This window comes from Sinohyriopsis cumingii, chromosome 16 (assembly GCF_028554795.1).
Source record: "Sinohyriopsis cumingii isolate HCF-2022 chromosome 16, ASM2855479v2, whole genome shotgun sequence".
NCBI classification, from domain to species: Eukaryota; Metazoa; Mollusca; class Bivalvia; order Unionida; family Unionidae; genus Sinohyriopsis; species Sinohyriopsis cumingii.
In genome coordinates this window covers 5,681,326-5,815,441 of record NC_142976.1, presented here as the reverse complement: position 1 = coordinate 5,815,441, position 134,116 = coordinate 5,681,326, and the positions used below count along the sequence as shown (strand labels likewise).

Here is a 134,116-nt window from a genome sequence, read left to right as displayed (position 1 = left end):
TGCAAGTAAGTGAAGGGGACCCATACCCGAAATTAACAGGTTGGTGAGAAAACATGAGCGACTATCCCCTCCTATATTAGTCAATTTAAATACAAAGTCGAGAAAGTCGCTATTCCTCTTTGAGAATTCAAAGGCACGCAGAAATAGATTATTTCTTGATTTAATATGCAAAAGTCGGTGATATCTAACTAAAACATAACACAATACAATGGGTCTGTATTCAAATACGGCTGCTTTGAGATATTCGTCTATTAGGGTCAGTTGGACCGTAATACAATTCCAGTAATAGTGCTCGGTGTGTTTACTATGCGCTTGTTGATGCAAATCATGATCGTGGACATGTACATGGAGATGGATGTAATTGTGCATTTAATCCCGCATCCACTCGTGTATGTACATGTCATGTCGATGCAAGTTATTTCACTATAAGTTGTCTGAAGTATCGCTTTTGCTTGGTTTGATCTACTTTTTGTGGGGTGGGGATGGGGGCACCAGACAGACCCCCCCATTTTCCAAAAAAAGGGGTTTTTCATGTGTTGCTTTGTCTCCCTTAGGTGTGTTGTATTGTAAACGTTCATCCAAAAGAATTTGGATAAAAAAGTTAGTTAAATACCAAAGTTTTTGGTGGGGTATTTTGTTTTCCCTAGTGTGTTCTAAAGAGTTGTTCACCCGATGTTGGATTCAATCACCAATTCGGAATCCCTTCCCTTATTTGTTCAAGTGATCTTTGCCAAGAATCTCCTATGCCCTGTGTGTGCTATGTGTACATTGTTACATTGTTTGTGTGCTATAGATTTTTGTGTAAGGACAGCATTATTTCCAAATTTTTCCTCCCAGTTGTCTTATCAGTTAAACTTTAATTTTAGAAGGAAAGAAAATATTTCTTTTTCCTTCCCTCCCTCTTCTTTTCGCTTTTTTCTTTTATAGAAAAAAAATTGTTTTGAAATTATCGAATTTTCCGTCTTTCGTCTAATTTTGAAAATATTTCAAATGAGAAACGTTTTTTGATAAAATTAAAAATAAAGACAATGTTTTAGTGTATGTGAATATAGTGAGACGTTTCTCGTTTTCCTTTTCTTTGTTGTTGAGTGATTCGGCCATGTCCATTTAAGGGATCTCTACTATCTTTATTCAACACTTGCTTCTCAATTTGGGTGGACCTAGCCTCCTATACTCCTTCAAGTTTTATTTGATTCCAAAATTTCTAAAAGGTTCCAGAAAATGAAAAACAAATGTAATTAGATGGTTAGTTAGGGGAAACTTTGGATTAGTGTTCCTATTTCCCCATATTTCTGTTTGTTTGTCCATGTCCTAGGACTAGAATTTTCTGAAGCTCTTTCGCAGGCCTGTTCACTTCACGTAGCGCCTTTTGACTTAGCCCTGCGATGTCTGTGCCTCTTACTTCTTCTAGTCCTCAGATTCCCTGTTCCTTATGCCCCTGAAAAAAAAGTTGTTGAGATGGTTAGCATATATACATTAACGGTGCGTTTCCCCCATAATTGTGGTGTTAAGTAATTTTTGGCACCGGAGGATCAACGATTATAGTTATAATTATTTAAGTTTTTAGAAACCTTTACTTAAGTTTTATGTTTTCATTGGGTGGAAGGATGAAGCAGGGGTTCCAGCCCGCGCTCTGGTGGTACCCATCCCTAATGGGAGGTAAACAGAAGACCTCCTCCCCATCTCCCCGCCCCATGTCATGTCATGTTACTGCAGGTCATTTGTTTATTTTTATTAACTGTCCACATTACATCGTAATTTCTATTATATAATCTGTCATCTTTTCTAATAAGTTTCTGTCAAAATCCCCATCGAGGAAGAGTATGTTGTTCCTCCGGTACTTTTCTCTCTTGCAAATGTCCTTAGTTATGTTTAATCCCTGAGTTTTTCTGCTCTCACGCTGTGTAATCACGTGGCATTTGGTTAAATTTGCCCCTTTGCACAGCGGGCATTTAGGCATTATATTCATCATGTGCCTCCATACAGTCACTTCCCCCGTAACCATGCATTATGCAAGTATTCATAAATTAGATTTTGGATCTTTAACGGTTTAATTTGGAACCAACGCCCCCATACTCTAGGTCAGTTAACCCCCAGTTCTCTTGTTCCACTTTACATTTACTATATTTTTTGTGACATCCTCTCTTATCCATTCATAAGTGTCTTCTTTAGGTTTATCCCATAATTCATTTTTAACCCTCTATTTGGTTAAAAGTTTTTTAATAGTTCTAAATTTCCTAGTTACTTCTAGATTTGTCAGGAGTTGATTATATATATATATATATATATATATATATATATATATATATATATATATATATATATATATATATATATATCTGGTCGGTTTCTTAGAGTGAAACCAAACCAGCATATGTACAATGCTTCCCATGGTGTCCTTAGTTCTGTATTTAATGTTTTAAATCTATTTAAAATATTTGAACATTTTAAAAGTATTGGGTTCGGTAGTGCTAAACCTCATCTTTTATTTATTCTGTATAATGTTTCTTTTATTATATAGTGGGTTTTAAAATCCCCCAAAAAGTTTATTATTTCGTTATCTATTTTACATGCCATTTTATTTTCTTTATATATCGATTTTAATGTATAATTAATATTTGAATATAAGTAAGTTTTGGACACTTGGGCCCACTCCATTATCCATAGGGGCGTTAGTGCCAAGATATCTGTATTTTCTTTGATTGTTTTAATTATAGTCTTGTATTTTCTATCTCAATGTTTTTGCCAAAATACACTCTTAGTGCTTTGACTCTACCCTTCACAAGGTGTGGTAGGGGTCCCGGGTGGTTCCCGCGTCAGTTTCCTATTTTTAGAATCTCTGTTTTATCGTGATTTATTTTTGACCCAGAGGCATTTCCAAATCTGTCGAATTCTTTCTCTAAGTATTTAAAAGTTAGTTGTATTTTATAAAGTTTGTGCTATTGTCTGCATGTTGGAGTAATTTGAATTCCTGTCGTAAATTTGGGATTTTTATTCCTTCTATTTCCTTGTTGTTTCTTATCTTGTGGCTTAGGATTTCGATTGCCATTACATATAATAGCATAGAGAGTGGGCAGCCTTGCCTCACTGATCTCCTTATTTCTAATTCTTTCGTGGTCGCCTCATTTACCTGTACTTTTGATGTTATATGTTTATACAGGATTTCGGTCCAGTTTTGGAAATCTTTTCCAAATACAAATTTTTCTAGAACTTTTTGTATATAGTTGTGTTCTAATCTGTCAAAAGCGTTTTCTTGGTCGAAAAGTAACATAGGACCTTTCTGACCTGTTTCATTCATATAATCAATTACTGTCTTTATGTTTAAAAATATTTTATTTTGGATATCCCTACCTTTTCCCCACAAGTTTGATTTATATTTATGATTTCTCCTAGTCCTTTTTTACCCTATTAGATAAGATCCTGTTTAGGATTTTGTAGTCTATTTTTAGGAGGGAGATGTGCCTCCATTTATTTTAGATCTTCCCTATCTCCCTTCCCATTGAATATTATGGTAATTATTCCCTCCCTCATGGCTTTTGGCATTGTGCCTTTCTCTAAGAGAATGTTATTAACTAAAAATTCAAGGACCAGTAATATCTCACCTTGGAATTTTTGATAGAATTCCGCGGCGAGTCCATACCCGCCTGGCGATTTCCCTTTTGCTAATTGTGAAAAGGTTAGTTTTATTTTCTTATCGAGATGAAATCTTTACATATGTCTCTATGTTCCGCCGATATCACCTCGCATTTTATTTCATCTAGGTAATTACTTCTGGTATTTATGTCAATTTGTTGAGTAGTGTATAGTCCTTTATAATATTTTAAAATATATTCCATAATATCTTTTTTCTCTCTGTAAATTCTTTATTATTATCCCTTATTTTATCTAATTTCTTTTCTCATCCTTTCCTTTTTCTTCCCTTTTGTAAAGTTCTTCCGCCTTTTTATATATTCGTGTATACCTTTCAGCTCTGATTGTTCTCCCCCTACTTTACTCTTCCTGTATTTCTTTTAGCCTTTTCATCATTTCTTTAGTTCTTCTTCTGTATTTATTTTTCCTAGTTGTATTTTAAAATTTTGTTTCTCCATTTTTATGCAGTTCTATTCTTCTTTTCGAATATCCAATTGCGTTTTCGTTAATTTTGTACTTAAATTTATTGCATTCATTAGTTATATCTCTTTTTTCCATACTCAATTTTATTATATCTACCACTACTACTTTATTATATCTCTTCTTGTCATCTTCACATATTAATTTTCTTCCAAAATCATGTTATTTAACTTCCACTTCCCTTTCCCCCATTTAGTCCTATTTTTTATATCTAGGTCTAGTTTTATTAATTTATGATCCGAGATCTTTAGATTTGTATTTCTGCATTTTATATAAGTTTGTTTCATAATTTGTAACATGAAATTTATCAAGTCTATTAGCTTTATCCTGGTATTCATATGTATACTCTTTTCTCAGAAGATATGGTCTTCCATAGACGTCTACTAATTTATTTTTTATATTAAAATTTATATTCCCTGCTAAAAAAAGTTTGTCCTATGGTGTTAAATCTCCCATTATATCAATGTCTTTCCAGACCCAGTTAAAATCTCTTCCTATAATTAAAGTATCCATGGAAAAATTATTTAGAATTTTTTGAAGGTTCTTTATAAAATCCCTTTTTTATACTTTAGTTTGCTGGGACGAACACATTTATAGAATGACTTTTTTCAATTGTTATGTGCATCATCCCACCTTTAAAAAATATTCCTTCATCAATTCTTTCCCACGTTATGCTCTTTTTATTGTTAACTATTATCGCCCCCCCCCCCATATCATCTTGTACATAATTATTTGTTATCACTATCGCGTTGAGATTACTTTCTATCGTATATAGGAGTTCCTTAGTCATATTATTATGTGTTTCTTGTATGAAATTTAAGTCATATCCATTCTGATTTATTAATTGGTTTACCTTTTCTTTGTCAATCCCATTTGTATTTACTGAGGCTATACACCGTTAGTTCAGTGATTAAGGTGTTGGACTCATGATGAGAAGTGTACTGGTTCGATTCACACTATCTGATCTGGCAGGATCGGCTGCCGTGGGTATCATCAGGCACCGATCTTTACGATTTAACTTACGTGTCGCAATGCCGTTCAACACGACTCCTCACAGAAACGAATCAAATATAGTGGTTTAGTATCGACAGGCACTTCAACCAAGACATTATGTCATATAGTGGTCCTCGGACAGCGAACTGCACAATATACCCTTCATACGTCGCACTGCGGGTAGGAAACAATACCAAAACAAACCAAGTATGGTTTGTGTAGCGCCAAGGGAAAATATAATATTCAAAACTAAAACTTTGTCATATGCCAGGATCAGATATAAAAGTTACTAGAAAAATAAATAAATGACAAATGAAGGAGGAATGGTCGGTAAAAAAGAAAGAAAAAGATTAGTGTTTGTGGAGAAATGTTGCTGTTAAGATTATCATGCTGTCGGATAGCTGATCCGTTTGTTGCAAGTTTTAATAAATCTCTCTTGCAAATATTTCGAATTGAAGTGGCTAGGATACCTAACCTGTAAATATTTCGAATTGAAGTGACTAGGATACCTAAGCTGTAAATATTTCGAATTGAAGTGACTAGGATACCTAAGCTGTAAATATTTCGAATTGAAGTGACTAGGATACCTAAGCTGTAAATATTTCGAATTGAAGTGACTAGGATAACTAAGCTGTAAATATTTCGAATTAAAGTGACTAGGATAACTAAGCTGTAAATATTTCGAATTGAAGTGACTAAGATAACTAAGCTGTAAATATTTCGAATTGAAGTGACTAGGATACCTAAGCTGTAAATATTTCGAATTGAAGTGACTAGGATACCTAAGCTGTAAATATTTCGAATTGAAGTGACTAGGATAACTAAGCTGTAAATATTTCGAGTTGAAGTGACTAGGATAACTAAGCTGCAAATCAGATTTTGGAGACGCATAATGTACTTTCTATCATACAAGGCCTGCTATAACAAAACCACTCCATCTTTGTAGATGCCTGCTATAGATCATATCCATATATACACGAGTGACCTACACTTCTTACATGAATAGAACATTTGTCATTATAGATCGCCGCAGATAGTAGTAAAGAGTAATATGCCATCCCACAAGTATAAGAGTTGAACTGTACATTTTCATCAAGTATGGTTAACAGTAAATGAGTATCTGTTGCTTTAGGTTACTGAATCGTGACTCGCATCTGAAACTCCGCCCACACCCCTCTCATATGACTGCATTGTAATGACTAATCCGAAAATAAACAAGTTAACTTGTCTAATTAGCAGCAATCAATGCACACTAAACGCCGCACATCACATATTATGTAGACTCCTCAAAGATTATCCATTTAGTTAATAAATTAAATGGAATAAATGTGAATCCCAACGTGGTTTATGATTCATTGGATAGGATAAGGAATTTACTCTCTCTCTCTCTCTCTCTCTCTCTCTCTCTCTACTTAGTTTGCTAAATCCTTAAACAATATGAATACTACTGATTAGTTAACTCATCCTGCGATACATTTGCTATGGCCAATTGCTACAGTCATATCAGCTATGTGTAACCCGTGTGGCTTCTCGGATTGGGCATGTGATCTGATTACGTTGGCATTGATGATGCTGTGTTCACCTGTATGCATCCATCCACTATGAAATTAATTATATGCAACAAAGAGATTTATAAGTCATCGTGTTTTTGCCAGTATATAGTCTTGAAGAGTCATCTAAATACACGTAGATTTGTACAATTGTAATTCTGGTCACATAGGAAAATCGTCCACCCACCCCTTTCCTTGCAGAAGTGGATCATCCAACTTTGTAAGTTCTATCCAGGGCCGCGGACAGGGTAGGACAAATTCCGGGGGACCACAACGATCAGGGGGTCAACAGTTGTTTCAATTTCTGATTCATTGGGGCCTACTGGATACTTTTTTCTAGGGCCCACAAATCCTGTCCGCTGCCCTGGTCCTCTCTGATGCTTTTTGTGCTCATATCTACTTTTTTATTTTAGGCAGGTTACTGAACTATGTACTCATGATTTTTAAACACACTATTTCTGTGAAGAATGTACAGATGTCAAACCTTTACAAATATGTTTGAAACTTTCTTCACAAGCATACCCTACGTTAATGACAATCGCTTCAAAGTTGCCATACGTTGATTGCAGATGCGTTAAATATTGGAGTGGAAAACCCCAGATTCGACTTCCTGAAAAAGATCTATAACAAAACCGCTCCATCTTTGTAGATGCTCAAGTCAATTTTACTTCCTCCATAAAATGGTAATACTTGGTATTTACGGGATGATTTATGACCGTTCTAATCGTTGTGACTGTTTTCGACAAGTCCACAGTCGCTGAAGTCTTTGAAGAGATATGTACATGCGAGTTTCAGTTTGAATAAATCTGACCCATATAAGCAATAAATCGGTGAAAACTTTAAATACTTGTCTCTTTCGGAAATACTTAAATGTCATTTCGATGGCGACGTAATACTATATTCACCTCTTCTGTTTAAAATGGCTCTATCAGCTGGGGTGTTCTGGGTCGGATCTATGTAAATCACAACTTTACTCCAATAATTGTATGTTATATTTCAATAGCGTTTGCACTGAAATTAACCTTGTGCTAAACTGAACCATAATGTCATTGTGCCTGGCTGCGCAATATCATTTTCAGACAGAACATTTAGTGACGCTTAGTAATAAGTAGTAAATTTAGATCTAAATGCAGACAATAAAGTGGTTTTGATTTGTACTTCGCTCACAGTATAGTGTTTGATATAAAGGCCTAGAACATTTGTCTGTATAAAGTAATAGGTTTGTACATTTTATCTTTTTGTCCTCCTGTTGTATTGTTTGCAAATCTATACTATTCATGGATATCTCTTTCGTTTCCTTATCAAGTAGTTTGGTGCATAAAATTATATCATTTAAGGCTGGCCGTCATCACTAAGGACAGTTATTTCTATCATTACAGGCATACATTTATACGTCCAGACAAATTGTAATTATTTATTATTCAATTAAGAAAATCTGTTCTGCACGTAGTATAAATAAAACCAACAAGCGCTCACCGAGGTAAAACGGTAGCATAAATAAAACCAACAAGCGCTCACAGAGGTAAAACGTACAAACGCCATAGGAATAGGTTTATGTCAGTGTCTGTTCTTTACAAGGACTTTCTCACAAGCCTTTCACCTTCACATCTGAAAAACCACCAATACACTTTTAAAACATGTATTATCGACTGCCATTAAAACAAACAAACAAGATCATCCTTAATTATCCCCAAAGGAATACAAATATTAAACTTTATATTGATCGAGAAGGACAAGTCGCAGACAATTAAAAGAAAACATGCACACACAAAACCCCAGAAATAAACCATGTGTTTGAAATACTAAAAAGACAGAAGGCGGCGATCCAGTGAACATTAAAAATCGATCATGGGTTACACACTGCAGTTATTAAAAACACAAATTTATTATAATCAATTAAATTAGATCAAAGGGTCTGATTTTTAATTTTTTTTTTATAGATGAAACTGGGTATAGGAATAGAGTGAAAGATTGTAAAAAAAATGCACCTGATACTAATGTGGTGCTTTTTGAATTAAAAAAGACTAAGATTGAGTCAATTTAGTACATCACACCTGCGACTGGCACATATCTACAAACATATTCCTTAAGGGCTTACACAGATTCATTAAAAAAAGCCAGGGCATATAATATTTTGGGCGATGCTCTGCTACGTTTAAGAAATGAAATAAAAATATAGAAGCCGAATTAGACTAAAGCAGAACAACTGTAAAAAACCCATATTTCTCGACCACATTTTTGCTGGAAAGGCAAATAAATCGTTTGACACAATAGTAAAGTCGAATAACCAACCAATAACAGACAGCATAAAACCTAACTGGATAAATGAGAGGGTAGATATACCAAATACATAATTATTAAGCAGATAAAAAATGATTGCTTATAATCATTTCTTTCACTCTACAAATTTTCAGAAGATAGTCTATTTCTTGTTACTTAGTTAGAACTGATTTTTTGTTGATGCTGTTAAGAAAAGGTGAGAGGTTCAGGCAAACTGAAGTTTTAGTTTGAAAATCGATTTTCAAATATAGAGGCACCTTAGCGAAACATAGCTGTTGATATGTGGATTTTCTATTTTGAAAACCATAATATCAGTGTACCGGAACTATCACCTTGCCTTTATCGATGACTGTCGTCTCACCTCTGTCCGAGTGGGTTCAAGTCTCAGGCTCGGCTAATGTTGCTATATGAGAGGGCTTGTGAGTATCTTCCCGTGGGTAGGGGATTCTTATCGAGATTTTCTCGGGTTTTCCTTCACCAGTTAAACCATAGCGTACAGCCTTATCGTGTGCTGAACATTGGCTTTAAACCCAAAACAAGAAAAAGAACAATAACGATAACAATAACCAGATGCATATTGTTCAACATCCTACATATGAATAATAACCATAAAAGTGTTAGAAAAATATAATGAAATGGAAACAAAAATACCAAAATATAACAAAATCCGTAATGCACATTTCCTATGACTTTGTCATTGACTCAAAAATTAAAAGGGAGATTCCACTTGTCAAGCAATTCACGCGGATATAATAATTCCACGCTATGTGGTACATACAGGTTGAACGCACTTAAATATTAAAGCTGTACATTTAATTAAACATCTCGCTTAAAACTGATTACATGTTACTTTCTTTTTAATAGATGAAGTGACACAGGTTTAAGTACCACTATACGCACTTGAAACTACATCATATATCCTGCTAAAATCTTATTTTTTGTCGCAATATGTATATTTTGACATGGAAAACGCAAATAGATGATAGTGTTATGACTGATTTTTTTTCGGAAATTGTAATAAAAGCTATTTATAAAAAATTATTTTAATTCATACAAATATTATTTCAATAACAGTTGCGGTTTTTATGTAAGAATTGTCAAATCCATTGCAGTGTATAAGCGTATTGTACATTCCTCCTATATTCTAAATCATCGAATTTAGTATTCAGTAACATTAATGTAAGGATTCCTTGGGAAGCAAAATTCCTTTCTGCAGACTGTATCAGTTAAGTACATATACTTCATGGAAAAAGCTGTTACAGCGGATTTTCTATAATGACCAAAGAACCAGGTATCGGAAAGGTTGAGAACTCTGAAGTCAGATGCACACTGGAAAAGCGCACAGCCAGGCGATTATACGATGAGCGAAGCACGAAAGGATAATCATTTTTGGAACTGAGTTATGCTCTACAAATCAGATATAAGTAACGCTGGGTCTGTGTCGTGCTAGTTTGGCTCCGTCATCAGACCCCATGAGACTTCCTTTTTACCGGTGTCAGGATAATGTGACTGGGTGGGGCATGATGCTGCATGTCTGCGTCATGATACCGCAGTCCTAGACTTCACTATAAACTGACACACTGCATACATCGTAGCAATATGACTGAAATATTGTTAAAGCTATGTTAAAAATCCAAAATCACGAACCAACACCAAGTAACAAACATGGAGCTGGGTCGTTGTAATTCTTAGGTGTACACGTAAACATTATGATAAAAGCTGCATGGTAAAGATTACTTGTGACTATTCTTTCAATAGAACTCCCATGTTCTTTTCTTATTAATCCACTCCGAAATTATTAAAACCTATAAGTGTATTGTGTTACAAAACAATAAGGCACAATGAATATTTTGTTAATATATGTTTAAAATCAATATTCCCTCTTACCTTCATAAACCATGTGTAACTATAATTGGGAAAATGATTCCACCACTGCTAACTCAAATGGAAATTATTATTTATAACCCGTTAATATTTATTATGATGTATTGAATGTACAACCATATTTGTCTCAAACAACAATTCTATTAAAATTGTTTAGAAAAAAATATATAATAGAAAGATAGCAAACTTTCTGATAGATACCACATCTGTAGATCCTTATTTCATAATGAGATTAGGAACGTACCAATATGAGAAACAAATTATATCGCTATAAAAATGATTAAGTGATACGTAAGCTATGATATTGTGCCATACAGTTGTGCCTATAACCCCATCAAACAAAATATATAATTTAAGAACTGTAATAAATAATTCTCCGCACGAATCGTGCAAACTGCTATTGACTGATTTACACGATCTATTTCTATACGATATTACGTGTCACAAAAATTTGCTATGCTGTACGAAAAATAACAGCAAAAGTCGTCCAGCTGTACGAAAAATAGCAGTAAAAGTCGTCCAGGGTATATTTCTGAATTATATATATTAATTAATTAATTAACTATTTCAACTTTGATCATACTCATAACCATGTTTGAAAATGATAGAGAAATCAGGAAGGAGCGAGTGTTGAATGCAAACGAAAATAACTATTACAATGTGTGCTGCACAATTAGACTGTCCGCTTGCTATTGTCCATAGCGTTCACTTTTGAATGTAAAATAAACAAAACATAATGCACAGACCAAATAAACAACATCAGAATCGTTAATAAGTTTAGTAAATGTTACTCGCTGAAGCCTGTTGGATCCGACGGCTCTGTGATGATGCTACCATCATCCAGTGATGCTCGCTATATCAGTCGCTTCTTATTGTCATCTGAAACAATCGATAATTAGACAAGGACAGAAAATTACAGCATTATAAGTAAGATGTAAATTTGTAACAAAAATTATGGTAATAAATTATTGTACAATTTCAGAATTATTAATATCAAGATAATAATATATCTTATTCTTTTACTTCGTTAATCGCATTGACACAACATTATGAAAAAAGAAACTCTGTTTTGAGTAGATATAAAATAAGGTTTCGCCTATGGAGTGGAAACATATATCTCACCCGGGAAGTACTTCGCTGTATGCGCTCAGATACCGTAAATTTCCACTATATTTCTATCGACACTATCGTATCTATAGACGGAGACATAGGTTCATACCATCTGAAACACGCGTAGAACAGGCTTCGATTAGATGAAACTAAAATCTCAAGTGTTGGCTTCTAACACGTTAAATTTGTCCGAACGCTTTACCTGTGTTTCTAACCCGTACGAAAGTTGAAATCAGAATGTTTTAACGCGTTAGAAGCACAAGCTCGGATGTATGTCATCCATTCTGTAGTAATAGTAGTAGCAGTAGTAGAATTAGTAACAGCAGCAACAGTAGTAGTTGTATCCGAAGAAGCTAACAGTAATAATAATATCAACATTATTGGTATTAGTAGTAGTAATAGTATTAGCAGTGATAGTAGTAGTATCAGTAGTAGTAGTAGAAGTAGTAGTATTAGTATTAGTAGTAGTAGTAGTAGTAAAAGGAGACAAAACAGTAACGGTGGTAGGAGTAATACAAGTTGCAGTAGTAGCAGTGGTGGTAGTAGTAATAGTAGTAGTAGTAGCAGTGGTGGTAGTAAGAGGAGACAAAACTGTAACGGTAATAGGAGCAGTACAAGTTGTAGTAGTAGTGGTAGTGGTGGTAGTAGAAGCGATGGAAGTGAAAGTACTAGTAATACAGTAGGCAGACGAAATATTCAGAACTGTGAGCCTACAAGAGGAGAGGAATATCTGCAACATTTGGAGGATATTTATGCAAGCTTTGTGATTAGCTGTCGCAGTAATGTATTATTTATATTCGTCACTACCGTCAACTTCTCTGCATTACAACGAGCAAGACTGATCCCCTTAAAAAATATACACTTGTCCCAAGTTTTCACTACAATTCATTCACCTTCGAGACTAAAATATGACGGGGTTAGGTCAGCTTTTTATGACTCAGCTCGCTGTTATATACATTCAGCAGTGATTGCTCGTTTTGTTTACAGCAAGAGTGTCGGGGAAAAACAGACAATTATCTCACATAGAAGAGAGTGCAGAAGTCAATTATCTCACATTGAAGAGAGCACAGAAGTTAATTGTTTCACATTGAAGAGAGTACATAAGTTAATTGTTTCACATTGAAGAGAGTACAGAAGTTAATTATCTCACATTGAAGAGAGTACAGAAGTTGATCAGTGAAGCTTACCTTATAAGAAGCGTACCGTAAGTATCAATTATCTATATATGATTATAAATCTGAGTTCATGTTTAGGCATTATAAAATGATAATAATAATAATAATAATAATAATAATAATAATAATAATAATAATAAAAATATTAATGATAACCACGACGACGATGATGATGATGATACTTATGATGATGTTATTTCTCTTAAAAATCTCAGCGTTTTCTTTTCCTCTTGATTTTATTAGCAATTCCATATGTCTGTAGTAATATATATGGTTGTCCATAGGCAAAAAGCTTTTGAAAAGTCGTAGCTAAGCAGATTATTCTGGCTGTCCCGTAAATCCATGCTGCTGTCCCCTCCCCCCTTCTAGTAATCAAACTGATTCAGAATCTTTGTCATACTGTTTAATGTTAAGGCATATAATTTAAGGCAACCCACTGTCTTTTAAGTATACATTTTCGTTTTATGTCTTCCAAATAATTTCCTCTTTTCTTTCATTAATATTTAATATATATATATATATATATATATATATATATATATATATATATATATATATATATATATATATATATATATATATATATATATATATATATATATATTCGCGTGTGTGTGTGTCTTTTTATACGTACGTTGTTGACTGCACCAGTCTTTGTCAGAATAAAAAACCTCAAGTTGAAATCTCTATAGAAAGAATTAAGATTTATTTCTCCGGTGAATTGTGATCATTTTTTGAAATTTCAATTGAATCAAATTTGAAAAAGCCAGCAATTTATATATATATATATATATATATATATATATATATATATATATATATATATATATATATATATATATTGATCTTTGGTTTTAATAGATACTTAAAATAATAGTATAAGTCAATTGTTTATAATTGAAAGTCCGCACGAATCTTCACATTAAATATTACTATCCGAAATTGCCAATAAATAAATAAATAAATAATAAATAATTATATCGATAGGAATAAAACAAAATCCAAATATATAATAATATGACTTATTAAATGTGTACCAGTCAAGATTTTCCTAATTGCCTGCTCTACAAACAACTCATGCAGAGAAGGAAAGTATCACTCAAGCCTAATCATTCATTTAATCACACAAGACTATTCATTCATTTAATCACACAAGCCTATTCATTCATTTAATCACACAAACCTAATTATTCATTTAATAACACAAGCCTAATCATTCATCTAATCACACAAGCCTATTCATTCATTTAAGCACACAAACCTAATCATTCATTTAGTCACACCAGCCTAATCATTCATTTAATCACACACGCATATTCTTTCATTTAATCACACAAACCTAGTCATTCATTTAATCACACAGGCCTAATCATTCATTTAATCTATTTCGTATCAGCAAATTCAATATCGTTGAACGATTTCCTTGTTTTGACGGGTCTTATTGCCCATAAACTTTAAGTTGCTGGGCCACCCCTGATTGGAATCCGTGCTTAGTTTATATTTATCGCATTTAACCCCCTTACGGATTGCGTAATCCTTAATCCAATATTATTAATCGAGTGTCTAATCCAATAATATTATTCCAGTGTCGAAACCGTCTAATTCTGGTTTGCCTTGGTTTTGACCGGATCTTGTTGTCCATAACTTTCAGTAGGTGGAACAACCCGGACTAGAATGTAGTGTACCCTCCTAATGTTCAGGTAATCGTTAATCTGATATAGTGCCTAATCGATAATATTATACAGCAGACACAAATTTCTTGCTCTTGACAACCTCTCCGGTATTAACATATTTTTAGTTTTATTTACTGTTCGTTTGTCTGTCTGTCTCTATTAATAACGATATCCACTTCTGTGGAAGACGTTTCAGTTGCACTTATGATACATGTCAATTTGAAGTGGATCCAATGTGACAAGAGCATATCTCAATGACACTAGGGGTTATTTGTTTAATTGTTTTGGAACTGAGTTTACAAAATGCTTCACCAGTGGAGCTTTAGTCGGAGTTTGTAGTCTGATGTAATTTATTACAATTACCAGTGCTGCTTTAATTTCTGACACAGAAAATTATTTTTGATTGTAATTGTAAATTAAAAATACGAACATTATCGTGCACTTGAGTCAGTTGAAATGTAGTATTGATACTTTTATTTATAATTATTCAGCTTTCTGAAATTATTAAAAGTGCACAAGACAACAGTCAATTCAGAATATCTTTCCTGGTGTTAGTTTGTCCACCAGTATAAAACGAGGATAGAGATCTCGACCAGATTTGTATTGTGAATTAGCTTTAATTAGTACTAATTAATTTTTAAGCATTAATTTCAAGCCCTGTCTGTCAGATGATCTTAAATTGTCTTTGCCTACACTGACATCATTAACATATTTCGTCTTTAGATGAAATATAATGCTATACAAGAAAGGACTGGATGCACAAATCGAGTAGAAAACAAAGTAAATTGGTTTAGATTTTGGAAATTTGGAAAAGCTCGCTATCTTGCTAAAATTTTGAATCTTGTGCATTGTCTTGGAGTATTTCTAAAATTCCGTGTGCCTCTTGTGCACATTTATGAGAGATCTGAGAAAAAGATATCGTGCCTTTAACAATTTGACAACCCTAAATATAAGCATCGTGATAGAAACAGGTAAAATCAGTTTACTCATTTCAGTGATTAAGTTTCTTCCATGTTTTTTTTGTGTGTGTGTGACGTATATGAGTAGTAATATCAGTCTCAGGAGTATCATATAGTCTCATATAAGAAGTTTAGCCTAAAACTCTGTAGTCTTAAAACGTTAACTTTGTTATAAGTGGTTGACCACAATTGATGGGGCCGACATAGCAGTACTGTTCCAGTTTGCCTCAATAGGCGCAAATATAGGTACGTATGGGAAATCCTAAGTTAAAATGGTCCAGTAGGTTTAACATGGGAAAGGGTTTAAAGCCTCAAAACGGAAACGAAACGTTACACCGAGAATTCTATCCGATAGGGTTAATTCCAAGTGAGCTATGGAGTCAGGGATATAGGGTTAATTCCATGTGAGCTATGGAGTCAGGGATATTTATTTATGAGTTACAGCCTCAAACGGAAAGGGTAATGTTAAAATGAATATGACTACAATTGAGTACACATCTTAAATTTTAATTGGTGTCGACCTAGACAAAGAAACAATCATAGACAGAAGACATAACGAAGCACATGCATAAACAATATATAAACACAATTGGCGATGACTGAGAAACATATCTTATTTTTCTAGAAATGCGCGTTACCATTAAATGTACCGTTTTTTTTTCTTTCTACACAATGTATTCCACCATTTCGTCCGTGATAATTTCATGGAGACAATTTGCACCTCTTTTTCCTCCATAGGGATCCAGTCTTAATGGCCCAAGTTTCTAAATCTTGCCCAGACCTTCCGCTGTTTGACATTGACGCGTTCCATCTTCTTATCCCTCCTCCTTTTCTTTATCTTCAACCGGACTTAGATCTTTTTTGTTTCCTTCACTATTACGTCTTTGACAAGACATTTGCTATTGGCAGTGTAACCACGTCTCCGTTAATACGACTTAATGTGTGCCATTAAGACTCCATTAATTCTAGGAGCTGCTGCTACCTTACCATCTTATCCACTGCTTCATTTAACGTTTTGACCATATAGAGCTGAACTGTAGTCTTTCTTCTTGGTTGACAATTAATGGTTAATGACGAACACGTCGCTTTAAAAGCCTGAAGTACTGATGTAAAAGAAAGTCATGCCTCATTCAAAATAAAATTCACACCACACAAAAGAAAAAAGCATCTGAAAATAATACTGAGGACCAAAAACAAACTATCTGTATTTGTTTTACATAGATTGACATAAGAGTAAGGAGTGTTTACGCACCTTTCTATACTTCCATATAAACATACTATCAAATAAGGTTGTGAGTTTCTACAGACACACTACTGTACATCAAAACATAATATACACTCACGCACGGGTAGACACGGGTCGGAGTGTTTTTAGACACACTGCTATACCCTTACACAAATATACTAGAGTCACACATAAGAGAGGAGCGAGGGTTTCACGTTTTAGTTGTAAACATGGACATAGTCAAACACAGACATAAAATGGGCAATGATTCATGGTTGACGAAATTGTAACGTTAGGACTTGAGCTCAAATAAATTTTTACAGTCATTTGGCCATCGACGCACACTTCGTTTCAGAGCTAATGAAAATAGATAACGATAATGTTCACAAAACCATATTGACCTTTATCCTGATTCATTGACTATTTGGACCGTCTACTGTGAGCATAGTGTACAATAGTAGCTTCACTTGAACATTAGTTGACAATAATGGAGATTAAAAAATCCATAATCTATGGTTTGGTCAAATTAGAGAGATAACCCTTTTATGAGCTTATGGTGATGACTATACATTTTATACTAGAAATGCTCATTGGCAATTTATTTCACTCATCTATTTTGTTTTTAAAAAATATTGTTATAGGTATTGTCAAATGAACACAGTACCATTTGCTCTATGTCCTAAATTGTTAAATTGCCATGCTTAGCAACGCAATTCAAGACGTATACAATGTTCCAAAATTCCTTAAAACATAGACAGAACAAATAAGTGGTAGTTTGAAATCAACTTACAAAACTTAGGTGTTTTACCTTGGCACATATGACTTATCTTAGAGAACTCGTCTATCATTGCTGATATTTTTCATGTTTTTCTATCACGATTTAGGACATGAAGTGCAAGCTATAACAGATTTATTATCAAGCTAATGCTTTCTTGTCCGTAACATTTGGAAAGTGGTAAATTTCTCAGACTATTAAAAAGTGGCATCCCAGCTCCAGAGTATAAAACAATTTCACACTGACCCACGTTCTTATCAAAGACTGTTCTTCCTCGGTGTGATGACAAAGTTGGTCTTGCTTACAGGTTTCGGCACAATACGTTTTCCATGGCAGGGGTGATATTTTACAAAAAGGTATTTTTTCTATCGGCGTGATTTGTTAAAATGGGGTGTGTGTATTTGAAGTTGTTTGGGAAAATATACCTGACAAATGTAAGTGCCTTGATATTTGCAAAAGTAGGCATACATTATTATCTGTCTGTCTGTCTGTCTGTTTCTCGTAATATGCATCCTGTCTGTTGAGTAGGCAAACAAGCACTTAATATTCTTGTAGAATAATTTAAATCATTATGACGTTTGTTCCCAACTTAAGATACCTCAAACAATGTGCTAGTAGTCACAAGAAATGTTACTTAGTTTTTAATTCTTTCAAACAATTACATCACTAAAATTGTAGACCGATACTTATTAAATAGGTAAATAAAACTTCTTGAGTTTATTAATGTTAGTGGATGTCAGATATCTTGAGTTTATTAATGTTAGTGGATGTCAGATATCTTGAGTTTATTAATGCTAGTGGATGTCAGATATCTTGAGTTTAGCAGTGTTTGTGTATGTCATATGTATTGAGTGTAGTTGTGCTTTTGGATGTCATATATCTTGAGTTTAGTAGTGCTTTTGGATGTCATATATCTTGAGTTTAGTAGTACTTGTGGATGTCAGATATCTTGAGTTTAGTAGTACTTGTGGATGTCAGATATCTTGAGTTTAGTAGTGCTTGTGTATGTCATATATCTTGAGTTTAGTAGTACTTGTGGATGTCAGATATCTTGAGTTTAATAGTACTTGTGAATGTCGGATATCTTGAGTTTAGTAGTGCGTTTGGATGTCATCTATCTTGAGTTTAGTAGTGCTTTTGGATGTTAAATATCTTGAGTTTAGTAGTGCTTTTGGATATCAGATATCTTAGCTTTGAATAGGAGTAGTACTATTTGGATACTGCAATGTGTCACGAGAAATATTTCTAGTATTTTATCTACCGTTATATGAAGAAGAAAATAAAATTTACTAAAACTGTTCATCTTCTTTATTGTGTACGAATAACTTTATTATAATCTATCGTATTTTGCAATCTCTTTTTGGAGTCCAATAGGTCATCGCAATATTACTTTTAGATACTTTCGTCTTCTTTGTGGTGTGAAGTTTATTTTAAGTGATGGCATGGTTTCGTTCACATTCGTGCATCAGTCATATAAAGCGACGCTTTCGTCAGTACCACTGTTTGTCAGCCGAGAAGAAATACTATAGTTCATCCATGTAAGTTGGGAAAGTTACAGGAATCAGTGAATGTGAAGGTAAGGTTGCAACAGCTCATAGAACAAATAGGGTGGTGATGGTAAACAATGAGTCGTGTTCTCGGGGAAGTGGTTGTACTTGAGACAGCAAAGGGTCTTGTGAATGAAGTAATAGCGGACGAAGCAGAAATGACTTAAATCCACATGGAGAGAACAGAAACGGAGGAAAATCAGACGATGGAAAGCGTTAATATGAAATAGATGAAGGTCCTGGCAATATTTAGAGACTTGGACCATCCGGATTGAATCCCTATAAAGGAAACATAGGTGCGAACTGTCTCCACGAACTCATCATGGATGAAATGGTGGAATAAATAGTCTAGAAGATAACACACTTTTAGAAAAGAGATATGCTTTTCAATCATTGCCATTTGCGTTTATCTGTTTTGTGTGTATGTGCTTGTCTTAGCCTGGTGTATCTGTTTCTTTGTTTGAAACAAATAAAACTTAAGTGGTGTATTGATTTATAGCAATAATCAACTTTAACATTACCCTTCCTGATCTAGGCTGTTAACCATTACAGGCTATACATTCTTAGACTCATAGCTTACATGGGACGAACGATATGGGCTCAAACCTGCGATCGTTTCCGTGTTAAGGCTATAAACTTTGAGGCTATAAATTAATCCCCATGCCAAAGATATGGGACCATTTTAACATAGGATTTCTCATAAGGACCGACAGTGGCGCCTATTCAGGTTACTATGTCCCCCCAATTGAAGTCGGCCACTTATAATATTGGTAGCGTTTTGTGGCTATACATGTTTAGGCTAAAATGCATCAATGAGATCATATGAGGTTACGGAGATCGATTTTACTACATAATCACCGACTTTGAAACTAGTTGAGAAAACGCAATGACTATAAAACGAGGCAAAAATTAGCAGAATTTTTATTAAAGTATTGGGTCTAATGAGACATAAATTATTTCAAATAAAGGTCAACCTACCAACTCATATTGAAAAATATTTATTTTGGAGATTATAACACGAATTAAATGTACAAGGGGCACAAGTGTTCCTACTGCTGCTAAGTTCAAACATGATGTTGATTATAAAAACAGACTGCTATATTGCAAAATAGTATATATGAAAATTACATGTAATATTTAAGAATATTGTCTTTAACTGCTTGCTGATTTTGCCCTAATGAGATCGGAATTTATGGGGGATGAACTTTTACTGGACGAACTTTTATTAGTTCATGATCGATATAAAATTGACCGACGACCTTCCAGTTATTACCTGAATGGGAAGATAATATATGATTCAATTCATAATGATAACAACTGTGTCGATCTAACATGTTTTCTTCTGCGTTACCTTTAAATCTACTTTTCTTCTTCGTCATTTTTGCAATATAGCAGTCTGTTTTTATAATCAACATCATGTTTGAACTTAGCAGCAGTAGGAACACTTGTGCCCCTTGTACATTTAATTCGTGTTATAATCTCCATGTATAGCCACAAAACGCTACCAATATTATAAGTGGCACTTATCAGATGTCTCTTCACTTGCATTCAAGCCTCTGCCACCCAAGAGAGCCGCTACTTATTGATACTTCAGAGGTAATGTAATCTAGTTCATATAAATGCTGCAAGTGTACTGGGATGCCATCCTCGACTTCACTACCTTAATCTATAAACGACTAAAATTGGCATTCAAGTTACCTCGTCGTTATTGGATCTTATTACGATGAGTGAAATTCCGCCTTGCAGGCTTGAGCCGAAGTTGTCCACCCACTCCCATCGGAGTTCTGTCGTCCTTTTTCCTTTATATCACCGACCTGATCTATAGTTCCGAACATTAGGTGATCTTTGTCTGCTTTCAATTGATTCTACAATCGGACAAGTTACTGGTATTTTGGGACTGCCTACATCGTCAACTACAGGTTCCATGCATCTACATATGATTTAGTTGTCGCAAATGACCTTTTTGTTTGCCATAGAGATACCGATACGTTGATTTATGACCGTATGCTCAACTTTGCATGTAATACCTATGACAATGTTTAATAGGCAGAGCACAGCTTACATTCTCCTACCCCTAATCTGACCGGAATTACGTGGTAGACCATCATAGTCCAGGGAATATTTGCAACCGTCGTTATATCATCTCTTTAATGATTAGTTTGACAGAATTCGCAACAATCCAAACATGATTCATTACTTCCTTCCCTCACAGTTTTAGCTATAGCAGAGGTATCTTCAAGGCAACCAATAAAAGGGCACAGGGATGTGCCTAGAGGATATGCTAAAGGGAAGCAGTCCTACCGAACTGTTAGCCGTCGAAAACCACAGTTCTCGCAAACTAAGTGGTTTCACCAGCGTTTCACAGGACCCTCCCTATCTCAAATGACCTACATCCCAACCCTTTAAAAGAGATCACGGCAGCAAGATGGTTCGAATCTTTCAGTGCCCAAATGGAAAATATTTACCATGACGAAATGTTGACTCGACAAATAGCTTTTCTGGAGACTTGATATCACGTTCAGTGCTCCTCCTGAGCCTTTTTGTAGAGTTCGTTAAGCTACAATGCATCATGTATCACTTGGGGTTCAACATAAGCGAATTCAGTCAACTCTGTTACGCACATGGGTTTGCGATGGAATGCAACAACATGTTCCAATGCCGTCCTTTATGTAGATAACGCAATCAGTGTGGACACACATGACACAAGTAGTTACTAGATGGAGTGGCACCAATGTAGTGGCACAGTTACGTTCGTTTCGTTTATGTGGATACCTTTTTATGCATCGCATAGAGGAATCTAAATTATCATAAGATAAAAGAGTTCTTAAAACCTTGTTTTGATGTTCTTGAACAGTCATTGAAAAGTCGTTGAAGACTGCTTGAAAAGTCATTGTCCTTGTCCTTGTATAAAAACTCGTTGAGGTATAGGAATCAAGTTAAAACGTCACATTAAAAGACCATCCATTTAGTTATTGAATACCTCTAAACGTGTAGGAATCGACATTGCATCAGATCAGAAAACCACGTTGAATAAGTAAGCAATAAATCTGCTAATGGTAATTTTCTTAAAATGGAGTGAACAATAGTGCAGTACACAAAGACAAATGTATACTTCACGATCGTAATGTCTAACCTTTATTGATATTTCAGTTTAAAATTAACCTTGAACATACTAACATAGAAGGAAGTGGAATACAAAAAAATATACAGAATGTCTGCAGGCCGGACTGTAATCTCTCAGCACATTCCTTTGAACAGAATCATAAATCGCTTCCCACAGGTAACACATGTGATCTTTGCATGCGTATTGGTTATATTTATTTATGTTGGTTTTATTTTGCAAGAGTTCATATATATATATATATATATATATATATATATATATATATATATATATATATATATAGCAAGTTTTACATGTGTTCAATACAGTTTCCGTTTTTTTCGTACCACAAATTACAGCAACTTCAATCACATACCAAGGTAAAACCAAGAGATATTACTTTGCAATTAAGATTTTTTTTGTAGGAATTAAAAATTCACTTAACACATGGGACAAGCAAATTCGTCTTGGAGAAAGTACAAATTTGCAAGTCGAACAAATTCAGATGGCGAAAGGGTCGTGTTGGTAATACTTGGTGTTCTGAAAATTTGGACATGTTAATCAATGAAAGTAACTGTTACCAAATCATTTAATGGCGAGTATAAAGGAATAGGTACAAAATGTCTAGCTTTTATATTGTTGAATCTATCATATATCATCAAAAAAGAAAACCTGAAGAAGTTTCACCGAATTTATTAAAGACATATTATGATGTACTACATCATGATTCAAAGTTGATACTATTCTTGCCTATGTATTATATTTGTGTATTTCAAGGTCTTTTTTCATGAGCACCTCTCTTAAAATGTAGCTATTAAAAACCGTTATCTATTTATCCATTTGTGTATTTATACATAGTAGAGATTTTGATGTAATTCTGTTTATATATCTCAGATACAGTTTTCCAAAAGTATGCATGTTGTATGTTGCACGTGTTACGTAATTTTTAAATATCAGATTAGGGATAAATGCATTTCCTTAGAAGTGGATGTAGCTACTCATAGTTATTATGTAAAAATTAACTTTTCTGGTTAAGTTGTGTTTGCTTGTGTTGGTTTTAATAGGACTTTTAAAACTCTTTTGGCTATATCATGTAAAGGAACTAGGGGCTAATCAACCCTTGAAATACAAGTAGGATGTTCCATATCGGTTCAGAGAAAGATGTTGTGCACATGTAAGGCACCAGTGGGATGTCCCTTCTAACTTCTTCATTTTTCTCAAAATTATTGACAATGACCAAACGATGTTGTGATTGTGTGAGAAAATAACCAAAAATCTGAATTTTACTTGCTTTATTGAATATTAAGATCCGTATATTTGAAAAATGGAATCATTACGTAATTCGTGGGTTGTAAATTGTTTGCTTTTTCACTAAAGATTAAAAAGACATTAAAGGACTTTCCAAATAAATAATCATTGACTTACAATATTTAAGTTGAGAGGGGCTTTATACATCCTTGTTTTGCAGTTTTATTAGGTGTATTCATAATTCAGGGAATTTCAATTTCATTATAGTTGTTACATTCATAAAAGGGTTTATTTTCTCAATTGATGCTTTTGGAATTGCTCTTCCCTCATTACTACATCAAATACAGACAATATTATATTGGTAATGTTTCGCATTTTTGATTACTCTATAATTAAGTCATTCCCCTTCAGAGGTTAGTTTAGAATAACTCTTTTTTACTCTGTGTTGGGGACAGTCAGTGGATCACATGTTTTGTTGCCATCATACAATATGCCTTCTACATAACGTTTTGCTCTTACTGATTGCACGGAACAACTCTATACCTTTTCGAAACAAAATTACTGTGAGGAAATCATCCTCGATCCAGTCACAAAATGTGTTATTTAAACGTGAAATCAAACGAGGACCTAGCAATTGAATGCATTTGGATATCAAGGAGAAACTGGGACTAGCAAAACTGAAGTTCTTGAATGTCAGATGCAGCAATTGAACAAAATCTGCATTAATTTAAATCAAATGATGATATACATTGAACGAATTCATGCATTCATATCATCTGATACTGTTGTCCCTCTTTATGGAGCAAAAGTACGTACATAAGCCTTTGTGTGCATAAATGTAACTGTAGCAAGAAATTAGGCATGCTTCACTTTTGTTTGCCAATGAAAATAACTGTTTGTGATTTGTATGACATCAGACTGTCATAGATGGGTAACGTCCAGATATCATATAATGAAAACTGCTATTTTTCCATTGCTTGCCAACTGTCGTGTAATAATCTGAGATGTAATATGCTGACACCAAAAAATTATTTACAAATTTAGGTAAAACTGTTAAAATTATCTTTATACAGGTAGTATCATGAATTAGGTGAACACATGTACACTCCTTGCAAGGTCTAACAGGTGTACTTCCGTTGCGAGATAAAACACATATACTTTCCTTTTGAGATAAAAGCACATATACTCTCATTGCGAGGTCAAACATGTGCACTTTACTTACAAGGTCAACACATGTAATTTCCTAGTATGGTCGAACATATGTGCTTTCCATGCAAGGTCAAACGTTTGCTTTTTTGCATGGATAGACACGTGTACTTTCCTTTGCAAGGTCAAACATGGTATTTCTTTGCAAGATTGAACACCTTCAGAAGTTTAAAGAGATTGAAATTAAGTTTGTCATATAATGCATAGCAACATATAGATTTTCAATCTAAACATAGAAAAGAATAATTTGATAATTTAATATATAATCTTGAGAATCGCTGCATGATTTCAATTTGTTTAGTCATGTTTCTTAGTAACGTTTTGGTCCAGTGACCATTGCCCTAATGAACAGGAGGGTATTGAAACTGTAAATGAAACTGTAGCAAGCAGCTTGTCATGACACAATTAGATTTTGGAATGTCTATAACACGTTTGAACTTTGCGCTTTTAATATTGTTTTCAAATTTCTTTTTAATTTACAAAAACACAAGCACGGACTTAAATATTTTTGTTTGCGTATTTCAGAAAATACTGACATATTTTACAAAAAAGTATAAATTATATGACATTGAATTCTGTGCCATATACATCTTTCTTTGCTTTTCTAACTACACGCATTCTAGTCCTCCTCTTTTATCCTCTACTTGTCTGTCTACATGTATCATTGACAAGTATTGTTTTATAAATATAGCTAGGATGTAAGGTGAAGACAAAGATAAAATGAAAACAAAGGTTCTTTACTTGTCAAAAAAATACAGCACGATTTCCAGAAAACATCCATAATAAGCTTTACCTCGTTTTTTAAAACTTATTTTTTGATATGGCGTCATATTTTGGGGCAGGCTCAGATCTCCCAAATACGTTTGCCCTGAATATGCTTTTGTTTATTAAATTTGTAAAGCTCTGCTTTTTATGAAGCATTATTTTATGAAACATATATAGTATATCTTTTAGATCATAGAATGTATGTGTCAGCAATTTAGACAACTAACTCGCATGTATGCGTGGTTTTCTTTCGTGAATGAAGTGTATCCTAGAACAGAAAATCATGATATAATTTGTTTCTTTATAACAGTAATTGGAATACGACATAGTCTTGGCATAACCCATAATATGCTCTAATTAAAGTTCCTGATCGCACCACTACTGAGGACAAGAGTAATGCTGATAGCACGAATTTTCACACAGTTGGGGCAATTATAATTCCCATTAGCAGGTAGTAAAATTGACAGAGCTACTTTCAAAGAAATATTGTTCTGATTTTTAGTATGAAAAGTGTGCCAAGGAGATCTTACTGAATAATTTGTACGTAACATGGAAAGTTACTGAAGAAGCTATGGGATCAATCCACTATATGTTGCAAATAACTCTTAATAAGTAAACATAATCAGCAAAGTATCTCTAGTCTTATAGGCAGTATAGGCTTAGATCAGTCCTGTGTCACAACTGTAACCATGCCTACAGTGTATATGACATTAACTGGTCAAGAGTGTTAGATTTAACTGAGACTCCACACAATTTTGCCAGCTATCATTTCTTATTAGCTACAAGTTTAACGTGCGGACTCAATGTTCTCACTAGGGGTGCAATTTACTCTTTATGTCAGAGCTTTGAGGATAGATTAAAAAAATATTGATCTCTGATGCATAAGTTATGGTAAGAGGAATCACTGAAACTCGCACGTAGATGACTGAAGAAACATTTTAGTCAAATTGTCACAAAAACTTGTTATCTACTTATAAGTTTCAGCCATTTTAGCTTATTTATCACTATACAGAAAATATAGTATGGTTGTCAAATTACAATGGCACCAAGTTATGTTCATTGCATGAAATGATAATACTACTTTGTAGAGGATTTCTCGTTTGGTAAAGGAGTATTCCCCCTTTAAGCCTTCTAGAGAAAAGTATAACAATCTGCGTCATACGAGATATAATAATGATTACTATTATTTTTAGCATGTCTTTAGTATTATAGATACTAACTTCTATTATAAGCCATGTGAAAATCAATGTATTCATATATAGTAATTCATTTTAGTTTTGTAAACAATGCTTTTCCAAGATGTGAAATAATATGTGCTGAAGTTTCCTGATGTTTATTAATCCTGTCAATCTGAGATTTGCAGTTTGCTGATACAGTTGAACAAATATCTGCTGTTGGAAAATGAATTGTAGTATAGAATGGCAAGTTTCTGCAGGTAATATTTCTGAATTCTGCTCGGTGGGGCGATTCTGGATAACTGCGTTATAAAACTTGAAGATAAGGTCATTCCATGTAAATTATTACATAAAGACACACCTAAAAGTGTTTAAGTTGTGAAATTTTCTAAAGATGATTACTTATTTTAAGCAATATCTATGGGTTCAATAACCAAGGTAGTTTTTGTGATCATACATTTATTCCCATCGCTAATCACCATCTTACTGTATCTTTAAACTCTATCACGGTTGAAGTCTTATTTGTTTGGATAACATAAGTATTATAACTAAATTTATACAAGGTTGCATCATCTGCAAACAATATGTATTTGTAGAATAATTATTTATGGTAGTTACTACGTTACAGCGAGTTCTTTGGTATCAAGGTATTCGAGGTTTGTGATACTTTTATACATTTAGCCAACTATCGTGTGGTTATCTCATGGACGCTGGATGACCATAAGTTACTAGATGTGCATCACAAGTTTTATTTCGGAGAAATGAGGGAGCTGCAGGCGAGTACATTATTAAAAAATATAAAGCACCATTAGTATCACTTTTTCAAAACATGGCCGTATCCTATGTTCTCAGCACATCTATATCTTGTTAAAATCAGTGTCATGGTAAAAAAATCTGTTATTTAGTTTCTGGTTGATAATGTCCAGTAAGTTTATGCAATATTCAGATCACATGATTATCGTAGTTGTCAAAAGCAAGGGAGGGAATTTATGGTAACTTTGTTGTTGTTTCATGGTACTTTCGCAATTGACAGACGTTGACTTAAAATTCTGTTTTACATGATTTACTATATTTCATTGTAACATCTGGCTTTGCTGAAACAGTCTATGGTCGACATATACTTTCATAATAATTCTGGTGTACACCTTTTCGCCGACGATCATGGCGCAACCCTCTGGCACAAGTGGTTAAATATGCGTTGTTTTATTTCTCTCAGAAAGGTTTATGTTGTTGGAGTGTACAGGTGACAGAATGAGAGAGAGAGAGAGAGTCAAACAACATCCAATTTTTAAATTGCTTTACAATTTGTGCAGCATATACATCAATATCCTAACATTTGGACAAGTAGACGCCATCGCAAGAATTTTTTTCTCAGTAAAATCGTAATATAAGAGTAATGCCCCTTGCATGACCTCGAATGTACATGTTAATATTCAGACTTGTTTAAGATGGTAACCGGCTCATGATGATTAAATCAGGATGCTATATTTACTTGGGTTTGGAAACCACCTCATGGTGTTCAAATCACTGGATATTCTGATGACTGATCTATGATAACTAATTCATATTTAAATCAGTGGATGCTCTGTTGACTGGGCTCTAGTAAACACCTCATGATGTTAAAATCACTCTATGCTCATTTTGCTTGGTTCTGGTAACCACTTCGTAGCGTTTAAGTCAGTGGATGCTCTGCTGATGTTGCCGTGGTAACCATGTCGTATTCAATTAATGGATACTGTGATGTCTGAGTTCTGATAAACACATCATGATGTTTAATTTAATGGATGATTATTGTAGTGTGAACCTAAATCTAATTTGCTTTGTAATATCATATGACAGTAAAAGTAGTTCAATATTCACACCTGATTAGAAATCACTAGGGTTTATGTTCCATGGGAAAAATACTCTCAGGGCAGTCTTTACTCCGCTTCCTAGCTGTATTGGTGTATTGTATTTAATAAATAGTAAAGAAGGCATTCTGCAGTTATTCTTCAACAACAAATAACATTACATAGTGGCAGTGGTAAAAACACAGGTATGAAATTATCAGAGTTGAAAATGGCTTCATTTCAATTTACAAATCCGGACAAATTGGACTTTTCTAGACCTTAAACTTGGGAAACGTGGTTTCAGCGCTTTGAACGCTTTCAACAAGTATCTGGACTTAGTGAAAAAAGGACGAAATTAAATACCTTGATTTATTCCATGTGAAGTGAGGCTGATGACATTGGGTCTTCGTTCAACCTGACAGAAGAAGATCAAAAGAAGTATAAGCCCGTGACAGATAGATTCGTGCGAATGTAATTTGTAAAAGGGAAAACGTTAATCAGAGAAAACAAGAAGAGAGAGAAACAGTGGATAGTTTTGTTACAGCTTGCAATTTCGGACCACTACATAATGAACTGATCAGAGATTGACTTGTTGTTGGACTGCGAGATTCAAACTTGTAATTGTAGGTAGGTGCAAATCTAACTCTAGAGTCTGCAATTAGTCAACCTCGACAAAATGAGGCTGTGAAAAAGCAGCTATGCAAGCAACTGGAGAACGAATGACTTCAATGGATGCATTAAAATATTGTCTTCACTGAAATATGGGAAACACAAACATAAAATCTCAAAAGTTCAACAGAACAATGCCAGCAGAAAAGGATGCATGAGATGTGGAAAGAAATTTAATTATTCTCAAGACCAATGTCCATCAAAAGAAGCAGAACGCCACAAGTGTAAGAAAAGAGGACACTATGCTAAATGCTGACTGTCAAAATCAACATTTCGACAATAGAATCGAGAGCGGAGCCTGGATTTCTAGGGACTATTAGCGCAAAGAAGGGTCAGCCGTGGATAACGAGTGTGAGATCGAACAACGTTTAACTTTTGTTCAAGATTGATGCTGAAGTTGATGTGACTATAATTTCATAGAGGAAGTTACGAAAATTTGGAGACCAAAACCTATAAAAATCTGATCAATGCTGTATGGACCTGGAAACTCTGAATTTAAAGTGCTGGGAAAATTTACATGTGGACTGGAATTCAACAATGCATTCAGTGTACAAGACATATTATGTTGTAAAGGGACTGAATCAGGTACTCCTGGGCAAGCCTGCGATTCAGGCTCTCGACATTATTAAACAGGCAGATATATCCTCAGTAAATGCCTGAGATAAAAAGTCACAAAATGCAAGCAAATGCCACAATAAATCTATCAGTTTAGATAGGGAATGTCGCGAGAAATTCCCATATTTGTTTAAAGGTCTATGGAAAACAAAATTGTTCAATTAAATAACTCTGGAGGAAAATGCCAAACCTTATGCCTTATCTACCCCAAGAAAAGTTCCTCTCCATTTATTAAATAAAGTTCAAGAGGAGTTGCATAGAATGGAAAAATGGGTATTAGTTCAAAAGCAGATGAGCTCACTGAGTGGTGCATGGCAATGGCTGTTGCTCCGAACCAAACGGTACGGTAAGAATTTGCTTTGCTCTAACTAAACTGAATGAGTCACTTGAAAGAGAGAACCACCCACTACCGTCAGTTGAAGAATCCCTTGCAAAACTAGCAGGTGCAAAGTTTTTCACTAAACGTGATGCAAACTTAGGCTTTCGGCTGACAAAATTATCAAAGATTTACTCCGCCTTACAACTTTCATTACTTCTATTGCAAGGATTTATTTTAACCGCTTTCCATTCGGAATCAGTTCCGCGCCTAATTTGTTTCAGAAAAGGATGTCAAAAACCCTGGAGCGACATGGAGGAACACTCTGCCACATGGACGATGTTCTTGTCTTAGGGGAAACGTAGAAAGAGCATGACGAACGACTAGAAATTGTCATGAAATCAATTCAAAACACCGGAGGCGCCTTGAAAGATGAAAAGTGTAAAGTTTTGAGACCATCCATTAGGTTTCTTGGGCATGCTGTTGATGAAGATGGTTGCCGACCTGATCCGGAAAAAGCTAAAGTTATAACTGAAATAAAAACTCTGAAATGTCTAACAGACATACGACGATTTCTCGGTATGGCAAATCAGCTTGGCAAGTTTAGTCCAAATTTGGCAGAAAAATCAAAACAATTACTTAAGCTTTTGAAACATAAAATCTCGTGGACTTGGGGTCCAGATCAAGAACAAGCTTTTAGAGATATCAAGCAAGAAATGATATCTTCACCAACTTTAGCACATTATGATCAAAATAGAGAAATAGTTGTATCAGCATATGCATCTTCATTTTGACTAGGTGCTGTTCTACGTCAGAAACACGGTAGACCTCTGAGACCGGTAGCAATAGCATCGCGAGGTATGTCAGAAACTAAGCAATCCTATGCTCAAATAGAAAAAGAGGCCATTGCAATCACTTGGGATGTAAACGCTTCAGTAGTTATTTAATTGGGTCACAATTTAAACTTGAAACTGACCATAAACTGTTCGTAACACTAATGAGCACAAACATCTTGGGAGACTTACCTTCGAAATTCAATCTTTAGAATGCTTTCGATGAAATTCAACTTTTGTATAATTCAGAAATCTGTTAACTGTTGATACTCTATCCAGACCACTTTTAACTTAACACTCTGAGTGTGACAGATAATTTCAGGCTGAAACTAACGCCTCTGTTGATTTCGTAGTTTGTAATTTGCCTGCATCAAATACTCGACTTGAACAAATAAAGTCTGAATATCGAGATGATTCAATTTGCAAAGAACTTGTGCAATCTAGTGAAAAGGGGTGGCCAGAGAAATCCGCCATTGACGGGAAACTTCAATGATACTGGGCAGATAGAGGTGAATTTACAATTCAAAATGACCTTTCAATGAAAGGTTCACTCCTGTCCCTACCAGAATCACTTCAAAACGAAATCATAGAAAGAATTCACGATGATCATCAAGGTATAGTTAAATGCTGAGAACGCTCCAAAGCGTCATTTTGGTGGAAGTACTCAGCTAGAACGCTTGGTATAGGCTTGCCAAAATTGCATCGAAAACTCAAGAGATCGAGATGAACCAATGATTACAAATAAATGTCTAAGTAGACATTGGCAAAGAGTCGCTTAAGACCTGTTTGAACTGAATGGTCAGACATATCTCTTGATGACTGATTATTTCTCACGATATATCAAAAAAGCAAAATTGCAAGGCACAGTTTCAAAAGGAATGGTCAATCATCTCAAATCAATCTTTGCGCGATATGGTATGCCAGAAGTATTAGTTTTAGATAATGGTCCGCAATACACTTCCGCAATACTCAAAGAATGTTTGACAAAGTATGGGTTCAGACATATTACAAGTGGTCCAAAATATCCACAGAGCACTTGTGTCGCCGAAAGAGTTGTTTAAACAATTAAAAGAAAGCTCAAAAAGCAAACGATGCCTACATAGATCTTTTAACATATCGCGCAACACAATTACCAAATGGATACAGACCTGCTGAATTATTGATGGGTTGAAAATCAAAAACTATTTTACCAATGGCACCAAACAACAGAGAGCCGAAATGGCCATATTTAATGAAACTGCAGAAATCGTAAAACTATCACAAGCAAATTCTAAAGAGAAATTATTATCGTCGACATAGCGCCCAAAATATGAAAACATGATCATTTTTATTCAGGCATTATTAAAACTGAGGCATTTACATATCGTTCATGCATGGTAGTACCTGACGAGATACGGCGTAATATGATAAATTTAATTCCCATACCTATTACATTATCGGAGCATCTCAGAGTGACCGTTTCAAACCTTAATACTTTGACTGACATATATGAAAATATAACAATGCCAACCAGTCAAAAGGGATATTTCACACGTTCGCGAAGATTGTCAAAACCACATGCGAGACTGAACTTGTAAATATGATGCTGATGTAGCTTGTTTAGAAATGTGGTCATCAGATAACATTTCGTTTTAATGTAAACGTCTCAAGAGGGAAGATGTAGTTTAAGCCTTAATTTAATAGCTTTGTAATATCACTTGAAACCAAAAGTAATGAGATATTCTACACTGGATTAGAACTGATACACACCCACACCTGATTTATGATACATGCACTAGGGTTTATGTTCCATGGGAAACATTCTCTCAGAGCAGTCTTTACTTCCCTTCCTAGCTGTATTGATGTCTTGTATTTAAAAAATACAGCAGTTCGACAAGAGAATCGAGAAAGTTCACATGTGGACTGGAATCGAACAGTTCCTTTAGTGTACAAGACATATTGTGTTGTAAAGGGCCTGAATCAGGTACTCCTGGGCATGCCCGCTATTCAGACTCTCAACATTTTGGGACAGGTAAATATATCTACAGTAAATGCCTCAGATAAAAGCTTACAAAATGCAAGCAAATGTCACGATAAATCTATCAATTTAGATAGGGAATGTCGCGGGAAATTCTCACAATTGTTTAAAGGTCTAGGGAAAACAAAAGTTATTATTATATAAAATAACTCTGGAGAAAAAGGCCAAACCTTATGCTTTATCTACCTCAAGAAATGTTACTATCCCTTTTTTGAATAACGTTGACGAGGAATTTGATAGAATGGAAACATGGGTATTAGTTCAAAAGTAGATGAGCGGTGCATGGCAATGGCTGTTGTTCTAAATCTAAACGGTACGGTAGGAACTTGCATGGCTCTAAATAAACTGAATGAATCAGTTAAAAGAGAGAACCACCCACTACCGTCAGTTGAATAATCCATTGCAAAATTAGCGGATGCAGATTTTTTCCACTAAACTTGATGCAAACGCAGGCTTTTGGCTGATATAACTGTCAGACGATTCACGCCGCCTTACAACTTTCATTACTCGTTTTGCTTGGTTTTTGTTTAAATCGCCTACCATTCGGAATCAGTTCAGCGCCTAATTTGTTTTAGAAAAGGATGTCAGAAACACTGGAGCGACATGGAGGAATACCCTTTTCTTGCTTTTGGGGAAACGGGGAAACAACATGACGAAAGACTAGAAATGGTCATCAATTAATCTAGGTATGATACAGAATATACAAAAATGAAATACATGCACGCACACTTTTATGCACAAATGCATTTTGCACGCAATCTCATTTGTCAAAAATTAGATAGGTTGACACAATTAACAGCGTATACGTGACATCGACTTGATATTATTATATGCTCAAACTTGTCTCCGGTAACTTTACAGTGTCAGAATCGTGCGATGCTGTATAATATTGCACACCTTCATATTGCACATACGTGCACGAAATATGTGCCCTATAGTGTATTAGGAACAACTTTGTAAACAAATCATCTACACTCATGTAGTAGACGCTTTACCTTTTGGTCGATTAATTTTGTTTATGAATGAACTAAAGCAAATGTTTCTTGGCCTGCCACATACCATCTGCTTTGCAATATTCCGTGCTGACTTATTTGATACAGTCTTTCGAATTTAGGCTAGCTATAAATGCCAAACAGTTCATACAGTTGCTTGGTCTCTACAAATAACATGCAATGGTTAGGCATAAACATATCTTATTTAGTCGGTAATAAGAATGGCACAAATAAACTTACAGTTTTACATCTTGAATTTCCTCGTAATGTACTTTCATAGTTCTTCAAATCCAAATTACATGAGTCATGTCACAACTTCCAAAGCTTGCTTACACATTTCGAAATTGTAATGTAATATCGACTAAACACCAAGTGCAATAATATCTTCCTCACTGTTGTCAAAATGAAATAAACATTATAGTCCACTGTCATTTTGATATTTACGATTGAAATTGTTAATATTTCCCCCGACCGTTATGATTCCAAACATCCAATGACAGAACAGAAACACACTTACAGATAAATCAAGACGCAGTTCGCTCGGTGCACAAATCAGATGTTACTTCATCTAGATGTGCACAGATAAATCCAGTCCAATCACAACAGTTGTTAGAATCGACAAAAAATCCAAAATATATTCATTCCAGACGAAACGAAAATGTCCTTACAAAGCGCATTCATTTACAATATGACTCTATATTTCAATATTAAGTAGATCAAGACGTCATTTTCTTTCGAAAGTGATGTCTATCGCGCGACTAAGTTCAAATTAATCTGGGCTTAGTTGTGCGCGCTTAAATAATGTTGTTGTTGTGTGCTCATGAGTCTGGGCTTCTGTATTTAGTTTGGAATGCAGCATAAATTCAGTTGCCTTGTTTCTTGCAGTGTATTTTTATTTATGCAATTAAGCCTTAGGTAGAATAAGAAAAAGAGAATATAATGAAAAGGTTACTGCATTTGTATAGGAAAATATGAACTCGTTTTGTCGGATGGATATATTGCACTCTAAATGTCATGCAGTATATCCTTAAAAAAGACTCGTTCCTATTTTCCCAGAAAAATGCAATAGACTATGAATATTACAGTACTAGTTCATGTTTTCCGCATTGGGCCGGCAACAAGTTTATCGCTGAGACGCATTTTGAAGAAATTACTCCTCTTTTGCTTACCTTTGCAACATATTATTCAATGTACTTATGCGCTTGAACTATTTGCTTAAAAACATAAATGGAATTTGCATGCTGAATCTGCAAGTCTAAATATAAGATTTAGCCAAAAGAAATAATAGTTTGCATAAAATGTCCAATTGTTAATTTCCTAAAATATTTTGTTTGGACGAATGGACAATATTTGGACAATAAGGTGCAAAAAGGTTTGTAAAAGAGTTTCACACAATTTTGAAGTAAGATTTCAGTGGTAGAATAGATTTTCATTAAATGCGTTCTCACTTTTACAGAAAGAGAATTTGTCGTCATCTAATATGTTAATCATTTTCAAAAAATTATTAGTTACAATTATTCTGTGAATTTGTTTAAAATTACATGAGGTCAACTTTGTATCCTTAGTACATTGTTTCGCCGGGCTATAATTCTTAGACCACTTTTCACTACTTATAGTTTGATATAATAATTGCATCAACGTTTCTTGCTTAGCAGTTTGTTACCTCTTTCCCTTTTTTAAAACATCTTCGCAAACAATCTTCAATAAAGTTTGTTTTTGCAGTTATTATTTTATCCTCCTGCTTATCAAAAAAATGGTGTGAGCCAAATGATTTTCGATTGCACCTTTCCAAGGTTTTGGAAGTTTGGATATCAATGAAAAGTAATTCAAATAATTTTTACTTATGGCTTAGGAAGTGCTGAAGAAAGAACATGGGCAGAAAAAGTGATTTTGCATCAATTACTTTACCTACTATTGAAAGGTATCTTTGACTCCAGATTGCCAGAATTCTCTTTGCCTTTTTTAGTTTCTTCCAATACTTGATGTCCGCCATGTTCTGTAAGTCTAGTGAACATTCGATACGAAGTAGAGCAAATTTGGAAGAAGACCAGTATAGTTCCATATCGGAACATATTCTTTCATTATAACGTTTCTTGTTTCCAATCCATATAGCATTTGGTTTTGCTATGTTACATTTAGGTCCAGATAATAGAAAAAATCATGCTTGATATTAATAGTTACTCTAAGAGAATGTTGCGATTCATTGAGAATATTTTGTCATTACAGGAAAGAGAAATATGAATAGAGTCGTCTTTATTTCCCCCAAGCTTAATATTCATTTATAATGTCAGATATGCAATGTTTGACCAAGTCATTTGTTATCTATAAACAATTGAGCATTACATTTCCAATGTCCTTTCTCCTTAGATACCTTGAGGAAGCAACACTCAAAATTATAGTTGAATAATAAGTCGTATACCCTGTACAAATATGTGCATCAGTTGTATTCATACAAATATCATCCGATACACGAAAGTAATTTAATCTACTTTTGTTTCAAAGGAGATTTTTGCCTCTAGGTATATACCTTTAAGTTTCGATTGGAATTTCTCCAGGGGTCAATTAATTCCAGTTCGTTTTTCAGGTCGCTGCTCAATACTATTGATGTTTGTCATGTACAATATTATAAGTATTCAAATCTAGGTCTTGAACACTATTCCAATCTCAACCCATTATAATTGATGATTTCTAAAATACTAAAATTTACTCCTTTAGACTTCCATAAAAGCGTGGGTTATCATTGCTTTACCCATACAAATTGACGAGGGTTATTCTATCTCCACTAATTGTAATATCTAACATAATAAATCTCCCTTGACCGTCACATCTTTCTCTATAGATCACAAATTCAAAAGTATTTCTAAAGAATATTGAGATTCCAGCGTAATTACTTGTACATTGGCTAAATATACAATTGTTTCCCCATTCCGCAGCCCAATATTTGTCATCAGTCTTTGTACTATAAGTTTCTCGCATGCATATAATATATACATTCTTCTCTCTTTTACTTCATCGATACATTATTTATGTTATAATTCATAAAACAGGAGGAAGTGTACATGTGAATGTTCTTGTGCAAGGAATATATAAAGTAGGTGTCACATTGACTTTATCATACGCATGGCACTCACACTTTCACAAAATGCAAACATCCATCATAAAACGTTCCATAGTATTACAATACATTACAATAGACTTGGCAGTTCAATAGACTTTAAATCTGGCAGCTAGATATTGATTCATTAACAACAGGTTTTACGAATTCACCTGGGATCATTCTTATGCGCGTCCAAATAACCTTTCCGGGGTCAATTTTGCGTACCAATAAATACAGAAAATACGAGCTTGAATTACAAGTGGAAGATAACAAAAACGGAAGAAGAGAAAAAAAGAAGAAAAAGTAAATATAAATGTGTGTATACATAGATTTGGATGTGAATGAAGGAAAATAGAATGAGCCGCAATAGGGCACATTACGTCATTATCCTGAGTGCAATAAATGGGAGACTGAGTCCACTAATAAACAAAGTATTGGGTTTCTTCCAAAAGAAACTGATATTTTATTCATGGGTCAATGTGTTTTCAAGTCTCCTGGAAATGATCAATGCACCAAAACTAATAAAGAAAATGTTGTATTACCAAGTCCTTAACCTCTGGTCAATAAGACTGGTAACTCCAAAACAAATGTAGATAAAATAACTGTACTACATCCCCCATACAGTGTCTTCACCTGACCTAGTTCCCCCCCAAAATGTATCAGAGATTTTGCCTAAGAATACAAATCTCAAATCAGAACTCTTGTGGATTGTACACATCGCAATCACCATGCTGACCAAATTAAGATGCAATGAATTATAGAGCTTGAAAATAAATTCTGTCTTTGCAGTGTCATTGTAAATTTATTACATATCCTGATGAAATATCTGTATGAACCATGAATAGTAGTTTCGTTCTTACGGAACAGCTTTTAACTCCATCTCCTAAACACTAATTCCAAGATTTACATCATGATAATGAGACGGAACTTTTATATTTGTAGGCTTTCTCTACTGATGCCACACCGTATCAGAAAATAGACTTCCATCCAATAGTAAAGACAGCCTGCAGTGTAAACCAAACAGGAAGAGTGGGGTATATTTCATCATTGTTATGGATAAATAAAATAAATGGAAATATTATTTGACATTAAAAGATGTAGAGAGAGATATACAGACAGACAGAGACATAATTGTTATTAATACTCTGTCAGAAACAAAACCTACTCTCTTTTTTGAACTATTTTTCTCATGCCATTTAGAGGCGTTTTAGGTTTAAGTAAAACATATTTCTGGATCAGTTTGGTGGATTATTTTTGCGAGCAATTTCTTAGATTATAATTAACGAATATTACCAAGATTTTATCATCCTTAAACTTCCGCTCTCCTAGTCATAATTTCTTTAGGGAGGTTTTTGATGGCCCTTCATCAATCTCATCTGTTATATATTCACAGTTCGTATTTATAATAGCTTATAAACTGCTGGATCAAGTTACATAATATTATTTAGCATTCTGACAACAGAACATTATGAATTTGTTCATATCAGTTTATAATCAAACACGGTTACTGTTACTAAATATAGAAAACTCTTAAGCATCTCAACAACTACTCCTTAGAATTTGAATGAATTCTGTAGAAACCTTTCGGTTATAAAGGTATCACAGTTTTTCCAAACAAAGTCACCATTATTGAAAGCGTATAAACAAACAACGAAACCGATGACTTTGTCTCAAAAACATTTTTGCAGAATTTGTCCTAATTTGTCAGAAAGCTTTGCCCTTCAGGATATTCCATTATGTACTAATGGTGTTAATCCACTTTCAAATATAGATCTCCATTGCCAAAATTGAAGGAAAAGAACATTAAAATTGCTTGGCAGAATTTGATTATATTGAGAAAAAAAAGAAGAGGGCTTTCAGTTGTGTCCAAATGATGCTGACTGACTTATAAATACGGCAAATATTGCTGAAAATATAAACATATTTAAGTTAATTTTTTAACAAAAACACCAAAACAATAGAATTTGACCACATGTGTCATATACATTTAAATATGAAGTGGTCATATTTCCACAAATGCTGTTGCTGTAAGCTGTTGCTGTTACTATTCAAAATATAAAAATGAATTTGTCATCCAGAGATAACTATTGTCAATAAAACTTGAAAATATCTTAGTGACCAGTTCTCAGAAAATGTTGAGCAGAATGTAATAAAATATGCCAGAAGACTGGTTTGTTATAGGTTTTATGCTAGTACTAGAGCATAAAAATTCAATTTAATATCTTTTTAAAACCCTCATAGCAGTATTTGAACATATTTAACAAAAAAAAAACGTCATGACATGGAAGGTTTCAAGATTTTTTTTAAATTAAGGATCTTGATTTGCCATCCGATACATCTTCCATTACTAAAAGTTGAAAATCATCTTGATTTGCCATCCGATACATCTTCCATTGCTAAAAGTTGAAAATCATGTAAATAGCTTTATCATTTGTCATTCATGTCAGAGTCATACAACAAATGACGCTAATCCATACATCATCATAGGTGGCGCTCTATAGTTTGATATATTGCTAAGGTTTAAATTTTTAAAGAAAACAAATTTCCACGTTTTCCACTGGACATTGAAAATGATCTTGTATCTCTTAGGTATTTGAAAAGAACGTTTAATTAACATTCTTATGGTTATGATTGATGTCTATAGTATGGATTATGGAGAATTCAGCCTGGTCTAACATCAGATGTATAGTAGAGTATAAACCAGTATCTGTTGCTACATGGCATAAGTGGAAAATAGTAAATACACATTGTTTTGTTTCAAAAATTGAAAGAAACATTTACCAAATTTTTTGTTAGACTTGTTCAGTGATGTATTTAAATGAGTAATTTTGTGACTTATTGCCGTATTTTCTTTAAGTAAATATACACTTTTATGGTGAATGTTTTTCAGGTTAAGGAATACATGATTAAAGGTCCTTAGATAAAGTTATTATTTTTGTCAGTTAACTTTAAACAACTAAAGGGAAAAACAAAAAATATTGATGAATTTTATTGATTAATGGTGCAAGAAAATATTACATATAAATATTACAAAGATTACAGTATTTGCATCATATTTGCCTTCTTTCTTCATTGTAGGTTAAGGCTTTGCAAAGCTGTCTTAGTAGGTGATGTTCCATCCATAAAAACGTCGCTAATACACAGGTAGATAAATGGAAAACTGGACTCCACTTTCACAGACTTTACGTCGTAGCACAGTTCTTAAAAACCTAATTAAGTTACATATCATTGTGCTATTGGATGTGAAACTTAAACTACATGCAGTAAACTATGTCTATGAAATAATTTATATTGTTTTAAGGTAATATTCTCTTGACACAGGAATTTTATATATAGCTATATTGGTGTAATGGATTTTGTTTTATTTAACAAAACGTACCTGATTGAAAGCACAGCGGGTTTTCGGAAGTTCGTTGACTGATGACTGTTTCCAAAGGTCTAATACCCTTAATTTACTTTATTCATTTTCGTTCACAGAACTGTTATTGCATTCATTAAAGCTGAACGGGACTTTTAATTTTCTTTAACAGAACTGTTACGTTGTTCCTGATAAATGACTGAATTTATCATTTTCTTTCACAGAAATGTTATTACACTCATTAAAGTTGTACAAGGATTTATAATTTTCTTTTACCGAATTGTTACTGCATTTACTAAAGTTCCCAAGTTAACAAGATGATAATCCCATATGCTTGACCTAGATCACAATTAACATTTTCTAAATATATTATGTTGTAATGGAATTTCTATTCAAAAACATTCCACATTGTTTACAAGATAAACTCCGTTGCTAAAGATATAATGAGAATGAGGTAGACTTCAAGTAGGCTTTGTCTTTTGATGGGGAATGTTAATGTCCTAGACCCAGACCAAACAAATATGTTAATTTCTATCGATAATGATCGTAATATATAACCCACACGCCTAGGGAAATATTAACTATGTATTATTTGTTTGTGACAAATAAATTCTAAACATCAGTATATCTAGTCAGGAACACAGTGAACTTGATTTTTCACCAGGTCAAGTCCAAAATACAAACTTAACACATAATGATGGATGTAAGACTTTGCAAACAAATATACACAACAAACATCAAGAATAATACAATAATTTGCACAACTAAAAAATTGGATACCTACGAAAAAGAAAATCTTAATTCAGAGGATTCATGTTTTATGTACTTAATTTCAGTTTATTTCGTATGTAGTCATCAAACTGAATGACTACTTTAGAGCCAATCACACTATAACAACATGGTAGGTCATTGTGACATTTCATCTCTGAACAAATGACCTAGTTTTAGATTTGGAGTCATGCATATGGTAAACAGACAAGACATTGAAGAATTCTTGTAATTTTTGGTAGTAGAATTTAGAATCACCTGAATTTAAGATGTTTGATGGCATTTGCGCAGTAGTGTTATAAATGATGAATGTAAATTAGCAACAAACACAATTGTTTTATAGAAACCACCATTGGACCCTATTCCCAAGTACAGGAATGTTTGTACTAATGAAAAGCTGGGGGAAGGAGGACCATACACTTAATAAGCATGGAAAGAAATGAATTAACAGTGTATCCCAAAAAAATAAAAAAAATAAATCCATCCTCGTGCTTAAATTTACCTGAAAGCTTTGTCGTCCAGCGTCTGCGATGTTTTGATCTTTATTAGAAGCAACATTCAGAATTATCATCAGCATAACCCTAGTAATTTTCTCGTTGGGAAAACAAATCAAACATTTATGGTTTTAAATACGAGTAATACATTCCATGCTCCTATTGCGTTGCTTTCCTTTCTGGGTTGCTCAGTGCCATAATCAGGCTACATGGTTCTACATTATTCCTTTTTTGGTATAAATAATGAAGGCTCTAGAACTGAACAAGATCATATTCTTTCTCCTACATCACAGCCCATATGGGCTACTATCCTAGTTTTAGCACTATTTTTCACATACCAGGAAAGTGCTTATTGGATGGCCTGTTTTCCATCATCTGTAATCCGTCTTCAAATCAATTGTTAGCACAAGTGTGTTATTGCGATTTCCCCTATACTATGTGGAAGAGTGCCATTATACTTTACACACACATTCACTCCTTGTTCTAACTGGTCGAAAATGAAATATGCCAGTCACCTTCAAAAAGCTTGATATCGTTATTCCTCCAGAATAGAAGGTGGTCACATCAACTCCGGATTTTTACTAAAACACTTCTTGTGATGTACAGTCGCTCTTGAATGAAATAGTTCAGGTCTGATGTTAGCAATTTTGTAAAATCTTGTTATTCGTACTCCCGAAAGTAGAGTGATAACTTGGAAATATTATTATTATTTTGCCCCTTTCAAATAGATGGCTATGCCAGCAGGCAGTTTTAACCTATATACTTCTTGTGATACCTTGTTGGTCCTAAATGTTAATGGTGCCAGTTTCACATCTAATATGACTGCCATGGCGGCTGTCTTATAAATCGTGTTATCACCACTCCCCAGGAAATGATAATCATCCTAAAATGAGGTTTTCACCAAAACATTCTAAATACGTATGTTCTGTCCGTAATGAAAAAAAATGCCAGGCTAACATCAAATATATGCAGCACAGCAGCTCACTTGAAAACTTATCATTGCTGAAGAACATCAAAGATGGTTTCGGCACTTGACACTTGATAAAAGGAAATGGTCTTGTCATGAATTCCAGGAATGTTTTGTCACCCAGTATAGCATAAGTTTCTTAAAGGGACTCTTTGTTCGATGTTATACATGAGATTCTGCATTCACATTTGTTTTGATCAAGTGGTTGTCTCCATAGTCCTTGCTATAATTGAGCGTTATTTTTACATTATTTTGTAAATCAGGATTGTTTCTGCACCTTGCTATGTAATAGGTAAGGCATTGTTTTGTATATTGTATCCGCCTTCATTGTACTGATGGTTGGAGAAGTATACCCTACCCTGTTTTCAATTCTGGATTGATGCTTTTCTAATAAATATTTAATTTAGAGCATAATGTAAAAATGTGCGGGAATGGAGCGTAAGTGCATAAGAGCGCCCCATGAGACACTTACTCGCCTAATGTGGACGACATGAGCAAGTCCATACAGATGTCCGACCCATTGATTGTGGTCTGATGCTGTGTGTCACTTGGAAAACATTCGACAAATGTGTGAGCAACGGCAGAAAGGTTATCTTCATCGTCAATGAAAGGATCTGGACCTTTTCTCCTTTTCGGGGGAAAAATAATTTCCTGGTGGAGCAAGAATGTTCTGAGATTTGTAAAAAGGCCCAAGAAACTAAGACTCAAGTCGGTGTCTTCAGCGCATGAAAGGAATTGTTCCTAAGTAACTCCCATGGAAAGATTAGAAACAACAATTGAGTTATATTCCCGCAACCACCACTCTGATCCCTCAACTCCCCAACCCTAGAGAGAGAGGAGCAGCACCCTCTTTTGGCAAAGTCCTAGTGAAGGTGTCGAGCAAATATTACCTTCCTGAGAAAATGTATCACTTTTGCTGTAATAATAATAATAATAATAATAATAATAATAATAATATACAAATCTGATTAGACCTATTCCATCAGATCATCATCACTTGACCAGTCTATGTCAGGTGAAGAGTCACTGGTCAGTAGGATTCGATTATAAGTCTGTGGACGTGTTTGGGCCAAAACCTTCAGTTTCTATGCTACCGGTTCATTCTGATTGGGATATCAAGTTTGCCTTTAATTGTCAAACTGTGTGTGTGCGATCAGGATTTTTAAAGTAGCTTTAACAATGTTTTAGTCATATCGCTACGATATCTGCAGTGTGTCAGCTTATAGTGATGTCTAGCACTGGGGCATCTTGCAGCAGACATGTAGAATGGTGTCCCACCAAGTCATATTATCCTGACACCGGACCTACCAGTCCTAACACTTACCTCTTAATGCTGAGCGCCTAGCGAGGCAGCTGTTATTATTTTTAAAGTCTTTGGTATGACTCGGCAGGGATTTGAATCCTTGACCTCCTGCTTTCGAGACGGATGCTCTAACCACTAGGAATCCGGAGTGGTACATGCCAAACCAGTGAAGGATCGTAGTGGCATATCCACTTTCACTATATTCCCTTGATTTTAAACATGGTATATCGCTACACCATTTCCTGGAAAGTGAGTCTGCAGAGGGGCGATAAGAGATGATGTCCTTCTTCATCTTAAGAATGAGCTTACGATGATGATATAGGTGATAGTCCTTCCCCATCCGTTAGTGTCCCCAACTTCCTCACACGTGTTAGGCATGATTTTGAAGGAGACAGATGCCTGCAGTTTTCTTTACCCCCTCGTCTTTGTTTATTTTACATACCCTTTCCCTTCCCTTGTGCCCATATCCTTCAGGCCTGGAATATAGTAAGATTCCCTTTAGTTTGCAGAGACTCAAGAGGACCGCGTTATGTCCAAACCTTCTGATGCTACCACATTCAACACTTGTCCTGTAATTTCCAGTGGACCAAAATAGTTTTTGCACCTTGCAAGGATAGTTTGTAAAGCAGTGAATTAGTATTGTTTATCTCCTTTAATTAAACAGATGCTTGGGTAAATGTAACCTATAGCTTGGAATGTAGGAAGACATTGTGTTCTTCCCACATTCAGCAATGGTTCTTGAATATTCAGAGAAAGAGCTTCCACATTTTGGCATCCAACAATAAAATCCATTTGCTTGCTGCCTTGGCCACTAAAGCCTCCCTCATGCATGACGTGGCCTTGCTAGAGTGAGTTCTAATGGGATCTGGGTTTGTTTCCTGGTTAAAGCCTTTGAGACAGTGTAGGCCTTGAGCCCATACATTCGCCACTATTGCTTTGCATGCCGATTGCTCGGTTTTTCGAAGGAGGGATCAATGAATCCCTCAATGCTTCATTGTTTGCTGAAGGCTACAGCTAAGTTGTCACGACATGTGTTTGTCTCAGTAGGGATGATGTACCAAAGCAAGAATCTACTATTGTCTACGCTGCGTCAGAGGCTTTATCCCTTCATGGCATCTCAGGATTTGAGGAACAAATAACACTTGTGCCTTACCTACGCTCCTAAATCATCTTTGTGCAAACGTTTTAAGCAGATGCAGCTTCAGCAATATCAAATTCTTTATTGACCAGTCGAGACATGTAGAATTAGGTGAAGGGGTACAGATTCCTCTATAGAATCGTGAGGTAGTGATAGGTATAAATGACCATGTTCTGACTTACTATTCCCAAATGTTTTCAATGCCAATGAAAGACAGATAGTTTGACAAAACCTAGTTCATATCGCTTGGTGCAAAAGAGGGGTTGTAGGGAAGAATTAAGAACGGCAAACATATTGCATGAATAGCTCTAGTTGTTTTACACTTCTTGTAATTAAATTTAATTTGAGCAAAGCAATATTACTGTAGTAAGTATGCAGAGAGAATTGAATCAGTTACTTTTAATTTGTATTTTAATCACAGTGACGAAATCGTTAGCTTTGCATACACTCATTCTCTGTTTCATAGTACTTTCTTACCCTCGAATAGAAATCTTACTGCATATTCTAACAGTCTTGTTTAACGTCTTATGTAGTGGTGAATGTGACAAATTGAAAAGGAATATTTTAGTTAGTTATTATTAGGATGGTGGGCTAATGATGCCGCATGTTCAATCTTTTTGTCATGCACTTAGGGTAACGTGGAAAATATTATTTGATCCACTATCATCATTCACCATATAAACTTTTTATTATGGACATGCTTGAAGAGTTTGGATGGGATAATGTTTTGTTTCAAAAAAAGAAGGACTCTACGTAGTTTCACAGACGTTGAACAGGTTCTGGAAAGATGAGTGTTCTCCGGGTGGGAATTTTGATGTGTCTCTTCCCACAAACCCTGAAGATATTTTATCAATGCCACTAGGGTATAATAAATACATCAAGATACATAAAAAATGATATGAAAAGTTGATAATCTTCATTTATTACATAATTAAGGAAGATGGCGTGTTTCTTACATGCAACGAGTTCATACTGTGATGTACACTTAATTTGTATTAGTTTTTTCTCCATCATTATGGGTTATGTAATATTGTATTTTGTAGTTATTCTTGTCCAAAATCACGTTCATGTTGTTCCTGACCAGAGACATTTTGTAAACAACATAGCCATGTTGTTTTGAGTGAAACATAGTTGTAATCTAAGTCAAGGACATTGGCATTCCCACATTATTTTACCTGTTGTAGGTGATGTTTATCACATTCTTTATTATACAATATTGTTTTTGTTTGACAACTTAGAATGGGCAATTCTACGAAGTTGAACATTTTTACCAGGCAATGCTAATTGTGACCAGCGGTAAGGAAAGGGTTTTATATTCTTGTTTTCTGTAAGGAAAAATATTACTCACTCTGGCTATAACATTAGAAGCAGCAGAATCATTTTTTTGCTCAGGTCACTAAATATAAAGGAATTGTCCTAAAAATTGGAAATAAAGTCTCATTTTCTATTTATGACAGTTATTGTTATAAATACAGATTGTTGGTTAAAAAAACGTGTCCATTCACATATTTCTAGAACTGGAACAATATGTAAGATATATAAAAATGTGAGCACCGTTAAGGATTACAGAACTATTTAGATGTATTGAATAGCCTTTTGTATGCATACTGTTAGCTTGGGCATCAAAGATTTAGAGAGCGTGATTCTAGCTGGTTGACAATGCATCACGAGCTTTTATACTCATGTCAAGCTTTAGCGAGCTCGCGCAAGCAAAACTTTAGTGATTTTGCTACTAGCCGGTTGAGCGGGGAGCGAGCTTTTATTCTCAATACAAGCTTGCTGGGAGCTCAAGTGTGCAATTATTTAGTTAGCTTATTACTAGCTGGTTGAAATCCCGTCAAGAGCTTATAGACTCGCTTTGATCTCGGGCGTTGAAGCTTGGTGCAAGCTCGCCACGACTTCGTAATCGTTATAATTCAGAATTCCAAGTCCTATACAACGATCTTGCTGGCTCGCGAATTTTCAGCGACCTTGTTACTGTTTTGGAATAAGCTCGTCAATTTTATTCTGGAAACTTTGTATACTCGTGTAGCAGCCTATATAGCTTGAGATGTTTTAAGTTATTAGATTTGTCTGTAGATTATCTAAACAAATTGGTCACGATGAAGGTAGAGATGATTAAGCTGACGATGTGGATGAGTTCACTGAAACACACAAAAACAATCAACCATACAAACGAATGAACGTGATATCTTCAATGTCTTTAGCAAATGTGAGACACGCAGTATTGCACATATTATTCTGATCATTTAAACACATATTTACGAGACATATTAATACCTATTTGCACACTGAATGTTCCAGACTATGAACCGTGCTTCCTGGAGTCCATAAGAATAACATAGAAATGCAGAGTAAGGCCAAAGACTATCCAGTCTCCATAAGAGTTATCTCATTTTACAAGTCAGTCCAAACGCTTAATTCGAAAGCAATGCAACTGATGAAGGTGAATTTCAACATAAAAGCAAACGCCTCGTAGCTAATAAGCGAAGACAATGAAGAAGCCTTAATTCCGCTGGCATAATGGGCTGTCATACCCCAGCTATTTGCAGTTTTTCTATTTTACTTTTTCGAAAAAGGTTTTGGATTTTATAATACAAGTCATACCGGTGATGTAAATTTATGTTGTTACCTTCAACAAAGAACATGCATGTAATTGGGCATAACAATGTATCATCTGTGGATAAAAACAATAATGGCAATAATTAAAGTTTTCTGTTCGCTTCTTAAATTTACTCAACATTTACTTTCTTAGTTAAATCTGATAATTGGATTTACACGAGTTCCTATGATTTATCCATGTACCAAATTGTCCTAGAGGGCTCAGGTGGAATACGTGGTTAGAGTGTCCTTCCCTAATGTGAAAGTTCGCGGGTTTTAACCCCGGCCGACTCATACCAAAGACATAAAAATGGTACTAGCAATTGCCTCGCTCGGCGCTCAGCATTAAGAGGTTAGTGTTACTACTTGTCCACCTGGTGTCAGGATAATGTGACTGGGTGGTACATGGTGCCACATATCTATGACAGAACAGAAACACAAGGACATTACCTCCAGCTAAATAAACACCATACGAAATTGACTCAGCTTTTAACTCTGTCCATCACAACTATAAGATCAGAATTTATTTAGATCGATAGAAAAACAAACTTTTGTCCATCCAGACCAATTGGAAAAATTCTTTCAAGGTGCAGTCATCAACAATTTGACTTCAAATTTCAAATTCATGTAGACCAAAATAAGATTTCTTTTTAAACGGATGACTGGGCATCATGTATTACACTAAAATAAAATGATGATGGGCAGTGCTATGTGCATATCAATATCATTACTGTGAATTTGTTGAACTATGCTTGTCTATTAACTTTGGAATATAGCAGAAATTCATATACATTGCTGCTGATAGTGTTCTTTAATTATTTAGTCTTGGGTAGTAAACTAAAATGAGTGTATGTTAAAAGGTTACTACATTAGTATAGGAAACGTAACGTCGTGCATTATAGCTCCATAAACCTTGTCAATATTTTCCTATACAAAAGATGCAACACATAATTATAGGTCTGATCCAACTGCAAACTACAACGACACATATCTGTGATAACATAATATGCTGGCAGATCTGGGTGTGTGTAGTGTGTTAGAACTATTCAGTAGAACAAGCAACACAGACCTTGGTCTGGTAGTGCGCAATATGAAGGCAGATCATGGTCTATGTTGTTTGCCGTTCTAACAAACCTATATATAATATATAATCTGTCTTGAATAAAAGCCACATAGACTGTTTAATCTTGTGTACTTATATTTGTCACCAGGAAAGTAGAAAGTATGTGACAAAAATAATTAGGAATTAAATTGAAATTATAACAAATCAATTCGATATTCGTAAAAAGTGGATAATGTTTATGAAAACCTATATAAAGAATAGAGTGAAATAGAGGACAAAATTTAAACGCTCTTCAAAATTTTAACATCCATTAGTGAGATCAAGATAATTTTTTAAAATTAGAGGGAAAAATTACCGCCAGAGAGAGGCTTTAGTTTGTATTAGTAATATGTAAAATAACAAAAGTCCTGGACTACATGGTTTCATGGCAAAATTTTTAAAAATCGTCTAGATTTATAATGGAGAATTTTGTAGTCAGAACAATTAATGAAACATATGACACTGGATCTTTTTCAATTGCTCTTGTGGCCAAGAATTTTGACTTGCATACCTAAGTCAGATAAACCAAAATAAGTTTTACAAAACGTGCGCCCTATATCAGTACTATATAACTAAGTGAACTCCACAAATTAGCATCCGGATGTATTGCCAACAGAATAAAGTCATTACTACAAGATATAATTTCTGAGGAACAAACAGGGTTATTAAAGGAAGATACACTAGTGAAAATAAAAAAAATTAATGAAAATTTGGGAACAGTGAGAACCAATACTTCTGTCTAAGTATAGGCAAATGTTTCTAAAAAACTCTGTATACACAAACGTACAGATGTCTGTTGACTATTACAACCATTGGCTCTATACTCTCTCTTTATATCCCTCTCTCTCTCTGGACTGTGCTAGATTGTGTTTTAGTGTTTTGTATTGAATTTGTCTTGAATTGTATGGTGTGGTATTGTAATGTGTAGTAAACCAATTGCATGGTATCGTACTGTATTCTAAAATAATCTATATTTTTTGTGCCAATCAAAATGTATTGACATTTAATTTTATTGTCTTGCATTGAAAAAACTTTTGTTTATATTACCGGATTAGACATTAGTCATTTTGGATACAACTAAGCCATTTTCAATTCCTTTGATGAATTTTTAAAAGAAATACACTGACCTTGAAAGTAATTTCTTGTCCGATATTAGCCAAAAACCAAAAAATACAATCACAGAATAACACATGTAGAAAGTTGCAGTCACTGAACATCACATGTTCCAAGTTGAAGTAACAGAATAGCATATGCTCCAAGTTGAAATCACAGATTATTATATGTTCCAAGTTGCAGTCCAAGAATATCACTTATCCCAAGTTGAAATCACAGAATATCATATATTCCAAGTTGCAATAACATAATATCACGCATTCCAAGTTGCAATAAGAGAATAGTAGATATTCAAAGCCGTAATAACATGTTAATAGTTCCTGTCACAGAATATCACAGGTTTAACGTTAAAATCATGGAATATCACACGTTCCAGGTTGCACTCAAATGATATCACATGTTCAAACCTGCACTCAGGACATTTGTGGTTTCATTCAAAATAAATCCGTATTTCAGATTTTGTCATCTGGCATTTGAAAAAGACTACAAAGCTACAGTTGGTGTTGACTTTGAGGTGGAGAAGTTTAGTGTAATGTCATGCCCATTTACACTGCAGATGTAAGTAGTTAAAAAGTATGGAACATTTGACCGGGAATATATTTGCACACGTTCTGTATATATTTTATATACAATAGATTCAGAAGATGATTTTAATTGTTTCTGTTTAGACAGTTTTAGGAAGCAATCAAAACTCAGTATAAAGAAGCTGGTACTCTGGACATTTTTAATTATCGTTTTGTTTGTCACATTTAAAGGTAACATTATTTTTTATATTATTCATACGGAACAATATTTAATATCCAGTAGAATATCAACGTAGTGGTTAAAATGTCCTTAAACTTTATGTACAGGTCTCAAATTGGACTTGTGTCTCACAAAACACCCTCCCAATAAAATTGGTTTGCATGCTAATTGTTTTTGTTCTGGTTTTATTAATCAAAGTGTACAACCAGTATTTCGCTTGTGATTATATGCAGTATAAAAAAAAAAAAACGTTTGTAGCTAACTGCAGTTTTAATTGAACCCATAAACCGTACGAATCTACTCAGCCAAAATGTGAATTATTTACTCTGTGACAAGGCAATAAACTAGAACATTTTCGACTCCTGCAATGATTAGGGCATGTCAAAAGGCATACAAATGATTTAAAAGGTCAAGATACTTCAGTTTGAATTTTATACTGCCAGCAGCGTTAAGATGGAGCAGGCATTGGTTCTGATTAATCAAATGGTCAGATAACTGAGGATCAGATGGACATCGGTTCTCAAAAACAAAGTTGTCAGATTATTAAGGTCTAAATTGACATAGCATTGGTTCGGGTAAACCAGATTATCAGAAGATTGAAGTTCAGGTACTTGAATCGCTTATTATATTTTAAATATATTAGTAGGATTAGAGGATTATTAGGATTATAACTTATATGTTTAATAAGTAGTGTAAAATGGCTCTAGTTCATTATTCCGACATTATTTGACATATTTAATAGAAATGTGAACCAAATACCAGAATTTTGGCACTTGCAGATTAATTCTTTGTGCATTTCTACAAACATTTTTAGTATGTACACAACATTTTGGAGCTTAGGCAAACAGATCTGTACCAAATCATTTGGAATTCAGACAACGAAATCTATTACAGGTCAATTGGAGCTCAGATAAATAGATCACTTACATATCACTTGGAGTTCAAAGTCTGTTTTATTATACCATGAATGTATAATGATAAGATTGGTATTGCAAGGTACCACCGTGTTGATCTCGGCATGTCCATGGCTAATAATGTGATACCATCCATCTGTTGATTTATCAGTCGTTTTATCCATAACTATTTCCACAATATCCAGGTAAATGTTCACTTGGTACATACGTTAATCTTGTGCTACCTGCCTGCCAAGGTGGTATAGTTTTGGGGTCTATCCTATGGCATCAGTGGGAAGTCATAAAAAGTCCAACGTGCAAAATTGTATTGTCATTTTGCATTTTTTTTTTTCTCATTTCATGACAAAACTTAAAACATGTAGTCATAGCAACGGGAACATATACTATACGTTATAGATTGTTAGATTGCAATATCTGGGTAATTACCGTATGGGGAATGTGTGAGAATATGTAAAAGCAAATCATATATTTGGGAGGGTGGATGTATCTATATGTTTGTAGTTTTAAAGTCTCATATTTTGCAGAAGTCATACACAATATTCATTTTGTCTGTTGTCAGTTGGGATACCGCAGGCCAGGAGAGATTTAAATGCATAATGGCCTCCTACTGTCGTGGGGCAAATGGTGAGTTTTGAGAGACGAAATTCACTTAGTGTCCACAGGACTCATATGAGCCTATGCAAAGCCCTGGCTTATGCCTGTATGATCTGCATGTCTAGTGACCTTGCATTTATAAACATCACACATGCTATTGCACATACATAATTCAACCCTTGATTCTCGCACATTTTTTAGGTTTACCTCAAATCATTTTCATGTCTGTTTATATGACATTATCTTACTTAGGATGCTGTTACCAAAATAAGGAAAGCTTTAACCGACTTTGGAAGAAGCACTTAACATAATTTGACCACATATAACCAATTGCTAACATAAAGGCATTTCAGAGTTATACAAATAATTTCTTTCTGACAGCATATTGCCACGTTTATCAAAATAACTTGATCTTTAAATGACTTCTCAAAAATTGCTGACAAACCAAATGTGACACCATTTTGACACCATTCTGACACGAATGCTCTTTATATTGCTGAAGATTACACTATCTTTAAATCACTTAAAAACTGATGACAAACCAAATATGAAAGAAAGAATTTTGTTAAGAATATAGATATAATGGCTCATTGACATCAGTTATGGCCACCATTGCCAAAATTAGAAAAATATTTTATAGATATCTCGCACAAAATATCTGAACAGAATTTAAGTTAAACTAACGCTGTGCACGGTAGCATGAAGGTATGTCAGACCCTCTGCAAATGAAGTTAGGATGTACACATGGGTCGGATTGTCCATCTGTCCATCACGCATTTGCATACTTTGTATGCCCTGAACCCTTTGGGATACTCGCATTAAATTTGCTATGCTTTAGACACTGAGAACTGTTAAAATGGAGTCTTTCTGATCAATATTGTAAGTATTATCACCATCTGTTTACTTAATTATTTCCAGAACCATCTAAGCAATTTTCACGAGACTTTTTTGCATTTGTATCATGGCACGAGGTTGTGTCTTCTAAAATATTTAACTTTATCAGATAGGTAATTATAGAGATATCTCCTAATTTTGAGAAAATTGCATATACACTTTCAGTCTTATGTGTGTTTGTGTGTGTATATTATAAATACTGTCCTAATGATAGATTTAATTTTTATTCTGATGCATACATTTGGAAAATATAAACATTTTACATCAGTAGTTATAAAATAAAATGTTACCTTAAACCATTGGAATTAAATGTCAGACACGGCATTTATGATGGGTTGGTCAGAAAACAGCAAACAATGGATGTATTCAAAATTGCCTCATCAATCTTCCGCCATCTTGACTGTTTATTCTGCTCAAGACCGAAATTAACTTCGTCTATACACCTTGCATACCAATTGAACTTTAGTCTATACTCCATGCATACCATATTACTAAAATGTTGTTTCTCGATGGTGAACCAGTGCCATGGGAAGTACAGTATCATGAAGTGTAAAATTACAAGAATTAAAGATAAAAAGACAACAGAGGATCAAGTCTTCTATATAAGTTTTATTTTGTATCCCCTTGTCATTTTTCGCCTAGCCAGTCTTTGTGGAATCTTGATATAGCAGTCATGTTGCCAGTAGCAATCCATCCACAGCCTAGATTAAGGTTAGTGTTAATGTTCGTATATTTACCAGTGTTAAATGTTTTGTTTATGTTAAGTTTTATAGTAGAGAAGGCAGGCAAAGAAAATTAAATGTCTTGTTTTGTGATATTGCTTGCTACCTCTGGCATTAGTTCTTGTTTTTACAGTTTGAAAAGCGCCATGTGCAGGATGGTGTCTGTATTGGTTAGTCAATCAGAACAGTTGTAGATGAATTGGACAAAATCTTGATATAACAACTGGAGATTTGCAATACTGTGATTTCATTTACATTTGGTTGGTATTCCACATGATGGGAAAATACCATTTTGACTAACAGCCTTTATTTTTATAGATAGGGTCATTTTCAGGCTATCTTGAATTAAAGGTTTGCATACAGGAATCATAAAATCCATAGAATGACACACCCAATAACTCCATATTACAGCTGGATCAAACGTTTGCAGGTCCTATTCGGGTTTAAACGTTTCAGAGGGTAATATAGTAACAGTTTCCTTTTACAACACAGATAATTACTCATTTAATCCTTTCTCTATCTTGCATGGGTCCTGTTAGAGATGACCGTTAAAGTCATAGAAATAGCCATAGCCTATTTCAGAGGGGCCAGTGGTATCCAAGAGCTATTGTATTCTTATATGAACTGGGCGATGCATGACGTATGCTATGCTTTCTTTATTGCTACATATTCTTGCATACTTTTTGCGTGCTTTTTTGTATAGTTAGCTATCGTCACATAACGTTTGCATGCTTCGCTTTATTACGATGTGTTGTCACAGAATATTTGCATGATTTGTTTCATTGTTATTGTTGTTTCTTCAATTTTGCATTATAACCTTTGAATTCATTAATTGATGTTTAGGTAACAGGGCTTTTTCGCGGTGATATTTAGTAATATTTTTTCGGAAATAATTTTCAGGTATAACTTCGAAGATGCTTACTTAAATTAAAATTATCAGTAGTTTGAAATATTTATATTAACAACATATCAAATTAAAAGAAATGTGTGCAGTAGAAAAAGGTCTACGGGAGGTAAAACATTCAATGATTGAGTGAGGAGTTCTTAAACAATCTGAAGAATGAAGCTTGGATTGAATATAAGTTTTAGGCTATTTTTTGTTCCTTTTACTGTCTTCACTAGCATTCATTATTCTTTTATTATAGACATAAATTCTAGTCTTATGTCTGTACTTCACTTAAGTATAGCAGGTTATTGTCAGTGAGAGTGAGCTTAACATGTCAGCTTGAGTGAGAACTAGATTAACATATCAGCTTGAGTGAGAACTAGATTAACATGTCAGCTTGAGTGAGAACTAGATTAACATATGATCTTGAGTGAGAACTAGATTAGCATGTCAGCTTGAGTGAGAACTAGATTAACATATCATCTTGAGTGAGAACTAGATTAACATGTCAGCTTGAGTGAGAACTAGATTAACATATCATCTTGAGTGAGAACTAGATTAACATGTCAGCTTGAGTGAGAACTAGATTAACATGTCAGCTTGAGTGAGAACTAGATTAACATGTCAGCTTGAGTGAGAACTAGATTAACATATCATCTTGAGTCAGAAAATATCTAGCAATTGTAACAGCCCCTTATTCATTTGCATAAATGTTCTCAATATTAGTATCCTTTTAGTTTCTGATATCTTTAAGGATCGTGTGTTATTTTAGGTAATTCACCAAATACACAAAGCTATTTCATAATTGACTAAGCTTGTGCATGGAACCTATATACTAAATTATAAAATAGAACTATGAAAATGAAGAAATTGAGTATATATATATATATATCTATATATATATATATGTGTGTGTGTGTGTGTGTGTGTGTGTGTGCATTTATATTAAGGAAATATGTTCATTTCCACCTCATTCCTAAGAACACTGGGTCACATGAATCACTTTCATACTCATCTTATAAAGTTTTGCATTTATCATCGTTCCTTTAAGAGTTCATGCTGCTGAAATGGAACTTAATTCTACAAAGGCTTGAATAAGAGGCGGTGCTAAAACTAAGTCATAGTAAACTATATTTCTCCCACCAGGTTATATTAACCCCATGGTGTGATTTGGGATATTATTGTCCCCTTCATATGTCAACCTGTGCATGCATCCATTTGTCTGTTAACATATCTCCTACTAAACCGGTTGGTGAAGTTCTTGTAACTATCTGTAAGATTGGGGTGTTCCATTACTCCCACTCAACGAGGACACGGCAATAAGGTCAAAGGACAAATACATAAAAACTGAATTACACATTTGCAAATATTTTCTGGCCAAATTGTTTTAACTATGAAGAATATATATATATATATATATATATATATATATATATATATATATATATATATATATATATATATATATATATATATATATATATATATATATATATATATATATATATATATTAGAGTTGGTATGATGACTATTGGGACGCTGCTGCCTTGGAGTATAAACCCATATGAATCAGTAGTTCATTTTAATTATGCTTATGTTTTGTTTACATTTTGATACCTAAAGTAACAATTAGAATCATTATCAATAATAATAATAACAGTGCTGCTATGAATAATTCATTTAATTGAACATCATCGTTTTGAGAGAAATTGACCATTTGGTACTTTTTTGATTTCCTTTATTTATTTTAGTCAGATTTAATTAAATGCAATTTCCAATCTTTTGGGCATATGACATGTTTAGAAATAGTCTAGGGTTTAACGGATCAGTTTGGAAAAATTAATTATTTATAAACTGTCAGTCATTTAATCAGTTCGCAGCAAGTGATAACTGATTATGAAACTGTATTCAGTTTCCAGCAATAGCTAATATTCATATGGGTGAAATGTGTGTCTGAGTAATGATACTCAAGGTTTAAGGATCATACACTGTTAAGGCAAATGAGATATTCTAATCTTTATTGATCATTTAGACCAAACACATTACTCAGATATCATTATTATTATCTCCATATGGGTCTATTTGGATTATTGATTGAATTTTAGTTTCACGTGGAAGGTGTAGATGTGCAAATCTGTGATTAATAATAATAATAATAATGACTTTGTATAGTGCCTAATCTTTAGAAGCTCTAAGCGCTTTACAACATTAGACAACACCTATAACATAAAAACATATATAATAATATGATTACAAAAAAACAAACGCCATGAAATTAGAAAACATAAACAACATACTGAAATATTTAAAGTAGGAAACATTATTAGGTCTTTAAGTTTGTTCTTGCAGTCGAAATAATTGAGTTTGAAAAAACTCTTGAATCGGATCACTGTGTCTTTGTGTCTAAGTTCAGTTCTCAATTTATTTCACGTTGCTGGGCCCTGCTATGCAAAAGAACGTTGTCCATATGACTTCGTTTTCGTAGTGGGAATAATGAGTATATGATTGTCAGAAGAGGAGCGTAGGTATCTTGCTGGTGTGTACACATGGGTGAGGTCGGATAGTTATGTTGGACTGGAGTCCGTCAGTGAAACGTAGCACAGAGAACAAATTTTGTGTTTGATTCTTGATTGAATGGATAGCAAGTGTAGGGTACAGAACAGCAATCATGTGTGCTCCAATCATGGTACTCTAGGTATGATCCTAGCAGCTGTGTTTTGAACTTTCTGAAATTTCTGGAGTAGATATTGAGAATAAACAGACATAATTGAGTGACAATAGTCCAGTCTTGAAAGTACTAATGAATACACATTTGTTTTAGTGGCATCAGCTGAAAGATATTTGCGAATGGAGATGATGCGTCTCGGCTCAAGATATGCAGCCTTGCATATGTTCATGACATGTTGGTGCAATGTGAGAGTACTGTCCAGAGTAAAACCTAGGTTTTGTACTGTGTGAATTTAATGTTGGTATTACTGATATTTATTTTTTGAGGTAAGGGACGTAAAGGAGAAAGTCTTTGTGTTGTGATCAGAATGTTGTCATCAGAATGGCTTCAGTTTTATCATCATTCGTATGTAGCTTGTTACATGTCATCCATGATTTCACATCAGAAATGCACCTCTCTGCACCTTGGATGGTAGCATCAACTTCAGTTGGGTGGCTAGATTTTTATATGTGGGTGTCATCAGCGTACAATTGGTGAGACACTGGATGATGATCTATGACATCGATAGCGCTGCGTGTATAGGATGAAGAGAACAGGTCCAAGAACATATCCCTGTTGAAAACCACAACGTACATTATAACACCAAAGTATAATAAAGTCACAAAGTTTTAGCAGAAAGCAGTGCTCTTTTTCCTCTATTGGCACTATTTTAAGGCCTGGAAAAGTTTGTAATTTTATATGTGGGAGAAAGAATTCTTTTCAGTATTGCAAAACTACTTTTATCCAAAAAGCGTAAAAAATGTCTTGCAATTCTAAAACGGACAAGGTTTAGGTATTTCTTTCTATATCTGTATAATATTTTTCGAATGGCACTGTGATAAAAGTAGACTGAAAGGGGGTGAGAGAACATTTATGTTTCTTTGGAAGATATATAGTACATACTTCGTATGTATGCATATACAGTTCTATTGTCACAATACATGTTTGCGATTTTGTTTCTTTTACATACCAAAACACTAGTGGGAAAAAAGCTATAATTATTTTTATAATTACTTAAATGTGAACTGAACTTTTATTAAATGTCAGAGTTTGCTATTACAGAGTATTGTCAATCAAGAATGCAGTATTATTCGAACAATGAAAACAGGTCAAATAATGTTAGAATATGTAAAGAAAACTACAATATATTTGTTCAACAGTATTATGTACAAGCCGACATTGAAATGTTACTTCAGTTGGTCATTTATATGAAACTGAATTTTGTATCTCTCTAGCTGTGATCGTTGTGTTTGACCTTTCACGTTAAAGAGACTTTTCTGTCTCACTAAATGTAATCGTTGTGTTTGACCTTTCACGTTAAAGAGACTTTTCTGTCTCACTAAATGTGATCGTTGTGTTTGACCTTTCACGTTAAAGAGACTTTTCTGTCTCACTAAATGTAATAGTTGTGTTTGACCGTTTTACATTAACTTACATTTTCTGTCTGCCTAGTGGTGATCGTTAAGTTTGACCATTTACATGAACAGAACTTGTTCTCTCTTACTAGTTGTGATGGTTGTGTTTGACTTTTCTGACGAGAGCACCATAACCAACTTGATTCGCTGGATGGATGATGCATGTGAGAATGCAGACAAACCAATGAAGTTTATAGTAGGGAACAACAAGGATTTAGTTGTAAGTATATTGAGATATTTCTTGACGATATCAGTGTACATTATTCACAGAGTACAAGATGATGCCAGTTATATCCCATTATATTTAATGCCATTTTAGAAGAATAAAAACTTATATAAGAAATATTATAAAGTAAAAACATTTTCTAATAAAAAGTGTCACTAATGGCAAATTTCATATTCGATTATTAACACCGAGATTTCAGTAGTATCTTTCAGACATAAACGAGTTACAATGCTGTACAAAGCAAAAATAAAAGAAGAAATAAAGATTTTGCTGGATGAATATATACCAAACAGTAATCTCGAGCACATGTATAAAGCTAAAGTATGAATACTTTGTATTAGTTTATTCAAAACAATGCAGCTCTTGGATGTGGTTACAATCTTAGTGTTCTGCAAACTTTTCACAATTTGCAAGTTTTTTTGTTTAATCAAAAATACCTGTTTAGATTCAATTAAGACGGACAAGTTTTAGAAACGGAGCATAGTCTTTGTGAGTAAACTTTACTGATGGTACCTTTCGATCAGGTTGCACATATTATAGGCCCAACATCATTGGTACGGACATTGTGGACTGAGTTTAATTAATTTTATAGGAGGTATAGAAGGATTTACAGTTGCTCCATTTCTTTCAAGACAAATTCTATCTATTTTAAAAGTAGAACTTTCTTGTGCACCACGACAGTTTTAATACCCAGGTGGGAAATAATTTGCCATGATGTTGCTGTTGTTGTTCTAGGGTTCTAACGCCATTTTTCAGCACAAGATAGGCTATACATGGCGGCCAGTATACCTGGTGGAGGAAGAACCCTGGAAAACCCATGGAAGAACCACCGACCCACGAGAAGCTATTGGCAGGCTTTCCCACGTACCCACGCTAGCCGAGCCTTGGACTCGAACCCACGCAGACGGAGGTGAGATGGCAGTGATCCGGAACGGTGAGCGCTTTAGACCACTCGGCCACTCGGGGTCTCCCAAGTTGTCATGATGATCATTGGACATGGCAAGTGGTTTCAGAGGGTTCAGTATGACGTTCAATTCCTCTTTTCCATTCTTCAGGGTTCCTGTAGCTATAGACCTCAACAAGGACCCGTTCAACGTAGACATCCTTCAGTTAAAAATTAACAATCTTTGAAAAGGGTGATAGAGATCATTCATAAAGTAAAATCACCAGGTTTGTGTTCAAAGCTATTCAGAGTCCCAAAGGCTAATATCAATATTCGTCCTGGCATAGACCATAGTAGTCTCAATCATTTCATATGCATACCATAGTTACAAATGGGTTTAGGTGCCACCGATAGGGAAACAACTATCACTGTAGGTCTGGAAGCCTAGTTCTGTACCTACATGGTATCTACTTGTCTCAATTCCCAAATCTTCCAGGAGGTTTCTGCTGTTCACGTTCAGGGAGACAGTTTACTACTTCAGCGTATTCCCTTTTGAACTCGACATTAGTCCTAGGGTATTCATATGTATTATGGACAGTAACGGTTCACTTCAGGACAATCTTCGAATCCATGACATCCAGCTATATGGGTGATATACCTAAAAACACAAGGAGAGTTACATTTTGAATCAAAATATCAAAACCCGTGTTACACACCTCCTCATCTTTAGATTCCTAGTCGGCAAAGATAAATCCCATGTCATATCAACTACATTTATCACAATCCGGAATGCAAGTTGAAAACCAGTTCTTTCACAGTCTCTCAGCCAAAAGTTCATGAGCCTAGTAGGTTTACTCATAGGCGCTGTGGATCTTATAGTCCCAGGATGCATATTTATGAAGCCATTACAAATTGTCTCATTGGAGGCCAAATCTTTACTCACTGAAACAAATATTGCTAGTATTAATACACACGCTGTTCCATCTCAGAAAAAGGAAAACCTCACTTGGCTTATGTCAGTGTTCCGTTGAAGGTACAACATCTATAGTTGAATATTGTTCAAGGATATGAGCACAGTTGTGTGGGGTGCAAATCACCTTCCATCAATGGAGAGTGGCCCACTCAGAATTGCCTATTGCATATCAATATCCATGAAATGAAAGTCTTACTGGAAGGATAATAAACTTACTGGAAAGGGCGCTCTCACTGTATCCATCAACTCCATTTTTGGATAGGGCATTCGCATTGTATCCAACGACTCCATTTATGGAAAGGGCAGTCTTATTGTATCCAACAACACCGCTGTGGTAAGTTATATCTCAAGGCACGTGGGAAGCAAATACCATACCTCTACATTCTTGGTTGGAATATTGTAGATGATATAATCAGTGCAAATTCAATGTTTAATTCATCATATTCTAGGCAGATTAAACTGTATTAGCTTAGCCAATATAATGCAATAATCAACCAAACCAAACAGAATGGTCACTTTATCCTTTGTTATTCCGTTACATACGCAAATTGACCGCTAGTGGATTTCATTGCAACAAGGTGGAATGCAAATCTTCCAATCTTTGTTTCATCAGCCCTGGATTCAAAAGCCACGGCAGTTGACACTCATTCCATTGATTTTAAAGGCTTTGATGTATACATGTACCCTCTGACATCAAGGATGTCTAAGGTGCTAATCGGAGGAAGAGAATCAGAGTGTTGTTTAATCCTGATTGTTCCCCTCAAGTCGGAAAAATCATGGATAAACAATATAATAAATCTGGCAGTGGAAATCTGAAGGAAATTAGAGATATTTCTTCACTTACTGAAGCAACGCTGGTGTCAGGCTTTTCACCTGAGTCCAGAGTTGTTTAGCCTTTATGTCTTGATCATATTAAACAAACCCTAACAACAAGTGATGGAGAGAGACTCTCAGGCGAGAGGTATTCTACCTTGAAAGTGGAGAATTGTCTCACAGTTGTGTGAGCCTGGAAATATTTTCTACTTCGAGCATCAGTACCCCAAAGAACTAATTTCATACTTTGTCTCTTTGAAGAAAAACAGTTTCAGTCAGGATAAAAGGCCACCATTCCAAAATTTCTGACATGATGTAACATCACAGAAGAGTGGATATAGGACAAAACAAAGGGCTCCAATCGTCTTTCGAAGTTTAATTTTAAACATCCAAATATATTGTCTCAGTGTCCAAAGAGAAGCTATAGTGGGTTCTCACCTAGATAAATATGATATAGTTTGAAACTGTTTTCAAGAGCTTCATTGGTTCACTAGCTTCATACAGCAGATAGAATCTTTCAAATGCTTTGTCAGCATAACTACTTACAAGTCCAACGAAATGGGTCAGTGTGACGCAAAATAGTCCATACTTTCATTGCCAGAAATAGCCTTCCGCTCCTTAGCAATCAGTCTTTTGTGGTGAAACCTCTTTCTAGCATGGACTCTTGAAGTCAAGGTTACCTCAGGACCCAAAGAGAGTTTTGACGTGTTACCTGAAGCGAACTCAGCTGGTGCAAAGAGGTAAATCCCATTTTTTCTTATAGAAGAGGGAACGGCAATATCTTAATGCAGCTCATGCAGTTAGTAAAGTTGCAACCGTTATTACATTTGAGTTAAACATTTCCTTAGCTGACATTATATAAACTATGGAATTGAGGTCGAATTCTACTTTATCTTGCTTATATATTTTACATACTTCATCCCAGGCGGCTCAATCAGATCTGTTGGTTTCTATCACTGCATCACAACAATTACCTTCTTTCGTCTTGCGGCAGTTGTTTAAGGATGTTGCATGATCACTTTCAATGGATTTGTTAGAGGAAAACATTTTCCTTTTCCTAAAGACATGACTTTACATATGGAGTCAGTACTTCAGCCACTTTCACGGTGAAGTTGCTGCATCAATACCAGAGTGAACCACAAATGGTAGTATACTTGGGTAAGTATCATCAAGTAAAAGTATTTTATTTGAAAAGTTGCTTTTTATGAAACTAATTATCAACCTATTTGTAAAAAACATATTAAGGATCCCTAAGGATTTGTTGTAAGTAGAGTAATGTTGCAGATCACTATTATCAATAATAGTGAACATATTTTGAGAGACGATATCTTCATGGTTATTTTCTCTTTCTTTCTCTGTCCTTTTTAAGCATTGTAATAACTCCATTCTTTAAGTTTGCGACACATTTATCTTTTATAAAACATGCTATTGTGACCTGATGTATACCAACCACAGTTTCAAAAAGCGTATGAAACAGTTTAATAAGTGTTTTCCTCTTAGTTCTTCTGGTTACTGATGAAGAAAGCTTACTGGGTGGCTTGTTGTCCATTGTGCATTCTCCAGTTTTCTATTGCCGCACGTTTGTGTTTGCTCCTCCTACTACTTTGAGGATTGTAATGAAAACTTACATGCACCTGTATCCTAAAGTTTGGTTGATCCTAAATGAAATTGATGGTGCTTAGACATCAAGTATGGCTACCATAGCTGCCACTTGAAAATGTTGTGATCGCTACTCTTTGCAAATGGATGGACATATTATAATGCGGTTTTCACTAATAGATTTCTCATGGTGTCTATTGCTAGGACATCCAGTATGGCCACCAAAATCACTATCTTAAAAATGTTTTTCGCCACTCCGCCTAAATGGATAGTCCTGACAGCACAGGTATTTATGTAAGAGACTTATTATGATGTCTAGTTGAATCTACATGAAAATTGTGCCGATCTTACATCCAATAAGAATGTCATGGCAGCCATCTTGAAAATCTTGCTGAATGAAAAGTTATATCAGCATGTGGTTTTGCCCATAAGTCTTCTTATGATATCGAATTGCTTCTAAAGGAAATGTATTCTGCTTGGACAAACAATATTACTACAACAGTGGCCAACATGAAAATGTTGTTATCATTACTCTTCCTGATTGAAAGGTCATATCGACACGGGTTCTTCACAGAAAGTTTTTGTTCATATCTAGTTTGTTCTTAATGAAAATGGTGTCAATATGATGTCCAGACTTGTCATCATGACAGCCAATTTGATATTCATTGTGGTTTATACTTCTCCTGAATGTAAAGTCAGGTCGGCATGGGGCTTTTGTCAGTAGACGTCTTCTAAAATCTTGCTCGTCATGGTTGAGAATATTTCCACCCAGACATCCAATATTGCCACCACAGTGGCCATCTTGAAAATCATGTTTTCTGTAACTTCGCCTGAAAGAATGGTCATATCAGCAAGGAGTTTTCGTAAAAAAAACTTCATATGATGTCTAGTTGGTCCCAAAAAGAAATGATGCCAAATGGATATTGAATATGGCAACTACAGCATCCATCTCGAACATTTTTTATGGGGGGCGGATGGCTCATTAGATATTATGTACTTCTGAGAGAGTAAAAGGTGAAGTGTTTTGCCTTTGCAACATGTACAATGGAGATAATGTCGGAACACGCCTATATTACTTTCTTGTATTTTTCTTTATGTAGTGTACCTAGAGAAATTGTACATGATCTAAGTACGGTGAATACGGTGCCAATCTTACATCTAGTATGGCTTCCCCACTGGCTGATTTGAAATACACATAACTCAAGGATATCAAAAATGGTTTAAACACTGGACACTTAAAAGGTAGAAATGGTCCTTTCTTGAATTCCTGGAAATTTGGTTTGGACGTAGAGTGTGGGTCAATTTGCGGACCTATTCATTTTCCTTCGAGATTGAAAATCATAATAACATTGACCTTCTTGGAACTTGTAGAAACCAGTCTTTGAAACAAAACGAATTATTGACATACAATAATGTACAAAATTGAAAGCATTGTGTCCCAATTATGGTTTGTAATCCTGGGAAGTTCAGTATAATTGTCAAAAAAGCAAGTTCAGTAATAATGAAAGAACACATTTAATATAGTTATTTTCTTTAATCTGTTATAATGAACAATATGCAGTTTTATCGTAAAGAAATGCAGATAAACAATGAAAATATTAACGAAGATATATTAACAAAACATAAGACCTCATAGTCATTTTTACCTATGAGACACCAACTGATTTATTCATTCATGTGTTCATTATTCATTATTCATTTATTCATTCATGTGTTCATTATTCATTTATTCATTATTCATTTATTCATTCATGTGTTCATTGTTCATTTATTCTTTATTCATTGATTCATTCATGTGTTCATTATTCATTTATTCATTATTCATTTATTCATTCATGTGTTCATCATTCATGTATTCATTATTCATTTATTCATTTATGTGTTCATTATTCATTTATTCATTATTTCATTTTTATTTAAATTCAGTCCCCAGCAGCCTATTCACAAATCGAGAGTAGGGTCAAGATGATTGCCAGCAATTTAGGGGCAGAATACTGGGCCGTATCTTCGAAAACAGGTACTTGTCAAAGCAGGAAACCAGCATGATAGTTCAAATTAAAGACAAGAAGTTTACATAATTTGTACCGAAGACGAAAGCAACATATACATTTTTGAAAATAATGGCCTAAGATGTTGACTGTAGCACTCTTGTCGAGCATATATATTTAACTACTTTGAGACAGAAGATATTTTTGTAAAGTCTATAATTAATGTACTACGAATTTGATGCTTGGCCAGTGCCATATTTTTGTCATCCTGATCTACTTTATTTGATGATGTACTGCTAGAGGAAATCATGGAAATCATCAAGGCAAATTGTTCAACCATTTTGTTATAGTTTATGTACCGTATTTACTGGCTTATAAGTAGACCTAATTTACAAAACAAATTATTAATGCAGTGTAGGTCGTTTTCTGAGTGAGATATTATAAAAAATATTTAGAATCTGATCTTACCGAAATGAAAGTCTCTTGGACATTATATGTTTTGTGACAGCCATTATTATTTTCAAAGTAATTTGTATGACCTATAGATGTTGTGACACGAAATTATAGCAACTGTCTCATGTAATATAAGTCTTTTGACACCTTCAACATTTTGTTTCTAATAATCGATCAATATTATAAAGGTACAAAAGAGTTATTTCAGAATCAATGCTTGGAAACATATTCGTAAACTCAGTTTAAGTTTGCTTTGATATTAATGACCATAACCGTTTACACAGGTAAGTAATCGTGTTAATATCATGAAGTACAAGGGAATAAAAGATCAACCTACTCAGCCGCAAGAGAAAATTCCCTCTTATCTAAGCCGGTTATAGGGTTTAAACGCTTACTGTAACTGGCTTGGATTGCTATCAGGGAAACAAAAGAAATATCCGCGTATTATAAACGAAGAAATCGTGAAACTAACAGCAAGCCAACGTATGCAATTTTAGGTTCGAACTTTCTCTAAGCTCGCTCATCTCAATTTTTGTAACATGTTCATTTTGTATTTTACTTTGTATGTTCCCTTCTTGGACGGGCAATTTACCTAGTGTTTTATAGAGTTGCTTATTTTATCAATACGACCTTAATCCCTTAGCGTGTAAAAGCATCACTGCTTTGCTTTCCTCAGTGGACAATAGTCAGAACTGTTGTTGTTAAGCTTTGTAAAATCTATAATTAATGTACTACGAATTTGATGCTTGGCCAGTGCCATAAGTTTATTTGATTATTCCGCTTATCTGATATCTATTAAATTGAGGCGATCCTTTGGTCCAAGTTTACGAATAGTGTTTTGGCAATTCCAGTGTACTTTGTCAGCTAGATATCATACAACGCGAGTTGCTAAACTTGTGTACTTTCACCAATATGGTGAAAAGAAAACGTAATGCAGCATTTAAGTTAAAGGTTATAGACTTTGCAGAGAAAAAGAACAGTAGCGTTGCAGTACTTGACTTTGATGTATCGAAGAAACACATGCATGGCTGGCGCCAGGAAAAAAGTTGATAGTGCCAGACATCTTATGAAAATCTTAATAATGGAAAGCCGTTATGCAAACTGGGAGTTTGATTTGAACTAGTGGTTTCTAGAGCAGTGTGTTTCGGGCGCATTTAAAGCAATCTGCAGACCTGCCAACCCTGACGAGTCCATCTTAGTAAGGCATTTGATTTGTTCCATAAGTTTGATCAGTTTTCAGAAAGGTGTAGCAAAATATCAGAAACTGCTGTTGTAAAGCTGGAAAACTTTATTAAAAGTTCGGTATTCGGAACATGCACCGACTATAAACATTATGTTCAACTGAAAAGTTTGTAAAGTACGCATATACTTTATTTACCACTAGCACAGTTGCACACAACAATTAGTTCCAAACCCTATGCAGTTCGATGACTTGTTGTTGGCTCTCAACTTGACGTAATTCTTGGAAATTCTTTTTTCATTTTACATGAAGACAGCAATCATGTTTCCCGCTACGAGTCATACTCAAACTGGCACGTGATGTCCAATAAAATTAGTTGTGACCCTTCCAGTTTTTATTCACAAGAATCTGAATATTCCTTTTTGTTATCTGTGTTGGTGATTAACACTTTTCAAGAGGCGTATTTTCCCATTCGTCTTAAAGGACTCACGGTACTTATTGAACCTAGTGAACCTATGCAAACACCTTGATATTAAGACTTCAATAACTTAAACTTTTTGAGTGCTCCTGATCAAACTTATATTTATCAGTAGAGATGAAACCCGGATGTCAGCTTCTGTGTAGATGATCATTGACTTGAAGAGGGGAGTCTGTCAGATTGTTAGAGGATCAGGAACGTGAAAATGAGAGGGTATCATCTTTTTAGAGGACACTTGCAATATCCAGATTCGTTCATTGTTTCTTCTAAAATGTTTATGTGTTGATATAGCAAACGACAGAGAGGTGGCATTAAAGTTTTAAATTCGACTTTGGGATCCTGCTGTCATATAGACACATCTCTGTGTGAACGGTCATAGGAAAAGAAATAAGTTCTATGAGTAATTTATATTTTAATGTTCAAACCAGTTTTGTGAATATAGAATTCCAGAATAATGCAGGAAGAGACAAAAGAAGAGATAATTAAAAACGTCGCAAAAGTTATTTCATGATTACATACTGTTGAGTTCAAAATTTGTGAATATAGATTGCTTCCTTAAAGTCATGGATGCAACCATCTTGAAGAAAGCTTTTATTGCACATGAAATATGAAAAGTTTAATAAACACACAAAATAGTTCACTTCTATCTTTACAAAGTCATCATCAGCTCAATTTAAAAAGTACAGTCACCTGTCACTCAGCGTTAGATGCAAACAAGTTTCAGTTATAATGTTCTATCTGCAACTATTTGGAAATCAGAACTGGTTTCTTTTTTTCTGTATGGTTGAATATATAACCTATATTTTCAGGTGAAAATGTACAGGAGCTGTTTTTTCGAGTTGTGGCCTTGGCTTTTGATGATGCCGTTTTAAGTGAATTAGACACTTTCCAAGCACCCATAGCCAGACAAATGGGAACAATCAGTAAGTGGAAAGTATCCATTATCGTCATGCTTTAATGCTGTGGATATTAAGAAACCCTCTGTCTGTCCATAATAATGTTTCCACCTAAACTATGTGATTGAGATTCACCTAAACTTGATATGTAAGTTGCCATTATGGTAGTCACATGTGAAAGTGATATAATATATGCCTTATCTCCTGTGGTCCTCAGGTGTAAGATATACAGAAGTTGCAAATACTATGACGTTTTATAATATCATTTATTCTTAACCATGTTTTATTATAGAGCCAAAGTACAGGGTTTCACAATAGAAACACCAGATTTTACGAGTATGGCCTCTTTAATCGATGACTAAGTAGCTGAAAGAGATTTATAGTTATGACCCCTTGGGTGACAGGTCACGGCGCAGATGTTGGAGGAATACTGTAATAAAGCTATTGATGGCACAGATGTTGGAGGAATAATGTAATAAGGCTATTGATGATTAGAAGTAGCTCCAGTATGGAGAGTGCTGTTAACATTGTCCTGAAGATTCAAAATTGAATTTTCATATTTGTTTATAAAATTTTAATCTTTTATCACTTGCCATTATCTTCAAAATGTTTGCAACTAAGAACAAGAGGTGTCAAATAAAACTGAAAGATCTTTTTCGATCCTCTTTTGAAACCTTTTCTTAACATTTTACGTTTATGTTGCAAAGCAGATGGATTTTTATAAAGGAATGAAATTATACTGAAAATAATGTTGCCACTGTCGAATGTCACTTGATCTGATGCACACAAAAATAGTTTGTGCATAAAAAGGTACATATTTACTATTTTTGTTGCAGGCAGGACATCATTTAATGGGAGTCGGGGAGCTTATCATGTGCAGGAACTAATCAAATATAAATTCATTTTACAGAGGTGGAGCGGACTGATTTATACGAGTCAAGGAAAAGGAAGATGGATCTTAAGCAATGTTGTAGCCACTGAGTCCAACTGCAGATTTCCTAATCTGCTGTCACATAATGTGCTGGCAGATCTGAGTCTATGCATTTTTTTAGTAATCAGTAGACCAAATAACGAACATCCTTATCTGATGGAGCATTATGAAATAACAGATCAGGGTCAATGTTATTCGCAGTTGGACTCCTCAACTTATAAGTGACTAGATGGTACAAGCTGGTAACGTTAATTCTGACTCAGCTACTTCTTGCTTTAAAAATGTACAGCTAAATTAATACAGTAATCTCATATTTTGGAGCCAATAATTTTATATCACTTTCGAATGCAAAAGGGTTTCTTTGACAAGTTTGTAGTGAAATGTGTAATAAAGGTAACATAACAAATATAGGTGTCACTCATAAATACCACACATAAAGTTTACAGAATATGAATATGTCACTCATACACAAATACAGTAATAGAGAGAACAATATGTATAGGTGTCAGTTATAAATAACAGACATAAACAAATTAGTATGTATAAAGGTGTCGCTGGTAAATAACATACATGTTCTAACGAAATTAGTTCCCGAAGTAAAATTTTGAAAGGATTTGCATACAAAGTGGACTTTTTGCCACTTGTTATATTTATCTAAAGAAAAAAAAAATAGGTTTGCAAAGATATCAGCTATCTTGTTGGAAATTTATTACAAATGTATCTGCCTCTATTCATCATTTGTAAATTTATAACATATTTGAGGTAGTCAGAAATGAAATGCAGCAAATGACTAGCAGTCATAAAATGGATTCCCAGCAGGAAGTTGGCATCCATTCACAAGGCATTCAATCAATGCTAGGTAATTTACATCCATTCACAAGGCATTCAATCAATGCTAGGTAATTTACATCCATTCACAAGGCATTCAATCAGTACTAGGTAATTTACATCCATTCACAAGGCATTCAATCAATGCTAGGTAATGTACATCCATTCATAAGGCATTCAATCAATGCTAGGTAATTTACATCCATCCATAAGGCATTCAATCAATGCTAGGTAATTTACATCCATTCATAAGGCATTCAATCAATGCTAGGTAATTTACATCCATTCATAAGGCATTCAATCAATGCTAGGTAATTTACATCCATTCACAAGGCATTCAATCAATGCTAGGTAATTTACATCCATTCACAAGGCATTCAATCAGTACTAGGTAATTTACATCCATTCACAAGGCATTCAATCAATGCTAGGTAATGTACATCCATTCATAAGGCATTCAATCAATGCTAGGTAATTTACATCCATCCATAAGGCATTCAATCAATGCTAGGTAATTTACATCCATTCATAAGGCATTCAATCAATGCTAGGTAATTTACATCCATTCATAAGGCATTCAATCAATGCTAGGTAATTTACATCCATTCACAAGGCATTCAATCAATGCTAGGTAATTTACATCCATTCACAAGGCATTCAATCAATGCTAGGTAATTTACATCCATTCACAAGGCATTCAATCAATATTAGGTAATTTACACAAAATATTTGAGTGATGTAGTCTGGATAAAAATGTGACTGTAACTAAATCCATATTTGTCAAATGACATGCTTTTCATATGTATAGCTTAAGGACAGTAAAATTAATAATCACAACAAAACAATTATCAATTATATTTACCATATCAACATCATAAACAAAAATAACATTGTATCTTGTTAAGGACCTGTAATTGGCTACAGGTGCTCTTTGAAAAGTATGAAATCAGTCCACATCGTGGCTGTACCTAACTTTGTCAGCACTCGTAAAGATTAGCTTATGTGATACATGGTATTAGCTGATGTGATACATGGTATTAGCTAATGTGATACATGGTATTAGCTGATGTGATACATGGTATTAGGTGTGATACATGGTATTAGCTGATGTGATACATGGTATTAGCTGTGATACATGGTATTAGGTGTGATACATGGTATTAGCTGATGTGATACATGGTATTAGCTGATGTGATACATGGTATTAGGTGTGATACATGGCATTAGCTGATGTGATACATGGTATTAGCTGATGTGATACATGGTATTAGCTGTGATACATGGTATTAGGTGTGATACATGGCATTAGCTGATGTGATACATGGTATTAGCTGATGTGATACATGGTATTAGGTGTGATGCATGGTATTAGGTGTGATACATGGCATTAGCTGATGTGATACATGGTATTAGCTGATGTGATACATGGTATTAGGTGTGATACATGGTATTAGGTGTGATACATGGCATTAGCTGATGTGATACATGGTATTAGCTGATGTGATACATGGTATTAGGTGTGATACATGGTATTAGGTGTGATACATGGTATTAGGTGTGATACATGGTATTAGGTGTGATACATGGCATTAGCTGATGTGATGCATGGTATTAGGTGTGATACATGGCATTAGCTGATGTGATACATGGTATTAGGTGTGATACATGGCATTAGCTGATGTGATACATGGTATTAGCTGATGCGATACATGGTACATGTCTAACACTGATTAAATTCCAAATTCAGGATTTATGGTACCGTTTTTTGACATATTTTCAGAGAACAGATATAATTTCAAGAATAATTATTTTTAAGCCATGTTTCTTGGAGCGTTAAACTATGTAAAGTTATTATTTTAATAAGTACTGTACAAAGTAACTTGTGTTTGTAGATTGTTAGGTCATTTTGGTTTTATCAGATGAAACTGATTTTGATCGCATGTTAATTTTTTAAAATATTGATCTTTGCCCAGTTTATCTGACGTATCAAGGAAGATCTGAATAACATCTACTGCATTTTAATATCTACAATACTTTATGAACTGAATAACATCTACTGCATTTTAATATCTACAATACTTTATGAACTGAATAACATCTACTGCATTTTAATATCTATAATACCTTATGAACTGAATAACATCTACTGCGTTTTAATCTCTACAATACCTTATGAACTGAATAACATCTACTGCGTTTTAATATCTACAATACTTTATGAACTGAATAACATCTACTGTATTTTAATATCTACAATACCTTATGAACTGAATAACATCTACTGCATTTTAATATCTACAATACCTTATGAACTGAATAACATCTACTGCGTTTTAATATCTACAATACCTTATGAACTGAATAACATCTACTGCGTTTTAATATCTACAATACCTTATGAACTGAATAACATCTACTGCATTTTAATATCTACAATACCTTATGAACTGAATAACATCTACTGCATTTTAATATCTACAATACCTTATGAACTGAATAACATCTACTGCATTTTAATATCTACAATACCTTATGAACTGAATAACATCTACTGCGTTTTAATATCTACAATACCTTATGAACTGAATAACATCTACTGCGTTTTAATATCTACAATACCTTATGAACTGAATAACATCTACTGCGTTTTAATATCTACAATACCTTATGAACTGAATAACATCTACTGCGTTTTAATATCTACAATACCTTATGAACTGAATAACATCTACTGCGTTTTAATATCTACAATACCTTATGAACTGAATAACATCTACTGCGTTTTAATATCTACAATACCTTATGAACTGAATAACATCTACTGCATTATAATATCTACAATACTTTATGAACTGAATAACATCTACTGGATTTTAATATCTACAATACCTTATGAACTGAATAACATCTACTGTATTTTAATATCTACAATACTTTATGAACTGAATAACATCTACTGCATTTTAATATCTACAATACTTTATGAACTGAATAACATCTACTGCATTTTAATATCTACAATACCTTATGAACTGAATAACATCTACTGTATTTTAATATCTACAATACCTTATGAACTGAATGAGTGTCAGCATGACTAAAATATTTTGATTACTGACTGTCCTAGACATTATATAATGTCCGATGTTTTAATACTTTCAAAATGTCAATTGATTTAAACGAAACCGTCCAGATGTATTGTATCAACTTCGTTAAATGTAGCATTCACCTGCCCCTGGTGCTTGCTAAGTGTGTACACATAAGTGTTACTGCTGTTTAGATCTTGCTTCTTGTGATTATATATTTCAAATAGTGAAGTCATGCATTGCTTGATTTGTTAGCCAGGTAAAGAAAATCAGTTCAGTTAAATGTCTTGCAGCCATCGCATTTTCATAATGCAAGATATAGGATTCACTTTTTAATTGGCCCTAAAGGCAAGAGTCTTAGCCCACCCCACCCCCACCCCCTTGGGGATGACGACATTTGTTTTATGCTGTCTGTTGATGCATCCGTCACATTTTACTTTCAAGCAAGATAGCTAAAAAGCTATTGAGCCAACCCATTGATGTTTATATACATCTGCTTTTAATGGGTCCCACGATCTCTTTATATTTTGGTAACCTTAGTTTTAAGGAGAATGTTGTAAGCGTGTTTAAGCCTATATTAGCTGGGGTAGACAAATAAAATTTTGTAGGCAGATGTGTATTTAGAGATAGCTTGATTAGATTTTCAGAACATTCTGACAATTTTCAACCTTTAAACAGTTTTTTGTGTGTTTTTTTGGACAGAGGAAACCTAATGAAATTTGGTAGGCTTATGTAAGCTGAATTGATTTTCAAGATTTTAATGCATTTGTTCCATTGTTCCTGTATTGTATAATGTTTGACGATTTTATTTGTTTTTGTACAACAACAACAACAAAAAAAAAAAAAAAAAAAAAAAACGTTAAGCATAAGCAAATTAAGAATGAGAAATGCAATGTTTGATATATTTGTATTTATATATCTTGATTAGATTTTTAGACTATTTCAGTGATTTGTCTTATTTTTATACAATCTTTTACATTTTAGACTTAAACTACTGTTTTAAAAAGCTAGTTTAGTCTACTCATTCAGCCCCCAAACTTGTACTGATATTGATAGATGGTTATAGTCTGCTCAGTCAGCCCCCACATCTGTACTGATACTGATGAATGATTCAATTTTGATCAATCAGTCCCCAGACCTGTACTAATACTGATGGATGCTTCGAGTCTGAGCAATCAGCCCCCAAACCTGTAGTGATACTGATGGATGGTTCAAAATATGATCAGTCAGGCCCAAACCTGAACTGATACTGATGCATGGTTCAAGTCTGATCAGTCAGCCCTGAAAGCTGTACTGATACTGATGGATTGTACGAGTCTGATCTAACCTCGTCATGAAAAATGCAATTGATGTAGACAAATCTGTCCACAACGTGTCAGTGTACATTTGAGCTACTAACTGGCAATTCTTGTTACTCCAAAGTTATGATTAGTAAAAGGAACTCAAGTGTTCATGGATTTGTCATGTGACTCATGTACATTGTGGAAGCAGGCATATATTCATAATAGGTAAAACTATTTAAAATTATTCGTGAGAGTGGATTTTTCAAATTCTGTACATTTAATGCATTGTTAGATCTCTCCCCCCCCCGAAAAAGATGACAGATAAAATTTGTGAAATAGAGTCACATGACCGAAACAACTGAAAATTTTAAATGAGCAAAAGTCACATCCGATTGGTTACTGGATGTGTTGGAACAGCTAGTTGCAGTTGTGAAATTCCAAACGATGATGGGAGTCCTGGCATACTGAATAGGGGGCAATGGGGGCGAATCGTTCCGGTAAGTGCATGAAAAAGGGAATACAATAAAAATAAAAAAGAGGAGAAAGAAAGGAAGAAAGGAAAATGAAAAGAAAATTAAAACACAGAGACAGAGAGGGTAAAGGTGGATAATATTTTGAAAATTTAGTGATGCCGCCACCCTAAAATAAGCGGCAGAGGGCGGCATCTCAGACCTTCACCACGGGTGGCATTTTATGTCTATACGTCACTGGATGGGAGAGAGTTTAAAAATAATTCATGATTGATTTAAAAGTTGCACCTCCTGCTGTAAGGCCCCTTCGGAAGACTATTACTAAGGAGCTGCTGGAAATGCCAGTGCCTTGCATGTACGCTGATAATTGGATAATTGTAGGAAGAGGTGAGATAAGACATATTATTTGCTTGCTTGCATCATTTCTGGTTAGGAAGTAAATTTACAAGACTAGGTGCAGTTGAGCGAAATTGTTTGAGGCAGACAGATACATTTTGGACTGCTTATTTTCTGGCACATGAAAACAACTTTATTAGATTTTCATATGAAAATCTTAATTGTCCCTATATTTTTCTACCATTTTGATTTTTTTACTTGAAAAATTAATATTCAGCTGTGTTTTATGAAGTGTTTAATTCAGATATTTATTTTATTTATTTTGCAGGGAAGGGGGTTTGTCAGACTTGCCCAAATTTTCTCAAAGCACCTAAAATTCACTGAAGTGTTAATTCACTATTTTGCTTTCACAGAAGATTAAAATCCAGACCTCAAAGATCAAAGACCTTTTTATATCAAACTTTCATTTTATTCACATTGTTAACCCTTTTCTTTTCTTTTTATCAGAGCTGCAGTCATTGTCATTTGGGGGCGTGAGTTAAGTTTATGTTCAAAATTAATCCTTCTAAGTTGTAAATTATATTGTTGAACTTCTTGCAGCTTTTACATTATGGGTTGCATTGTATTGAAATTTTGGTATAGAAATACTGTATCCTTAAGGTTGGTACATTTATATATATATTTGTTCCTGTCTTGCTTCAATATCATTATTGGAAAGTCCATTTAAAGATTTTGTTTCAAAGTTTCTTTTAAAGTATAACTTCTAAATCAGTACATTAATCATTGAATTGAAATGGAATTCATTATAATGTTATAATACATTAAAACAAAATATTAATTGTTAGGTTTTCTGGCTTCGCCATTTCTTGCTTGCTTGCTAAGGAATCAGTGTAGTTGTAACACTGATCATGTGTGAGGCACTGTTCCATATAACGTTTGTAGTGTTATATGTCTAAATGTAATGTAATATGCTGCGATTTATTGTCTTTCCAGCTTTAGCAGGAAGCAATGTAATTGTAACACTGATCAGGACAAGACACTGTATGCCACACAAGGACACTGTACAGTGTAGTATTTACCATTATATTGGTATAGCACTGTCATGTAATATACAAATTGGCTGTTGTTTTCCATAACATCGTAGGGTTGTTTTTACTGTAATAAATTTGATGTGATTTACATTGTTAGTCACACTCAGCTTTGAAACAAATGAAATGGTAAAAGGTGCACAAGAGTTAAATATAAAATGTCAAGTCCAGTTAGAAATTTGCTGTCATTACAACCATCTTGTGAATTTTCCAATATTAAGTTATTATATTCATCATAAGTCTGAAACCTATATCCTATCCATTATATAGGTAGAATGAAATATAGAAATTAATTGGTGAAATGATTTTAACATTGTTTTAATTCCTATATTTTGATATCTGAAGAATATAGCCTTATATTTCTACATGATGATACAAAATTTACCATCGTGCCATATGTTAGACAATACACATTTTGCACCTAATTACATCGTGCGATTGCCTTTATATGGATTACGCTTTTAAGGTAAATTAAAATTAAAATAAAAAAGCAATGTAAAGTTGTATTAGTAACTTTTCTGATCTTTTCTATCCCACTCGTATAAATTTCAGAATATTTTAAAAAGAAAGGCTGGCGTGTAAGAGTAAATTTCTCCGACCTACATGTACTTTCCTTATTTTCTATTTATTGCAACTGTATAAAACACATTTCCAACAGTGGCCTAGGTGGTTAAAGCATCCACCTCAGATTGGGGTTCGAACCCCGGCTAAGTCATACGGAAGATTTTAAAGTGGTACTAGTAGCTGCCTTGCTTGGTACTCAGCATTGAGAAGTTAGTGGTAGGACTGGTTTGCCAAGTGTCAGGATAATGTGACTGGATTGGAAATAATGCTACATGTCTGTGGCATGATGCCCTAGTGCTAGACATCACTATACACTGCCACACTGCAGACGTAATGATATAACTGAGCAAAATTGTTTAAGCTATGTACAAAATCCAAATCACACACACACACACACACACACACACACATCACCAAGAAAACAGATGGGTTTCTTTAATCTTAAAGCTTGTCTCACAAATTCATTATATTGATAATATAGTTAGGTATCACACCAGTCTGTCGTTTTAAAGAAAATGTGGCGGGATGTTCAGCAAAACAGGCATTAGCACTGTCACTCAAGGTTGGTGTCTGACCGAAAAGTTTTAGAGCTAATGAGTCTTTTTAAACATGTCAGATCAGAAAAGGGACAAATTAACATGCTAACAAAATTGAAAAGAAGACTATTAGAGCGATGTGTAATACATACTCAGTAATGCGTAATAAGTACTCAGCAATGTGTAATAATACCACTCAGTAATGTGTAATACGGTACTCAGTAATGTGTAATACGGTACTCAGTAATGTGTAATACAGTGCTCAGTAATGTGTAATACGGTACTCAGTAATGTGTAATACGGTACTCAGTAATGTGTAATACGGTACTTAGTAATGTGTAATACGGTACTTAGTAATGTGTAATACGGTACTCAGTAATGTGTAATACAGTGCTCAGAATATCGTCATGACATTGCGTACTTTGTGGACTTCACGATCATTTAGCGAAAGTTAAACATGTTGACAAGTTCAAGTGATTGTTGAATATACTTTGTCATGTGTTGTTTTTAAATTTTTACTATGGTACTAGTTGAACTGGTTTTTACACATTTTTTCCAAGAACTGTGATCTCTCGTTGATCCAGGTTAATAGTTAAAATGAACGCACATTTTTCATATATATATATATATATATATATATATATATATATATATATATATATATATATATATATATATATACTTTTTATGCTCGGACTACCCTTTTTCGCCATGTTTATTAGCAACATTATTGGTTATACCTCCCTTAGTGTTGGCATGAATGCATGTAGCCCTTGACTGTGCCTTGTAAAAGGGTTTAGTTGCAGCCAGAAAAGTGAGCAAATAAAGATGAGTGGAGACACTGTGCTGAAACGGTAGATTGATCGTCTAAGCTTTACTTCAGAAGCAAGTTTGGTATATAAAAAAACAAGAGAGTTCTTCTCGAAGTACCAGATATGTATCATCCTGTAAGTACGAAATATGATACATATAAACTTGTGGTATTGCTATTGGTCAAAATATGCTTTTTTGTACCATGTGACAAAATAAATATATCGTGTATTAACATAGGAAAAGAACATAGTTGTTCTCTCTATATCGAATAATTGTATTGTATGTACATTGTATCATTTATATATAGCACAAGGCTTCAATAATTTATTTTAATGTGTGTGTGATTTGGATTTTAACGTACTTTAACAATGTGCCAGTCATATCGCTACTATGTATTCGGTGTGACAGTTTATAGTGATATATAGCACTGGGGCATCATGCCAGAGGCATGTAGCATAATGTCCCATCTGGTCACATTATCCTGACACCAGGCCGACCAGTCCTAACACTAAACTTTCAATGCTGAGCCCCTAGCGAGGCAGCTGCAAGTACCATTTTTATCAGTCTTTAGTGTGACTCGATCGGGGTTTCAAAGAGCGACCTCGCACATTTCAGACGGATGCTCTAACCACAAGGCCACTGGAGCTGTCAGTTTCCTTTAATGAAAACTTTATATCACGATTGCTGTATCAAAGATACAGCATACATAATATACATGAATTTTGTTTATATCACCTACAAATGACACATTTCAAACGGTGGTAATATTGATTACAGATAATTTTGCATATAAGGAGTGAATGAACTCTTCACATCTGTGCCAAATGTGTCCACTACAGAATTATGTAGTTCTTTCTCTTTTGCGGCTCTTCACGATCCTCCTTTCAAATTGATAACTCGCTTCATTTGGCTTATTTTGAGGTTCTATTTTCATTCATGTTAATTAAATAAAAATACGACACACGTATGATTTAAACATGAAAGATTGTTTAAATGAAGAAAGTAGAGCAGTACAAAGACAGCATGGTCAGCTGTTTGCGTTGGTCAGTTTGATAGTAAACTTTACCATCATTCATTTGTCCAGGAACGTCTGTGAATAATTGGCAATAATCGGCTACGCGTGTTTGTTCACTGACTTTCGCCTGTATCTAGCTACCATGGTCCATGGAGATACATCGTTGTAAAACTGATATGCTGACAGACCAACCAACAGAGAGAGAGAGAGAGAGAGAGAGAGAGAGAGAGAGAGAGAGAGAGAGAGATGCAAAGAAGAAATAATTTTGATGAATTTGTGTACCATGCTTAATTCCTTTAGAAAACTGGGATTATCAATTGTTGTTGTGGGGTTTAACGCCATTTTTCAGCACACGATAGGCTATACATGGCGGCCAGTATTAATGGTGGAGGAAGAACTCGGGAAAACCCCGGAAAGAACCACCGACCCTCGAGAAGCTACTGGCAAGCTTTCTCACATACCCACATTGGCTGAATCTTAGACTCGAACCGCCGCAGACAGAGGTGAGATGGCAGTGATCCGTAACGAAGAGCGCTTTAGACCACTCGGCCACTCGGGGCCCCAATCAGTGGAAAATGATTTTTATATGCGCATGACGGATAATGCGCATAGGCGAATCACAGTCTGATTTACCAACAATATTGGTATATTATATCACTTTATACCAGTCTGATTTACCAACAGTATTGGTATATCAAACCACGTTATTCCAATCTGATTTACCAACAGTATTGGTATATCAAATCGCGTTATACCAGCACTTTAAAGCCACGTACACACACGTAAACCTAAAATTGTCAAAAAAATATAAAAGTAAGCAACAGCACGGACGCTTTTAAATTAATCCGAACACAGATTTTTACTTTCAACATATATGTACTTTGTGTGAGATGTATGGTGTACACTAAGTGTTGTAGTTGGCATGGAAGTAACATCATTGCATTAGTGAATGTGCATTTGTTTGTTCAAGTTCATTTAGGTGAGCCATAAGAAAGCTAATTTTCTTCTTTTCGGTGGCAGATTGCAATGCAACGTATTATTGATTTTTCTGAAGGCTCGTATCAAAATACATTCATTTAGGACTAAGTGCAATAGGAATTTAGAATGTTAAAACCGAAGAACGTTATATCCACATTTATTTATCTTTCAAAATGTTTGTACACCTGTCCCTTTCGATGATGTTTGACATTTAAGTAGTAAACAGCACTGGTATGAGTATTATCAGAACATGTATGTAATGGGAATTAATTTTTTCAAACATCATTCATTTGTATAAATAAATGTAATCATGAATAAAAAATGAAGCAAACAGCAAGTTTTACGAGCTATAGAAAGTGTCAACATACATGTACATGTATCAGTCGGTGAATAAAAACAGTTTATGTACAAATATCCTTTTTACATAGCTTAACAACTAGTAAATTAATCTTTTATATATTAGGGTGAAAAAAATTGTCAATGATCATCTCTTTTCTATTAATCTGAGATATTTTGATTATATGTTTTTCAGTGATGCGCAACTAATTATAAAGCTTTGTGTCCAAAGAGATACGTGTTTCCTTTTCCGATCTTTGAATTTTCAGCCATTTTCATAAGTTGGAATTCAAAATGAACCCAAAATATTCAAATAGTAAATATGCAGTTAGTGAATGAGAGATAAAACGATATTTCTAAATAATATAAAAAGTACAAAATACGTTAATTTATTTTTAGGCTTTTGTTGTTTTAATTACATTGAACCAGCAACCGGAACTGTACAGTACCGATTGGGAATGAGGTGTGATTGTCACATCTTTTCTACCTGGCTTCTTTGTTAAGCCTTTATTGTTTGCTGATTATGAATGACATTTTTTTGTTGCTGTTGTTATGGGGTTTAATGCCATTTTTCAGCACACGATAGGCTATATATGATGGCCAGTATTAATGGTGGAGGAAGAACCCGGGAAAGCCCAGGAAAGAACCACCGACCCACGAGAAGCTACTGGCATACTTTCTCACATATCTACATTGGCTGAATCTGAGACTCGAACCGGCGCAGACAGAGGTGAGATGGCAGTGATCCGTAACGGCGAACGCTTTAGACCACTCGGCCACTCGGGGCCCCCTATGAATGACATGGTTATCACACCTTTGGTACACGACCCCATTGTTGTTTAAACAACTGCCATTGTTTATCTTACATCAACATGTAGAATGATACAAGCTTTTAGTTGAGTTAATTGTCTCCGGCAGACCACACAAATCAAAGGAATGTTATAACAAGAACTTTGAACAGCTATTAGGCAAGGGGGGTGGGTGGTTAAACTCAAACGTTGAAACATTGGAAACATTGTAACGAAGTGTGTGTGTGTGTGTGTGTGTGTGTGTGTGTGTGTGTGTGTGTGTGATTTGGACTTTTAAATTATGCTTAACAATTTATTTTCAGTTATATCGTTACAATGTCTGCAGTGTGGCAGTTTATAATGATGTCTAGCACTGGGGCATCATGCCGCAGACATGTAGCATGATGTCCCACCCAGACACATTATCTTGACACCAGGACGACCAGTCCTAGCATTAACCTCCTAATGCTGAGTGTCTAGCGAGGCAGCTGTTTGTATCATTTTTATGTATGTGGCATGACTCGGGCGTGGTTCTAACCCGCTACATCTTGCATCTGAGGTGAGCGCTCTAGCCATTAGGCCACCGGAGCGGTGATTGTATCGAACATACTAAACATCCGTTACTATATAATATGGTTGGAAAAACCACTGCTACTGATGCAATAGGAAGAACACAAATTTGAGTATAGTTACTGAGCTCTAGATAAGAATTTATTAGAGTGGAGATGCAACGGAGTACTTTGAAAACGCTGCAAACAGAAAACATTTTCACCATACTGACTTTTCCTCATCAAAATGTTGATCATGCATTAATATCTGAGAATGTGTTCACGCGTGGATGAAGTACAGTCATAGAGGTAATATTACTGGTGACAGTTTGTTTTGATCTTAGTTTTTTGGTACAACTGATATTATATTTCCAGGGGGCATACAGATAATCGTTTGAGACAACCATCAATGTTCGGTAAATCAACTCTTTTCTTCCTCTCAAAAAGTTCATAAAAGTTTCTCTTAGCAGACAGTATGTTTTTTTTTTTACCATTTTGTTTTGCATTTGTGTCTCATTGGTGGTTCTGAGAGGATTATGCTGATGGTGGTATGTTGAAGGCATTTGATGAGGCCAAACTGCTTTAAATTGATGGCATGAAAGTACTGAATAGGGATATCTCTATTCACTACTCATGAATTTCAAGAAAACCTATATGATGATAACACAAGATAACAGTGTTATTTTCAGTAGTCATTTTCCTTTTTATTCCTCACAAAATTGTTTAAGACAGCAACAAAACATTAGCTGTATGTCCGATTAGTATACTTGAAGGATGAACGTTTTTCTTCATCTCACCTGAGCAATATGCTAAGCGACATTCAAATTTAAAATCTTGAGCTGACTGGCCTTAACGTTGAAGATGAGACCCCCAATTTCACACTAGATGCAGTTTTTAATAATGAGATACAGGTTTGAAAGTTAATGAGATGAAGGTACAGTTTTACAGATGCCAACCTGGATACTATATCCCCGCTTTTCAGGCATAACAGGGGCTTAAAAGAAAAGCAAAAGCACATTGTCTGTATTTTATCTCAATTTGTGACTACATACTGCACAAAATCCATTATTTTTACTTGAAATTATGTTGATGGAATCATTGCACTTCGGCATTAGTGGTTGGTTGTCATATTCTACAATAATGTGAAACACCTGCAAACTAAGCAATGGTCAAATGAATTCATGCAGTCAATCTAACTCCATATAGACCATTCAATTTTAAAAGTAAATTCGACAAATTCAATTGTAAATTTTACTGGAGAAAAGGATATTTAATCTACACATAATGCCCAACGAAAAGCGTGACAAATCTACAACGAAGAGCTCCCCCATAATATAACTTGAACTAATATTTGTATCGACTTCAACAGCATAACATTGTAACATGAATTTTGTTAAGCAAACATTGTTAAAGTCTAATAGGATTATTTCCCAACAGAACAAAAAAACTTGATATTATACAAGCCCAACCTTCAACAGTCACAGAGTTTTGGTCCAGTTCTTTTCATAGCGAGGTCTACATGCAAATCAACAGATAGCCATTAGAGTGGCACCATTTTGATTTAAGAGTAGCAGTAATAGTATTTTCAAGACAGCTTCAATGGTGACCATATTGGACATCAGATCATCGCCATTATAATTTAGGCCAAATAGACATGCATCATGAGAAGTCATCAGCTGAAAACCCCATGTTGATTTTACTGTCCCTTCCGTAGGAGTTGCGATAACAAGATTTTTAAGATGGCTACCATTTGGGACCAACAAGTCACTATCAGTAAATCTTTTAATGAAGATTCTATGCCGACATCACCATCAGTTGAAAAGCGGTTGCAATCACAAGATATTCAAGCTGGTCACTGTGTAGTTCATATTGCATGTCCAAGTGGCACCATTATCATTTGCGTGACATCACATTTTGTATAATTATCTGTTTGCAATATAAATCACAGTAGTTTCTTTCGTGGTACACTTTGTTCGGGAAAGAGCAGCGTGACACGTACACATTAGGTTCGTCATAGTTGGCAACTTGGAATAATGAAAGAGCAGCGTGACATGTACACATTAAGTTCGATGTCTTGGCTAGAATTGTCATAGCTTGGCAACATGGAGTAATGAATCTATTATGTTTGTTGCATGAATTGAGTTTTAATTTGGACCCGCTTGTTAACAGTTAAAACAGACAGATAAAGCACGATGTTAACGTATATAACAAATCTCAGCATAATACTGTCCCTAATATAACAATAGTACAATCAAAGATCCCTTTCTATAAAACATCTCAAAATAACCTGATCCCTGATAAAGCACTGGTACGGTCATTGGTTCCATTCACAGACATCACTTGTTATAAAGTGCCGCAGTGTTGCACCGTCATTGATGTAAGACTAGTAAGATCAAAGAGCTCATTCACAATAGTCCTTTGCTATATATATATATATATATATATATATATATATATATATATATATATATATATATATATATATATATATATGATTGTGAGACGCCAAGGTAGATGTAGAGCAGCATTTTGCATCTGCTCACATTGGATTTGAATTTGAAGAGTTATCTCCCTTCGTCAAAACGCAGTTCATATAGTTAGTCTTAAACTCCGCTGAACAAAACTGTGTGCATTTATGTGCCTTATAAATAAAAAAATAATGCTTTGCATTTCCAATAAATAAAACAAATAGACAACTCATGTGGTATATTAAAGATAAAGTGCACATACTACATACATACACATACACACACACAGATTATATATATATATATATATATATATATATATATATATATATATATATATATATATATATATATATATATATATATATATATAGAGAGAGAGAGAGAGAGAGAGAGAGAGAGAGAGAGAGAGAGAGATTATATATCGTGCAATGTTCTTAATATTTGAACAGGGAAAATAAACGTCCGAAGAGCGGCTACTGATTACATGATCAATTTAGTAAATCAGTTTTCTAAGAAAGGTGTAAAATCTAGGACAGCAGGAGAATGTATGTGATATCAACCCGGTTGTTGTCAAGGTAGCAACTCTCTCTCTCTCTCTCTCTCTCTCTCTCTGTCTGTCTCTGTCTCTCACTCTCTCTCTCTCTCTTGTGTACAAACATTTGCCACTTTACTGAAATCCCTTTAGTAATAAGTATGATGGTATGGTTTAGTTTTAGTGAGCTCAAGTCAGAGCCGTATAAGTGTCCGTATTAAAAAAATCTAATTGTGTGGACTGATTGTTTGTTTGACTCAGTGTGCAGTATTTATGATAGAAACTGGAACATCGTACAATAGAATGATTGAGAAGGGACTGTCCCGTTATCTGGAGACGCCTTTTATTCTTACTGATGGTAAATATGGTGTAGAGTTACGGGCGAAATGAGGCTTAAAATGATGATTTGACTGACTTAAGGAAGCGTAGGAAAAATAGTTCCCGGTATTTGGTGTTTGAGTTGTATTTTATGGCAGTTAAGTATCAGCGCTACGTTACGGAAATGTAATAAGGAGAAACCATGCAGTTGTGAGATAGACAGGCACTTGTGATGTTAATGTGTAGTTGTGATTGTGGCCATGCATTAATTAGAGGTGTTCAACAAAGAGACCGACCTCTCGCACGTAACAGTATTAACGTTCTGCCTTTCGCTTAGTTGAGAAGTCAGTGGTAAATTTAATGTTCCGTATTTGTGGTCATTGATTTGTTAGAGAAATATTGACGAGTGTTATCATCGGGGCCAGAAAGAATTCAAATTAGCAAGAAAGAAGAACGACAGAAAGACGTAACATAACAGAGAGAGGGAGAGAGAGAGAGAGAAATAATATAAAAAGGTAATGACTAAATGACGAAAGAATGAGAAATATTTGATAATTTACCTCTGAGTTTAACTAAATTTATCTGCCTGTTTTGTTTCACGTTATTTATATTTCAGCTAGCATGCACATTTATGATACAGCGAGAAACATTAAATATGAGTATGACAATTTGCATTTTCAGCGTCGTGACTGGTGCCATGTATAAGAAGTTACAAAAGTTCGTTATATTCCCTATTGGCTCAGCTTAACTTGTGGGATTTAACTCTAATGCGGTTAGTTCGAGGAAAGAAATTGTATTATGTTTTGGTTTCCGTGTAGACTGTTCGTTAGTATGCTTCTAACCAAATTTGAATGAATCTATGTTGATATTTTCCAGTGTATTTCATATCCAAATGTGCATGACTCATAATTAAATAGAAGATAAAATATACTAGCACAGATGAAATGCTAGAATCGCTTGCCCATCGTGAAAACCGTACACAATATCTGCATGAAACCTTTAACTCAGTTTTCTTGTGTTCCCGTTCTAATTTAGATATGTTATGAGCGTTGGAGTGCCCATTAATACACATGTATATCAATGTTGCTCTCTGTGTTAAAATAGAAAATATATCATATATATTTGTCTACGATTACATACATAATTTAAATCTTACGCGGTAAAAATTCGCACGATCTGAACAAAAAAAAAAAACAAAAACAAAATACCAACAAAATGGTGACATGCTTAGATACGCTTATTTTAAGTTTTTTATCATTAAATAAGTCCTTGGCGTTCCATTTAAGCCGACATTACAAAATAGTTTGTATTCAAACTGATGTCCCAGTTTCGCGCTTTTTGCACACACACACACACACGCACGCACACACGCACGCATACATACATACATACATACATACACTGTACATGATTTGTTTAGTCAAGCCAAGCTTGATTAATATCCAGCAAAGAAACAACGTCATTTGTATTAGGCATATCGACAGTATTTATCTCTTATAAACCTCCTACGTGAACTAATAATAATAATAATAATAATAAATTCTGAACAATGATAGTGTCCGCGGACAAAATTATCGCGCAACTACGTCCTAGTTTGCGTTAACATGACACCTCTTAGTTAAAATAATAGGAGTAAGTGTGATGTTGACACCCAACATTTCACAAACTGTTATAGCTATCTTTGTAGATTTTGAAAAAATATATCAGAAATGAATTTCCATCATATGTATGACAATGTATGACTATTTAGTAGAGAAAACAAAAACAGTCATGAAAATAACAAATTTTGAAGAGAAAAAAATACATTTGCGTTTTTCGCTAAAAGACATGTTAATGAGATTACAATTTCAAGGAACATACCTTATTTGTGTACGTGAATAGCGATTGCTTCCATGAAAAACAAAATACCAAAATCTATATAATAATGATATTTTTAATTAAACATGATTAGATAATAGTCAGAGTTAGTTCCAGTATTCTTGGTTTATGTATATATTTACAGGGTTTGAAGCTACAATAGTCCGTTAGTCAGAGACCAGTAAATGTCGCTACAGACTAAAATCTGTACATTGGGATTAGCCTAAAGGGATTAAGGAAACTTTTATTTTAAATTTAAATTCGACAGAAAGTGTGTAGACTGCTGCTGCCTTCTGAATCTGCAAAGATAGTGATTGTTTTTTCCACTGATTGTAATCACAAAGTATTTAAACTACATACTTCTAAACATGATTTGATAGCTACACTGTCTATACCTCTAAACATGATTTGACAATAATTATTAAATATTCAAAAGAACTTCCTTAAACTGATTTAGTGCAAAATAAGATAAAATACGTCCTAAATCGAACTTTTAGCTCAAAACCAATTTCAAAGAGAAATTTTTCATTTCCTTGACTGCGTGTATTTAAACAAAATCTCGTAGGTTGTTCGCCCAGCAGTGATAGCCTTGTTTGGATTTTAAAGCGTTCGATATCAGGAACGGTAACTCGTCCAAAACGTGCATTTTGAACGGAGTCCATTAACATTGACAGGTAATTTAATAGGTATTTATCTTATCACACAGTCCGATATTGGGTACTTTCGTGTGTCCAACAAATGTCATGATAATAAGATGGATCTAGACAAATGTAACACAGAAAAAAAGGTGAATCATATTTATTTGTGCATATTCTACCAACAGATAGTCTAAAAAATAAGATGCTTAATTTTTCTATTTTCATTTTTGGTAGCAAAGTTGTAAGGCATTTATTGCATGATACCGTCCGTCAAATTTAGTTGCAATCGGTCCAGGACTATATATATATAATAATAATAATTTTACAAGTTCAGATTTTATATGGGTTATTAATTGGAAATGTGCAAAAATTTACGATCATCCCTGGTACCCAAGGTTTCCGTCAGAGGAGGGACAGAGGCCTCTGGAAGATGGGTCCTATGTCATGTTACAGAGAGGTGAGAAGGTGAAAATGGATATGTTCATAATTCGTGATTTGTGTATATAATAATATTTGTTCTTGTTTGTTTCTTTGTTGGTTGCTTTTCTTTTATGATTTGTTTAAACTACATATATAATTTATCCATGCATACTATTCCATGTACTACTAGTCAATTGTATGAAAATATTACTGGTGGATAACACTGCCTGTTTACTGTATGAAACTATTATTAGTGGATGACACTGAAAATTAAGTTTGTAAAACCGGGATGTACATCTCGAAATTACTTGGTATAATGAAAAACACATTAATGATAACCTGAATTTGCCGAACAAAAATATACAGTAGTCACAGTACGGCATGATCAGTGGTGTACAAAGGGTAAATGGCGCCCGGGGCGACGATGATAGTCGAACGGATTTCTGGCGCCTTTTACCTCTGGCGCCCAGGGCAGGCACTCCGTCCACCCACCACACCCCTTTTTAGCACGCTACCGGGCATTATTCACACGTGTTTGGCGATCACATTGGCCAGTGTACACGTTTGATTGGGAAATTCGTTATTCAGTGCATGATTTGTTAGATGCCGCCTCAAGCCCAGTAATTGATATCGACTGACCTTAGAAATTTATGTCTGGCGTCGGTGCAAAATGGTGCTGGGCGTGATTTCTGGCGGTGGTAATGCCTTTTTCCTACCACATGTAACGGTTAAAGTTAAATGAGGTTACTTACTGAATAGAAAGTTAATGCGACCTTTGACACGAATACTTGGATTGTTAGGGGTTCTGGTTTTAATATTTGACTTCAGCTGTGTCTTCTTTTTTCTTTGAAGATGAAAATGAAATATTATTTTCAAATCCAGATTAATACACTTTCTTTTCAGTTCTGTAGATCGTTCCGATGTTGACAGCGTACATAAAGACGTTAAAGACAATAACAGTTACACAACGTAAACGTAAATTTTCTTACTGCATGATTCAATTACCTAACCACACCCCCTTACCATATCTCCAGGTACTCGCTTCCACCACTATACCGTGACACAGGGAAAATCTGTCACATATAAGATGTATCCTTCGTATATGACAGCATGTGCAAAGTTTGGTTTGGTCAAAAAGTATTTAAAACTGTCGTTGTAATTGAAAGGTGTGTCCATTTAACTTTTCACAGCCCTTCCACTGCTCGTTTAGGCACTTAACTCCTATTTCTTCAATATCGGATAGCTAATAATGTGTCGTTAAAAGCAACCAATCACACCCACACACCCAGCACCATACCCAAAGGGCGATACATCCATATAGTATAGTGAATTTTCACCCATTGGCTTAGATTTAGATGTGGTAACGGGCAGACGGATAGTATTACAATATTCATGCTGAAACTGTTTGAAATGAAATGGATCGGATATGGTTCCGTTTCCATTTCTTGTTCACATTAGTAGACACTTTTAACTGGTTAATTTTGTTTTTAATTGCAGACGCCGATAAGAAGCAATCATGTCTACTATTCCATGAAGTAAATAAGGAATGTGATTATATGAAATGAAATTTAAACAACTAACTCTTCTCATTTTTTATTTTTGCTTCCGAAACTGAAAATTCCACAATGGAAATGTTTAAATGAGCATAGGCAGTTTTTCATTTTGCAAAAGTGCAGGTCAGCACATTTTTATGAAGACATTTACTTAGTTCTGATTACAATCAACATAGACTAGTACGACTATATGGTCTTAAACTAAGCAATAGCAAGGAATGAGATGCAAAAGCGATGCAAAATTAAACAGATAATTTATTTCCCTAGAATACAAAGTGAAAATTGTATATATATAAAACATACGGTAATACGAATTAAAACCTGAATAAGTATAAAATTTCCAACACAAGACCTAATAATTAAAGTTCTAAATTACCTTTAGTGGCATTCTCAAATAAATCCAACACTGGAAGTTTGATGTGCCTGTGAACCCTGCGTCGTAGCGATGTGCCAACAGTCTTTTGTTGAACCGAAATAATACAATCCAAGAATATATCATTATTTGAATTTCACTATAAATCCAAGTATCTATTTCCAAAATGTTTTTGTTTTTAAGAGTAATTTGAATAAATTAATTGATGGACGATATGTGGGTGTGATGTCACCTGTTCATTAAAACGTGCAAATTTTCTGCATACAAATATTTCCGGAACAAGCCCGCGGACACCGTTGAAATATATCAGTGTCTGGTAACAGTAATATCTAGCGCGACATTCAAAATGTCCACATAACGGTGGGTTGTGCTATTCCACGTTTACAAGTCACCATTCATAAGATTTGCTCCAAACTTATAACGTACATGTCACCAAAAAGAACATTGCAGCCGACGGTAGCTAAGAACGAGGGTACTTCTGCAACAGTAAGAGAATGGTCGATACACATAGTGGTGGGGTGGGGGCAGTACATTTCATTGTGAGTAGTATTATTGTACTGGGTATAAGCTGCCGTTGTTGTACTTAGATAAACGTTTGGTTGAACAGAGTAGACATCACAATTTCATGCATAAATCAGCAAAGGTAAGGCTGAATTCCACAAAATCGAATTTCAAATTCCAAGTGTAATAAAATGAATTTAAAAATTAACCAAAAAATTAAGTTATTGGCTCGGTGTTTTCTTTCTTCCCAATTTACATCTGAGGTCCAGTAAGTGAAATTTGCCATGCGGAGCTAGCATTTTTTTGCGTCGCTTGTTTATTTTGTATGTGTATGTCGAAATAAATACCATTTAGTATTCTCTCGAACCCAAATTACATACCTCAATCAAACGGCAAATTATAGAGAACTAATTTTTGTTTAAAAACTACCGAAGTTACACATTTTTTTTTTAAAGCCACGATTACCAGTTGGGAAACTCGGGGAAATAGTTTTATTTACAAATCAAACTCTACGCCAAGTTCGAAACTGTTGAGCGGAATAAATAATGCTAAATCAATGGAAATTCATTGGCAGAGGGGTCCCTCAAAACAGCCTACACAAACTAGTCTGGAATGGATTCTAACGTGTTACCCACAAGTTGTGTGTCGAAGCTGAGAACTTAGTTATCATATGACGGCAGAATATTACTGCAGCATCTTGCCTATTAAGAAATATCTACGTGCAAAGTTTGATCCGTATTAAGTCTACATAAAGCGTTTGCGTAATCTTGATGTAAAGAATTAATTATATAGAGGTATGATGTTCAAAGATATGTCTGAAAATGTAAACATCATCCTGGCATTGAGGGTAAAACAAACGAATACCTGATAATGTAAAAGGCACTCAAGCATGAATATTATGTCACATTGACCTAATCTGATGATACGGCTGAGTAACATTTGTTTGAGAATCATTCGCATGTGTATATGCGAAATGCTGTTCAGGAAGTTAATGTATTACGAACCAAAGACTGAATTTATCAAGGTCATTCAAGTGGGGACAATTTTGAGGCCATCATATCGAGGTGGTGACGAATGTACGCGCAAAAGGACATACGAAATAACTACGATGACAGGAAAGAATGGACAAAAACTGTTTTATTACCTCTCAGCTTTGTTGTCGAGTGTATTTCATTCTACAAACTTTATTGTTGATGGGATAATCAACATATCTCTGAGTCGGTCATATATTTTCACCCGAGAGGGTGACAGTGCATAGTATCATCCGAGAAGGTGACTGTACATATTATCGACAGAGATCTCGACAGTGCACACTATTACCTATCACCCGATGGTGTATCAGTGCATATGATCACCCGACATGGTGGCAGGATATTTTATCACCTGAGATGTTAACAGTGCATAGTATAACCTGACATGGTGACAGTACATTTTATTATCGCCGGTGAGGGTGATAGTGCATATTGTTATACCTCCTAATATTAACAGTGGCAACGATTGATGCTGAGAACGCCACCTGTCATGGAAAAAAATTATCGCGTCTCCATCAAGGGATCGTGTTTTTCGGCCTTTCTTACTCCCATTTGTAACCCTTGATGAAATTCCATAATCTGTTGGCCTTTTTAGTGGGAGATTTCAAATAACATAACTTGTCTTGGGTCGACACGCTTTTTCATCTCCCCTAAGACGGCTATAGTACATATTTTCAGGCAAATTGGAGATAGTTCATATTATATTGAATGTGTATTACTACCCCAGAGAATGGTATCATCAGAGAATATAATTGTGTATATATCACCAGAGATGGTGATAGTGCATATTATCGCCAGAGAATGTGATGGTATATATTATCGCCCGTGAACGTGATAGTGTGTATTATCAGACATCTTTTCTGCAACGAAGCCTGCCATCATGCCCAAAACACGTCAAGGTTTGATGTTACAGGACGCTTGTAGGCCCACAGATCAATTGCGCTTCTACAGTCCAAAACCACTGCAGCCAAACTAGAAAGAGTCCAGAAGTTGGCAGCACGATTTTGTCACATTGACTATCGACGAACCACCAGCATCACAACCATGCTGAAGGACCTTCAGAATAAGTTTACGTCGGGGATGCCGGCCCCATGCCTTAGCACCGTGTGTTGTTTTAACCTGTTTTTAACTCGTACACAGACTCTTCATTCACACATGTCCATAGCTCACCACAGTGCGACTAAGGCTATGCCTGAACATGGTCCAGGCGCTTAACTGGAAGATGTAGATGAAGATCACCTGTGAAGGTGATAGTGCGTGCATATTATCACCAAACAAGGTGACCGTGTATATTATTACCCGAGATGGTGATATAGATTCTTTTCGACTCAGAGAGTGATAATACAACTATCCACAGAAAGGGAGACGAATCAATACTCATGTTGTGTTCATGCGAAGACAGTACGCATAGAGTATATCATAGTTTCCGATGGTAAAGGTTCTGTTTGTCGGTAATTGGTCTTATACGTTATATCGCAAAGCTTTGGAGCTAACGTTCTTGCCATTAGAGAGGAAAACATAATAACATTGCCTGCCAGACGTAAAACACATGGTCATTAAAATGGGTTTTATGATTTATTTTTAATTAAACTACAAATCAAATGATATATTTAAAACGGTAACAAAGATAGTTTGGGGCGTCCTTTTCAATATAAAATTCATTTATATGGGTCAACACGGTCGGGATGATATTTTGAACGGACACTTTTAGGCTACACACTCAGTTCCTACTGGTTATATCATTACATAGTAGGAATCTTAAGGTAGGATGAAATATCTTTCCTGCCCCGATGAACCCGATAAGAAGAAAAATTTTGAAATAGGAGGAAACAAAATAAGATGCCTGGAGGAATATATTTCATTTCAAGAACAAACACACCGCTTAATATTCGGACCGATGGTTTACCTGTGTATGTCATACCCTACTGACTCGATAAGCCAAACTGAATCTATTACTTCTAATACCTTCAGTAGCAAACAACTGTCTGCCCAGTTGACCCTGCCGTTTGGTATACAAGCTACACCGGTCACAACCACCTTTAACGGTAGGTGAAAACAAGCTCTGTCAATAGAACTCATGCACTACTATTGGTAACCTTTCATTAGTTTTAGCAGCAACACAAAAAATCAACTCTGAAACAACAAACATACACTGTGGAGCCTGTATTGTTTCTTACCTAGGTCACTGAAGATTTATTTAATTTACTCCAGTGGTGCAAAGACAAATTATAGAGGTCAAATCGAGACACACATTACTAATATAGATATTGAGAAAGTCCTTATTGTGTTATTTCAATATAATTATGCTTTTAAATATATTAATGAGATTAAACGATTTTAATTTACTTCTTAACAAAACATACAATCAACAGTAAATCTCATATCATACTGCCCAGTGAGGATGTCATTGCCGTCACGTGGAAATGGTTAACATACAAACCGGGCTTAAAATGCACGGTCTACCTGATGGTGTTCTACCCGATTAACCCCACAAATAATATGAAAATGTATGGAAACTACAAAATGTACTTGAAATCCTGTTTTAAACGGATAATTATTGTGCCAGCAGACAATAATTAATGCACTGAAGTGTGACAATGCCCGTAGTTAGACAACTGTAATATTCCAATAGGTGGAGAGCAGGGTACGGCCGAATCCTTATAGGTTATTTTATCAGCCATGCCTGACGACAAAAGTTTTCGCACTAATGGGTTTATTTCAGCATCGCAAACATCAACTCTTTGTGAACATGCGAAAGAACAATAATGTCGCTGATTCTGTGTTATTACCATCCTTTCAAAGATTGTGGTTCTTTCCAGATTCAGGAAATACCTGCGTGAATTTGTCAATTATTTTCAGCAATGAGCAGGAATAATTTCCCGTGCTGTGGGACTTCTTTTTATGTGTGTTTTACTGACTAAACACTGACAAAGATTTTAGTGAAACGTGCGTTAATTGTTAAAATAACACTTACTACGCCACACCCAATTCTCTGCGTGAAAACCAAATTAGCATGTCAGATTCATCTGAATGTGTCTATTCGGTGGCCTGATCTAGTTGTTTTGCAACAATATTCATTTACTGACCGGGAGAACTGGACGCCATTGGAGTTGATTCATCATGAATGTTTATTTGTGGATTGGAACCATGGTCCTTATCATGGGATCAATCGGATGGTTTGAGATAAAATTCTCTAATCAAGGTATAGTAACTTAAACCCAATGTAACTTAGGTATTTGTCAAATTAATTTTCTCCAGCGCTTCCTAGCTTTGTCATTTTTATTTCAAAAATATGTACCCATTTGCACAAGTCAAAGAACGTTTGAATTGAATCAGGATCAGTTTTAGTTGCACATCTGAATGCATCTTTTTATACCTAGTAAACGAGTATATATATATATATATATATATATATATATATATATATATATATATATATATATATATATATATATATATATGCACATGACACCGAAAAACAGCTGATTAAGGATGATTAATTACGAATAGGACCGGAATTCGTAGTCCTTATGACATACAAAATCAAACGTAAAATCTTGGCACTATTTCAGAAGTACAGTATATAAAAAAATGCAAGTGATTCCAAACATTACATATGGTTTTTAATATGATGGATTAAAACCGTGCCGAGTAACGCTTATCAAAGAGAGGTGTCCAGGAGCACGCGTGAAATTAGTCTTTCGATCACTGGTCAAAATAACCGTTACGTAGCAACACTCAATTAACACGTGTCTTAATCCCCTTGTATGCTAACATAAAACATGTTTGGTTTTACCTCAATCCCATTAAAAGAACATAAATAGTCTTTAATCCCATTAAAAGAACATAAATAGTCTTTATAGGTTGCACACTACATGATTGAAAGTCACGTATTAGAAACAGAACGAATGAAATAGACTTTCGCCTATGAAGACACCACCACTACTCACGCACACAAAATAAAAAACAAACAACTTTCATATCACGGACTCAGGTGCTGGAATTTTCATGTGTTCAAACATATAGATGGTTTTAGGGTGGGGATCTCAGTACTTTGCAACGATTGCTGTCTCAGCTTGGGTGGACCAATGACACCTGCTGGTATACATCAATCTTTTCGGGTCCAGCAATTATACACTCCAGTATTAATTATAAAGCAGGCATGGCATATATAAGCCGCATATTGGTATTGTCAGGTAGCATTATAAAGAAAAGCCTTGGCCAATATTAGACCTAGGAATCTGTGAATCTCCATATTGTTGTGTTTGCAAGACATAAAAGAAAACAAGATTGTGTTGGGCTAGTTTGACAGGATCGTAACTCCTGGAAAAGTTGGGCTTCGTGTGAAATGTAAGACTTGTTATTAAGAATATATATGTATTCGGCAAATAAATATAGAACCTAAATATATTCTTGTTTTCACTATATAACCATACGCAATGACATTGAAAATTTCATTAAAATAAAAGATCCGATTTAAATTTTAAAAATCGATTTTTAAAAATGTTCAAAGAAAAAAATGATTTTTTAGCATGGTCAGTTAAAAACAATAACGACGACGGTGACAGCGACTACAGCGGTAACAGTATATGCCGTACGCCAGTAGCTTTTAAGAACTTGTTGTCTGTGAATAAATAAAATTATTGCAGATCCATATTCAGTGTACAAGTTATTCGTGTTGAATATATACTTATTTCATAAAACGGTTTCTCCACCTATCATGTTATGCCCCAGGGGATAGATTACAATTCTCACACCGTTGTGCTCATATGCGGACCACCATCGTATTCTTAAAACAGCATGCTCATATGCCAAAAACTGATCATATTTAAAAATCGTTGTTCTCATGTTCAGAAAACTATGCATGCAATAAAAGCGTTATGCCCATAGACATATTAATTATTAAATCCTGAGTTTAAATCTCTGACACTTGCTTTGTATCTCATCAGTGAGGTCAAGGCAAAATGAACGAAATCTAAGACTTTGGTCTAATATTTTCCCTTTATGTAGAGCACCATCCACGTTGAACTGTATCCTTGTATCATGGTTTCTGAAACATCAATTTCTTTGCAAATGACTACATTGTGAAACGATAAAAGCTAATTTATCAAGTCCAGTTCTCAAATGTCATACAAAACAACATAAATAACTAGTTATCAGAAATACATAAAACTGTCATTAAATCACAACTAATATCTATAAAACCAATTGTACAAATAAGAAGAGCCAACTCTTTGCCATCACGTGGCCTATCGGACACCGTACAACCGAATGTGGAAAAGCATATATATATATATATATATATATATATATATATATATATATATATATATGTCATATACACCATGATTAAGCATGTTGCGCAATACTTGGTTTAATTTTCGCGATTGGAGGTAGCGGATTCGAACCCCGGCCGAATCATACAAATGACTAATAGAATTGGTACTAACAGATGACTCGCTAGGTGCTCAGCATTAAGGGGTTATTGTTAGGCTGGTCGACCTGGTTTTTGGATAATGCAATTAGGTGGACATGATGCTACATGTCTGCGCCATGATGCCCCAGTGCTATACATCACTACAAACTCCCACACTGCTGACATATTAGCCATATGACTGGAAAACTGTTAACGCTACGTAAAAGATCTAAATCACACACACACACACACACACACACACACACACAGCTTCGCAATTAGTGAAAATCGTGACATTCACCAGAACTGAACGAAGTGTCATCTTGTATAGTATGCAATTGTTCACATATCTTAGATGATGAGTTAGTAATTCTGTTACATTTTTTAAAATAATTTCATTCATATTCTTATTTTGTGGGAAGTGTTTTTTCACACACTAGCGAAAATGCATATCACAGCTAGAGAATTCTAATACGTGCAAAAAAAATCAATATATATCCATTTATACATTCATGTGTGATTTATTGAGGATACGTAGCTAATGACAATTACTTTTCATTTTTTCATTATCTTTAAACCGCTATTAAGAACGAACGATTGATGATACTAAGTACGCGACAAACACCACATTGCCAAGCTTTTGAGGCTGCAATAATGGTCTTTTTCCAGTCAACCCATCCTGAGGCTGCCATATTCGTCTTTTACCAGTCAACCCAGACCTTGACTGACAGTCAGATTACATGCATACCTTTAACCCGATGACTATCGAACTTTTTATATTAAAAGTACAGTTGCAGTCGGTACTGATAATAAAAAAGAGAACTTCAAAATATTCTTGAAACACATGCTATTATCTGACTTGTTTGCTTGTTTACATGTTACGTCTTTTCATCTCATCTTTTACGGCATGCACTTTTATGAGTATTAATCCGCAAAAGTTTATATCTTCCCTTTTCTTTGTTGTGAAATTGTTTTCCAACCAGTTTACGCACGAAAAGAATCTATAGAGCAATAACTAGTCCTTTAACTTGTACAGCGCCCATTCGAAACTTTTCCAATGTTGCTGTACCTCCATTGAAGCTTAGAGTATTTATGTTTTATTTCCTACGCGCGCACCATATATAACTACTTACATGCATTCTGAATAATTTTATTAATATGACTGGTCCATTTCGCAATTTAAGATAAGGTTACTCCTTGATTTCTATGACTTTTAACAGGGAACATATTGATGTAATCAAAAGAGAATTTCCGAAATGAAAACTCGAAGCGTACGTACTACTTTTCAATCACACATTATTCATGGCACTTTAATCATAACCGAGGTAGCATTGCCTGCTTTCTATATATCTCCCAGACATAAATCCAGTTTAATCAATATCTGCAATGAAATACAATTATACCATCTTTTCTCAGGTAAAGCGTCGCTTCAGTACTTTTCATCTGAATCTGATGAAGACACGATAACGTGGGGGTTAAAGATAAAACTTGGCGAAAATGAAGATGTGGATACAGATAACCCGACCTTTCAGGTAAGATGAATCTTGAAATGCTGATGATGCAATTGCATGTGATTAAGAAGCGAATCCCCATATCTTTATCTTGCATTTGTTTGGTGTGTGTGTCGTTATTTTTTTTTTTTTTTTTTTTTTGTAGTGGCCACATCAGACCCGAGTTAATCGCCGCTTAGATCACTCTGTCTTGTATTGGCCAAGACAAGTGTTTAGATGTTATCTTTGGTACTCGTGGAACTAAAACAAATCTGTGCATAAGTGATTATAAACTGAACTGGCAAGTCCTGAATCTGCATAATTGTAAGACACTCCAAAGCCTTTCTAGTGAAGATTTGGGCAGATTCCTCTGTATAAACCTCTATCATGGTATACTGACAAATTTAATGAATCCGAACAGTTTACAGATAGTCGTGGTCTTCGCATGATCATAAATCGACTGCGGGTGTAAAGTAAACATTTTAAGACGGGTTGAACATACTACACCTTTTCGTATTTTGAAAATAGCATTTCCCTCAGGCGTGTTAATTGTTTGAATCCTCTCCAGACCTGCCCGGTGAAATGCAGTGGCGCGTCTCTGAATAATATACTTTACTTCAGTGACATCTGGGATAAATAGTCTTTTTTCTGCTGATGTGTCTCTAAACACCCATCACTCAAATTATCATACAATCAATCCCTAAGCATGTCATTTAGTAAAAGAAGGACCGCTCCTTATATGTCCATTCGTCGACGTATTTTCTTTGACTGAAGTTTCTTGTCCAGATCGAAGTTCGCGCCACTTATTTTGTCATTGTCAATATTAACAATGTGACAAGCTTGTGACAACCGACCCTTCTGTAAAGATGAGGTGACCACACCTTGGTCGAATCACGTAGCTGATTTCAAGCCACTATCCCATTATGTATTAGTTTAAAAGAAGTAGATATGCTTTCATGTAGGCAATTGAAAGAAATATACATGCTTCCATGTATGCGTTTGCAAGAAGTCGATCACGTGACTGATTTCAAGCGACCATCTCATCATGTAGGCTAATGGTTCCCCACTCCCAGGTCATGACACAGGGTTCCGAGTACGTTCTAGAAGGTCCCAACGATGTTTTGGAGGGTGGCAAAATTTATCAAAATTTGTGAACGGGGTCTTAAGTCTCAAGGAAAAAAATAAAAAAACTAAATTTTATGGCGCGGCCAAGACAAGGTTGGGAATCACTGATATAGGCATTTGAAAGAAGTATACATGGTTTCTTGTAGGCGATTGAAAGAAGTAGATATTCTTTAATGTAGGTGTTTGAAAGAAGTATACATGTTTTATAGTTATTTGAGACCGTCAACAAGTGAAAGTAACATCTTATTTTGCCTGGATAAAATACTGTAATACAAGTTACAAAATGTCACTAAACTGACATAAAATTAAAGCAAAAGTACTGAAGTGTAAAAACTCAGAGATTTAGTTTTCTTCCAAATACTTAAAAATCAGATATATGGTAGAAGTTAATAAGCATGAACACAGACTGAGAACGTGGAAGATTATTTTAAATTGGTAAGAAAACTAAATGTGAGATTCAAGTTGGTAAATCTTTAGAATTATGTCTAGATTGTTTGAGTCTTTAATTTATTAAAAGAAAGTATTAGGTGCGATATGTTACGTCTGAAAGCTCTTCAGGTGCATATTCTACTGAATATAGGTCATCTCAGATACGACATGTTGCGGATGCAAGCCATCATGAGGACAATATGTCTTGGATACGAAATGTCTTGAGTATACACAGAATCAGACACGAATGTATGGAGAACGAAATGACTTTGATAATAATAATAATAATAATAATAATATGAGAATAATGTTTTGGAAATTAGAATCGCACGTGCTCCTCCATCTCAGCTTAAACCTAAAGAGGTCACGTCAAGGTTTCCACTGGAGGCTGTGGAGTGATACTGTTGCTCAGCCAGTAAATAGTTTTAATAAATTACAACTGGTTTCGTATAATTGACCTTCTTTAATAGAGCGTGCAATACAATATTCAATCCAATCAGAGTACAGCACAAAGACACTACATCTGGACGAAGAGCAAAATAAATTTTTCAATCCGATCAGAGAGTACAGCACAAAGACTACATCTAGACGGAGAGAACAATGAACTATTCAATCCGATCAGATAGTACAGCACAAAGAGACTTCATGTGAATAGAGAGTACTATACAATATTCAATCCTATCAGAGAGTACAACACACACACACACACACACACACACACACACTTACTTCATCTAGACAGAGAGTATAATACAATGTTCAAACCAATCAGAGAGTACAGCGCAAATACATTTCATCTGGACAGATATTAAAGTACAAAGGCACTTCATCTGGACATAGATTACAATAAAAAATTCAGTCCGATCAGAGAGTACAGCAAAGATACTTCATTTTGACAGAGAGTACAATACAAAATTCAATCCGATCAGAGAGTAGAGCACAAAGACACTTCACCTTGGCAGAGAGTACAATACAATATTCAATCCGAACAGAGAGTACAGCATACAGACACTTCATCTAAAAACAGATAATACAATACAATCTTCAGTCAGTTCAGAGAGTACAGCAGAAAAACACTTCATCATGACAGAGCGTACAATACAATATTGAATCTGATCAGAGAGTACAGCAAAATGACAATTCATTTGGAAAGAGAGTACAACATAATATTCAATCCAATCAGAGAGTACAGCACAAATACACTTCATCTGAACAGTGACTACAATCCAATATTCAGTCCTATTAGAGAGTACAGCGCAAAAACACTTCATTTGGACAGAGCGTGCAATCCAATATTCAATCCGATCAGAGTATTGCACAAAGACACTTCATCTGGACAGAGAGTAGAATACATTATTCAATCCGGTCAGAGAGTACAGCACAAAGACACTTCAACTCGATGGAGAGTACAATATAATAGGGTGTCACTTCTATGTTCTAACCAGCTACATATTCTGCGATGGAGCTAAGGAGTGTCAACAAAACAATATAATATTCAATCCGATCAGAGAGTACAGTACGAAGACACTTCATCTGGACAGTGCGTAAAATACAATATTGAATCCGATCAGAGAGTACAACACAAAGACAATTCATCTGAAAAGAGAGCAGAATACAATATTCAATCCAATCAGAAAATACAGCACAAAGACACTTCATCTGAAGAGAGACTACAAACTAATATTCAATTCGATCAGAGAGTGCTGCACAAAGACACTTCATCTGGACAGAGAGTACAATACATTATTGTAATCCGGTCTGAGAGTACAGCACAAAGACCCTTCATCTGGACAGAGCGTACAATCCAATATTCAATTCGATCAGAGAGTACAGCACAAAAACACTTCATCTGGAAACGAGAGTCAATACAATATTCAATCTGATCTGATAGTACAGCACCAAGACACTTCATCTGGTCAGAGAGTACAATACTTTATTCAATCCGGTCAGAGAGTAAAGCACAAAGACACTTCATCTGGATAGAGAGTACAGTACAATATTCAATCCGATCAGAGAGTACAGCACAAAGACACTTCATCTGGACAGAGCGTACAATACAATATTCAATCCGATCAGAGAGTGCTGCACGAAGACACTTCATCTGGACAGAGCGTACAATACAATATTCAATCTGATCAGAGAGTACAGCATAAAGACACTTCATCTTGAAACGAGAGTCAATATAATATTCAATCCGATCTGATAGTGCTGCACAAAGACACTTCATCTGGTCAGAGAGTACAATACTTTATTCAATCCGGTCAGAGAGTAAAGCACAAAGACACTTCATCTGGATAGAGAGTACAGTACAATATTCAATCCGATCAGAGAGTACAGCACAAAGACACTTCATCTGGACAGAGCGTACAATACAATATTCAATCCGATCAGAGAGTGCTGCACGAAGACACTTCATCTGGACAGAGCGTACAATACAATATTCAATCTGATCAGAGAGTACAGCATAAAGACACTTCATCTTGAAACGAGAGTCAATACAATATTCAATCCGATCTGATAGTTCTGCACAAAGACACTTCATCTGGTCAGAGAGTACAATACTTTATTCAATCCGGTCAGAGAGTAAAGCACAAAGACACTTCATCTGGATAGAGAGTACAGTACAATATTCAATCCGATCAGAGAGTACAGCACAAAGACACTTCATCTGGACAGAGCGTACAATACAATATTCAATCCGATCAGAGAGTGCTGCACGAAGACACTTCATCTGGACAGAGCGTACAATCCAATATTCAATCCGATCAGAGAGTACAGCACAAATACACTTCATCTGGATAGTGAGTACAGTACAATATTCAATCCGATCAGAGAGTGCTGCACAGAGACACTTCATCTGGACAGACAGTACAATACAATATTCAATCCTATCAGAGAGTACAGCGCAAAGACACTTCATATGGACGGAGATTAAAGTACAAAGGCACTTCATCTGGACACAGATTACAATATAATACTTCATCCTAACACAGACAAATAATTTCAAACTGAATAAACAGAAATTCAGTGATCGTTCTTTCACAACTCCGTCTGAGAGAGAGAGAGAGAGAGAGAGAGAGAGATCCGAACAAAAGGAAAACGTCTGGTAACGATGTATAGTAATCGACAGCTTGTCAGAGACTTACAAGTAGTTATGGAGAAACTGAGAAGTAAATAATATTCAAGAGACTAGTGTTTCACAAGGGATGCAGTGTGACTATTTAAAGACGAGCGCTTGCTACATATATTGGTTGAGTTAAGAACTGGTGGCCTTGAATCAAGGAAAATGTGAAAAAGTTAGATAGCAACCTGTGAGTAATGTTAAAAAGCGAGGTCAAAGTGTTACAAAACGTCACACATTCTAAATATAAAGGACTTTCTGCGAAACATTTGGTGTTGATTTGTCTGGATATCTGTCTCGCGTGTGACTGAGAGCGATGACTGGTAAAATGTTATACCTATATCAGTTGACCATTATTCTAAAGGGATGAAAGCTAATCCACTGAGATCGAAGTCATTAGATGGTGCAGCTCTGTTCCGGCATGCAATGACTCGTGTTAATAAAGGACGATATTTATAATGATAAATTAATTGGGTGGATCGATTTGTGAATATAATTTCAGATGAGGTCATGACACGAAACAATGTGGACTAGGCATCACATACCAGTTGCTTAGTAGAAAGAAAAATATAGAAGAAAAAGAAAAAAAACTAACCGGATAGTTGGATAGACTATTAAGATTGTTCAATGGATGGACAGCAAAAAGTGTTCAATGGACAAAATGTTAAGGGTATTCAATGGATACAGTTCACTGGGATAAGATTACTGGTTTATCAATTATTCATACAATCAATTATCGGGTGGGGTGGGTGGGGTCATGGGGTTCGTTGTCTACCGCTGATTCTGGATAATCGATGTATTCAATCATAGATTAATTTTTTTCCAGAATATTTCCAACAATGTTACTGCTTAGAATGATCACAAAACACGAGTTTATTCTAGTAACAAGTTTCAAAGGTTAATACATTTTTTTTTTATCTTTCAGGGAAAGTTACATAAACATATTTCATATCTGGAGGCGAAATTAGAAAATCGTATTGTTTTCAAGAAAGAAATCGATGTACCCCAACATATAAAACGTAAGTATTCTATGTTCATACAAAGACCACCTGCAGTATTACAATAAATGTCGTATTTCGCCTTTGTGTATATTAAATGAAATTGTATTTATTTTTGCGAAATTGTTTAAAAATATTATTATACACTATGAAAATTAGGAGGGGGAACTTAAGGTTCAGTCTGCCGTCGCTACTCTTTCTCGTGATCGGATTGGCTGGCTGATATTATTTATTAGCTGCAACATTCAACATATGAGTATTGTAATCTGATTGGTTACCAACGAATGCTGACTGGCGAGGAGTGGGATGGGATGGCATGAGGAAGGGCTAATTTGCTTCCAAATCATCCAACATATATTAAGCATATTTTCATTTATCGTTGAATAACTTATCACAAGGAATAGTTCACCCTTTCTCAAACACGAAGACAAAACACATTATTGTTTATCTAGAAATTATCAACTGATCACTACACCACAAAATTAGAACTCGCAGACTTTAAAGTATCTGGAACGCCAAAAACACGGAATTTCATCACATGTCACTTGCCGATGACGTCGTTCAAAAGTTCTCCTTGACTCATTTGAACACTGTGACAACATTTTTACTTGATTGTTCAACTTCTTTGATCAGGTATGTGTGGTTGATTTGTCTGAAGTTACCATATTCTATCTAGGATGAGATGACTGACGCGACGATCAGCTACATTAGGGTGAAGAAATAGTCCACGTTCACCTCGTGCATTCTCTGTACGCATAACTTATAATCCCAGTTTTAAATACATGACTAAAGTGGCTTGACTGATTCCGTCCTTGTCTATGAGGCGCCGTAGCGGACAAAAACTGTGTCGAGAAATCCAATATCACGTGTTGGATCAAATTGCACTCCTTAAAGTTCCATTTTCAAAATCGAGATTTTAGATTGTATATGTTGAATTATACAATGGTGGTTTAAGGTTCTATTTCCTATGTCGACGTTTTACAGTGCTACATTTTTAATTACACAGCGGTGGTTGAAATTTCAATATCATATGTCGAGAATCCCTAATTCACACGTTGTTTGTAACTGTTTGTGATGAAAGTTCAATTTCGTATGTCGAGTATTTAGATTTCATCTGTTGAATTTCACAGCAACGAGAAGTATCTTCCTTGTTTAAAGATAACGCGGTTCGTTCATGAGAGCGACATCTAGCGAAGAAATTCATAGTAATTCTCGACCTGTGAATGGTCACGGTGGAATGGTAACTTTCAAACTGTAAATGCATGAAATGTGATGGCACCTCATAATTGAATACACAAATGATGCATCTTAATACTCGATGTTATTTTGAATTGTTAGCGTGGACATTGTGCAATGTTGCTGTTAACGCCAACGCATCATTTCACTATATAAAAAAAAAAAATTCTGACAAGCACAATGAAATGTCCAACAACCGCTGTGTAATTCAACAGATAAAATGTAAAAACTCAACATTCTGAATAGAACTTTCATCACAATCAATGTGATTCAACATGTTAAATTGAAACTCTCAACATATGACATTACAATTTCAACAACGCCGTGTAATTCAACAAATGAAATCTAAATACTCAATATATGAAATGTAACTTTCAACATAAACTCTTTGAACTAATACGTAAATTAGGAATTCTCGACGTATGACATTGAAATTCCATCCACCGCTGTGTAATTCAAACGCCACAATCTAAATCCTGTTCATATAAAATATTACTTTCAACCACTACTGTTTAATTCAACAGATACAATCTCAAATCTCGACCTAGAAAATGCAACTTTAAGGACAAGCATATTTGATACAACACGTAAAATTGGAATTCTGGACAAATGACATTAAAATTCCAACGGCAACGTTCTGATTGGACAAGCTTTTGTCCCCTATTGCACCTGATAATTGTCCTTAGTACAGAACTCCAGTCCTGAGTCTCAAGTAGTTCCATTCATAGTCCAGTACTCCAGGCTCGAGTCACAAGTGATAGGCTTTACTTCAGTGCTCTAGTTTCGAATCACACGTGACTACATTCATAGCCCTTAACACAGTACTCCATTCACTGGTGACTAAGTCCATTTCAGAGTCACAGGTGACTACATTCGTAGTCCTTACTTTAGTACTCCAGTTTCGAGTCACAAGTGACTATTCATAGTCCTTACCATAGCATTCCATTCTCTAGTATCAAGTAATTTCATTCACAATTCATTAGTTCATTCTTAGAGACTCAACATTTACTTTTCGTCTATAGGGGGACGGGGTTCTTTCCAGCCAGAATATTATTTTCTTTCTTCACCTCAATATTATAATTTGTCAATGTATTTGAGGGCCGGTAATGTTTGTAAATAACAATCTCAAGCCTCCGCCATCACCTCTCACCAAACAGTCAGACTAACACAGAACCTTATAATGCATTTTTAAAAATCCCAATCATCATTTGATTTTCATATTATTGGATAAATATCTAACTCTTTCTTTTTAGGTGAATAATTCTGTTACATACATAATACATCAGACCCCCTTAATGATAGATTCCTGTAACAATAGTTTTACTATCCATCAACCGCTCCGGTGGCCTAGTGGTTAGAGCGTCCCACCTCGGATGCGGGATGTCGTGGGTTCGATCCCCGGCCGAGTCATACCAAAGATTTACAAAAAATGGTAATAACAGCTGCCTGGCTTGGCGCCCAGCATCAAGAGGTTAGTGTTAGGACTGGTCGGCCTGGTGTCAGGATAATGAGACTGGTGGGACATCGTGCTACATGTCTGCGGCATGCTGCCCCAGTGCAAGACACCACTACAAACTGCCACACTGCAGACATCGTAGCGATATGACTGAAAATACGTTAAAAATCCAAATCACACACACACACACACACACACACACACACACACACACACACCATCCATTGCCTATTTGTTTCTGGTGGAATCTGGTTTAACTGGCTACCAAGATAAATAAATTGAATAAACTATTACTTGACCACTGACGATCTGTTTGTGTATCGAATATTGATACAGAACTGATTATTGGTAAATACGTATAGACTTGCATATTGATCAGTGATAAATAGGTATAGACAGGCATACTGATCACTGATATACACGTATAGACAGACACAGCGACCTTTAAGAGACACATATAGACAGACATATTGATCATTGATAAACAGGTATAGACAGGCATACTGATCACTGATAGAGAGGCATATCGATCTTTAATAAACAGGTATAGACTGGCATGGTGATCGCTGATAAACATCCATGTACAGGCATAGTGTTAAATGATAAATACGTATAGACAGGCATACTGACTACTGATAAACACGTACAGACAGGCATGGTGATCACTGATAAACACGCATTGACTGGCATATTGTTAAATGATAAACACGTATAGACAGGCATAATGTTAAATGATAAACACGTATAGACAGGCATAATGACTGCTGATAAACACGCATAGACAGGCATGGTGTTTAATGATAAACACGTATAGACAGGCGTAGTGTTAAATTATAAACACGCATAGACAGGCATGGTGTTAAATGATAAACACGTATAGACAGGCATAGTGATCACTGATAAACATGTATGGACAGGTATACTGACTGCCGATAAACACGCATAAACAGGCATGGTGTTTAATGATAAACTCATACAAATATGCATATTGATCTTAAATAAACAGGTATCGACAGGCATACAGATCACTGATAAACACGTAAAGACAGGCATATTCATCATTGATGCACACATGTAGACAGGCGTACAGATCACTGATAAACACGTAAAGACAGGCATATTCATCATTGATGCACACATGTAGACAGGCATACAGATCACTGATAAACACGTAAAGACAGGCATACAGATCACTGATGCGCACATGTAGACAGGCATAGAGATCACTGATAAACACGTAAAGACAGGCATATTCATCACTGATGCACACATGTAGACAGGTATACAGATCACTGATGCGTACATGTAGACAGGCATACAGATCACTGATGCGCACATGTAGACAGGCATACAGATCACTGATGCGCACATGTAGACAGGCATACAGATCACTGATGCACACATGTAGACAGCATACAGATCACTGATGCGCACATGTAGATAGGCATACAGATCACTGATGCGCACATGTAGACAGGCATACAGATCACTGATGCACACATATAGACAAACATACAGATCAATGATGCGCACATGTAGACAGGCATATTGATCACTGATAAACAAGCATAAAAAGGCATAGTGATCTTAAATAAATAGGTATCGACATGCATTGTGATCACTGATAAACACGTATTGGTTGTTGTTGTTGTTGTAGGGTTTAACGCCATTTTTCAGCACACGATAGGCTATACATGGCGGCCAGCATTAATGGTGGAGGAAGAACCCGGGAGAACCCAGGAAAGATCCAGCGAACCACGAGAAGCTACTGGCAAGCTTTCTCACATACCCACGTTGGCTGAATCCAAGACTCAACCCACGCAGACAGAGGTGAGATGGCAGTGATCCGTAACGGAGAACGCTTTAGACCACTCGGCCACGCGGGGCCCCTAACACGTATTGGCAGGCATTGTGAATGCTGATAAACACATATAGACAGGCACAATGATTTTTTTAAACACGTATTGACAGGGATAGTGATTTCTGATAAACATTGATAGTGGTCTTTAAAAATCAGATATAGACAGGGAAGGTGATCACTGATCAACACGTATAGACAGGCCTAGTGAGATACAACATTATATGTTATTTACAAGATACAAATAACTTATTTTACATTTATTCTACAAGATACACATAAGTTATTTAACATTTATGTATTCCTGTCATTCTTTCATTGCTCGGGCCCCCGAATGGCCGAGTGGTCTAAAGTGCTTACCATTCCTGTTAATTGCCATCTCACCTCTGTCAGCGTGGGTCGAGTCTCAGGCTCGGCTAACGTGTGTACGTGAAAAAGCTTGCCAGAAGCTTCTCGTTGGTCGGTGGTTCTTCCCAGAGTTTTTCCAGGTTCTTCCTCATTGGTCGCCATGTTTAGCCTATCTTATGCTGAAAAATGGCGTTAAACCCTACAACAACATCAACGACAACAAAAACTTTCTTCGCCCTATTTCCCTCTCAACTCATACCAATCCAGATGTTACGGTTCACATAATATAATGTTCCCAATTTATATCACATAATCTAACGTCCAGCCCCATGTGGTCAGTAGACGAGGTCACCAAACGTATGTTGACGAAAATACATGGCCAAATTGTTTTCATGTTAATCTTTTAGTTACCCTGTCAACTTAGCTTTCTGCTTCACTATACAATATTCTCCTCTGTTCACATTTCTAACACAGACTATATGTGCAATGACTTTGTAATTCTTATCCAAAAGTTAAGTCGTTAATACTCAAAAGACGAACGCATGCCTCAAAACTGAGAGAGAGAGAGAGAGAGAGAGAGAGAGAGAGAGAGAGAGAGTGTGTGTGGTTTGGATTTTTAACGTAGCTTTAACGATATTTCAGTCATATCGCTACGATGTCTGCAGTGTGACAGTTTATAGTGATGTCTAGCACTGGGGCATCATGCCGCAGACATATATTATCCTTACACCAGGCCGACCAGTTCCAACACTAACATCCTAATGCTGAGCGCTAAGCGAGGCAGCTGCCAGTACCAAATTTGTAAGTCTTTGGTATGACTCTGCCGGGGATCGTACCCACGACCTCCCGCATCCGAGGCGGGATATATATATATATATATATATATATATATATATATATATATATATATATATATATATATATATAATATGTGTATGAACTCAGGGGTTGACCGCTGTGTCCTCTGCAGAGTGTTGATGAAATAAGTGTACATATCTGAACAGGATGTTTGTTGACCGCTTGCAACGCAAGACAGGAGACTGTCAAATGTGAGTCATTGGCTATATTATTATAGACGCATGAGTGGTGACCTCAACTACTGACCACGGTAATTGATTAATGAATGACTTTAACTTTCTGACAGAGGACATTAAATGTATGAATGTACAAAGAAAAGAGATTCTAGACTTGTACGTGCTTACTGTGAGATAAACTCCGTGAGTCATGATTAATGGTGTATGGACGATAAGGGGTGAGAGAATAATGTCAACCAAATGGGTGGGGTTGGGATAGGATGACTCATGGAAATTGACCATGACTGGAAGTGCTGGAAGTGCTGTAAGCTGTTGCCATTGCATGCTGAAAACGCGCGTGTTGTCTCATAAGCTAACAATGAAAACTTTGGGAGCAATCAGTAGATATTAACATTCAATCCATCAATTTCTGACCATATCAAAGGTTATGTGTCATGAATAGGGCGTAGCTCAGGAGGGGATTGGATATTTTTCTTTTGATAACAGTGCCATCCACATATATTTAACAATATAAATCTGTCTGTAGGGTCTTTCCCTAACCACATCTCATAAACCGTGGAGTAGAAATTTGCAAAACTTTGTAGCTATGTTACCGTTGGGTAATTTTATGTACAGTAATAGGGATATCACTCTTGGCTCCAACCCCTGGGGTCACCGGGTGGGAATCAAAGTTAAGATACATATACATTGCAATTGCAATGACATTTTTGGATATTTTCTTTCCATTCCTTCAATATGCAGCCATAGTAGCGCTCATCTTTTTGGTGTAGGTATGAGTAGGGGGTTGGGGTTATGGCGGAAGAGGTTTAGAATATGCAGCAAAAATTGCATAGTGATTAGGGATGGCGAGTAACTGCAGTTAGTAAATTTGTATTGGCCTTTTGTTTCAAAATTTTTAAAATAAAATAAATATTGAATTTTTAATTTTAAAAAAATAACAATAGTGTTGACGCTTTGTATGAACGGATGCTTACGGGATAAAATATTTTGGCCACTTTACTGCGGTCATCCAATCCTCAAAGGCGAGATTGCTAATTGGGATAAAAATGTATGGTCATGCTATAAAGGAAGGGTTAGGTGACTAGGTTATACAGAAAGGGTGATTTAACAAAGTTTAATTTTATTTAGGTTTAAATTATTCACGTTTGCTAGTTTTTTTTTATATACATACATTTCATTTGTTAAATTGTCCAAGGTACGTGTGTCGGGAAGTGAGGGAAACAAAAAGACAGAGATTCGATTTCATAGAAAGGAAGAGAGTCGAGAAGGCATAACGGAAAAAATATTTCCCTACCTGTATTGCGCAGTGGAAAAGAGTGCAGTCTACAAACAAGACGGTTGATGACCCGAAGAGAGAGAGAGAGAGAGAGAGAGAGAGAGAGACCTATGACCAACAGTGATTTGGAAAAGACCGAAGTAACCAGGTTATGCTGACATGCCGGCAATTTGAATTCGGCCATTCAATCGGTTTCATGATGAAATTTGTTTTATCGGTATAACACAATGGCTAAATGAATTTCGCGTAAATGTTTTAAACTTTGCTTCAGAGAGAAAGTTTATCATTTAAATGCCATCCTCAATTTGATTTTGTTCACGTAATGGATGAAATTGTTATATTTTACTTGCGGGGTGCCGTGTTGTTTATTTTATATCCCAGCTCAGATCTAAATTTTTCCATCCATTAATGTAAATTGTATTTTATTGTTTACTGGATCCGGACAAAACCCCAGATAACAATTAGCAAAGCATCACAAGTAGTCCAGTCACATCCCACCTCTGACACACACACACACTGTCTGGTGAAATGATCATTCTTGTTTACACTATGAAGCACTTGCATGTAATCGTCATGTAATGTTGTTGTTGTTGTTGTAGGGTTTAACGCCATTTTTCATCACAAGATAGGCTATACATGGCGGCCAGTATAAATAGTGGAGGAAGAACCCGGAAAGAACCACCGACCCATGAGAAGCTACTGGCAAGCTTTCTCACATAATCACATTAGCCGAATCCGAGACTCGAACTCACGCAGAGAGAGGTGAGATGGCATTGATCCGTAACGGTGAGCGCTTTAGACCACTCGGCCACCCCATGTAATATTGTTAAATCCAAATAATCAGCACATTTTCTAAATTAACAATGGTAACGCACATGTGCTGTTATTTTTTTAAATTATTGAAGGCTATGTGCACGCTCGCTCAGTTTTTATTTGTTTATCAATAGTAAAGACACCTTGATATATATACTTGATAAGTAGATGATTATCAAAGAAATGAATTATTACATAGAGATGATGGAATAAATAATGAAAATAAAGCAAGAAGATAAAGATAAATAAAATTAAGAAAAATTAAGAAATCAATTAGCCAACACTTAATTCAATTAATTAATTAGAAGCATAACACTTAACAGAGAAACAATTTGTATGTTTGATTAAATACATTCATATGCGCTTATTATTTGCTACAGAAAATACATGAAGAGCTATGCGCGCTCTTTGTCACGATTGCGCGTATAATTCACGTTGAAAGTATGTTCAGAAGATAATGCTGTGACTGATTATAAAACAAGAAGAATACAATATATCATAATTTAATAGTTTAAAACCAGGCCTCAGTATATCTAAAAGCCTCACGTCCTGCAGAGAGGTTGATACCTCAAGACTCGCCGTAAGGTAATTTGAATCACATTGTTGTTTTCTGCATCATTTTCAAACCTCAACCAAATGAAACAGTTGCAGTAACATAATAACAAAATTCTTACCGCACCCATCCCCCACCCCACTTGCAAAACTTAATTATGTGCCCCTTCCAAATCAAAGAATGTTGTTGTATGGAAATTTACACCCCACCAAATCCTAGCTCCAGCCCACTCAATTATGTGCTTTCGTCATAATAAAAGAAAGTTGTTTTATGGAGATTTTGCCCCCCCCCCAGGAGTTGCAGGTTTGCTTGGGCCGTTGCTACGCCACTGTTGTCAATAGCCAAAATAACTCACACAAGATGGCCACCCATAAATTAAAAATATAATTTTAGCGACTCCGCTGAACTGCCCCCAAAATACTGCTTATAGCTAACTCAGTTACAAAATCTTTCATGATATCGAATATATTGTTCAAGATGGCGATGTACAAGTGGTGTCCGTAATTTTACTGTAAGTAATCTTTGTTGATAACGATGACGTGCACAGTCAATACAGTTTAATTTGTCAGCTTGTCTCGTCTAAGCGGCTTATGTTTCTTCAACAACCCTGAGCGATTGATGGATTTGCCTGAAACATAAAGCTACACCCAAAATATCTGAAGTGATTTTTTTTTAATGGTATGTAAGTACTGATGATATTTTACGGAAATATAACAAAGAGGAGGCATGCAGTTGTGAGGTTGCCATGCAATTGTGAAGTTGTGATGCAAATATGAAGTTGAGATATTTATGTGGCCATTTATTGATTATAGGAAACTTATTTATAAAGTCTTGGCGAGTTATGAAAACTTCCAGTTGACAAATATTATTGTCGATAAGTCCATGAAAATAAAAGGAAAACAAGTGTTGGATTCGCTCGGTAAGGTTACCGTTTTGCATATTACACATGGTTTGTACAATCTCGTTCGTGCGTGCATGTGCGTGTGTGCGGGCGGGCGCACGACTGTGTGTGTGTGTGTGTGTGTGAATGAAAATATTTCTTAGATATTATTACGACTATATGAAACAGTTACAGTTTTTGGTTTTCAACGTGTCGATACTTTCATTGAATATCATTGTTACCATATTCAAGTACCACACAATTTTCCACTGATATACCGATATAAAATCTCTACATTTCAGCTGGATTAATGGTATTAAGCAAAGACGTGTTTTGTCATGTCTTTCATTGGAAGTAGACAACAGAAGAAATACAACTTGTTTCAATTTATCCTCTAGTTTCATTCAATATGAAGCTATTCATTTAAAAATCATTTTTTTTAAAAATTTAACTCATTGCTGAATACTCAGGGACTAAGAGGGGCAATATAGACACAGAGGGCTTGACATATCTATTTATTATTATCTCTTCTTATGGTTGGTAAAATGATAAAATACGTTATAAATCTAATTTAGGTACACTTTATTCAAACGGACAGTCGTTATACACGAACAAATATCTTAAGCTGTCTTCTCTTTTTCTATATACTTGTCCTACTATGTATTTCAAGAACTGTATAAACATTATATATAATTGCTGCTATATTTCAGAATATTTGAGTATTGACACAGCCCTTGGGTATAAACACAGGCGGAAGAGGGAATCGAACAATCTTTTCAAGGTTGACTCATTACTGATAGTTGACTTTTCTCTTTTTGAACGGTAAGTTATTTATTTATTTATATGCTAAAATTATTCGTATTACCACAGATCTTCTTGCTCTCAAAGAACTATTATTTTTCACTTGTTTTCATTTGTGGCTATATTTCTGCCTTCCAGAACAGTTACATTTGATAAAACATGTCGACGGTCGCTCTAACTGTCGTTAAATTCTTGTTAAATACATACATATCGATAAACATATCCCGTTATATAAATTTGCCAATAGCGTTTAGAAACTTGGAAAATCAGAAAAATAGGTCACAAAATCGAGATTGATTCGTTTTACAACTTTACTAGTGTATGTGAAATCTGATCTACCTGGAAAACTAATACATACACAAGTACATAGATTTATTTCCTCGTGAAAATTACAATTCTGTCAACGTTTAACGTCGTATTTCATTTGAACAAAAAGTAACATCGGTGCTTTAAACACAAATACCGACTACAATAGTAGTATTTCGAAACTGACTGACGAAATACTGACTAGGCGAAGTATTTGATACACGATTGACAATATCCTCCCATGCTAATACAGACACTATTGCTTTAAGAGTTTCTGAGGCCACTTTCTCAAATTCTGCGAGCACAAGACTCAAGCTGGAGATCAAAGTCTTTCTATTCTGACAGTTTATAATTTTAATACTAATCAAGTTTGAATCATACAACTTGTAGGATTGGTCTAAGGCAAGTATCTCTCCTAGACTAATGATTTTCACTGATTTAGACGTGCTCCTAAAATCGAATTTGATTGAGGTTCTTACACCGAGTTTCGTTTTTCCTGGTAATTAATTTTTATTATCTATCTATTTATACTTTCAAGACAGAGCGTGTTGCACGCAAATTATGTGCTGAGCCAACTAAAAGTTGCAAGCGTTATTTGATCGGAGTTTTCAAGGACTTACACAGATTTATGAAGCAAAATATTGTATACGTGGTTAGTTAGTACACCCATTTTCACTATTAATATCTATCATTTTAATAAAAGGTATATTTTTCTGCAGGGTGCTTTTTAAAAGTCAGCTTCCAATCCGCCTGCCGAATTTTCTGTAGACCTTTTGTATCTCGCGCTTAAAGCTACCGAACATTTGCTTCCACTCTCACGTCACTGCTCATACGGGTTGCTGCATTCCGTATTAGGGAAAATAGCACTGTAATTAAATGTAATTATAACACTTCATAGTATCGCTCATCCTTCTATAGTATCCAGGTGCAGTAGTTTTCGCTGTTTCCTGCATATCGTAGCTTATAATGCTAAATTATATATGCCGTCGTTTCTCTGAGAAGAATCATTAGTGCGTGTATGTCAGCTGCAATCGAGTGCAGCAGCAGAGAGGGCGAACAGACCAAGATCGAAAAAGCGTCGAAAAACTAAAAATAACCCTTCCTACGAACAAAGAAAAAAAAAACGTCGACACGAATTTAACCAAAAGCGTAGACACGAATTTAACCAAAAGCGTCGACACAAATTGAAGCAAAAATAAATCTTCCAAAGATTTCTCAAATTGGTGTTACTTTACCGTCATTATCTTCTTTTTTGTTCGTAGAATGGTTTATTTTACCACGTGGACACTTTATTGAGGTCGCGCCCTCTCTGCTGCTATCAATTTATCCAAATATTTTATCAAGACCCACACGATATCTTTTTCTTGGATCATGTAAATTTATCGTTATAAATCCATGTGCAACTTGAGCTCGTGAAAAGAAATTTCTAATCCATGTCACCACCACACCAAGTTTGATGAATATTTCGCAGTGTATGTGTGTCTACGCCATTAAACACAACTAAAATATTACAGTTATCTCTGATCACTTTCGGAATTTGTGTGTATCGTTGAGTAACATAAATGACATCTGTCTGCCACGAGAAAATATTCTGGCTGGATTGGATTGTACATCATCATACACAACTAAACTCTACGGACGGTGCTTCTTCGATATCTATTATAAAATTAATAATATTTTCACCGTCTTGCATTTTCGTTAAAGTCTTTAACCTCTGATCAGGTGCTTCATTAATTTTTTACCGTCGGCCGCGCGAATTATTAATTTTTTTGATTGTTATTAATTTTCATCGCAAAAATATGAAGGAAGTCCCATTTTCCTAATATTTATGGACTTCCCTCATCATAACGGGAAAATTAATTTTCACCGTCTTAAAGTCTTTAACCTCTGATCAGATGCTACCAAATATAATTTGTCCCATTTCAACCAATTGCGTCTTACCAGATCCAAATGGTCTTACCAAACATCATTGCGTGACATATATTATTAGTGTTCCTCAAACATCATAGCGGGGTCAGATTATTATTTTTAGAATGACCAGATTATTATTTTTAGAATGACCCGAGTGTTATTTGTCGGGTCAAAGGTCAAAATGAATCGCAGTCAAGGGTCAAAATAAATCGCCGCGATTCAGCGAACTGAGGTCCGATTGTTATTTTTGTCAGGTCAAGGGTCAAAATAAATCGCCACGGCGTATTGGTTAACGGTCCAAACATGTTTTGTGTGACCGCCATATCTTTTCACGAAAATTCGAGTCAAAGGTCGGATTGTTATTTAATTTTGGTCCGTATGTATGTGGAAACTAGCAGAAACATATAATATTATAGGAAATCTGCTAGTTTCCACATATATACAGATTAAAATTACTGATCTATAAACACAGATCTGCGGTTGACACAGGTCGGGTCAAAGGTCGGATTGTTTATTTAATCTGTATGTATGTTGAAACTAACAGAAACATAGGAAATCTGCTAGTTTCAACATACATACAGATTAAAATTACTGATCTGATTCATCGTAGCGGCTAAACGGTCCAAACATGTTTTGTGTGTTCAACAAACATCATTGCGTGTGGCGAAACTATCAGAAACATAATATTATAGAAATTCTGATAGTTTCGCCAGTCACCATAACAGGGTGGATTACTGATCTGAATGTTTTTTGACATCATTGCGTGTGGCGAAACTATCAGAAACATAATATTACAGGAAATCTGATAGTTTCGCCAGTCACCATAACAGGGTGGATTACTGATCTGATTCATCATATCTGCTGAACCAGCGATTAACGGTCCAAACATGATGCTTCAGCTGTTTTGTGTGTTCATCAATGATTGTAACATCATTACCACCAAAACAATCAGTGATATCTATGATTGTATTTTTCCATGTATCGTTGTTAATAAAATCCGATTCGGGCCAGCTGGGATAATGCAGCGTGTAATCACCCCGATTAGCGTGATTGGTATCGTTTGGTTTTAATTCGGCACCAAAACACTTGTAGATTGATTTTATTTTCTCAATGATGTTTTTTGCATCGTTGTTGTTTGTAATCGCGCCTCCGGAAAAATTACCGAGAAATGTCTTATAAATTTATTATATTTTTCCACGCAATTCAGATTGGTCATCGCTGAATTAATGTTAGTAATGAGTTTCTCACGATCGATTGTCAATGACGTCACTGATAGATCATCCGGTACAATGTCGGGCAACGAAAACATCTCAAGGACGTCTCGAATTATTATTAGTTTTTCTCGCGGTGAGATTTTATCTGATCTAAATGTCTCAGTTATCGCGTCTCCGTTGTTGTGTTTATCAACAATAATCCGTTGAGCGCGTGTCATCTGTGTTGATTTTTTATAGAGTCGTTCGATCTCATCCTCGTCGAGTTTGCTACAGTCGCATTGGAACAGATAATTTATGTATTTTAATTTTTTCTGATACGGCTCCAATCGTTCATTTGGTTTGTAATGATGATATTTCGGCATTCTACTGGTAGTGTTATTTTCGTCAGAATTGGTTTTATTTTCGCCAGAATCGGTTTTATTTTCGTTAGAATTGGTTTTATTTTCGTCAGAATTGGTTTTATTTTCGTCAGAATCGGTTTTATTTTTACCAACACATGAATTCTTTATTCTTGCACCAATTGACGTCTTAAGAAACACATCAACGGCAGGATCAGCGTTAATCTCATCACCAGAAGCTTTCTTCATGTTTTTTTTTTTTTGTTAACCAGATCTTATATTCATCTGGCTGAGTCTGGATTATTTCGTATCCAGTGTTCTTCATTGAATCAATCAACCTCGGAGTAAAATACATTTTCGAGTTATTTTCCTCAATAATATTAGTGATAAATGCGAATCCGAATGCAGTGTTAATCTCGCCTGGTGTCGGTGTTCTAAACAATTTTTCTTTTTCTGTCAAATTCTTCTCATTATCGATGATCGTCGCGATTATATCATCTCGAGTCAGATGTAGATTTTTACAACAACAACGATGCGTTGACGAATAATGAATCACATTTACACATCTAAATCGATGGAGAGCCTGTTTTGTTGCATCAACCAATCCAACCTCATACGAGAACACGAACAGAGTTTTGAATTTCTCATCGATGATACTAACACCTGCTTCAAGAGTATTATTGAAAATAACCACGTCGGTGTCGCTGAACGCTGTGTTAGTACTAGCGAAATCTTTCGCTTTTTCTTCAGTGTTGGTATTTGCGTGATAATACTTAACGCGATATTTGAAGTGTTGTAATTGCCTGGCTAAATTTTCCACGGAATAAGAACCATTAATTTTGTTGTGCGTGAATATTACCGCGCGATTCCCACCAGATAAATGATTCAGTAGATTAATGTAATTATCCTTATGTGACGGTTCTACAATAAACCTCTTACCGTGATCAGGCTGGTAATTATCAATAATAAATTTCATATCGTGTCGATTCAGTTTATCTCGAAACAGTACAAGATCGTCATTATTCGCGTCTGCGTCTGCAACTATTACTCGCGGTGCCATCATAATCAGCCCAGCGAACTTATTCCAGGTGTATCGATTGCAGTTTGAAAAGCACTGCCGCATTAATCCGTGTAGTTCATCAACGACAACCACGTCTGGTACGCCTCGCACACGTATCAATGATTCCCACTGCACGATGACTCTTCTGGACTTAGTAAATATAATATCGCCAGTGATATCCGAATAAGATTCAAATCCGTAATCTGATTTTATCTTTTGTGTGAAAGTTTTTCGATATGATAAACACAATACAGATTTATCTGGCTCGATTGACGAGATCGCCGCAACAGACTTTCCCATACCACATGCTGATCCATCGAGATAATCACCGCCAAAGCTCTTGCATCCTGAACCGCGTTCATGCAACGGCAGTGCAGTGTAAGAATAATCAGGTGTTTTATCGATAACGGTGCCGGGGTAAGTTTTTCTCTTGTACTTGATCGACATCAAATATCTTACATAATCAGGATCTCGTTGATGTTCCGGCAGAGTCTTTACAACAGCGTCAACGGCACTATTATTTGATCCTGAAAAGGAATCTCGTATTTGGTCACAGTAATCATTCTGGATTGTTATTTTTTCCGCTATCACGAGGACAAACGACAATAAAACCATCACTGTGTACATAAACGAGGCAATTGTCGCATTTATCTTCAGGATGATCATGAATATAATTCCAACCGTGACGACGCTGACATATTTTGCAATAATGTCCCGGTCGACGTTGGACAGTTAATCTATTCCTTAGTGACGCGGTAACGGTGATTAATTGATCTGACTCGCCTGTTAACGCGATTGATATTTTCTCGAGATCCTGCTGAGTTATCTCGTTGGAATAATCATTAAGATTATTTTCTTGCTGCGGCTTGTATTCGACCTCACGAGGTTGAATTGAGGTTGGACAAACTAACAAATCGCGCGGAGTGGTAATTTGACCCGAGATTAATCTTTTGCAGACCGAGTTTGGTTTGTTTGATCTGGTTCCTGCTAGCCTTATGCCGTGTAATCCAGCCTGACGATCAATCTTCCAGTGCGGGTTATCTTTCGCTGCTTGTTTTGTTAATTCTATCTGTGTATCGAATGATACAGGTTCAGATTTGCACATCACGTGATAGCCATGCGTCGTTGTGAACAAATAAACATAATCACGGTTGCAGTTACATAATCGCGAAAAATAATCAATGATCGTTATGTGATCAATTAATTCATCTGATTCTTTCAATGTTCCGTGGCAGTCAAACTTATTTTCGTGTTCTCGGTGTAGTTTATAAAACGAATCGATGTCGAAGATTGGATATCTCGACCTAAATCGCGGTATTATTTCTGTGACTGATGTCTGACCAATAAAATCATTGGCAACCTGTTCATAATCATTATCGGACGGAAATACATAAAATCTATCGAAATGTTGAATAATAATTCTTGGCAAATAATGATCATTAAAAGTATCAGATCGAATCGCACGAATTGCTGTCTCTTTACTTGCTGTTGATACAGATTTATCTAGCGTCGTTATCAAGAAAATATCATAATAATCTCGCAGCATAAAATAATTGGTCTCAGCTAGGACCTGACTATCTTCCTCGGTAACATTATCGAACAGATTTTTAATAATAAAATTCGGATCATTCTCGAGGCAGAAATATTTCTCATTTGAAGATTTGCCTGTAGATATAGTTTTACCACAGTTGTTTTTTTTTCTGTCATTAATATTAAGATATCCTTATCTCTAATTAGTTGATTTTAATCAACCAATTAGACAAATGAGAATATTAAAAATAAATGACCAAAAATAAATGTTCTTGGTTATTGCAAGGGTCATCAGAAACATGCGGAAAGTCCTGCCGAGGTGAATTTTGCAGTGAACATATAAAATTACTGCGAAAAAATAATTCCCGAGGACCTCAGCGATGTGTCTCTTGCAGCCGTGGAGTTCGCGGCAAGATTCCACTTTGTTCTGATTGCGGCTGATTTAGATACAGATGCCTCGTTGAGTATCGCACGAGGACAAACAAACCTATTCTAACGATCGAAGATTTCTTATCGTTGTAATTTTTTCTATTCAGATTTTTTTTGTAATTAGTGATCTGACCTTTGACCTGAGACCTGTAAGATAGTAATTTTAGTCTGAATATATGCGGAAACTTCCAGATTTCCTATAATTATATGTTCTCTGGAAGTTTCCGCATATATACAGACTAAAATTAAACAACAATCAGACGATTGTTGTAGTTTTTTATTGATTGACCTTTGACCCGACAATCGAATGATTGTTATAGCTTTTTTTATTGATTGACCGTTGACCTGACAATCGGATGATTGTTATAGTTTTTTTTATTGATTGACCTTTGACCCGACCTGTCTGTAGATCAGTAATTTTAGTCCGTATATATGCGGAAACTTCCAGAGAACATATAATTATAGGAAATCTGGAAGTTTCCGCATATATACAGAGTAAAATTAAGTAATACTCAGCGATTGTTGTAGTTATTTTTATTGATTGACCTTTGGCCTGTCATTGCGAGTGGGAAAACTAGCAGATTCCCTATAATTATTATTAATTCAGCTAGATTCCTCAGTCGATCCGGCCTTGTCATTGCGACTGGCGAAACTAGCAGATTTCCTATAATATTATATGTTTCTGATAGTTTCGCCACACGCATGTGTTAACAGTAATACTTGTGAATAACAACATTCAGATTGACAAATTGACACTTCTATGATGTTATTTCTGAAAGTTTCCTCATATCGCGTAACTGTGAAATTTGAAACACAAAAAGTTACTACAGCAGATACGAGGATTCAGATTGTTGATTTGACCCCTATATGACGACTGGGGAAAGTGGCACAATCACTAATAATATATTATTTTGTGCCACTTTCCCCATACCTGCGATGATAACAACCGCTGGCAGTTGTTAACGAACACACGAAATGAGTGAAATATCACGTGTGGATTGTTAACCGATGATCAGTAATCAGACTATTCTATTGTCACTATTGAAACTATCAGAATCACTATATAATAATACTGTTTCTGATAGTTTTTCACAACCCCCAAACACAGAGCAATTTAGTTATTAATGAATACGGAAACGAGGATTTCTTATTAACACAAGAACAGTTAGATGAGCTCCGTCGAGAGCATATTATCGCGATCATTTGCAACAGAGATCAGATTCTAAATTATACACACTCCTGTATTAAACTCAATCAACTTAAAAAAATATTTCTAGATAAATAAAAATATTTCAGAATAAATAAATAAATAAAAGTATTTTTTTATTGTTTGTACAAATTAATCAGATTGTATGTCTGATGGGGTTAATTAACCACTAATGGGGTAAATTATACAAATCAATCAGTTTTGTATAATCTGAAACAATTTATTATTATTCTGAAATATTTTATTTTTTATGAATTCGACTCTGATGGGTAAATTAATCAGCTTTGCCAAAAAATTATTCTGAAATATTTTATTTTTTTATACAAATCAATTTGATGGGGTGATTGGTACTCAAAATTATACAAATCAATCAGTTTTGTAATTCTGATGGGGTAATTGGTACTCAAAATTATGCCAATTAATCAGTTTGCTAATTCTGACGGGGTGGTTGGTACTCAAATTTATGCAAATCAATCAATTTATTAATTCTGATAGGGTGATTGGTACTTAAATTTATGCAAATCAATCAATTTATTAATTCTGATGGGGTGATTGGTACTTAAAATTATACAAATTAATCAGTTTTCCAAAAAATACTACAAAAAATATCTTATTATTATTCTAAAATATGTTTTTATTCAGAAATATTTTATTTTTTATACAAATCAATTCAATTTATTAATTCTGATGGGTAATTGATACTCAAAATTATACAAATCAATTAGTTTTGTAATTCTGATGGGGTAATTGGTACTCAAAATTACGCCAATTAATCAGTTTGCTAATTCTGACGGGGTGGTTGATACTCAAATTTGTGTAAATCAATCAATTTATTAATTCTGATGGGGTGATTGGTACTCAAATTTGTGTAAATCAATCAGTTTTCCAAAAAATACTACAAAAAATATTTTATTATTATTCTGAAATATTTTATTATTTATGCAAATCAATCAGTTTTGTAATTCTGACGGGGTGATTGGTACTTAAAATTATACAAATCAATCAATTTATTAATTCTGATGGGGTGATTGCTACTCAAAAACATAGAAATCAATCAGTTTTCCAAAAAATACTACAAAAATTTTTGTTATTATTATTCGGAAATATGTTTTTATTCAGAAATATTTTATTTTTTATGCAAATCAATCTGATGGGGTGGTTGGTACTTAAAATTATGCAAATCAATCAGTTTTGTAATTCTGATGGGGTGGTTGGTACTTAAAATTATGCCAGTCAATCAGTTTTCCAAAAAAATACTACAAAAAAATATTGTATTATCCTGAAATATTTTATTATTATTCTGAAAGGGTGATTTGGTACCAATCGATCAGATTTGTAATTTTCGTGGGGTGGTTGGTACTCAAATTTGTGTAAATTAATCAGATTTGTAATTCTAATAGGGTGGTTGGTAATCAAATTTGTGTAAATCAATCAGATTTGTAATTCTGATAGGGTGATTGGTACCAATTGTAGTTTGGTGCCAATCGATCAGATTTTATATTTCAGAATATTACTACTCTGGGTTGCTTTGGTAACTTGTAACTTCGTTACCTGCTGACATAATTTTTCTTAAGTATCTTATGCGGCTGCTGATTGTTTTTTTTTCGTTTCGTACTCGTTGGATAATCCCGATCTGACCTTTTCTACTGCAACAGAAAGAGGAATAAATTCATTTACTTGATCATCGTTCACCATAGCTAGTGACTGAAACATGGATGCCTGAATCTGCTTTATGAACTTATATTGAGATGATAGAACATACATATTTTCATTTTTAAGTTCTTCTAACGTTTCAAAATCAGATATTATTTTTTCAGGATTTAGTTCATCAGGTACATTAATTCCGTTTTCTTCTAATTTTTTAATAGCAGAAATAATGTCTTTGATATTTTCATGGTTCATTATATAATATATAAATCTCTAAAATAAAAAATATATCCCTGGATCCCCTAATCGAGTGTTTTAGCGAGTTCGGAGGGATGTTTCAAGGACGGCACAACATATATGATGTATGACGAGCCCCTAATCGAGTGTTTTAGCGAGCTCAAATAATATATGCAATGAATGACGAGCCCCTAATCAAGTGTTTTAGTGAGCTCAGATGATAATGAAGGACGGTGCAAATATATAACTTAATTAAGGACGGTACAAACATATAACTTAATTAAGGACGGTACAAACATATAACTTAATTAAGGACAGTACAAACATCCAATGAAATGAATGTATACAATGAATGAATATATACAATGAGTATATACAATGAAATGAATATATACAATGAATGAGTGAGCATATACAATGAAATGAATATATACAATGAAATGAATATATACAATGAATGAGTATATACAATGAATGAATATATACAATGAATGAAGGATGGCACAAACCTACAATGAATGAAGGACAGTACAAACATACACGCTCAGCAGAACACATCCCACCCCAATAATCAGCCCGTGGGTGATACAAAACATGTATCGACCACCAGTGATATGTGGTTGGAGGGTTCTGCTGAGCGGGGGTTGGGGGGTTGGCGGAGCCCCCCAATTATTTTAAAAAATCGCAATTATGCGTACCACCGACAATTGTCAGCCATGGGGATTCGACCCTGGGCCGCGAGCGTCACAGTCCAATAAGTTACTGACTGAGCTATTGAACCTTCTTACAAACATATGTTTTATAAATTAATATATAGTTACGGTACATATTTCTACATTAAAACAACGGTTTCTACATTAAAACAGCGGTTTTTGAATAGACTGTAAATATATAAACAGCGGTTTCTGAATAGACTGTAAATATATAAACAGCGTGTTTTTCGTAACAGATTGTAAATATCTCACTCAAACAGCGTGTTCTGTCTATATACAACCACTGCATTATTATTACCTACAGATCGATTTGTATTATATAACAGCGGTTCCTAAACAGATTGTAAATATCTGCATTAAAACTGCGTGTTCTGCCTCGATTTCTCGTAACAGATCTAAAAATAACTCCGCTATGTTGTATGATGGGAAATACGTTTATATATTTATTTTGTGAACTAAAAAACATAAATATACTTCTACGAGTAATTAATTACGACGTAAATGGTTAAAACTGACTAATTGTGACCATAAAAGTCAGAAATTTACGAATAAATATATACATACAGAAGTAATCTCTCTTTCTTATGAGTCAAAAAATAAGTAGTTTATTGGGGAAATACTGCGACCTAAAATAATAAATCATTAAAAAAATAGTTAAAAAATATAATTCGAGGTAGTGATGATAGTTTATCTCATTAACAATATTGGAAGGTGATTCTTTGTTTATGTTTTTTTTTGAGAAAGCAGATCTGATTATATTTTCCGCCACAAAATAACTCGGGTATTCCAATATGGCGCTGTAGTAATTTATTGATCATTTTTTGTGTTTCAAATTTCACAGTTACGCGATATGAGGAAACTTTCAGAAATAACATCATAGAAGTGTCAATTTGTCAATCTGAATGTTGTTATTCACAAGTATTCCTGTTAACACATGCGAGTGGGGAAACTATCAGAGATCATATAATACTACAGGAATTCTGATAGTTTCCCCAGTCGCAATGACAAGGCCGGATCGACTGAGGAATCTAGCTGAATTAATAATAATTATAGGGAATCTGCTAGTTTCCCAATCGCAATGACAGGTCAAAGGTCAATCGTCTGATTGTTATTTAATTTTAGTCCGTAAACATGGAACAACTATCAGAATTTCTATAATATTATATATTTCTGATAGTTGTTCCATGTTTTGAGATTAAAATTACTGATCTTACAGGTCAAAGGTCAAACACAGGTCAAGTCAAGGTCAAAACTCGATTTTCAGGTCAAAGGTCAATTGTCTGAGTATTATTTAATTTTAGTTTATAAACATGGCATATCTATCAGAAACATATAACATTATAGGGATTCTGATAGTTGTGCCATGTTTTGAGATTAAAATTACTGATCTTACTGGTCGGATCACTAATCACAAAAAAATCTGAATAGAAAAAATTACAACGATAAGAAATCTTCGATCGTTGGAATAGGTTTGTTTGTCCTCGTGCGATACTCAACGAGGCATCTGTATCTAAATCAGCCGCAATCAGAACAAAGTGGAATCTTGCCGCGAACTCCACGGCTGCAAGAGACACATCGCTGAGGTCCTCGGGAATTATTTTTTCGCAGTAATTTTATATGTTCACTGCAAAATTCACCTCGGCAGGACTTTCCGCATGTTTCTGATGACCCTTGCAATAACCAAGAACATTTATTTTTGGTCATTTATTTTTAATATTCTCATTTGTCTAATTGGTTGATTAAAATCAACTAATTAGAGATAAGGATATCTTAATATTAATGACAGAAAAAAAACAACTGTGGTAAAACTATATCTACAGGCAAATCTTCAAATGAGAAATATTTCTGCCTCGAGAATAATCCGAATTTTATTATTAAAAATCTGTTCGATAATGTTACCGAGGAAGATAGTCAGGTCCTAGCTGAGACCAATTATTTTATGCTGCGAGATTATTATGATATTTTCTTGATAACGACGCTAGATAAATCTGTATCAACAGCAAGTAAAGAGACAGCAATTCGTGCGATTCGATCTGATACTTTTAATGATCATTATTTGCCAAGAATTATTATTCAACATTTCGATAGATTTTATGTATTTCCGTCCGATAATGATTATGAACAGGTTGCCAATGATTTTATTGGTCAGACATCAGTCACAGAAATAATACCGCGATTTAGGTCGAGATATCCAATCTTCGACATCGATTCGTTTTATAAACTACACCGAGAACACGAAAATAAGTTTGACTGCCACGGAACATTGAAAGAATCAGATGAATTAATTGATCACATAACGATTATTGATTATTTTTCTCGATTATGTAACTGCAACCGTGATTATGTTTATTTGTTCACAACGACGCATGGCTATCACGTGATGTGCAAATCTGAACCTGTATCATTCGATACACAGATAGAATTAACAAAACAAGCAGCGAAAGATAACCCGCACTGGAAGATTGATCGTCAGGCTGGATTACACGGCATAAGGCTAGCAGGAACCAGATCAAACAAACCAAACTCGGTCTGCAAAAGATTAATCTCGGGTCAAATTACCACTCCGCGCGATTTGTTAGTTTGTCCAACCTCAATTCAACCTCGTGAGGTCGAATACAAGCCGCAGCAAGAAAATAATCTTAATGATTATTCCAACGAGATAACTCAGCAGGATCTCGAGAAAATATCAATCGCGTTAACAGGCGAGTCAGATCAATTAATCACCGTTACCGCGTCACTAAGGAATAGATTAACTGTCCAACGTCGACCGGGACATTATTGCAAAATATGTCAGCGTCGTCACGGTTGGAATTATATTCATGATCATCCTGAAGATAAATGCGACAATTGCCTCGTTTATGTACACAGTGATGGTTTTATTGTCGTTTGTCCTCGTGATAGCGGAAAAAATAACAATCCAGAATGATTACTGTGACCAAATACGAGATTCCTTTTCAGGATCAAATAATAGTGCCGTTGACGCTGTTGTAAAGACTCTGCCGGAACATCAACGAGATCCTGATTATGTAAGATATTTGATGTCGATCAAGTACAAGAGAAAAACTTACCCCGGCACCGTTATCGATAAAACACCTGATTATTCTTACACTGCACTGCCGTTGCATGAACGCGGTTCAGGATGCAAGAGCTTTGGCGGTGATTATCTCGATGGATCAGCATGTGGTATGGGAAAGTCTGTTGCGGCGATCTCGTCAATCGAGCCAGATAAATCTGTATTGTGTTTATCATATCGAAAAACTTTCACACAAAAGATAAAATCAGATTACGGATTTGAATCTTATTCGGATATCACTGGCGATATTATATTTACTAAGTCCAGAAGAGTCATCGTGCAGTGGGAATCATTGATACGTGTGCGAGGCGTACCAGACGTGGTTGTCGTTGATGAACTACACGGATTAATGCGGCAGTGCTTTTCAAACTGCAATCGATACACCTGGAATAAGTTCGCTGGGCTGATTATGATGGCACCGCGAGTAATAGTTGCAGACGCAGACGCGAATAATGACGATCTTGTACTGTTTCGAGATAAACTGAATCGACACGATATGAAATTTATTATTGATAATTACCAGCCTGATCACGGTAAGAGGTTTATTGTAGAACCGTCACATAAGGATAATTACATTAATCTACTGAATCATTTATCTGGTGGGAATCGCGCGGTAATATTCACGCACAACAAAATTAATGGTTCTTATTCCGTGGAAAATTTAGCCAGGCAATTACAACACTTCAAATATCGCGTTAAGTATTATCACGCAAATACCAACACTGAAGAAAAAGCGAAAGATTTCGCTAGTACTAACACAGCGTTCAGCGACACCGACGTGGTTATTTTCAATAATACTCTTGAAGCAGGTGTTAGTATCATCGATGAGAAATTCAAAACTCTGTTCGTGTTCTCGTATGAGGTTGGATTGGTTGATGCAACAAAACAGGCTCTCCATCGATTTAGATGTGTAAATGTGATTCATTATTCGTCAACGCATCGTTGTTGTAAAAATCTACATCTGACTCGAGATGATATAATCGCGACGATCATCGATAATGAGAAGAATTTGACAGAAAAAGAAAAATTGTTTAGAACACCGACACCAGGCGAGATTAACACTGCATTCGGATTCGCATTTATCACTAATATTATTGAGGAAAATAACTCGAAAATGTATTTTACTCCGAGGTTGATTGATTCAATGAAGAACACTGGATACGAAATAATCCAGACTCAGCCAGATGAATATAAGATCTGGTTAACAAAAAAAAAAAAAAAACATGAAGAAAGCTTCTGGTGATGAGATTAACGCTGATCCTGCCGTTGATGTGTTTCTTAAGACGTCAATTGGTGCAAGAATAAAGAATTCATGTGTTGGTAAAAATAAAACCGATTCTGACGAAAATAAAACCAATTCTGACGAAAATAAAACCAATTCTAACGAAAATAAAACCGATTCTGGCGAAAATAAAACCAATTCTGACGAAAATAACACTACCAGTAGAATGCCGAAATATCATCATTACAAACCAAATGAACGATTGGAGCCGTATCAGAAAAAATTAAAATACATAAATTATCTGTTCCAATGCGACTGTAGCAAACTCGACGAGGATGAGATCGAACGACTCTATAAAAAATCAACACAGATGACACGCGCTCAACGGATTATTGTTGATAAACACAACAACGGAGACGCGATAACTGAGACATTTAGATCAGATAAAATCTCACCGCGAGAAAAACTAATAATAATTCGAGACGTCCTTGAGATGTTTTCGTTGCCCGACATTGTACCGGATGATCTATCAGTGACGTCATTGACAATCGATCGTGAGAAACTCATTACTAACATTAATTCAGCGATGACCAATCTGAATTGCGTGGAAAAATATAATAAATTTATAAGACATTTCTCGGTAATTTTTCCGGAGGCGCGATTACAAACAACAACGATGCAAAAAACATCATTGAGAAAATAAAATCAATCTACAAGTGTTTTGGTGCCGAATTAAAACCAAACGATACCAATCACGCTAATCGGGGTGATTACACGCTGCATTATCCCAGCTGGCCCGAATCGGATTTTATTAACAACGATACATGGAAAAATACAATCATAGATATCACTGATTGTTTTGGTGGTAATGATGTTACAATCATTGATGAACACACAAAACAGCTGAAGCATCATGTTTGGACCGTTAATCGCTGGTTCAGCAGATATGATGAATCAGATCAGTAATCCACCCTGTTATGGTGACTGGCGAAACTATCAGAATTTCTATAATATTATATGTTTCTGATAGTTTCGCCACACGCAATGATGTTTGTTGAACACACAAAACATGTTTGGACCGTTTAGCCGCTACGATGAATCAGATCAGTAATTTTAATCTGTATGTATGTTGAAACTAGCAGATTTCCTATGTTTGTGTTAGTTTGAACATATATACAGATTAAAATAACAATCCGACCTTTGACCCGACCTGTGTCAACCGCAGATCTGTGTTTATAGATCAGTAATTTTAATCTGTATATATGTGGAAACTAGCAGATTTCCTATAATATTATATGTTTCTGCTAGTTTCCACATACATACAGACCAAAATTAAATAACAATCCGACCTTTGACTCGAATTTTCGTGAAAAGATATGGCGGTCACACAAAACATGTTTGGACCGTTAACCGCGATTCATTTTGACCTTTGACCCGACAAATAACACTCGGGTCATTCTAAAAATAATAATCTGGTCATTCTAAAAATAATAATCTGACCCCGCTATGATGTTTGAGGAACACTAATAATATATGTCACGCAATGATGTTTGGTAAGACCATTTGGATCTGGTAAGACGCAATTGGTTGAAATGGGACAAATTATATTTGGTAGCATCTGGTCAGAGGTTAAAGACTTTAAGACGGTGAAAATTAATTTTCCCGTTATGATGAGGGAAGTCCATAAATATTAGGAAAATGGGACTTCCTTCATATTTTTGCGATGAAAATTAATAACAATCAAAAAAATTAATAATTCGCGCGGCCGACGGTAAAAAATTAATGAAGCACCTGATCAGAGGTTAAAGACTTTAACGAAAATGCAAGATGGTGAAAATATTATTAATTTTATAATAGATATCGAAGAAGCACCGTCCGTAGAGTCTAGTTGTGTATGATGATGTACAATCCAATCCAGCCAGAATATTTTCTCGTGGCAGACAGATGTCATTTATGTTACTCAACGATACACACAAATTCCGAAAGTGATCAGAGATAACTGTAATATTTTAGTTGTGTTTAATGGCGTAGACACACATACACTGCGAAATATTCATCAAACTTGGTGTGGTGGTGACATGGATTAGAAATTTCTTTTCACGAGCTCAAGTTGCACATGGATTTATAACGATAAATTTACATGATCCAAGAACAAGATATCGTGTGGATCTTGATGAAATATTTGGATAAATTGATAGCAGCAGAGAGGGCGGGACCTCAATAAAGTGTCCACGTGGTAAAATAAACCATTCTACGAACAAAAAAAAAGAAAGATAATGACGGTAAAGTAACACCAATTTGAGAAATCTTTGGAAGATTTATTTTTGCTTCAATTTATGTCGACGCTTTTGGTTAAATTCGTGTCGACGCTTTTTTTTTCTTTGTTCGTAGGAAGGGTTATTTTTAGTTTTTCGACGCTTTTTCGATCTTGGTCTGTTCGCCTTCTCTGCTGCTAGTGCCTATATACACTGATAGTTTCCATCGTTTTTTTTTTTTTTTTTTTGCGGATGTACACCTACACGAGGGGTGAAAAGCTTGTTGCATGCAGGTTAGGTTATGGTAGTGTAACTCCGAGACCCAGTTTCCATTTTAAGTAGGGTACGAATTATAATTGTCCAAGATATATAATACTATGATAACATTTTTTCTGCACGTTCAAATATCACGTGCAACCGGTCACACAGTCCCTCGGTACAAAGGGCATCAATATACATCGGTTCTCGAGACAACACTGTTACAACCACAATTCTGAATGTGTTTAATGAATTGAACAAACTTTTGAGAGTGACAAATATTCTTTAAAAAAAATAAGTTTTATTTCATATTACATAATATTATCTCGATATTGCAAAATTATAGCATTTTTCGTTTTGGTTGTGAATGATAGAAATTACATATTCATCCAAATTGCATGTTCCCCTTGCAGGTGGAGAGATGTCATAAGTAACTACATTTCCAATTCATCTGTCGGCAAAGATGTTGTTCTGGAATTGATAAAAAACTTTTATACACTTCTGATTGATAGGGTAAGTCTGTTTGTTGTAGTGGGTCTACACCAGTGTCGCAATGACCGACCTTTTCCAGACTCTGTGTAGGAATTTCTAAACTAACATAATAATAATAATGTGTGTAAAAATGAAATAGAGGGTGTTTGGTAGAGTGAAGTAGGTGAAGTTGAGTATGGTACACTAGTGGAGTGAGTGGGGTGCAATGGAGCACCCTGGACAAGAAAAGTGGGGAGGAATTTATCGAATAAAAACATTTTCAAACGTATAATTTTTAGGTCGTGATTTTTCTCACGATCCTGATTTTGTGGATGCCACGAAAGTAATGAATTGTTCCTCTGACATATCTATAATTGGTTCATTGCATGCATCTAATTGCACAAAGATAGTTCAAGACAAATCAAGACCTGGAAGGTTGAAAACTGGGTGACGAGAAACTCGTGATTCCTAGTAGTTTGATCTTTGAAGTCCATTCTTGTATGGCTATATCATTCGGATACATTTGTTTTAGACGCATTGGAAACTTCGAGCTTTATTTATGACGCCACGTGATGGTTCAATCCATTCCTATTTCGGCGAAACACTGATAATCTGTCCCCAGTCAACATACCATTAAAACACAATTTTTTCATGTATTTTATGATTTAAGTTGCTGTAAGTATTGACGTTAGCAAGAGAAAATGTCATAGACCCTTGATGTAAGGCTCGGTAAATATTGACTATTCTCAAGGGGAAATATAGTCAACCACTGATGTACGTTTATGTAAATACTGACTCTTTCAGTCGGGAATATAGCAGATTAGTGGTGTATGTGTATATAAATACGTACATTGTTCGCTGGGAAATCCAGTAGATTAGTGATGCATGTCTTAGTAATATTGACTCTGTTAAAGGGGAAATATAGTAGATAGTAAGTCTATGTAAATATGAACCGTTTTTAAAGGGGAAATCTATTAGACTAGTGATGTACGTCTCGGTAAATATTGACTTTTTACAAGGATAAATATAACAGACAAGTGATGTGAGTCTTTGTAAACACTAACTTTTTTCAAGTGGATATATAGTTGACTAGTGATGCACATCTTGGTAAACATTGACTTTTTCAAGGGGAGATATATTTGCTAACGATATACTGGTACGTCTAGGTAAATACTGACATTTTAAATTGAAAATATAGCAGACGAGTGATGCAAGTCTATGTAAATACTGCCTTTTTTCAAGGGGAAATCTAGTACACCAGTAAATACGGACTTTTCAAAGGGGAAATCTAGTACACCAGTAAATACGGACTTTTCAGAGGGAAATCTAGTACACCAGTAAATACGGACTTTTCAAGGAGAAATATAGTGGACCCTTCATGCACGTCTCAGTAAATTTTGAACTTCCAAGGCGAAGTACGTTAAATTTTCCATATGAAATTTGATTAATATTTGGTATTTATCAGATATAAAAGTAAATGTCACCCAGTAATCAGTCCCGGTCAGCAACCGTGGTGTATGTCTACTGAAGTTATTTAACTCACATTGACTCGACATCAAGAACTATTGCATATGCTGTTATGCCATATTAAACACCAACCAGCCAGTCAATTGTTTTACTCAAAAATGTACAAACTGTTTCCATTTCTAGGTCAATCGACGATTTTCACAGCTTGATGATTCCGAGATATTGTTAAGGATATATCTCAAAGATATTTACATTGCTTACGTAAGTACTTAATGGGAGATATATCTGGTTGTT

General features: G+C 35.1%; 2 protein-coding genes across 2 annotated transcripts in view; both read left to right on the top strand.

Moving 5' to 3' along the window:
- The first annotated feature begins 12,932 nt into the window (after positions 1-12,932).
- Positions 12,933-69,693, top strand: LOC149779866 (ras-related protein Rab-34-like). Its single transcript, XM_089936281.1, has 10 exons — positions 12,933-13,131; positions 22,432-22,561; positions 38,089-38,180; positions 40,225-40,290; positions 50,447-50,548; positions 52,208-52,272; positions 58,960-59,087; positions 65,288-65,378; positions 68,270-68,383; positions 69,267-69,693. The coding sequence occupies exons 2-10, from the start codon at positions 22,493-22,495 to the stop codon at positions 69,335-69,337; spliced, it is 798 nt and encodes a 265-aa protein (XP_089792407.1). The 5' UTR covers positions 12,933-13,131; positions 22,432-22,492; the 3' UTR covers positions 69,338-69,693.
- A 28,699-nt stretch (positions 69,694-98,392) lies between these two features.
- LOC149779865 (uncharacterized) overlaps positions 98,393-134,116 on the top strand; it is a 116,359-nt gene continuing 80,635 nt past the window's right edge. Inside the window, exons 1-5 of the mRNA XM_089936280.1 lie at positions 98,393-98,598; positions 104,157-104,250; positions 114,394-114,505; positions 132,298-132,397; positions 134,006-134,083. The gene's annotated coding sequence lies outside the window, so the exon portion shown is untranslated. The remainder of the gene's footprint in view (positions 98,599-104,156; positions 104,251-114,393; positions 114,506-132,297; positions 132,398-134,005; positions 134,084-134,116) is intronic.

Bases quoted from the DNA above. Each gene is read 5' to 3' on its own strand.
- LOC149779866 (XM_089936281.1), top strand. From the start codon at position 22,493: ATGTCTGCAGGCCGGACTGTAATCTCTCAGCACATTCCTTTGAACAGA. The intron at 52,273-58,959 runs GTGAGTTTTGAG...CTCTCTTACTAG, and splicing joins CTACTGTCGTGGGGCAAATG to TTGTGATGGTTGTGTTTGAC. The intron at 59,088-65,287 runs GTAAGTATATTG...ATTTAAATTCAG, and splicing joins GGAACAACAAGGATTTAGTT to TCCCCAGCAGCCTATTCACA.